Raw genomic sequence first — 144,179 nt, forward strand, 5'->3', positions numbered from 1 at the left:
TATCATACAAAATGCTAGGTATTGCCTCTTTATTATATATGTGTAACACAACATGCCACTCTAAACGCTTCACATATATCCTAGTCTCTAGAAGGTACCCTACAAGCTACAAACTTTCACCTTTCATATTGGAACCCACATTCTCACTCTATTTACTCTATTGAATCCTTTGTTTTTGAATTAAATAAGTCAATCATATTGTAATGTGCAATGACACCACAAAGGATTAGGCTAGTAGGTGGAGAAATGAACACATTTTACGAACTATGAAAGTAATTTATGGATTTTGCTAAGCATGTCATCATGTTTGCATCAAATGACACCCCATATTTTTGTGTATTAATCCTAAAACTTAAATGCACTTTTAGTCATGCTACAAGATGCACATATAAACTCGTTAATGTTATATGTTTTTAAAATAAAGGCTTTTTTTATTGCAACATTGTGCCTTCAAATGGAGCTACAATTCTAAAACAAGCAAGTTCATAAGAGTTTCTTTACTTATTCATAATAACTCTATATCTGATAAAATATAATAATAGTACTCAAAATAATTGATAGGATATAAGAGACGATGTTGAATTGTATGTGTAAAATTAAATATATTACAAATCTAGCTTTGTCTTAGCTTACACATGAGTTTGTGTAGAATAGGTTGAAAAATAGCTAGAATTAGCTTGGTTGACAAAAAATAGAGACTAAAATAGCCTAAAAATGTGGGAGAGGTATCCTTAATACACATCCCTTCTTAGTGTGCATGGTGCTTTCTCCCCAAGAAGTACATTTTAGAGAGGGGAATATGTCTCCATGTGCTTGTATCATATGTGAGGTGCAACAATCTATTCCATCTTCCTATCTGATGGACCTAAAAACGGGCCAGCACTGGCTCATGCACTAGCCAGGCCTCGTCACTACGCAGAAGACAACCCCTCGGCCTCGCGGCCAGGAGCGTCTATCAAAATCTCTGCCTTCCTAAACATTGCGTTTGTAATACGTTGTAGTCCAACTAATCCTAACACAATATTACTCCTCAGAGGGAGTCCCTTGCACATAGCCAAAAGGCTCGAATCACATACACATGGGGTTCCTCCTATGGCTGAATGCCGTCAACCCTCTGCAACTCTCCTACACCTCGGGGATTGGCCCCTCGATGCGTCGCTCGACATATAAACATTTCGCACAAAAGTCCACTCAAGGCACCATTTAATCGTATACAGGAATGTACCATTGTCCTTACTTCTCTTTTCCCTAGACCCCACGACTAGCCTATGGCTTAGGGTATCCTGTCTCTCACTCAACGTAGGTCAATGTCTTAATGAAAACAATTGCTGTGCATCCAGGATGTCTGATACCTTTAAATATTTCCACGATTCATGCATATTGTGGACGCCACGTGCTCAAACATTTATGAAATCAATATCGTGCACATGTGGAAAACATCTTTTCAATGACTTTCAACTACCGTTCTTATGCGGCGTTGCACAAACCTAGCACCAAGGGAACCCTCATGCTACTAGGCTCTTATTTTATAATTATTATCCATCCTAAATGCTATGCATAGAAATCAGCAACTTTTCCATCATCTCATGTGGTATTTAGACATATTTCAACTACCCTACCCTCCCATCGATCAAATAATGCATTGTTGTATGGGTTTATAGGACATTTTGCCATCATTTTATGTATAAAAAGCGGGAAAAACCACACTAGAACAAGAAGGTGGGGTTGAACTAAGGCAAATCCTCATGCTTCAGTCCCCACAAACATTCACAAACATTGCTCTTAATTTTCACTAATTTTCCGCACTCAAAATGCATTTTTTCCCTATTTTTCATGGTTTTTCTCTATTTTCCCTTATTTTTTGCATTATTTTATTACTGAAAATTCAATATAGGTTATGGGCTGTGCCCCTTAGTTCCTTCTTGCAGCAAAAATGAAAATTTAGTTGATGTTCCTATTCATTTTGTCCATTTTTATTTAAAAAACATCATTTTCCCTTGATTTTCCATATTTTACGTGTTTTAGCATATTATTTTGAACCACAAAATGCATATTTTTCTAATTTTCTGATTATGATCAGCAAGAACTCATGGAAAAAAGCAACATAAGTAATTTTTAGCCCACATGAACAACATTTCATCAATCAAAAGCTATAGAATCTCAAATTTCCCTTGAAAATTTTAAATTACCGCTTATTTGCGTGTTTCGGGTTTCATGTCCATGGCTGCAAATTTGGAAATCAGCAGCACTTCATGTCCAGCACAATCACAAATCACCATTTCCAGCCCGTGGAGCAATCCGATCCATTCCGGATAAGCCTCCATCATTCTTTCCTCTTCCTTCTTCTTCCCACATGAACTTGCCTTTAGAAGAGAGAGAGGGAGGAGAGAGAAAGAATGAAATCAGAGATCTTCAAAGAGGGCATCATTGCGCGAGCGAAGGGCGGCGATAGAGTCAGGGTTCAGATTGGAATCAATGCCCAATGTCGATTGGGGGGGTTGCTCACAGGCAGGAGATGGCTCCTCCATCATCATGGCGAAAAAATCGGGCACAGTATGGCGCCTTCTTCTCCACGATTTTCTCTTCATCAAGTGCATGAAACTTTCATGCTACATTAAAAATTGGGCTCCCAAGGGTCATGCCCACTTTGGCCAAACTTTGTCCACCCCTTTGCATCTTGACCGGTTTCTTGGCCATTTCCCCGTCCGGACTCCGAATTGAGCTCTGAAAAATCTTGGGCGTCCCGCTTAGCATCCCGCATTGGCCAGTAGCTCGTGTCAACCCGCACGACTATCTGAAAAATTATGAAAAATCAACAAGTGTCGCTCGGGCACCTTTAAAGCACTTTGGCGCTTAAAATCGTCCTAGATCGAGCCACCGCCTTTGACAGTGAATATTTTTCCCTTAATATTCATAATTTTTAGCTATTTTAAAGCACTTCCCGTCACCTAAATTCCGCTCTCATTGGCGACCACAGGATAGGGCGACTGAGCCCATTGAATCCACGAACATATCTACACATAAACAACCAAAGAAGCATCAAACTGATACAAAACAAACATATAATAAAACGCAGCACAATGCTTCCCCTACCCCTGGACAGAACCAAGGCATGACATCCACAAGGAGTAGGCCTAGCATCATCTAATAGAAGATCCGAAGTGAGTCACTAACCAGCTGCTCCAACACAGCCAAACTAGAAAACCTATCCAAGAGGTTTCCCTAAGTGGTAGTCTGCACTACTTACCAACTAAAGACAACCCAACTAGGAGCTCCTACAAGGCGAGGACTCCTATAGCCTGATCAAAGAGTATTTTCTTTCAGTACATGTCTTCTTTTAGGGTTTGTATTGGATGAACATACTTGGGCATGTAAAAAGGAGGGAGCTGAGCATAGTGACCCAAGGAGAACAGGGCATCGGCCTCAGGACCTGTCTCGGCACCCAAGAACCTACCAAGCCCTCACAAGGTGACACTTAATCCTTTTCTAATGCTCACTTTTTTTTTCGCTCCAACCTTCCTTGTTTTGTCATCTTTTTTTTTCAGCAAGAAGCCACCCCTAGGAAGACAAGGTATTGGCCCCAGGTCTGACTCGTCCCTAGGAACCTACCACGCCCTCGCAAGGCAATGATCAACTGCTTATATATTTTCATTTCTTTTCTTTTCTTTGATAGGGGTTAGAACCCCTTTTTACACACCTTCGCATTTATATTCATCTTTTAAGATATTCAGGGTTTCGTGGCATCATCATTATTATCTTCTGGCAGGCTTCTCTAACTGCCTCACTGCTAACAAGAACTCCTAGAACGGCTGCCTAGCAGGTTAGCAGGACAGGGCCACTAGGACTTTCTTCTAAAACATGTCTTTTAATGTCTAACAATGTCTTTGCAGGAGGCAATGACTACTCCGACCTCCCTCAAACATACTTAGCCTAATCCTGGGACTTCATGCCTTGGTTGCCGGTCCCCAACAAAAAATGTGTCCCCTCGACAAGTACAAATACACATATAACAGAAAAGAAAGGTACTCGTAAAGGAGAGGTATCACCTGGATTGCCACAAGAAGCTTCCATCGCAGCAAAGGCTCCTCCAGGCTCCACAAAATTCCACAAACCGCGAAACCTGTCCAGCACAACACTTAAAACAAAAACCCAATTAAACGCACCCGCACGAGACAGGGAAATGGCCCTCTTGGCCTAATGAAATGAAACTTGACTTTGCTACAAAACTAAATCGGCCCTCTTGGCCTAATGAAATCAAACAATACTATGCATAACATCCTCCTGGAAACAACTATGATAGACATCAAAGCATACCATTCCCAGGGGAACAAAGGATCGTAGCCCTAAACTAGGTGCATTAAATTATGACCTATCCCTCCTGCGTATATCGCAAGAGGTGTTCGCATCACATGTCGCCTAATCAGTCTATGGGTCCCAGATAATTAAGGCAGATGAGTCTCGCCTACCCTCTGCATCACCCAGATAAACCATCGTCTGCCAAAGAGGGCATGTTCAGAAAGCATACCCCACAAACGACCAGGTCCTGTCTCACCATCAATAGATATATCGGGACAAGGGCCACAATTAAAGAAGAGGTCTTCTTCATACGCAAAATTAGCCAAAGAATCGGCAAACTGATTCCAATTCCGTGGAATCAGCTGAAAAGACACTCTATCGAATTCGTCTAGCAGGGCTATGGCAGTATGATGGTACATACAAAGGATGGAGTTTCGTACCATGTACGTCCCATTGAGTTGATTTAAAACCAACTGAGAGTCCCCTTTCACCAACAACTGGCGGATACCACCCTTCTTTGCAATATTCAAACCCATTATCAGGGCTTTGTATTCTGCCATATTATTGGTAAAATTTGCCTCGAGATAAATAGCTAACTTCATGACAATGCGTCGTCGGGGATCTCGAATGACAACTCCTACACTTCCTTTTTTGCAGGGATCCCTGGACGCCCCATCAAAGTACAAGGTGTACGTCCATAAAGGGTTTACATATCCCGCCATCCTGAACTCTACTCGTAATTATGGTAATCAAAATTCAGCATATTCAACGGGTGGGCTGTAGGCTCCATCCCTCCATCATCATTGAATTCAACAGGGATGCTTGTCAAAATTTGTAGGCAGTGATGGCAGAAGACCTTGATCTCCCAAATAAATGTCCCGCCTTCTTGCTCAATCACCTTGTATCCTTTGCTCCACCAAATGAGCTTTCCCTGATGATACCTCTGTTCTAAATATGGGTGTTCTAAATAAGGGATCAGACGACCCATCAACCTCTATCGCGATTTCCTTGCAGATGTTTGATCAATCTCGCCTAGACCTGCAAGGCAGTCATAGCATTAGTACAATCAAAAATAATAAGGTTTAATCTTATTAAGATTAACCTTATTTTTAAATTCTGTCCCCTCAAGGTCGGCTAACAAGACTGTGGATTTATTCTTTCCTATCCTAACAATCCTATAGGGCCCATCCCATTTGGGCTCTAGCTTGCCTGGAAATAATTCACGTCGTGCATCATAATACAGAACAAGCTGTCCTTTCTTGAAGGTGTATTTCTTGGCTTTGAGGTCGTGTAGCTGCTTCATTCGGCGCTTCGCCACTTCTTGGTGCAATAAGCTCTGCAGTTTAAGCTCATCTAAATGTGCCAGTGTCGTCAAGCGCTCAAAAAGTGCGTCTTCATCGCTCAAAGAATGATTGATGGCAAATCGAATAGTCGGCAGCTCAATTTCTAAAGGCAAGACACACTCCTCCTCATATACTAACTTGAATGGGGTATGGCCAGTGGCTTGTTTGAAGGTCGTATTATAAGCCCACACTGCCACGCATAACTTTTTATCCTAATCCCTTTTCCGACATAATTTTGGACAGGATGCCCATGAGCTGCTTGTTGGTGCTTTCAACTTGCCCGTTGGCTTGCGGATTATATGGGGTTTTCTTGTTATGCTTGATTTGCCACATCTCTGTCAAACCTTTAATCACCTTATTCAGGAAATGGGTTCCGCGGTCCGACACTAATTCTTTCGGCGGACCAAACCGGCATATTATCTGCTCTAAAAGGAAACTAGCAGTTTCTTTAGCATCATCTTTCCTTGTTGCACGTGCTTATGACCACTTTGTGAAGTAGTCACTTGCTACAATGATATACCTCTTTTGTGTAGTCGATGACGGAGTAATAGGACCCATAAAGTCTATTCCCCACTTCTCGAATGGAAGTATCACCATAATAGGGGTGAGTGGTCGTTTCCTATTCTCTCGACTATCATGTCGTTGGCAAATATTGTATCTCTTGACATACACAAACGCATCCTGGAAGATGGCAGGCCACCAATAATCTGCTCTTAAAGCCTTTTGTGCTGTAAGTCGTCCAGCAAAATGGCCACTGCAAGTAGAATCATGGCACTCTTCCAAAATAAATGGCACCTCATCAGGCATCACATACCGGCGATAGATATCATCAACCCCTTGCCAATATAATGTACCTGCGATCAAAGTAAACTTTAACGCTTGCTGCTTAATTTTCCTTCTCTCAGCTTTAGATAATTCGGATCCCGCCTCTCCTGTTGATAAATAATACGTTATTGCAGCATACTAGGAGGGAATAGATGCCATATCTATTTTAAATAACAACTCCATGTCACTACCTTCAGCCACAGATTCTTTCGGCTCCCCAAAGTCCACAAGACATTCCACGATGCCTTGCAACCTTGGTGGCTTACTCCTGATTTCATAATCAAATTCCTGCAAAGTGATCAACCACTTCGCTAGACGATCAGGCGGCTGTAGCTTATTCAACAATAATCGAAGCCCCTCCGCATTCGTATAAAGCACGACTTTCTCATAGAGAATATAATGCCTGAATTTCTTGGTCCCAAAGACCATCGCTAGACACAACTTCTCCATGTAGGTATAATTGATTTCGGATACCCCCAGCTTCCAACTAGCAAAAGCAATCGGGTGGTACCACTTCTCTTCCCAAATTTGGGCTAAACAGCAGCTGATACTATACATAGTGGCTGCTGAAAATATATAAAACACACCTCTTTTAGGTGCTTTTAAAACGGGCGCTCTTGCTAGCTCTTGTTTCACATCCTCGAATGCTACCTTACAAGAGTTACCCCATACAAACGAACAGCTAAATGACAATAAATTTATAAGCGGCAACGTTCTTTTTGCCAAGGCGTTAATAAATCTATGGTAGTAACCAACCGAAGACAGAAAGCTATGAACCTCTTTTGGAGTGCGTGGTGGACCCATGGCAACTATAACTTTAACCTTCTCGGGGTCTGTCGCAATTCCTACTGAACTGACCACATGACCCAGCAACACCCCATAAGGTACTCCAAAAACACACTTCCTTGGGTTCAGGGCGATGCAAAATTGTCTACAACGCTCAAAGCATTTTCTTAAAATGATCAACTGCCTTCCTCTCACGGTGGTGGCCCCTAAGTCATCAATAAACACCTTCAACTCTTCAGGGGATATGTCACCGAATGTCTTATCTGATGTTCGTTGCCATGAACCAGGCGCATTGCATAAACCAAAGGCCATCACATGGTACGCAAAAGTACCAAATACAGTGATAAAAGTTGTTTTCAACTTATCCTCTTCTGCAATTGCCATTTGGTTGTATCCTACAAAGCAATCCATAAACGAATATATCTCCCTACCTGCTAATTGATCTAAAATCTGGTCAATAAATGGCAATGGATAGTAGTCCTTAACTGTCTGCTTATTCAGCTCCCTAAAGTCTACACATAATCGGATTTGATTATTCTTTTTCTTTCTAATCACAACCGATGAACACCATTCCGTGTGTTGCACAGGAAAAATCAAACCCGCTTTTCGAAGCTTCTGAAACTCTTCAAACAGGCCATCCCTCAGTTCGAAAGGCATACGCCTTACTTTCTGCCGTACAGGACGACTGCCCTCCTTCAATGGAATTGTATGAACAGTAAGACTAGGAGGAATGCCTCTCAATTCATCATAACTCCAGGCAAAGATATCACGGAATTCCTGGATCAAGGCCACATAGTCCTCCCTTTCTGCTGAGCTGAGCATAGAACCTAATTTGATTGGCCGCGAATCATCAGGCGTACCAAGGTCTAGTTCGATAATATCTACATCTCTTATACGATCTTGGCCCTCTATCGGCTCATTCAAAGTGATCTGATAGATGTCTTCCGTGGTGGATCCCTCTTTGGACTCATCACTCGATGATGTCTCACTGGCAGATAAATCTTCTAATGTCTCCAATTCTGTAGAAGATAGAGGAGCTCTCTCACTCTGCGGGGACTCAGGATAAGCATCAACCACCACACGTTGGGCACCTCTACCGAATATTAGCCGACCGGCGGGTATATCTACTTGGTAGTCCGCTTGCAAGATCCAAGGTCCTCCGAGTAATACTTGGTAACTTGGATGGCCTGCAAAACGAATCACCCTAAAGTCCAACAGGCATTCTACATTGGCAACAGTAACATGGACCTTAGTAATGCAGCCTTCCGGCTGTCTCAAACTATCATCTGCCATTCTGAGAATTGTGGAGGTGTCTTTCTGAATCGCAAGACCCAACCTTTCCATCAGTTCAGAACTCATAATGTTAACAGATGATCCCGTGTCGACAATGGCATAATCTACTAATATCCCATCGACATAGGCTGCAACCCTTGGGCAATGCTTCTCAGCATGCTCGAACCAGTCATCACCGACTCGCGCAATACTCAAAGGTTCTACGATATAACCAGTACGTAGGATCTTTCTAAATTCCTTGTGTACTCCTGGGGAAAGCTTAATAAGCTGTAAAAGATTCACATCCGGCTTGACTTAGCAAAGAGAGCTCGCCAAATCGAATTCATGATAGTTTGATAGAGCTCGCTTTTCACGTCAAACCATCCGCTCTTTAGGTCACTGAACTGGATTTAATGCCTCCTTTTTAACTTTCACCTTTTTCTTTGGTGGTTTATCCTTCTTAACATCGGCTTTACTCTCCACGGGCTTCAAAGGTCCCCCTTCCATGGCAGGATCCAAAACTTGCATTCCTTTGTTGCCTTGTTTAGGGTTTCCGTCGACAGGTTTATCCTTGTCGGCTTCTTTACCCTTTTGACCTCTTGTAAGAACAGCTCGCAAATTAGAGGTTTCAGCATCGTTAACGCGTACAGCCTCAATCAAACTAACCCCACTACCACTTGGTAGCTCCTCCACTGTAGTCTTTAGTCGTTGAAGTATTTGTTTAGGCCCGTCCTCTCGCTAGGAATCATTTCCTTGGGCACGATGATTAACAGGCCCTGGCTGCCAACTACCACGCTGGAGGGAACTGATCTTACTCCAGCAAGTAGCTGCTAAATGGCCGGATTTTCCACAAATGTCACACTTAACATTTGGGCAATTTCTTGGATAGTGCTGCCCGCCACACCATTTGCAACTAAACCTTGACGGTGCACCCTCCTCTGGGTATCTACTTCCTATCAAATTTTGTTGTTTTTTAAGGAAGTTGACATCAACAGCTATTTGTCGATACTGCTCCGTAATCATGTCGGTATAATGCTTCATCATGTCCTTAACATTGCCAAGAACATTGGAAGAACTCGACTCATAGCCTTGGTCATTACCATGTCGTTCCATCGGCCTAACAATTCGATTAGGCACTGGTTGTTGAGCCACAGGCATGGTGTTAGAATTGACCGCTTGGCCTCCAACACTTGGAGCCATTTGACTGCCCGTAGGCATCGACACGCTAGGGGAAGCTGGTAATAAAGGCACATTCTGTATCATGTTCCCTCTCCCATTAGGGTTAGCCATCGCTATCCCTTGACCACTACTACCATTGGCCATTGCCATATTGTTTCCCAATACTAAACCCATATTTGAATTGCCTCGAGAAGCATAGGCTACTTGTAGTCGGGATTCCACCTCTTGTGCTCGTGTAATGGCAGTATCTATATCCCCCAAGGGGACACTACTCAACTGCAATTGGATATTAAAGTCCAAACCATGTAGGAAATATTGCAATTGGGCAGCTGCGGGGATAGGAATAGAGGTGTCCAACTTACGGAAAACCTCTTTTATTTTCTTCGCATAAGCACGAATGTCCTCGTGTGGTTCTTGGCGGGTCACGTTGAGTACACGCAACCAATATTGCCCACCCCTTTCAAGGGCAAACTCCCTTCGAAAAGCTCCATAAAATGCATCAATGTTCAATATGGTTCCGGCTTCTAAACCATGATACCATATAGCGGCTCTTCCTTTGAGAGTCATATTGAAGAACATCATTAAATGTCCTTCCTCTTGAATTCGACAGTTAAACATCAGCTTTTGAAACTCCCTAATGTGGAGTTCCGCATCTTCCTCAACTAGTCCATTAAAAATGGATAGCGGGTAACCTAGAGCCGGTAAATCCGTTGTTCCTGCTGGAATTGCAATAGGCTGCGCCATGACGAGGATTGGATTTGCACTAGGAATAGGGGACGGTGGGGTTACACCTCCCGCAATTGATATAGACTGGATTATGGAAGGAAGGGGAGCACCAGAGCTTCCACCTTCTCCTAACTTGCTGCTTGTGGCCCTAAGACCACTAGATCCACCCCCTCGTAAGGGTTCAGTACCGCTACGCTTAGGGGAATATCTCCTAAAAATTTCAGCACGTCGCCTAGCTCTTTCGTCTCTTTCTTGCTTTTGGATTTCTGCTAGACGATGCTTATCAATAAATAATAGATCAATCTCAGTATCCTTTGGCATAAACTGCTAGTTGGTTCCTAGACAACCAGGATTCGAGGACCGCCACCTTTAAGCGGCTCCCGGCCGATGCACCACTGATGGATCTAAAAACGGGCCGGCACTGGCTCATGCACTAGCCGGGCCTCGTCACTATGCACAAGACAACCCCTCGGCCTCACGGCCAGGAGCATCTATCAAAATCTCTGCCTTCCTAAACATTGTGTTTGTAATACGTTGTAGTCCAACTAATCCTAACCTAATATTACTCCTCAGAGGGAGTCCCTTGCACATAGCCAAAAGGCTCGAATCACATACACATGGGGTTCCTCCTACGGCTGAATGCCGTCAACCCTTTGCGACTCTCCTACACCTCGGGGATTGGCCCCTCGATGCGTTGCTCAACATATAAACATTTCGCACAAAAGTCCACTCAATGCACCATTTAATCGTATACAGGAATGTACCATTGTCCTTACTTCTCTTTTCCCTAGACCCCACGACTAGCCTATGGCTTAGGGTATCCTGTCTCTCACTCAACGTAGGTCAATGTCTTAATGAAAACAATTGCTGTGCATCCAGGATATCTAATACCTTTAAATATTTCTATGATTCATGCATATTGTGGATGCCACGTGCTTAAACATTTATGAAATCAATATCGTGCACATGTGGAAAACATCCTTTCAATGACTTTCAACTACCGTTCTTATGCGGCGTTGCACAAACCTAGCACCAAGGGAACCCTCGTGTTACTAGGCTCTTATTTTATAATTATTATCCGTCCTAAATGCTATGCATAGAAATCAGCAACTTTTCCATCATCTCATGCAGCATTTAGACATATTTCAACTACCCTACCCTCCCATCGATCAAATAATGCATTGTTGTATGGGTTTATAGGGCATTTTGCCATCATTTTATGTATAAAAAGCGGGAAAAACCACACTAGAACAAGAAGGTGGGGTTGAACTGAGGCAAATCCTCATGCTTCAGTCCCCACAAACATTGCTCTTAATTTTCACTAATTTTCCGCACTCAAAATGCATTTTTCCCCTGTTTTTCATGGTTTTTCTCTATTTTCCCTTATTTTTTGCATTATTTTATTACTGAAAATTCAAGATAGGTTATGGGCTGCGGCCCTTAGTTCCTTCTTGCAACAAAAATGAAAATTTAGTTGATGTTCATATTCATTTTTTCCATTTTTATTAAAAAAACATCATTTTCCCTTGATTTTCCATATTTTACATGTTTTAGCATATTATTTTGAACCACAAAATGCATATTTTTCTAATTTTCTGATTATGATAAGCAAGAACTCATGGAAAACAGCAACATAAACAATTTTTAGCCCACATGAACAGCATTTCATCAATCAAAAGCTATAGAATCTCAAATTTCCCTTGAAAATTTTAAATTACTGCTTATTTGCGTGTTTCGGGTTTCATGTCCATGGCTGCAAATTTGGAAATCAGCAGCACTTCATGTCCAGCACAATCACAAATCACCATTTCCAGCTCGTGGAGCAATCCGATCCATGCCGGACAAGCCTCCATCATTCTTTCCTCTTCCTTCTTCTTCCCACATGAACTTGCCTTTAGAAGAGAGAGAGGGAGGAGAGAGAAAGACTGAAATCAGAGATCTTCAAAGAGGGCATCATTGCGCGAGCGAAGGGCGGCGATAGAGTCAGGGTTCAGAGGGGAATCAATGCCCAATGTCGATTGGGGGGGTTGCTCACAGGCAGGAGATGGCTCCTCCATCATCATGGCGAAAAAATCGGGCGCAGTATGGCGCCTTCTTCTCCATGATTTTCTCTTCATCAAGTGCATGAAACTTTCATGCTACATTAAAAATTGGGCTCCCAAGGGTCATGCCCACTTTGGCCAAACTTTGTCCACCCCTTTGCATCTTGACCGGTTTCTTGGCCGTTTCCCCGTCCGGACTCCGAATTGAGCTCTGAAAAATCCTGGGCGTCCTGCTTAGCATCCCGCATTGGCCAGTAGCTCGTGTCAACCCACACGACTGTCTGAAAAATTATGAAAAATCAACAAGTGTCGCTCGGGCACCTTTAAAGCACTTTGGCGCTTAAAATCGTCCTAGATCGAGCCGCCGCCTTTGACAGTGAATATTTTTCCCTTGATATTCATAATTTTTAGCTATTTTTAAGCACTTCCCGTCACTTAAATTTCTCTCTCACTATTATCTCCATCTTCACTAGTAGTACATGGCCAAAGATGCATTCAAGTCCACGAATAATGAGAACTTGACTTAACACAAGATAAATAACCATATCTATCACCATATGTACACAAAACCAAGGACATAAAATTTTACATTTTCAACATTTAAAATAAAAACATAAGGAAAGCTATTAGGGTGGCTTCAACAAGAGCGCCTTGCTTTTGTTATAGTGGGTGAAGAGGTATCCAATGTAAAATGAGAGAGGGTTAAGACAAGCACTTATGTTTGTTGGGTTCAGTTGGTTAAGGCGATGGTCTAGAAGGTGTTGATGGATTGATAGAGATTTGATGGGTTTTTCATGTCTTTCTTGAAAGACTCGATGCATTAGAGTACAGGGATGACTAAGATATCTAACTATCCTCCTTTATATAGCTTTTGAAAAGAGGAAGGTGTATATGTGATGCTTTTCGTTTCAAAAAAAAAAGAAATTAGTTAAGAATAAATTATTATGAAAAATGATAGAAACAAATAATTTTAAGAGACATTTAATTAAGTAACAAACAACATGATGGCATTTTAACCTCTCAATACATTTTAAGTGTTTTTTTAATAGGAAGTTGATCTTGGTGCTTACAACACTTGGCTAATGTTAACCATAGTCATTGATGTGATAGATCTCATGCTTGCTTTTTTAGCCTTGTCAAGATGTGGATATATACGAGGCCCGGCGCATACTGACCCTTGCTGCAGTAGCAAAGGCAGAACCAAATGCGGAGAGAGAGCGGGTAGTGGAGGCTAACTTGTCATTAAGTGAGCTTGTAGCCAAGCGGCTCATGGACAACACGTCCGCGGAGCAGGGCGCAGTAGCCTTAGCCACAGCCTTACTCTCAAGATTATGGGTCACAAAAGGGGCAAAGGGGCAATCTAGGATCCCTATAGTGGCAAAACAAGTGGACAAGTACGAACCTAGCAACGACCCATATAGCTTTGTGGAGTAGTTTGAACAGGTTTGTGAAGCAAACGGCCTCACAGACCCTGCACAATGCTCCCAAGCTTTTGGGCTGTGCTTAAGTGACAAGGGGAGGGTGCAGGAACTTTGCCCATCTTAAGGACCACTTTATCAAGAGGTTCTCCGAGGCAGGATACTCCGACAACCTCATCGTCCGCTTCATGAATGTCATCCAAAGAGAAAAGGAGGACGTAAGAGACTATGTCACACATGTATGTAGCCTCTTCAAGAGGATCCCGACCAATGAGCGACCTAACGAAAAGGCTGTGTCTACAGTGTTCATAAATAAAATCCGTAGCGAGGAACTCTAGAAGGCCTTGGCTAGTAGCTCCAAAATACAGAGAGATGTGCTGGCAAGGGTTTTTGATGAAGCAATAAGGGTAGATGACCAGCTTAGGGAGCGAAGCATGAGGAACACTAGTCGGGACGGTGCATGCAACAGGGCTTCAGAGTGGTTAATGACATTGGGTGAGACAGAGAGCTCTAGCGCAGGGGATAATGGAAAGGGAGTCGACCAAGGCCACGACCTAGTTCAGGTGAGAATGGAGCTTGCGCGTTTGCAAGAACAAATAAGGAAGCCTACGTGAGTCCACATGCAGTGTATACATTGTGGTGGAAACCACCTCCCAGCCGAGTGTCAAGATCCTAGATCTAGACCATGTTCAAACTGTGGTACGTTCGGACATGACACATTGCACTGCAGATTGCCCACGAGTTTTTCGTATGTGCAGCAATACAACCCTCCTTACCTAGGCAACATGCCACCTAACTTCCTTGGCAGGGGAGCCCAGTTGGCACTCCCAGCACCAAACGACATGAGACTAGTCATTCCTAGGCTAGAGATGAACCCAACAGGCATACCCAAACCACCAAGACCCTATGTAACCCAACCACCGAGTGACGCTCCTGTTCATTATGTGGAGGAACCTAGTGAGAAAGAGAGCTAAGTAAACCCATACATCTCCTATGATGAGGAAGGCAATCTAGTCCTAATGGACTATCGACTGTGGTGCCCGGTGATGGCGTTGGGCAGAGGAAAAGGCAAAGGCTTTGGAGGACCAAGCCACGACTCAATCTCATGTTGGACCTGAGGTCATCCAGGCCATATATCATCACGCTGCTCAAAAAGGGAACATGAAAATCAGGACAAGGCTGACCTTAGGTGCGCCGAATGTGGGATCACGCACTTGTTTCTTGACTACCCTAGAAGGAAAAAACCATCAGCCAGTCCGACCAACATGCCTTCTGTGCCCTTGGGGCTATTTGGCATAGAGACCTTTGGCGAAGAGGACATACCTATCCTGCTGCATGTCATGACGCGAGCGCAAACAAGACGGACAGGCATCTCACTGCCTGCTGTGCCAAGTAACCTGGATGCAGCCTCATTGGGAAAGAAAAGTCAGAGGAGAAGGAGAAAGAGAGCAGATGCAAGGATCACTCTTAAGACTGAGGAAGATACAACCTTAGTGGTAGGAAGAGGGGTCACAGACGCCGAGGTAGAGACCTCTGCCCCCCAAGACGGCCGAACTAGGTAGTGCCAAGGTCAAGGAATACCCTCATCCCAGGTGGCAACTCGAGGCTATCGCCAAGGTAAAGGAGTGGGTCAAGGATGCCCAAGAACACCTTAAAGATGTAGAACCCATATTGGAGGATCCGATGGAGGACCTTTCTAGTGCAAGCACACCCGATTCGCCATCACGACCTCAAGCGGGGAATGCGCTAACACCACGAGAGATGCCACAGAGGTAATACTAGGAAGAAGCTTATCAACAAGCTATCCATGACATGTGGACGAAGAGTGGTGATCGGGGAGAAAGCCAACTGCCTAGCAACCTCCTCACCACTGTAGTAACTACCCCAATGACCATTAATCTGGGAGACTTGCTGTGGGAGCTTTCACTCAACCGCCTTCCAAGCTGAGCACTAATGGCTACCTCTCATATAACCGACGCGCCATCCATATCTATGGGTGTAGTGAGCTTACCTCCGTGCCGTTCGAGTTACCTCCTCTCCCGCGCACTCTGGTAGCTCCACGATCCAAGTGCAAGCTTCAAGCAAGCTCAATCCTCCTGCTCCAAGCTCCAAGCTCCATTGCCGCAAGCAAGACAAGAGAAGGGAAGAGAAGAGAAGAAGAGAAGAGAACATGGAGAGCTTCTCCACCCCACGGTCCCTCATCCTCACACACTCACTCCCTCACACTCTCACACTCCCTCTCTTAAGCACAAGCTCAAGCAAGCAAGAACAAAAAGAAGAATAAGAAGAAGAAGAGGAGAGCCACTTTTTGCCATACACAAGAACTTCTCATTCAATTTTCAACTTTATATACAAAACCCTAAATCCCTTTTGGGCGGTCATCCCCTTTTCCTCTTTTTTACATGGCCTAGGCCCTTTTTCCCATTGTCCTTCTATCTTCCTAGATTCCTTTCCACTGCCCGTCTACATTTACAAATTGCACGGGTGAGAGCCTGGTGCTCTTTTACAAGATTTTAAGGTGTGCCTTTTTATAAAAAAATGCACCTTTCCCCTTTTGCATTTGCCTTGGACTTTTAAGGTTGCCCTTGCACTTTTGGCATTTTCTCCTATTCTTTCTTCAGTCGGGCTACCTTTTTTCCGCCTTTGCCCTGCGTCTTTTTTATTTCCTTTTGCTTTCTTTGTGTTGGGGTTAACATTACCCCCTCCTAGACGAGTGCTAGTCCCATGGCACTCATCGTCGTGGGTAGCATGCGGAGCTTGCACCGAAGACGTGAGTAGAAGGGACTATTGTGGGTTGCCTTTGAGAAGTTCTAATGTTGGTGCCGATGAAGGTCGTTAGTGGAACTTTGCTATTCTGATTGGCTGGTGATATGATTGTTGTAGGTGGAGATAGGGTTACTCTTTGTTGGGGATGGTCACTCATAGTTGGCACAGGTATTGGTGTTCTTGGGATGCTCATGGTGGATTCTGCTCATGATGATTTTCTGGTGCCCTTGCATGATGAAGTAAAGGACAAGAGTTCAAAGTTGAGTGTTGATGTAGAGGTGACAACGCTTTCGTTGGAGTCTTTAATACCTGAAATTGGAAAACCTCTGATGTGATCTCTCCCTAAGGGGTAGTGCTAGTTTTCTTATCGTGCACAAGACATATTTTGATTAGTTTGGGAGACATGTGGAACTCTTAAGCAAGCTGAGAGTATTGTCCTGCACTTGAAGACCCAAACGGTGTATATACTTTGGTGCAGATATTATGTGAGTGCTCATGCATACTTAGATATCACTTAGTTAGAAGACTGTCGGCTTGGTTCCTTGTATAGAAATGGGTCAGTGAAGCAAGCGGCTAAGTTGATGAAAAAATTTGTCGATGAAGATGGAGATTACACTGGAAGATTGCTTGAGACATCATTATGGTCGTGTCAAGGAAATGTAGCGTAATTGAGCTCCTTGATGTCCTAGCTTTTGGTAGCTAGTGGCTACTTGTAGTGCTTGAAAAGTATGGTGTACTTTTCCATTGTTTTTCATGCCTTGCTTCCCACTATTGATTGTAATGGCATTGAGATGGAGTGAATTGTGCAAGTGGTTCAGGGTGACAAGTCTACTAACCATAGGCGAGGTGAGCTCCCTAGGTATGTCCTACCCTTTGAACAATTGTGGGGGATGTACAAAGGGCTAGGGGATTAGGGACGAAGCCAACCGACCAAGGTCCCTAGACGTACCTAATTTGAGGACCCCTACGTGCGGTGCTGTGATCGTGTGTGCTTTTATTTCTTTTCTTTTATTTCTTTCTTTCTTTCTCCTTTTTTTTTGGTGGAAAAAAATGAATACAATCAATGCCATACATTGAGGTTGTTAGCCTTTCATTTGGATTGAGAAATGTTGGGATCCAAAGGCTATGAAAAATGGATATTAAAGAGATGATTGTGTCACCAGCCTTGATGCTAGAGAAACGGTTGTTGAGATGAAGAGATACACTTGAGATTTTGCAAACCTCTTTGTAACATGCGAGACATCGAACAATTGAGGTAGCACTTGGAGTGAGCTGTGTATGGACAAGGGCAGAGCATCTTGCGAATTGAATCCTGGATGATGAAGAGACGTTCGCCCTTGAGAGTGTGGCTCTTGCTCGAACATAGAGTTTGGCCAAGAAGGAGGAGATAATCGATGATTATGCTTTGGCCATGCTCAGTTGCAATATGTGCTTTTTCTACAGAGGTGTCCTTGGGTTCTCATCCAGTGGCGTTTCCGTCATGGCTTTTGTTTCTTGGTATTCCTGTCACTTCCTCCATAATGGCTCTTTGTGGGGTTGGTGGTCTTGTGGTGACTTGGATATTAAACGCTTCTAGACATTGACCTGTGTCATTCTGCATCCACTTGTCACTTTGTGAGAGTATATACTCACTTGCGCTAAGTACATCGAACCAATGCAATCATGTTAAGACATAATTTTTCAGAATGCTATGATGCCTATCCCATTACTTGTTAAGGTTGCATACATTAACGGTAGGTGAAGGAAGTGTGTACAAGTGGGGAGTCTGCCCCTTTAATCATCAAAAGGCAAAAAGTTATGGCCTAATAACTTGTGAAGTTGCTTGTTCATCATAAAGGCTACTCGATCTGCACAAGGTAGGGTGATTCCGGATGTTTTGGCGACTGAGGCTCTGCTGGTGCGGGGCTCCTGTGAGGTTGGGGGTAGGGAACATGTCGGCCGGGACATGAATGGTGTAATCCCTGGCCGCCACCGTTTCCAAAATGCTTTTGAATAAATCATTGAATTCTTCCTTGTCTCGAGTTTCCATTTCTGCCTTTGAGAACCTGGTGCTCGAGCGTCCGTTGGGTGTTTGCGCAACTGGTTTTGCCACTTCTTGCATGCTTCTTTGAGCTTCTGCTCCCTTGGCCCGGGGATTCTTCGGCCTACGTCCGGGACAATGTCACTTAGGTCCTTGCTTCTTTACATATTTCTTGAGAGTGGGTACATAGCGTACCGGTGGAGGGGCACGTGCTGCATGCTCCCGTCGTCTGTGAAGAGCGTCTTTGCATGCCAGATGTTCGTGGTTCACCATGTGTTCCATCTGGAAGCCTGCAAGATGCAATCCAAGGGTTAGGCCTTAATATGGAATAAGATTGTTCGCATAGAAGGGATTTCCATGTGGGTTGTTAAATGCATATGACTAGAAGAGAAGGCACGGAACATGTTGTACTCGTTATAATGGTGTCCCTCTGGCCTCTAACTATAAGCAAATCTTGACTCACGCCAAGTTACATCGGTTGGTGGTCCTACGTTTGGAGGGCTCATCCTCGAAAGGATAGGCTAGGAAGGGAAAGTGTGTAGAGAGGGACTACGCCCTACTTACATCATGAGGGATGTTGGCAATGTGGGTGCATGTCCTTTTCTCGGAGGCGGACATGATCTGGTGAAAGGGGGACCGGCTTAGCGTAGCCTGTTGGCCCCGATTCTTCTATCTGCGCTTGGGTTTTTATTGCTTGTGTGTGTTGATGATGTTTATACAGGGTCATAAAAGTCATTGTTTATTTATATACATATCCATGAGTCCATGTCGCTTTACGAGGATAAAAATCAATTGTAGAAATCGGGGTTGTATTGGAGCGTGGCACACGCATCCAACACTCGTGGCAGCTTACTTAGTACCGATAGTTATTTTGCCACATCGAGCAGCATGGAATCTCGCAATGATGCTCATGAGGTTGTATTTGATGTATATGCAAGTGGACTTGCATCTAAGGTGGAATTGGTAAATCATATGAAGACTATTGCAGTGGTTTGCAAGACTCAAGAGCAAAGGAAGGTTGAAGCACAATTCTGGAGGGTCCATGAGAGTGCCAAACAAAATTCAAACTCCCAAGAGGTTCCTCCTACTGAAGTTCAAGTTCTTGAAGTACCACCCGAGGGTATAGAAAAATCAAGCCAAGATATAGCAAGTCTAGTTATGAAAGAGAAATTAAAGGCTACTTCAGGTGTTTAAACTCCGTTCCTTCTCCTTTCATCAAGGAAGACACATTGATGTAATTTTGATTTTTTTCTTGAGAAGTTACTTCCATTAGCATTTGCAATATTTTCTTTCTTTGATGATATTAATTAAAGAAACTATGTCTTTAGATTTTTACTTTTTTACAAAAGGTACCAAGCATGTTTGGTTTAAAAAATCTATTTAAGTAAATATTTTGCTAAAGTAGTATTAAAGAGCTCATTAAAATTTATCATCCTTTGTAAGGATAACTCTTTCATTGTAATTTAGTGTGTAAGAATACTTATCATAATGAAAAGTTTGAGCTAGCTATGAAAAATTTACTTAAGTCTATTTTAGATCTTTTTTCAATTAAACTCTTACATGTGTTGTGTAATGATCTTGTCATGTTAGTTTTGGTTAGATTTGTCCACATGGTCAAATCTCTTATCTCTTATAGCCTCTTTTACTACATCACTAGTGTATGTCTATGCATGTACCTTAGGATAAGAGAGCCAATAATACATTGCACACCCCAAAAAAGATTCATTGCATCCCCCCAAAGGAGTTTTACCTTAGTAGTAAATATTGCAACAAAGATTTCACTCCAATGTATCTTTTGAGATGTGTATATGGAATATTACTGTAAAATCCTTGTTACAATTCATGAGTTTAAATATCTATGGGATATAACTAGTTCAAAAATAGAATGGTTAGTCCTTAAGAAGAAAATATAAAAACTTATCCAAATAGAGTATAACTTATCTCAATTAAATTGTCATGTGTCACTTATATGTGACATAGTTTTGGTCACATGGTCAAAAGTATCATGTTTAAATTTTCTTTTAATAATTAGGACTAATAAACACATTCTTTGTACATACCATTTTGAAGGCCTTTTTAGAAAGTGAGCATGTTAAATATTAAAATGATGATATAATTTTTACAACTAATTACAAGAATCTATTGTTAGTATCTCAAGTATACTTGTAATTAGAGATAAAAAGTAGGTATGGGAAAATGACTTTATTAGAATATATTTTACTTCAAATAAATCATCATACATATTTTTTTCACCTCATGATATTACTCTTGGTTAGATTTGACCACATGGTCAAATGTCTCTTTTCTTAAGACATCATTTATTAAGTAGTATCTATGTATGTATTTATCAATGTGAAGTTAAATTTCTTTAGTATTCTATGCCAGTTTATAGCTCAAACATTAGGTAGAATGATGAGGAAGTAAATGAATCTAATGTGCTTCTTTTTCTTCTTTTTAACTTCAACTAAGACATCTATGGTTGGATATCTAACAGATTCAACAACAGTAGAGCACGATGATGTGATTGATGTTTCCTTGATAAGAAATGCAACACAATTATGTGTAATACTTGATCTCAATGGTCTTGTTTTACAACGATGCTTTGCTAAGTCTAAAAGGTTTCAAAGGTTTCAAAGGTTTCAAATTGGAAAGCAATGGCTTGTTCTTTGGCTAGGATGTATGGAGTTTCTTGAAGCCTTATTTGCAAGATTCCAAGTGGAGTTTGCAATGCCATGGCAGTTATTAAGTGCTTGGAGATCCATGTAAAAAAGAAGTATCATTTCTTCATGATTTGGGTCCAAGAAAAATGTCATAGACATCGACTCAAAATCATATATAGGCTAGATAATATGGGAGTAGAAGCAATGTTCAAGCCATTGAAGTATGTGTGGGATCAATATGGAGATGTTTGTTAGCATACCAAGACTATTCTAATAGATGAAAGTCCTTACAAAGGATGACCAAATCCTGTTGAGAATTGCATTTATTCAAAAATATTTGATATTGATCGTGAAGACTCTATCTTGATCAAAGAACTTCTACCATACTTGACTCGCTTAAGCAAATACCATGCTACACGTGAAGTCATCAAGTTTGATCGATATGGATAGGATCCAGTTCAATATGGACATGAATTATATGCTCAATTCAAGGTTTTCATTGATGAATGGACTAGAGCAGAGAATGATGGTATTTCATCTTTATCATCAGCACCGCACAAGACCATGCTTGATAAAGATGGTATATATATATATTCAACCTTCAATTATGTCTTGCTTCAAGAGACCATCTATTATACAAACATCCTCAACAAATGCCTCATGTCATCTGTCTCTTACATTGAACAACTCACAATTATCCATGTTGAAGCAGACTTGTTTAGTCTCTACTTTGAAAGATATGGAAGCAATGCAACTTACCCATGAGTTAGGATATCACAAACATTTCATAAATGGTAGTGCAACTAAACATTTTATACAAAGTCTACAAAATTTGTATTTTCCCAATATACATGATGTAACAAGAAGGTGCTGACTCTATATGGATTAGTTTTGACTTTCATAATAAATATATCCCTTACATTAAAGGCTTTTGCATGGTTGTGTAATATATGCTTGTTAGAAATTTAAAGTGTTTTATGTAGTTACCTTGGTGTTTCTAAAAACCACCAATATCAATGAGACAATCTACTTGATGTTTTTTATTCTTTCAATAACATTAGTTAATTGTGTTAAAATTTCTTATAAAGTGGTTTAAATCCTATTTTGTACTATATGACTATCTACTATACAAATATACTCAACAAATGCCTCACATCGTCTATCACTTACGTTGAACAACTCACAATTATCCATATTGAAGTAGACTCCTTTAGTCTCTACTTTGAAAGATTTGGAATAAATGCAACTTGCTCATGAGTTAGGATATCACAAACATTTCATAAATGGTAGTGCAACTAAATGTTATATAGAAAATCTACAGAATTTGTATTTTTCCAATATACATTATGTAACAAGAAGGCGTTGACTCTATATAGACTAATTTTGACTTTCATAATAAATATATCATTTATATTAAAGGCTTTTGTATGGCTATGAAATATATGCTTGTTAGAAATTTAAAATGTTTTATGTAGTTACCTTTCTGTTTCTAAACACCATCAATATCAATGAGAGAATCTGCTTGATATTTTTTATTGTTTCAATAACATTAGTTAATTGTGTTGAAATTTCTTATAAAGTGGTTTAAATCCTATTTTGAACTTTATGACTGTCTACTATATAAACATACTCAATAAATGCCTCACATCATCTATCACTTACATTGAATAACTCACAATTATCCATGTTGAAGCAGACTTCTTTAGTCTCTACTTTGAAAGATATGGAAGCAATGCAACTTGCTCATGAGTTATGATATCACAAACATTTCATAAATGGAATTGCAACTAAACGTTTTATACAAAATCTACAAAATTTGTATTTTCCCAATTTACATGATGTAATAAGAAGACGCTAACTCTATATGGACTAATTTTGAATTTCATAATAAATATATCCCTTACATTAAAGGCTTTTGCATGGCTATGAAATATATGATTGTTAGAAATTTAAAGTGTTTTATGTAGTTACCTTGGTGTTTCTAAAAACCATCAATATCAATGAGAAAGTCTACTTTATGTTTTTTATTCTTTCAATAACATTAGTTAATTGTGCTAAAATTTCATATAAAGTGGTTTAAATCCTATTTTGTACTATATGACCGTCTACTATACAAACATACTCAACAAATGCCTCACATCGTTTATCACTTATATTGAACAACTCACAATTATCCATGTTGAAGTAGACTCCTTTAGTCTCTACTTTGAAAGATATGAAAGCAATGCAACTTGCTCATGAGTTAGGATATCACAAACATTTCGTAAATGGTAGTGCAGCTAAATGTTTTATAGAAAATCTATAGAATTTGTATTTTTTTCAATATACATGATGTAATAAGAAGGCGCTGGCTGTATATGGACTAATTTTGACTTTCATAATAAATATATCCCTTACATTAAAGGATTTTGTATGGCTATGAAATATATGCTTGTTAGAAATTTAAAGTGTTTTATGTAGTTCTCCGGTAAGTTAGTCATGAATATATGTGTGCATCACGTGGGCTCAAAATAAGGTATTTTTAAAATACTATTTTTATACATTTTTTACATACAGAAGGGTGTAATATAAAGGGATTATTTACAGATTGAATAGAAAAGGTTTATGTTTTATTTAGGAAAATTTCATAGATAAAGATATTTATAAATAGGCCTTGAATGCACGTGATGTAGAGGATATACATATAGTAACTTCCCCGAGATGTAGTTACCTTTGTGTTTCTAAATACCACCAATATTAATGAGAGAATGTGCTTGATGTTTTTTATTCTTTCAATAACATTAGTTAATTGTGTTGAAATCTCTTATAAAGTGGTTTAAATCCTATTTTGTACTTTATGACCGTCTACTATACAAACATACTCAACAAATGCCTCACATCATCTATCACTTACATTGAACAACTCACAATTATCCATGTTGAAGCAAACTCCTTTTGTGTCTATGTTGAAAGATATGGAAGCAATGCAACTTGCTCATGAGTTAGGATATCATAAACATTTCATAAATGGTAGTGCAACTATCTACAAAAGTTGTATTTTTCCAATATATATAATGCAACAAGACAATGACTCTATATGGACTAATTTTGACTTCCATAGTAAATATATCCCTTACATTAAAGGCTTTTGCATGGCTATGAATTATATGCTTCTTAAAAATTTAAAGTGTTTTATGTAGTTACCTTGGTGTTTTTAAACGCCACCAATATCAATGAGAGAATCTACTTAATGTTTTTCATTCTTTCAATAACATTAGTTAATTGTGTTGAAAATTCTTATAATGTGGTTTAAGTCCAATTTTGTACTTTATGTCTTAGTTAACAAATAAGTCTTGATTAATAATAAAATTTATATATATTTCTTTGAAAACACAAACCATTGGTCAAAGGTTAAATCTTTAGTCTTAGAAAAATCATAAACTTCTAGCTTGGTATATAAAACTTCATCTTATGATATGAAAGCTCATTTAGCTAGTCAAAGTGTGAAGCTAGTTGATTTTGGCCAAAGCCAATATCCATCTTATCCATATATTGTCAAGATAGATAGAAATTTTGAATAAAAAATATTTATATATCATGCATATACATACAAAAAATATAAATGGGATGAGCAAATATTTGACACACTTGTGTCTATTGGTTTACACAAAAAAAGAACCATCACATCATAGGTTATCTAAAATTATTACTATATGGTATTAGATTAACTTATTAAACCACACCTATTAGTGAGTGATAACTCTTTTAAGGTCCTAGTTCATGAAACTCATACATGTCACTTTAAATGATGCTATATCTAAAATGAAAAACTTATATTATAATATCTTCAAATCCATACCATTATAAATTTTGGGCATGATAACATATTTTCATACAATGTGCAAGGCTCTTGTATTTTAAATTCTCTCTCCACTCCAACAAATATTTGTATTCTTACATTAAACTTGGAAATTTCCTAGGTATATACTAGTTAAGTCTCCTTTATGTTTCCACCACCATACAACATCATATTTTTCTAGTATGCTAGAAAAGATAGAGGTGAAATCCAAATCTCATAACAGCCACGTAGCTTACATTCATCATTTAACCTCTCAAGATGTGTGATCTCATATTTGTAACATACACAGTTCCCTTTAAAGATAAACATAAACAAAGTGCTCTCTTTCATCACAAAATTAAGACATTCATTCAAAGTGGGACTTGGAAAATTTGCAAAATCTCTAATATGGTGTTTTTGCAAAAAAATCTCCTTAAACTTGTGGAAGACCATCCCATGGATTGGGACAAGTATCTCTATCAAGCTTCATGGGCTTGTAGGAGGTTTGAGGAGATGAGTATATGTTTCACTCTTTTTCATTTAATATATCTCTAGGAGGCTATAATATCTACGAATGTCATATTTTCTATGATGGAGTCTATAAGAAGATGACAATTGGATTAATTAGGGTTGGAAGTTGATAGAGGACCGAAATTGCATACATTATAGTTGTATAGGCAGCAAGTAATGGATTCTTATGAGAATTTTTTTTTGAAAAGAATAAAATGGTTCAATACACAATTGAGGAGGAAGGAACTTGCTAAGGGAATGTTCATGATGAGATATGAAAGTAGTCTCGATTCTACTTTTCAAACTAAATTTCAAGTCACTACAAGGGTACACACATATAGCGACGCTAAGTAGCGACGTTTTTTTTTCGGCATCGGTATTAGCGTCGCTATCTGTGTCGCTAAGAACGTCGCTATTTAGCGACGCAAATAATGACGTAAATAGCGACGCTAATAGCGACGACTTTTTGCGGTAACATTTTGCGGAAACCCGAATGTTTCTTTCAAATGCGCGCACGAAGACAGAGAGAAAGAGAAAGGGAGGTGAGCAAGGAAGCAAGCCGCAAGCCACACGTGAGGAGAGGAGCGTCGCCCGCACGAAGAGGTTGTGGAAGAAGAAGAGAGCACGACGGTATGCCCTATTTTGGTTTCTTTACAATCTTTGTTTTGCTTTGCAATGTAGGTTAGAAAGTGTTGGTTTCTCTTCGATCTCTGTGTTGCTTTGTGTTACTTTGCAATGTAGGTTAGGACGTGTTGAAAGAGAGAGAAATGGAAGCGAGTGTTTTCAAATTTTTTCTTGTGTTGGTTTTTATTCTTTGCAATGTAGGTACGGAAATGTATGTGAGTGAGCATAGTTTAGAGCCGATCTCAAAGATAGATAAGTTTAGAGCCGAACTCAAAGAGACAGGTACGATTTTTTTTAAAAAAAAGACCTGAAATATATATAGTGGAGTGGTCCCAATATACAATATAGAATCGTTATTAAATTATCATTCCATTACATCGCAGTCAAGATGTCTAGCACTCACGACCGACATGGTGGTGATCGTGAGGCTTGGCTCAATCAACGTGTCCCCTATCCATGCACACAATGCAAATTGGCCATTCGTCGAAAACCTCCTTTGTCCATAGAGCATGTGCAACGGTATGGAGAGTTTCAAGTTGAGATAATTGACCAAGCAGTCTTGAATTACGAGATTGCGGTAAGTTCTCTCTCATTACTATATGACATGTAATTGATTTAAGTATAACACTTTGGGGTTATCTTAGAAGTTAGCTCCTTAACGTCCTTTACAGGGTCAGGGCCATGTCGATACATTGCAGTCTGTAGATCTCTTGTGTCCAGTAAGACGGGTTCTTCCACGCTCTATACAAATGCTGTCCGAGATAACTAACTGTCTCATAGAAGGTGATAACTCTCAACCCCCTTCTATGGGTGAGAATGCTAGAGACATGGACGATCCTCCTGCTTTTTTGGAGCCCAAGTTAGAGGACATGATTGAATCATTGGTTCCGACGGACTCGGAATCCCAAGATCCTTTAATTGCAGAGGCTGCCATTCCATTATATGATGGGAGTTGCGTATCCCGTTTGAAGACACTTCTTGCATTGTTGAGCATACAAACAAAGTATGGATGGAGCGATGTGAGTGTGACAGAGCTATTCAGGTATATTATGATGTGTATGATTCTTTATTGAAAGCCATTAAAATGTGCTATGTAGTACTCTAATAATGTGCTTCATTGCAATTTGTAGAACATTGAAATCTTACATTTTGCCTACCCAAAACACGATGCCTGAGTCTCATGATGATGCAAGACAAGTGTTGGGAAAGATAGGCATGGATTATAATTGCATTCATGCTTTCCCCAATGATTGTGTTCTCTTCCGGGGAGAGTTTGAATTGTTGGCCACATGTCCCAAGTGTGGTGCGGACAGGTATCGAAATGACTTGCAAGGACAAATTGTTCTGCATAAGGTTTTGAGGCACTTTTCGCTAATACCGTGTGTTCGTCACATTTTTCGAACCAAGAGTTTTGCAAAGTTGACTACACGGCATGTGAAAAATTGATCCACTGATGGTGTACAACGTACACCAGTTGACTCAGAAGCATGGCATCACATTGACGAGACTTTCCCTGACTTTGCAAAGGACGTGAGGAATCTACGATTCGGTCTTGCCATGGATGGGGTAAGTCCTTTTGGTTTACGTTCCACCTCCTATAGTGTATGGCCTGTGGTCCTTGTTAACTACAATAAAGCGCCATGGCCTTCCACCAAGAAAGGACACCTTTTGCTCAGCTTGCTTGTGCCTGGATGATACAAAGTCAAGAATATAGATGTCTACCTCTCTCCATTGATTGATGAGCTAAAGGAGTTGTGGGAGGGAATTGTAGTGGAGGACATGAGCAAACATATTGGTAGGCGATCCGCAACTATAAGGGCAATTATTATGTGGACCATGCATGACTTTCCAGGTTATGGAGAATGCTGTGGTAAAGTGTGTTTTCTTATTTTTCTAGTTTTCTTTGAGCGATGTTGGTGTTATGACATGCCTCATTGTACATGTGTGTTCTACAGGGGTAGTCACGTCAGGTTACCATGCATGTTCTCTATGTGGACCAAGGTTGGATTCTCGTATGTCAAAATCTATGAAGAGGATGGTATTTGAGGGACATCGGGCTTTTTTGCCAAAGGGTCATGTCATGAGAGAAGGATTTCTTGGTCACCCTCTTGCGAGAATGAACGCACTGAGCTGATTTGATCGCATGATGGTGGACCAAGACTTGCTTCCCAGTGGAATGCGACGCTTCTCAATTTTCTATGAGCTGACTTATTGGAAAATTTTGAAAATTAACCACCTTTTAGATCCCATGCACATTTTTAAGAATGTGGGTAGCTTGCTATGGGACCACCTCTCTGGGCAGCGAGACACACTAGGAGCGAGGATGGATTTGAAAGCAGTGGGAAAGATGGAACCATATTGGCCTGTAAGTGGCGTCGACGGTCGAGTGCAATTGCCGCGCGCTCCTTGGGTTTTTTCTGGCAATGAAGTGTGACGAGTAAAGGAAAACATCAAGTCCTTTCACACGCCGACTGTCCCAATGCGTTCTCTCAAGACAACATTCACAAAGGATGACCAACTGACATGACTCAAATCCCATGATTGGCATAAGATGTGTCAGGTATGTACGGTATGAGGCTACGTATGGCATGATTCTGCATTTTAGATTTCAGAATCTCTGTTTGTTTATACACAATATTAATTACATGGTTTTCATAGTTTGTATTTCAGATCACAATCGCGGGGTCTCTGACATCGGAGGTACGGACAAACATTTACAAATTGTCCGAGTTGGTTTAGTTTGTCTCCCAAAAAAAGATTCACACATCATAGATTGGATCCGCGAAATGCATGGCAGTAGAGACTGCTTGTCTTTTGGAGAAGTATCTTCCCATTGCATGCTCACGATACAAACCTATCTTCTAGTGCATACTGTAGATGAATTCCACGTTGCAGGTCCAGTCCATAGTCGATGGATGTTTTTCCTTGAATGGTTCATGAAGACCTTAAAGGGATTTGTGCGACAACGGGCTCGTCCTGAGGGTAGCATGGCTGAAGGTTGGTCTGAGTGGTTGTCCACTGTGGACCGGGACAAAGGCTTGATATGGTCACTTAAGGAGGATGATCGTCTGAATGGAGATGTCCTAGTGGGAAACGGAATAGAGAAAAAGATGGATGCATCCATGGAGCCCAAGGTGAACCGATTTTGTATGCTGCATAGCACTACGATGGAGAAGTGGCTGCAACAGTATGAGGATGCCTGAGCTGAGCGAGAGTCTGCAAGATTTGACTTTTGACAAGAGTACGTGGCGACAGCTCATTCGATATCGGAAGGGCTTAGAGGAGATGCCTCTACTCATGTCCACTAGATGGCTACATGAGGTCCTAACCAAAGCATCTCAAGATGAAGAAACAGTTACTAAAGAAGAGTGGGACTTCTCACGTGGATGCAATCCCAAGGTATGGATGTAATCCCAAGAAATTACAATCTATACTGCAAATCGCAACTAATATACTTCTTCTTCTCCCAGAATAAGGTCCATAGTGCAGCATGGTCACGTGGACGACATTTTAGAGTAGAGCACATCGACAAGTTATGCTCGACAATGGACTATGGAGTGATGGCAATGTTTGAGCAAGAAAGCCGATGATGTGCCACAGATCCAACCATGTGGTTGTAGAGATGGAGTATTTCGGATGTTTAAGAGTATCCTTGCAGTGGACTATCGAAGTTTCTCCGTGACCATATTTGATGTGCAATGGTTCAAGGTTACTCTCGAAGGAGCAGGTGCAACTGTTCGGTGAGGGCCAAGTGTCTTTGTTGAGATTGACTCAACGAAGAAGTGGACCAATTTGAGTGATACATTTGTTTTGCCAAATCACTGTGAGTAGGTAAGAGTCCCTAATACTTGACGCGCTTTAGCAATCTCAAAGTGGACTTTTATACTAATCGTAATATGGATCAGGTCTTCTTTTTCCCTAATCCACAACAACCTCAATGGTGGTATGTCATTCCCATGACATCTAGGAGTATCCCCGTGTTTGCCAGAACCCCCGTACCGATCCTAGAAGAGACACCTTTAATAGCGGCAATGACAGAAGGCATACAAGAAACTAGGATGAACCGTCTGGAGAACCAAGACATCTCACCTATGGAGATAGAGGAGATAGAGGATGGGTTTTTTGAAAATGAAGTAGAATCCTCATTTTGTGGAGAATTTTGTATAGATCTCCCGGTGTATACTGAGCTATGTCAAGATGAGATTGTGGAACCCTAAACAAAGGTGACTCGATCAAAACGTTCCTCCCACTACATCAATGCTAATTTTTGCAAATCGGATAGGACAGTTTGTATGTTTTTGGAGTATGGTGTTTTATATTATCTAATTTTTATTATTATTTTAAAATGAATTCTTGCTAATTAAGTCTTAGTTTTATTATGTCTTGCAATTCATTATCTAATATTATTATTTTTCCTTGTATGTGCAGGTTTAGGATTTGGGCACGGACAGCAGGATGAGTCACGATTTTATAGATGACGACATTGACACGATGCTAGCACGTTTCTCATCGGAGCAGCTAGCAGGGGTCAGAGATAGAGCCAATGCACAGCTTTCCCATTCCATCTCAGCACGATCGGCAAACTGTAGACGGTCCGATGCTTCAGTCTCTAGTAGACGCAGTCGCAGGTCTCGCTTTGCTTCAGAGTCATGTAGTTGAGGAGGAGGCAGCTCCTATTGTGGGGATACACATGTAGTCTCTCCCACTCGCAATGCCACCAGGGAGTCGACGCCGTCTTTCATTGGCATGGCGGGCAGAGGTCTACTGCTCCCACTCCTTCACGCACCCCACCGATCACCCCTAGGGCCGACAAGAAGTACACGAAACCCACTCCTCCAGGTATGTATTTTCGCATCCTTTTTCACAGTAGCACTTATCAATTCAAGTTGTGTTTGACACATTTGTATTAATGTCATGAAAGTACCTGTTTGCAAAATCTTGTAGGTTACTCGTATCTCATTGATAAGGCCACTGGCCATTTATACATGAATGATGAGGGAAAAGCTGTCATCTCTAGGATGCATGAGTTGTGCCAACAAGTATTTCGGCACAACATTACAAACAAGTGGAAGGAGAACCCAGATGCCAACAAGGAGTACATAATCGATACATTGTATCGAGAGTTGCCTCAGCCCTCTAGCAATGATAGATTTTCGAGAGGGTGGATGATAATGCGTATGCATGATTATTAGTCGCATAGGTGGTCTGATGCACGCGAAGCAGTCAAGCAGGGCAAATCGAAGCTGGAGTGGCTAGATACAGAGGATTGGAGTAATCTCTAGGATGAGGTGACATCCACTCCAGACAAGTGGAAGCAGTAGAAGGACACAACAAAGGCGCGCTTGGACGCAAGATTGGTGCATCACCTTGGTAGCGGCGGCCACGCAACATTCCTGGCAGATTTTGTAAGTATTAATAGGGTAGAGTACTCTAATTTAATGACATCCATGTTGATGTATGTATTTCGAATATGAATCTCAAGTACGTTGTTTTTCAATGTTTGTGTTTCACAGCAAGGTTTTACGAATCGCGACCTGACTGCACTAGAGGTGACATACGGGGAGAAGCATGTCTTGAGTGCCCTGATCGAGAAGCTCTATACTTGCGGGGGACCGGTAAGTAGTAATAAATATCATTCCTAATTTGAGAAATCTGTCATTATATGTGAGTTTGTATTTGGTACTCACAATTATATATGTATTTGCTATTGCAGACTCCCTTCGGTATGCCATTATAGCGAGAGGAGTTTTTTTATGTGGATGAGTCGTAGAGAGGAGATTAGGCTACATAGGATTACTCCGCATCTTGTATTATATAAGGTCTTATGGTCTCTATCCTCCATATGTAATAGCTAAGTGTATATGATTCAGACTTCTATGTTGTAGCATGACTCCATATACACATCTCCATGTTATTTACCACATATTGATGTACAGGTGTATACATATTTGCTTTGTCGCAGTAGCACTTCTCAATTTAAGTTCTATTATTTTCTTTATCAATGCAGTGCATATTTGTGTTAATTAATGTCATGAAAGTACTTGTTTGCAAAGTCTTGTCATTATTTGGGATGGATTGTCTAACTTCTTTGACAGCACGAATTGTCTCTTAGCCCTGTGTGGCTCTAGCTGTGGCAGGGCTGCATCTTTAGTGCTACCACAAATTATTATTTTTTGCAACCGTCGGTATCAGCGTCGGAAAATAATTCTGCAATCATCGGTATTAGCGTCGGAAATTCCTTTGTAACCATCACTACTTTCGTCGCTAATTTCAGCGACGAAAATAGCGAGGCAAATAGCGACGGTTTTGTAACGACGCTAATAGCAACACTAAAAGTGACGACGGTGATATTTTTCATATATAAAGAAAACGTCGTTATAAATGTCGTTATAGCATGTATATGTTGGAGTGAGTGAAATGGGAAGGACCCTTTACGATGAAAGAGAAGTTTTAAAATGGTACTTATGTATTACGAGATCTAAATAGGAAAGCTCATAAATGTATGATCAATGGGTTTTATCTCAATAAATATATTTGCAAAATCCTGTAAATATGGATGTTATAAGTATTGTATATATAAGTAATAGAGTATATTGTTATGGTTAGAAGTTTTGGTATTCTAAAATTTAATGTTAATTGAGGAGTTTTGCATGATGGAAAGCCAACTGAGCAAGTGTGAGGGAGATATGTGCTTTGGAAGTTTAACATCTATAGTATGCTGCATGCAAAAATGTGGGATTGTAGAATGTGTAGAGGTTTTTTGGGGCTGAAATCTTTGAAACTTTACTATGATTTCTTTTAACAAGTTATAATTTGGAATTAAATCTATAATTTTTCTTCTAAATTTTTAGTAATCTGAGTTATGGATTAAAATTAGCAATTTTATACAAGTGTGACTTGATTGACAATATTTTAGAAGTCAAAGCATGTCTTTGTTAGATGTGGTTTGGATTGTCAAATAAAGATTTATTTACACTTAATGTTTGAAACCAACAAATAGACTAATCATGGTGTGTGAGAATCATCAATTGTGGACAAGTCATCATGTGTAGATAAACTAGACAAGTAATGTAAATGCTAATCATTTGACATTTCAATGATCACCCACAATGGGAATTGTGTCAATGGATGGCAGTCTTAACTAGTAGCTTGCTGTAACATGCCCGCTTATCAGCTGTCCAAGTATGTTTGAGCGGTCCATCGAGAAACGAATCTAAGCGTGGCCGCTCATGGCACTCCCATGGAATGTTTCAGGTTTTTTCGCTTAGGGTTTTCTAAGTCAGCCTCGCAATGAAACATTTGTGGCCAAAACCACTAGGATCGACCATAAATCTGGGTTCCTAGTTGTTAAGGTTTTTGGAAAGCATTCTAACGTCAGGTTTTGGATATCCTACTTTACACAGAGATACCCAATTCGAAGCAGACCCATGCTACACTTGGTTCAAAGAGAATGGGAAACAAGAGGGATGTGTTGCTCAACCTCTCTGCCCGTAGGGCATAGTCCCTTCACGGAAGTTACTATATGTATATCCTCTACATCATGTGCATTCAAGGCCTATTTATAAATATTATTATCTGTGAATTTATCATGAATAAAAAATAACCCTTTCCTATTCAATATGTGAATAACCCCCTTATATTACACCCTTCTGTGCATAAAAAATGTATAAAAATGGTATGTTAAAAATACATTATTTTGAACCAGTGTGATGCACACACATATTCATGAGTAACGTATCCGAGATAGTCACGTTCTGGTCCCCTAAAATGACATGAATCGGGTTCTAACTTAACAATACCTAAAGTCAAACGGCATTAATTCCTTGTGAGAAGCCTCCGAGTTCTCTAGGACTACCCTGCCGTAGGACGGACCCATCGGGGATTCCGTCCACTCCCTTCCCTTGATAGCTTTAGTTTTCTAATTAATTCCTACCACATTTATGTGCGACATTTAGAATTAGCTTTATTAATTAATCATTTTAGGAAACAGGGTTCATTCGCGTAATTTATAGCACAGACATGGAAACCAAACAAGCAATCCTTTTGACAAATAAGTTCCTTAACTTATCTTCAAGTTAATCTTTGTCTCCTACCCATATATGAGAATTATGTATTCCTTCTGTCCAACAGAAGTACATGGTCCAAATCACATGGCACTATAATTTCCATCCTTTATCTAGCATAGGATCTTCCAACGCCCTAGATGTTGGGCTCAAGGCAGCCTATAGCTCCATTTCGGACTCGCAAGGAGTGTCCAAAGCTCCACTAACCCCAAACGACCTAAGAGAGACACAACTTTCGTGGTTGGCCTTTTCACCACTCGACAACATAGCTCAAGTCTAGTCTTGTGACAAACATGTAAATCAAGCTTTCTACTATTCTCTTGAGCATAGTAGGCTCTTCTATCTCATCCCCAACATCAACACTCAACTTCACATTTTACTTCAATTGCATTGAAAGAGACTTAAATGCTATCACACCATACTTGGATAACATATCCAAGCCATATTTCCTTTGGGATAGCCATATACTATCTTCATATCTAATCACCTTAATACCAAGAAAGTACCTTAGTTTACCCATTAACCCTCGAAATGACACAAGGTGCAAAAAAGGCTTAAAGGAGTATAAGAAGACAACCCATTGGAAAAACTATTGGAAAAGGAAGACCAAGAAGTGTGGGATTTTTTAGAAAAATCAAGAATAAGGTGCCCAAGAAATAAAGTGATTTTTTTGTAAGAGAGCACTAGGCTCCCTCTTGTGCAAGTTGTAAATGAAAAGACACGTGTTAAAGATCCATGAGAATAAAAAAGAATAGAAAAAAAAGTGAAAAAGGAGACCAAGGTTGGATGGTTGGTCATGCAAATGGGATAAATGCCCAAGGGGAGAAGGGCATGCATAAAAGTGAAAAAGTGAATGGATAAGCTCATTCTTGGTGTGTTTGCAAACTAGCTCTCTTCTTGTTCTTGTTATTGCTTCTTTCTTGTGCATGAGAGAGAGACTGTGTGTGTGTGTGAGAGGGAGAGTGTGAGTGTGAGTGTGTAAGAGTGAGGGACCATGGAGAAGCTCTTTTTATCCTCTCTTATTCTTCTCCTTCTTCTCTTTTCTTTTCTCACGTTGTCAAGCATTTTTGCAAATATTGAAAACCCCTAGTTAGGTTTGGTTTTTGTTAGTTTAGTTGTTTGCATAGCAGTTTGTGTTGTCATTTCATAAGTGGATTTCTTGTGTTTGTTTAGCTTAGGATTTGTTTATTTCATTTTGTTTGATTTTTTGAGTGTGAAGCTTGATAGCCTTGGTCAAGTTTGGTATTTTTTGGACAGGTTGAAGCTGGAGTTTGCTAGTAGTTGTCGAACATTGTGGAACAAGGTTTGTTTTCTTACAAGACTCTTGCACATCATATAGATTATGGATTCACGAGCACTTCACGTTGCACTTGTTGATGCACTGCACTCGGGGATCATCTCTTGAATTGTTCAAATACTTCTTTGCCATGGGTTGGGATTATGTACATTTTGCGCCATCGTTGAGCACTAGCATAATATGAGGCCCGTTGTAGCTATATGCAATAAATCTTGGTTGCACGTGCACATGAGAGAGCACCTATCATTAGCACGCACATTTCTTACACACACGATATTTGGGATATTCATCACCAAGTTAGGAACCCTTGGTTGAGTGTGTAAGGTGGTTGGGGGAATTAGAGGGTCGTGAAGGACACCGCCAATTGTGAGATGGGTTGTTCTTATTTAGCCAACATCTTGAGGACCATTATTTTCTTGAGTGTTTATGAGAATCTGGGTGGGTGGAGCGTAGTTTGATATCTTTTCTTCCTGCTAAGTGTTGAGAGGTGAGGTTAAGGATTTAAGTATTGAATGAACTTTGTTTGCACTTTTCACGATGCATGAGCACATGTAAATAGGCTAGGTATAATTTCTTTAGTGCATACATAATTTTCCTGTGAGCATTGATTGATTGGTCGCATATGAGGGATCCTACATTGCACATTTCTCAAATCATGAATGACTGGGTACAAAGTTCATTTCAAAGAGCATATTTTGTTGCTAAGATACATTGCATTGAGAGGAAATAGGTACATGAGAAGGTTACAAATCTTGTCTGCTATGCTTAAGGGATCCTAGAAGAATATATAAGAAATATAAAGTTGGAAGGTATTGAAGATCTTATAGTTGAGCTTGACGTTGTTACACGTGAGTGGCAGTGTTCATTTTTGAAGGTTGCACAGCCCTTCTGGGCCATTATTGACCTGCTGGAGAATCCCAAAATATTGCAAGCAATGCATTTGAAGGTGAGAAGAAAAATTTTGCCCTTCTTGGAGAAAGGCGGAATTCTTCTAGCGCTGCATTCGAAGGGCAAATTTTTTCCAAAAAAAATAATATATTATATTATAAATAAATTTATTAATCTTGTAAGTTGTAACTAGTAACTACTACTATCGGGATTCGGGATTTGGGTTACTACTAACTACTAACTTCTAAGTTCTAACTAGTTAGTATTATGTATATCTATTATCCATAGACTATAGTCTATAGATAAGAGAAAATCAAAACCCTCCAGGCTCCGCCTCCAGGCTCCCGAGTCCCGAGTCCCAAGTCGTTACAGCACCTCGAAACCCTCTCGAGTCTCGACTCGCCTCACCTTCTTGAAAGCGACAGCCTACAGGTACAGCATCTCTCATGAGTCGTGACTCGTAGGCTGTAGCCTGTAGCCCATGTGGCGTGGACGGTGGGATTCGAGCCCCCCTCGCCAACCTGTTACCGACGCCGGCGGCCATACCTCCATCCTCCAGGCTCCGTTGAGTTCGGACTCCGGAGTCTGGACTCTGCACTCTAGGAGTCTAGAGTCCACAGGCTGCGCCGTTGCAGCCTACCTAATACCCACCGGGCCACCAGTGCCACCTAGAGGCTAGAGCCTGGCACTTTAGTCTTCAACTCGTAGCCTGGACCGTGGACGCCACTGGACTCTGGAGCCTGGAAAGAAAGGATTCAAGGAAGGTCCCGACTCCCGCCGCCACCCGGACTCCGTGTTCTGGGCCCTGCCACCTGGGGATGCCCATTGCCAATGCCACAGTGCCCCACCAGTGACCAGTGTCACTGCCCAAGAGCCAGCGGCCCAGCCACAGCCCGCCACACAACGTGACAGGCTATCGCCTGCAGGCTGCAGGACTCAGGAGGCTACAACAGCCGCCGCCCAGGGGCCCGTCTTGCAAGGATGTAAGCTTGCATACATGATACAGGTCAGGACTTAGGACAACTCAGGAGTTTTGACTTCCTATTCCTAAGTTCCAACTTCCTACTTCCTAAGTTCCTAGTACTATTCATGTTATTGCTTAAGTCTTATAAGTTATATCATTTGTCCAATATAAGAAATGTTTTTTTGAAGCTAAGGTTAAAGAGACTAGTCACTAGAGTAGTTCTTGACACTTGTAAAAGCTTGTTAGCTTTTCTATAGCCGAAGATGCTAGCTTTAAAGCTAGCAAAAGCTATCCATTTTGATTTGGATGTGCTGAGTCTATCCTTGGAAAGAGAGCAATGAGCATTGATGCTTAGAGTGCCACACTACCATGGATTTTTTTCTTTTTTTCTATCACGAGTTAGGAGTCAAAATTAGTCAAAAGTAATGTAATTATTATATTGGAAGTTGGAAGTTGGAAGAGGTATTGTGGTCTTCAAGCATAAATGGAGATTCAGTTTTTGATATGTCTTTGCCTTGCAGCCTGCAGGGTAGATTGATATTGGAGACTAGAGTATACCATCTAACTTTAAATCAAGTCCTATTCATCAAAACTTTGAGTAGGTATGAGTTTAACATTCTATCAATTTTTAAATCTCAAGTTTTAAAGATTGCTAGTATTTGCCACTACCATCTAGAGTGTCTAACTTTAGCATGCCTTTACTTTTTGCATCCATATTATAGACATGGGTCATCCTAAGAGGGATTTGAGTCAGTTGACTCTATCTCTAGCACTTGCTCGAAAGAAACGGGTTGCTCAAGGAGATTCCATGCTTGTAAGTGCCTCATCCATTGCACCTCCATCCACATCTGACACACCTACTACATCTACTCACATAAATGTGAGTTTGGATCTTAACATGCCTATAGGGGAGGCAAGTGAAAGTGTGGATTCTTTTGATGATGCTATGAGAAGTCTTAATGGGGTAAGAGAGCAATATGTTGCTCATGTAGACGCTACCCTAGATTATGAGGGTAGTGCACCTCAAAAAGTGAAATATCAACGCTCTTACAAAGAGCACTGGAAAACATATCATCCATGGAGTTATTCATTGCACGATGCTTATGGTAAAGAAAGGATTTTTTGTAGCTATTGCATACAATTTCGAATGAGTAGTGCTTTTGCTACTGTTGGGAGTACAGTACTTCAAAGGCCATCATTACAGACTCATGAGAAATCGAAAGAGCATGAGAAGGCTGCATTTCTATGGGTTGAAAAAGAAAGGAAATCTATGGTGCCTATGAGCTTGCATCTTGAAAAGATGGATTCTAATGCAACAGATAAAAAGGTATCTCGTATAAAAGTGCTTTTGAAAGTTTTGTATTTCATTTCCATTAGGGATAAGGCTTTGTGTGATTTTCAAAAGAATGTTGAGGAATTGGCATTCCTTGGAACACCAAATGTTCCTATTGAGAATTGTTATGCATCCTACCTTTCATACACATCTTCTTTGCTTTTCTTGGAGGCATGTTATACGCACTTTTATGAGATGGTTAAAAGTGAAATTACTGAGAGTCCTTTCTTCTCATTGATGGTAGATGAAAGTACATATGTCTCTAATGACCATCATATGATTGTGTGTATAACATATTTGACAAAAACTGGTCATGTATGCAATCGTTTCATTAGGTTGCTTCATACAAGAAATGGAACTGCAGCTGCTTTATATGATGCACTTTCAGAGTTCTTATGCATGTATGGTTTATCAAAATCAAAATTAGTGGGGTTTGCCACTGATGGCTGCAGTGTTATGATGGGCATTGAGAATGGATTGGTTGCACGTTTTGCCAGAGATGTACCTCATTTGGTTGGAATTCATTGCATTGCACATAGAGATGCTTTGGCAGTAAAAGATGCATTGGGTGGATTTCCTATTTTTGATGTTGTGGAAAAGGCAGTAAAGAAGGCTTACAAATGGGTGAATAGCTCTTATAAGAGACATGAAGAGGTAAAGGACCTTGCTTCAGAGTTTCATCTTTCAGCCCATGAGATTTTGAGAATGCATGACATTCGTTGGTTATCACGTGGGCAAGTAACAAAGAGGATGGTAACTTTGATGCCAATGCTCTTGCGAATTTGGAAGCGAGAGAAATGTGATTTGTACACCTCCTTTACCTCTTTTAAAGTTTAGTTTTTTCTTCATTTATTGACAGATGTACTTCATCATTTGAATGTTTTGAACAAAAAGTTCCAAGTTGATCATGTGGATATTACCACAATTGGCACGGAGCTTGTGACTACAATGGATATTCTTCAAGCTTGCTTTCTTGCAGGTGAGTTTGGTAGAGGTGCTGAGCATATTACTCAGTTTTTCGGGCAAGTGAAAGATGGTTACATGGTGTTTCAAAAAGGCACACAACTGATAGATAAGCATACATTGCATATCAATGTCTTGGGAAATAAAGATACAGCCAAGGATCTTATCACATGGGATGCTTGTATTGATGTTGGAAGACAGTTTCTTCACAGTGTGATAACTTCATTGCATGCTCGATTTCATGACTTGGAGCTTTTTGAGGCTACCAAAATCTTTAGCCCTAGAGACTATCCAGAGGATGTACGTGGTATTTTCAACATGGGTGCTATATGGATTAGACCATTGTTGGAAAAGTTTGGAGATATAGTGAATGTGAATATGTGTAAATTGCAATATGAAGAGTTCATGGCAAAACTGAAGGGAGCATGTCCTGGAAAGAGTATGCATATGGCATGGCAGTTTTGTGCACATGATATTGAATGGGATCAGTCTTTTGGTGAGATGAAGAAGCTTTGGCGTGCTTGCTTGGTTATTGTTGCAAGCACAGTCAATTGTGAAAGGGGATTCTCCAAGATGAACCGGGTCAAGTCAAATGACCGGAATCGATTGAGCTTGGAGAATGTTAACAAGCTTATATTTCTTTCTTACAATGGCACACGAGACCCAAGAGAGGTAGATTGGGACGCGATCTCATGTACTTGGGATAGCTTGAAAGCTCATCGGGATGTCGATATCCATACCACAAGTTAGATAGTTGTGCTCTCAGTATTCGATCACTTGTATGGACTATTCCAATTTCTTTTCTTTATTGACTTGAGATTTGAAAGTTGTTATTTTGCATACAATTCAAATAAAAAGATATTAACATTGTTGTTAAAGCTTGTAAGAATGCAAAGATTTATGTCTCATATATTACTTTGAAGTTTCTTGCCAAAGATACATGAAAATAGACTTGATTACATAGTTCATCTAGGTTGGATAGTAAAGGCTATATCAATGATTCATAAAAGAGTTGATTAAATCGAATATGTATAATAAAAATTGAAAGGAAAAATTGTATTGTACATGAATTAGAATTTTACCGTTGTTAAGTGATTTTGATTAAAAAGCTTCCTTACACAAACTTTAGATTTTGAAAGGTAATATTTATTGCACACATCATTAGAAGGCCATGTTTTCAAAAGAGACCTTCAAGTCGAAGGGCAAGATCATAGAGCGACCTTCAGGAGAAAATATGGACTAGCCTCAAAACAATTAAAACCTAAATTCGGGTAGAGCATCACACAACCACAACACAACAAAAATACCAACAATTCGAAAACAAACCAAATGAAATATATTCTCGTACCTTAACAACCTTGAGGCAACGCTCGACACCACAAATCTAAATTCTTCAACTTCTAATTTGGCATGACAAGAGCTCACTCTAGCATGCGACCCTCCACTCTCCTCTCTCACAAAATAAAATTGTAATCAAGGGGGAAGGCCCTTAAGTCTCCTCTTTACCTCCTTATAGTTTTTTCATCTACACTCACACGTTAAGTTTTAGGCTTTTGGCCTTTGCTTCCCAAATAAGCTTTAAAATCTAAAATGTTTTAAACGAAGATAACTCATAAGATTTAAGGCTTTGAGAAGCTTTTCACAAAGTTTTTTTTGCCTTTTCATTCTCCTCAATCGTCATCCTCACGCTGTGGAATTTGCGTTTTAGGATGATGACAAATCTGTGTGCTATCCATAATTCCCTGGGGTCTACTCTTTATTATTGTTGACCTTTAATCAGGATGTCATTATTGCACGTGCTCTTTGTTGCCGACGAATTTTGTTTAATCACGCCCCATTCCCTACGTTAAGTACGCCGTCTAATGCAATGCCATCACATGCAAACCACCTGCGGAATTCGTCTATCAATTGCCATTATGGCTTGTTAATTAGCAAAACCGCCATGTCAAATGTACTTTCATAAAGGCTCCCTATCCTCATGAAAATGATTGCCATCCAAATCCGTCATCTTTTCTATTATTGCATGTGTCTTCAATCAAGTCTCTGCATCCCATCTTTAGCAGCACCGCCATATTAGCTCATCATTTTTTCTGTTGTTCCCCTGCTGCTCCCCTGCATCATAAAAATACAGAATCTTTGCTTTCTTCGCCATTTTCTCTGCAGTAATGCCAGTCGCCAAATCTTGTGATGGTGACACCTTGATTAATGTCAAGCCACTTTTTAATAGGCCATCATCTTGCTTGTCGTAATCACCAAATATTGCTTGCAATGTTTCCGTATTTACTACGATGCCTGCTTTTTAGTCTTTCAGAATGCTGCCACTTGGCTTGGCCATAATGGTCATCTTCTTTGCGAAAAACATGCCATTACATTGTATTTTAAAATGCTACCATCCTTCCCTGCGCTCCAGATTATGCCATCTTGTCTACGTGTTTTGTGTCTCAGCGAACCTGTACATCCAGTCATTAATCAATGTTATATGTATTGTTAGCATATTGTGAAATGCCATTTTGTTAATGACATGCCACCTTGCCAAGACCAATCAAATCGCCATCCTCAATCCGTCATCTTTGAGTCAACGATCCTGTAGGATTTGCTATTATTTATGTTAATATTGCCTTTGTCAAATCCCCTCCATGGATAGATATTCCTTCAAATGATTTTTCAGCTTTACTTCGTGAAAACACTGATTGTCTTCTTCTACTCTATCCAAACCATTGACCATAGAAATAACCACTACGACCTCTCTCCTCACTCACATGAACTACAACTTCATCAAAATTTTTGTGTTGAATTTGCAGAGGTGCTTTTGTTCTCACAAATCTTAAGCTTATCTTGCTATTTTCAAGAAGCATATCTTCATCATATTTTGCTCATGCATTGTGTCCTAGCAAGAATATGCTTTGAAATAATACACCGTGCTCAATCAAACATGATTAGAGAAGAGATGGAACATCAAATCCATGCTATGCAACCATTTAAGCGATGCTACACACAAAAATAATGTATGCATTGAAGAGATTGTGCCTAGACTATCTACATGTGCTAGTGCGTCATGCATTATGCAAACAGAAATCCTTGATTATTTAAATCCTTAGCCTCACCTTTGAACTCTTTGCAAGAAAATATGTTATACTCCGCTCCACCCAAATTCTCACAAACACTCAAGAAAATGATGGTCCTCAAGATGTTAACCAAGTATGAACAACCCATCTCACAATTGGTGGCGTCCTTCATGACCCTGTAACTCACCCAACCACCTTACACACTCATCGAGAGGTTCCTAACTTGTGATGATCATCCCAAATATCGTGCATGCAAGAAATGTGCGTGCTTAATGATAAGTGCTCTCTCATGTGCACATGTATCAAGGATTTACTGCATATAGCTCCAGCGGGCCTCATGCCGTGCAAGTACTCAACCATGGTGCAAAACGTGCGTAATTCCAACCCATGGGATGGAAGTATTTGAATAATTCAAGAGACAACCCCGAGTGTAGTGTATTAAAAAGTGCAACATGAAGTGCTCATGAACCTATAATCCCCGTGATGTGCAAGAGAATCATCACGGAAACATACCATGTTTCACAATGTGCAGCAGCTTCTAACAAACTCCACTTTCAACCTGTCCAAAAAAATACCTAGCTCCACCAAGGCTATCAAGTTTCACACTCAACAAATCAAACAAAATGACACAGAAAATCCTAAGCTAGACAAACACAAGAAATCCAATTACAAAACAACAAAACAAACAGTCACGCAAACAACTAAGCTAGCAAAAATCAAACGTAACTACAATTTGACTAGAGGGTTTTTTGTTTTTAAAAAATTGCTTGACATAATTAGCCTTTTCTCTAGTTTGGAAACATTCATGTGCAGCAAATGTTCTCATAAAATGATGCAACATTTATGAGCCAATGAAAAATTGAATCCAACTCTCCATCTCTGAGTTCTTCAAACTCATAAATCAAATAAAACCATAACATACCATTCTCAGACAACTTCTCGATAAGCACCCAAAAGTATTCTAAAAATTTCTCTTTAAAATCCTCAAATTTTTCAAATCCAAAGTTCTTAAAATAGCTCATATTGTCAAAGCAAAATATCTCAATACCTACAATGACAATCCACATACCCTTCCTGCTAGGTCGAATCAAACCTCTATTTAGTAATTCCTCAACTTGACTCTGGATTTCTTTTTGCTCTATCTGGTTATGCCTATATGGTGCTTTGCAAGGTGGTTGTGTGCTAGGGATCAAATCTATCTTATGGTCTTCTGGACGTGAAGGAGGTAAACCAGGTGGTAAGTCTTCTACAAAACAGTCCTTAAAATATGCAAGAAATTCTTTATGCCTAGGGTGCATATGATTTTCTTTTACTTGCAATTCATTCACCCAAATGCGATAAGATTTACTACTCTTGCATAATGCACGTTTAGCTTGAGTATGCGAAAGCAGTGGAAAAACATTAGATGCATGCATATCATATAATATAACAGATTTTCCTTGAAAATTAATATTCATTGAGTGTGTGGAATAATCTATATCTGGATTATGCTGGTGTCGCCAAGGCATACCTAAAATAATGTCACTCGACTGTAATGGAACAACTAAGAAATTTCTTCTTTCAGTGTATGGACCAATTTGAATCTCTAAATCTTGCACTTTCTGTGTACCATTATACCTAGTGCCTAAAAATGCAGCTTTTATGCGATAATGCGTAGGTACAGTCTGTAATTTCAATTCCTTTACCAATTTTGCTGAAATAAAATCATGAGTACTACCATCATCATGCAAAATAGTATTTTCCTTTCCATACACCAAACATTTCATAGTCAATAAAGAATGTGGAGTAGGCATACCTGGTAAAGTATCGGAAGTAGTAGTAGTGTCGTCCTCATCTTCAGTGAAATTAGGCATATTTTCATGTTCGTCTTCATCCATGGCTCCAAGATAGTTGATATGAGCTGGTGGTTTCTTGGAATGATAATTTGCTGCTAAATGTCCAGGCTGGTGGCATTTATAACATACTATTGGCTTGGCTTTGGTTACATTGTTTGCAATGGCGGGAAGTCTAGGTACATTTGGATTTGGCTGTGGAATAGGCTTAGGATTTTGATTGACATTGGATGGTAATGCAGGTGGTTTTGCCCAATTCTTGCGGAAAGATGATGAAGAGAAACGACCTAGATTAAATATTCTAAAATTGGAATTGAATTGTTTAGATCCATAATTACCATTGGCTTGGAATTGCTGTGGTCGTCTGTCTCTACCGCGTAGCTTATCTTCAGTATCGTGAGCTAGTGAAATGGCGTCTTCAAGAGTAGCAGGCTTGAATATGTTAACTTCAGCGTAGTAATGCCCAAGGAGTCCAGACATATACTTTCGCTTATGTGTCGCCTCCGGTACATCTTCAAGCATGCGTAGTTGGAGGAGTGCATTCCAAAAACGCTCTGTATATTGAGGTATAGGCTCACGATCCCGTTGCTGGAGAAGATCCCATTACTTGATAGCTTTCTCATGAAATTGTGGTGGAAGGAAGTTCTGCATGAACTTCTTCTTGACATCTTCCCAAGTAGCAGGACATTCTATGCTCTTGCATACTACAATCCACCAAAGTGATGCTCTGTCTACCAAATGATTAGTAACACACTTGATTTTATCTTTTTCTGCATAGGTTTCCTCATGGAAATAGTCATCAAACTGACTAATGAATGCCAGAACAGTTTTTCCTTCTCGTATGCCATTGAAAGTACGAAATTTGAAACTTCGTTTACTTATCTTTGATTCCTTGCGAATGGTTTGAGCTTCAAGAGTGGCATCGATGGTACGTCGAATCAAATCTTCAGCTTGAGGTTCTTCTTTGTCAGTAGACGCTCTTTGTAATTTTGCCAGTTGTGCTTGCAATGTTACCTAGCCCTTCGTTCTTCTTCCAATTGCATCATGATTAAGTCCAGCTTTTGCTCCATCATAGGTTCAGGTAGGTCGTCTTCAGCCATAAGATCATCCATATGTGGTTCCGTCATCCTGAAAAACTCAAAAGACCTTTCTCACTCAAAATCAGGTTAGCGGGATGAGCGTAGCTCAAATTCGGGGTTACAAGGCTTATGTGTTTTGGGTATATCTTTCTCAATTTTCAGAAATTTTGCAATTTTTCCTTCTTCGTATGCTGAAAATGCTTCAGCAAACCTGCATATGGGTAGAATACCTTCCAACGAACAACTTTGCAGTTCGGAGTTTCTACGCAGGAACAATCCTTCTAGGAGTTTTGAGCACAAGTCAATTCTGACTCGAGTTGACTAGTATGACTTGCAGAGTTGCAGACTTGCAGACTTGCAGACTTATGTGACTTGCAAAGTTGCAGACTTGCAGAACTTAGCCGACTTAATGAACTTGCAAAACTTGATCACAGATTACTTGCACAACTTGACTTCTGTGGTGTGTGGCCTGGAGTTATTGACTTGCAGAGTTGATTTATCTTAAGTAGACTAAGCTTAATTGCTTAAGCTTAGTGGGGGGGGCCTTATCAGAAAACGGCAAATTTCGTGGGGGGGGAGGGACCGGTTTTTTTGCCATGTGAAAAAATCGGAGGTCCTCTGAGACCTCGATGACAAATTTTGAAGCTATTAAGCTTCTTTAAAGCTTATAAGCTTTAGTATTAAACTTTTGAAGAGATTAGATATGGAGTTTCCTCACTGTTTGCCCACGACTTGATGATGGAGATGAAGGAGTGGTCCTCCGCCTGTACAGCCCAGTCCTTCGCGATCTGATGACAGAAACATGGGTTCTTGATGCCTGTATCGACGGTTCACGACGAGATTGACCGTAGAGCCCGATTGTTCCAGTAGATCCACCTTCGCACGAAATGGATAGCGATTGGAAGCTCTTGATCTCAGCTCCGCTCCGATACCACTGGTGCGCAGATTGGTCGCTGTATGCTCACGTAGTGAATCCCGGAAGGTCCCCAAGAACAATGAACTCTACTTTTTGCACAAGTTACAAGGTAAAAAGCATGAACGACAAGAGCAAGAGACCAATTGGGTTCAATCTCCCCCCATGCCTTGTGTGAGCGCTTCACAAAGCATGTATTTTATGTATATTCCATCTTCATGCTCAATAATAGCCCAATTTAGAAAAATATATCAAGCTTTTAGCTTTTGAGTTTGCTTTTATAAAAATAGGAATAAAGCTAATGGACGGTGCCCAAAGAGTCTGGCACGCCCCATACAATGTCCAAATAGAAATAACATATCTATGCGCATAGGCACATACAAAATAATAATAAATAATCGATGCCTCAATAGACATGACAAATATAGGCTTGGCGCCTATCAAAATATAATCCATAGATCGAATACTCGCTAAACTCCAATGCTTTCCTCCGCCACTGCTGCTATCTCTACACATCAACTGAAGCATTCACAATCGTTAGTAAAATAATACAATTAAACCGACAAAAGTGAATACCCAGTAGTCTTCAGCTACATAAATAAATCAACTGGTTAGAAATAAATCCTAACCTTAATTTATTACGAGTGCACACTCTAAACTCAAAAACGTTTATTAATTTAATATGTATTTTGCGGAATCACCCGCTATGGAATCACCCATGTACACACTAAATTAATGAAACGCCCGAAAAGGATAGGGGTCCCCATCAACTTCTCGCACAAAGAATCCACTTTGTGTATGAGCCCCGGTCATCAAAGTTTACGGAATCCACCATAAAACCTCATGGAATCCATTGTGGCACAGAATCCACCGTGAAATATGCCTCCTGGCATCAGATTGGAAGTCCAAACTGCTCAACACAAGCCTGAGTAATCACACTAATTTGCGCTCCTCCATCAATATATGCTTCTCCTATGTTTTGATTCTTATGCCAAGCATCAACAATGGGACAAATATCAGGTAATTCTTTAACACTAAAAACTCTCATTGTTCCTTTCTTTTTTTCCTTATACTTCAGATTCACTAATTTCTTTCACTGTCCTCTCATCTTAGGGCACAACTCCATCAACTGGGCAAAAGATATATCAACTTTCTTATCCATCCTATCCTTTTTTATGTCATAATCACTCTCTCCTTCCCCCAAAGGAATGTCAGTAGCATGATAATGTTTCCTGGGCATTCTCGATTTATTTTCCTCTCTCTTTTCTTTCTTCTCTTCTCTCTTTGTTTTTCTTCCTCTTTCCTCACTAGCCTTACTAGTTTCAGGTTCATCTTTCTCAACATCTCTTCTTCTTTAAATTACAGGCATTACATCAAAAATTGTACTTTTCACATTTTGATTTTCTAAAAGAATATAATTAATAGCATTTTTTCATTTCTCTTCTTTAGTCAACCTAGGTTCTTGCAAGGTATAATCTTTTTTAATTTCTATCCCTAAATCATTCTGTCTGTTAGGAAAAATCTGAGGTAAAGTGTACATATCCCCTCCTACTCTAGGCAGGTAAGGATAATTTGTACTCACATGACCTAACTCTCCACAGGAAAAACAAGTCACCATCGGTCTACAAAAATATCCTCTACCGTTTGCTCTTCTCCCAGTTCCTAAATTTTCCTGATTGGTTTGTCCTATAGGTCCTCCACTGGTGCGCAGATCGGATGTTGTACGCTTGCGTAGTGAATGCCGGAAGGTCCACAAGAACAAAAGAACTCTACTTTTTGCACAAAACTCAAGGTAAAAAGCATGCACGACATGAACAATAGACCAATTGGGTGCAATCTCCCCCTATTCCTTGTGTGAGCGCTCCACAAAGCATGTATTTTATGTATTAATCATCTTCAAGCTCAAATAATAGCCCAAATTACAAAATAGCAAGCTTTTATCTTTTGAGTTTGCTTTAGCACAAAATAGGAATAAAGCTAACGGGCGGTGCCCAAAGATTATGGCATGCCCAATATAATGTCCAAATACAAATAACATAATCGTACGCCCATGCTCATAAATAAATAATAAATAAATATCAAACGCCTCAATAAATAGGCGTGACAAAATATAGGCGCCATGCCTAAGGTATGCGCCCATCAAAATATAAATGATAAATCGAATACTCGCTATCCTCCAATGCTTTTCTCTGCCATTGCTGCTATCTCTACACATCAACTGAAGCATTCACAATCGTTAGTAAAATAATACAATTAAACTGACAAAAGTGAATACCTAGCAGTCTTCAGCTATATATATAAATCAACTGGTTAGAAATCAATCCTAACCTTAATTTATTACGAGTGCGTACTCTAAACTCATAAACGTTTATTAATTTAATATACATTTTGCGGAGTCACCCGCTATGGAATCACCCATGTACACACTAAATTAATGAAATGTCCGAAAAGGATAGGCATCCCCATCAACTTCTCGCACAAAGAATCCACTTTGTGTATGAGCCCCGGTCATCAAAGTTTACAAAATCCATTGTGAAACCTCACGGAATCCACCGTGGCATGGAATCCACGGTGAAATATGCCTCATGGCATTATACCCCTGGGGTGGGATAGCAATTGACCTCAATTGCTATTAGCTTAATGTGGAGATAACAGAGAGGGGAAAGCATTTAAGTCTCTAGTGTGCATCCATTGGGCTTCTTCTACAGGGTGGTTCTTAAATTTGACTAGATATCTAGAATATCTTCGACCAGTTCTAGTGGTCATAAAGTCAGTATCTATGACAGCTTCAAGTTCAAGTATTTTAGTCTCTTCCTCTAACAAAGGTGGGTTTTCATAAATAGTGTGTACAGGCAATTGGCCTCTAAAGAGTCTTAATAAACTAATATGAAATGTGTTATGAATTTTCCAATGAGGTGGTAATTCTAACTTGAATGCATTGTCATTAATGTTGTGAATGATCCTAAATGGTCCATAGAATCTAGGGGCTAATTTCACAACTGGGTGTCTATCTACACTTTGTAATCTACCTTTTTTTATTCTCAACCAAACATAGTCATCAATTTTGAAATTCATTGCTTGTCTTTTCTTATTGGCTTACTTGGTATATGATTGCTGGGCTTTGGCAATCATGGCTTTTACCTCATAAAAAATAGTATTGTGCATACTAGCAATATCATCAGCACTCTGAATTCTATTTGATAAAGATGCAACAGGTGTAGACAATCTATAACCATAAATCACTTCAAACGGTGCTTTCTTTGTAGATGTATGTGGTGTATTGTTATATACAAAGTGCAATAAATGCAAATGTGTATCCCATGTCTGTGGTTTAGAGATAGTGTAAGCACGTAAAAGATCTAGAATAGTACTATTAATGGCTTTTGTTTGTCCATTAGTTTCAGGATGAAATGTAGATGAGAAATTAATTTTTGTGCCTAGGTTAGAAAACAAAGTAATCCAAAAGTTTTTACAAAATCTAGAATCACGATCAGAAATATTAACTTTTGGTAATCCATGGTTAGTGAAAACAGTTCTAAAAAACAATTGTGTTGTATTTGATGCTGTTAAAGTTTTCTTACATGAAATGAAATATGCTTGTTTACTAAACCTATCTACTACTGTCCAAATCATATCATGGTTAGATTTAGTATTAGGTAAACCAGTATTTAAATCCATAGAAATTTGTTCCCATGGTCTGGATAGAATAGATAAAGGCATAAGTAATCTATATTGTTTACCATGATGTCTCTTAACTCTTTAACAAATCAAACATTCAAAAACAAAGTTAGATACATTAGTGTCCATATGTGGCCAATAAAAATCTTCAGTTAATGTACGTAAAGTAGATATGATACCTCTATGACCTTGATATGGAGGACAATGAATCTCATTCAAAACAAAAGATCTGAATGGAACTGTAACACATAATCTCTTCTCATAAAACATAAATCCATCATTATAAGAGAGTGAATCAATAGAAATCCAGTTATTTCTAACTAATTTATTCCAATCAGCATGAAAAGTAATGTCTTGATGATAAGTATCTTTCATAGGAGTTAAAGAATCAAATGATATAATAGAAATATTATGAATGGTAGGTCTTCTACTTAATGCATCGGCCACTACATTTTCTTTATCGGTTGATATTGAATGATAGGATGAAAACTCTGAATAAAGGCTGCCCATTTGATATGTCGGTCCGATATTTGGGGTTGGCTAAGTAAATGTCTAATACTTTGTTGATCAGTCTTAATCATAAATTCAGAACCCATTAAATAATGTTTCCACTGTCTTAAGGCTTGTACTACAGCTAATAATTCTTTGTCATATGTGAAATATTTAAGTTCGGAGGGTTTCAGTTTACAACTAGAATAGGCTATGGGATGATTGTTCTGCATAAGTACGGCTCCTATTCTAGATCCGCTAGTATCGGTCACTACTAAAAAGAATGGTCTATTAAAATCAAGCAATTGTAATACAAGAGCATGGGTTAATGCATGTTTCAATAAGTCAAAGGATTTCTGTTGATTATCAGACGAATGATAAACAATACCTTTCTTCAAAAGTTTGGTCAATGGTAAAGCAAGTAATGAAAAATTACGCACAAACTTCCTATAAAAACTAGCAAGACCTAGGAATGATTGTAACTCATGTACATTTTTAGGTATAGGCCAATTCAATATTGCGTCTATTTTCTTAGGATCAACCTTAATACCATCAAATGATACTATATGACCTAAATACTCAATTTCTATTTAAAAGAACTCACTCTTTTCCGGATTGGCATACAGTTGATTATCTTTTAATAATTGGAAAACCAATGACAAATGTTCATAATGTTCTTTCTCATTTTGACTAAATACCAAAATATCATCAAAGAAGACAATAAAACAATGTCAATATTTCAAAAATATATGGTTCATCATTCTACTAAATGTAGCAGGTGTATTAGTCAATCCGAAAGGCATCACTAAAAATTCATAATGACCAAATTGTGTCCTAAATGCAGTCTTGAATATGTCAGACTTATCTAGTCTCACCTGATGATAACCAAATTTAAGGTCTATTTTACTAAATATGGCAGAACCTTGCAGTTTATCCATAAGGTCATCGACTCTAGGAATTGGATACCTATTATTTATAGTGATCTTATTTAAAGCACGATAGTCAATGCACATACGATAGGTATTATTTTTCTTCTTTACTAACAGAACATGTACACCAAATGGAGAACTACTAGGTCTAATCAATCCTCTATTTAATAATTCCTCAACTTGACTTTGAATTTCTTTTTGCTCTATCTGGTTATGCCTATATGGTGCTTTACAAGGTGGTTGTGTGCTAGGAATTAAATCTATTTTATGGTCTTCTGGATGTGAAGAAGGTAAACGAGGTGGTAGATCTTCTGCAAAATAGTCTTTAAAGTATGCAAGAAATTCTTTATGCCTAGGATGCATATGATTTTCTTTAACTTGCAGTTCATTCACCCAAATGAGATAGGATTTACTACTTTTGCATAATGCACATTTAGCTTGAGTATGCAAAAGTAGTGGAAAAGCATTAGATCCATGCATACCATACAATGTAATACGTTTTCCTTGAAATTGAATATTAATTGAATGTGTGGAATAATCTATATCTGGATTATGCTGATGATGCCAAGGCATACCTAAAATAATATCACTAGACTGTAATGGTACAACTAGAAATTTTTTTCTTTTAGTGTATTCACCAATTTGAATTTCTAAGTCATGCACTTCCTGTGTACCATTATACCTAGTGCCTAAGAATGCTGCTTTGATGCGATAATGCGTAGGTACAGTCTGTAACTTCAATTCTTTTACTAGCTTTGCAGAAATAAAATCATGAGTACTAGCATCATCATGCAAAATAATCTTTTCCTTTCCATGCACTAAACATTTCATTGTCAATAAAGAATGTGGAGTTGGCATAGCTAGTAAATTATCCGAAGGAGTAGTAATGTCGTCTTTATCTTCCGTGAAATCAGGCATTTCTTCATGTTCGTCATCTTCCATTGCTCCAAGGTAATTGATATGGACATGTGGCTTCTTCGAATGGCAATTTCCTGCTAGATGTCCAAGTTGGTGGCATTTATAACACACTATAGGCTTGGCTTTGGTTACATTGTTTGCAATGGTAGGAAGTCTAGGGACATTAGGATTTGGTTGTGGAATTGGCTTAGGGTTTTGGTTGATATTGGATAGTAAAGCAGGTGGTTTTGCCCAATTCTTACGGAAAGATGATAAAGGAAAACTACCTTGATTAAATCTTTTAAAATGTGAGTTGAATTGCTTAGATCCATAGTTACCATTGGCTTGGAATTGCTGTGGATGCTTGTCTCTTCCTCGTAGCTTGTCTTCAATGTCATGAGCTAATGAAATTGCGTCTTCAAGAGTTGCAGGCTTGAACATATTAACTTCAGCGTAGTAATGCCCAAGTAGTGCAGACATATACTTGCGCTTGTGTGTCCCTTCAGGTACGTCTTCTATTAGCTATATATAGTATGTCTATATATAGTGTTAGCTATATATAGTCCCTCTATATATATTAGCTATATATATTCTGTCTATATATAGTGTTAGCTATATATAGTCTGTCTATATATAGTGTCCTCTATATATAGCACCCTAGGTCCCCTCTATATATTCCTATCATGTGTGCTCAGTTGACACACTTCTGGGGTTTCTTCCGATGTCTCGTGTCTCTCTTCTTCTCTCTCTTCCTTTTGTCTCTCGTCTTCCTCGCAGTTTCCAACATCTTCAAGCATACGTAACTGGAGTAATGCATTCCAAAAGCGTTCGGTGTACTGAGGAATAGGCTCACGATCTCGTTGCTAAAGAAGGTCCCATTGCTTTATGGCTTTTTCATGAAATTGTAGAGGAAGGAAATTCTGCATAAACTTCTTTTTGAAATTCTCCCAGGTAGTGGGACAATCTATACTTTTACGAACCACGGTCCAGCAAAGAGATGCTCTATCCACTAAATGATTAGTGACACACTTGATTTTATCTTTTTCTGCATATGTTTCCTCATAAAGTAGTCATCAAACTGACTAATGAATGCAAGAACAATTTTTCTCTCTTGAGTGCCATTGAAAGTACGGAATTTGAAATGTCTTTTACTTATCTTTGTTTCCTTGCAGATGGATTAAGCTTCGAGAGTTGCAACGATAGTACGTCAAATAAGGTCTTCAGATTGAGGTTCCTCTTTGTCGGTAGTCGATCTTTGTAAATTAGCTAATTGAACTTGTAATGCTTGCCTAGCTCGTCGTTCTTCATCCAACTGCATCATAATTAAGTCCAGCTTTTGCTCCATCGTAGATTCAGGTAGGTCGCCTTCAGCCATTAAATCACCCATATGTGGTTCCGTCATCCTGCAAAACTCAAAATACCTCACACTCTCAAAATCAAATTAGCGGGATGAGCGTAGCTCAAGATCGGGTATACAAGGCTTATATATTTTTGTGTGTGGCTTTCACAATCTTCGTCTTCGATTATTGCGGGATTTGTAATCTTTGAAAAATCTGTGTTTTAATCTTCTGCATGTGTTGAAAATGGTTCAGCAAACCTATGTATGCGAAGAGTACCTTTCAATGAACAACTTTGCAGTTCGGAGTTTCTGCGCAGGAACAGCCCTTCTATGAGTCTTGAACAGAAGTCAGTTTTGACTTCAGGTGACTTGTACGACTTGCAGAGTTGCAGACTTATGTGACTTGCAGAGTACCAAGACTTGCAGAACTTGGTTGATTTATCTAACTTGCAAGATTTAGACTTTGTAGACTTGCAGTACTTTGGAGTTTTTGTGTGACTTGTGACTTAATGTAATAATTTTGAGTAAAGAACAGCAGACGTCGATGATTTTAGGGGAGGGGCGTTTTTCAACCCGTCGAAAATTTTGTGGCCACATTTTGACACGCCGAGTTGAAATTTAGAAGCCTAAAGCTTCTTTAAGCTTATAAAGCTTTAGTTTTAAGCTTTTAAGTCTTATGGAAATTGAGACTTATCTCTGGTTCTTGACGACTTGATGTAGGAGATATCCATGTGGTCCTCCGCCTCTGCAAGCTAGTCCTTCGCGATCTGATGATGGAAACAGAGGTTCTTGATCGCTAATAATCCACCTGTATCGACCGTTCATGACAAGATTGACCGTAGAGCTCGATCGTTCCAGGAGCTCCATCTTCGCACAAGATGGGTAGCGATTGGAAGCTCTTGATCTCAGCTTCGCTCTGATACCACTGGTGCGCAGATCAGATGCTGTACGCTCACGTAGTGAATGCCAGAAGGTCCCCAAGAACAAAAAAACTCTACTTTTTGCACAAAACTCAAGGTAAAAAGCATGCACGACATGAACAAGAGACCAATTGGGTGCAATCTCCCCCCATGCCTTGTGCGAGCGCTCCACAAAGCATGTATTTTATGTATTAATCATCTTCAAGCTCAAATAATAGCCCAAATTACAAAATAGCAAGCTTTTAGCTTTTGAGTTTGCTTTAGCACAAAATAGGAATAAAGCTAACGGGCGGTGCCCAAAGAGTATGGCATGCCCAATACAATGTCCAAATACAAATAACATAATCGTGTGCCCATGTGCATAAATAAATAATAAATAAATATCCAACGCCTTAAAAAAAAGACGTGACAAAATATAGGTGACATACCTAAGGTATGCGCCCATCAAAATATAAATGATAAATCGAATACTCGCTATCCTCCAATGCTTTCCTCCGCCACTGCTGCTATCTCTACACATCAACTGAAGCATTCACAATCGTTAGTAAAATAATACAATTAAACCGACAAAAGTGAATACCTAGCAGTCTTCAGCTACATAAATAAATCAACTGGTTAGAAATCAATCCTAACCTTAATTTATTACGAGTGCGCACTCTAAACTCATAAACATTGATTAATTTAATATGCATTTTGCGGAATCACCTACTCTGGAATCACCCATGTACACACTAAATTAATGAAATGCCGGAAAAGGATAGACATTCCCATCAACTTCTCGCACAAAGAATCCACTTTGTGTATGAGCCCCAGTCATCAAAGTTTACGGAATCCACCGTAAAACCTCACGGAATCCATCGTGGCACAGAATCCACCGTGAAATATGCCTCTTGGCATCATCCACTTCCTCTTCGCCAAGGTTTTCCTCTCATGGCTCCTGATCTCATATTTTGTAATTGGCTAGACAATTGATCCTCAATATCTGGTGCTAATTGGGTAATTTCTCTTGTTAACATTTGAAATTTTTGTCCTTGCCAATTTTTGTCTTTATTTTCTATAGGTGTTCTAAATGATTATCTTTTTTTACTTTTCTCAAATTTTCTCTCCTTTTCTAAAGAAATCATCACAACTTCTTCAAAAGTACCAAATTCCTTAATTTCCAACTTTGTACTTACCTCTCCCTACAAATTTTCAACAAAATGTTTGATTTTCAACATTTTCAGGGCTCTCTCTCTTGGACCTAATGACACATTCCATCAATCCCAAAGTCTAGCATACACTGCATGGCAAAAAATTCTATGGTCTGGTCTTCTTTCTTTTGGCAAGTTTCTATTTTTCTTCAAAGATCGTCAGAAGTCTTTGTTTTCTTAAAACGGCCAAGGAACGCCTGCTTAGTTACTTCATATTCCATAGGAACAAGAGGATTTCTCAATCTAAGGGTCTTTTCATAATCTTCAAACCAATTGGGGCCTTCTTCCAACAATTGAAATTTCAGAATTTGAAGTTTCAGGGTTGAGTCATTTATTCGTGGATAATACATTCGAGCTCCGATTTTTCAAGGAATTACTGAGGATCCTCCCCCTTTTTACCATAAAATTCAAGAAAAGAACTAGCTATTGGAAAACACTCACAAACAAGAATTCAATCCACAAATCATGCACAAAGTCAAAATTTTTCGGCACTCCTCGGTGGGGGCACCAAAAAAGAGATGTTACACGAGCGGTGATCGAGAGCAAGCCTCACTCACAACCCGATAACGAGATGTTAAGAAGTGGCGGTTGCGGAAATTTGACTTTGCTAGATACACAACACAACACAAAATTTGAAATATTTTGATAGACACCACACGAACCACACACGAAAAACAAAACAATAAACAATGCCTCTTGTAGCTCAAAACAATTAAAACCTAAATTTGGGTAGAGCATCACACAACCACAACACAATAATAATACCAACAATTCAAAAACAAACCAAATGAAATATATGCTCGTACCTTAATAACCTTGAGCCAACACTCGGTACCACAAATCCAGATTTTTCAACTTCCAAATTGGCATGACAAGAGCTCACTCTAGCATACGACCCTCCACTCTCCTCTCTCACAAAATACAATTGTAATCAAGAGGGAAGTCTATAAGACTCCTCTTTACCTCCTTATATAGTTTTTTTCATCTACACTCACACGTTAAGTTTTAGGCTTTTGGCTTTTGCTTTCCAAACAAGCTTAAAAATCTAAAATGTTTTACATGAAGATAACTCATAAGCTTTAAGGCTTTGAGAAGGTTTCCATAAAGCTTTTTCGGCTTTTTATTCTCCTTAGTTCTCATCCTCACGCCATCGAATTTGCGTTTCATGACACTCACAAATCTGTCTGCTATCCGTAATTCCCTGGGGCCTACTCTTTATTATTGTTGACATTCAATCAGGACGTCATTACTGCACGTGTCCTTTTGTTGCCAACGAATTATGTTTAACCACACCGCCATTCCTAGCGTTAAGTACGTTGTCTAATGCAATGCCACCACATGCAAATCATGTGCGGAATTTGTCTATAAATCGCCATTATGGTTCGTTAATTAGCAAAACCACCGTATCAAATGTACTTTCCTAAAGGCTCCCAATCCTCATGAACACCATCACCATCCAAATTTGTCATCTTTTTTGTTATTGCATGTGTCTTCAATCAAGTCTCTACATGGGCCCCATCTTCAGCAGCACCGCCATATTAGCCCGTCATTTTTTCTGTTGTTCCCTTGCTGTTCCCCTGCATTATAAAAATACTGAATCTGTGCTTCCTTCACCATTTTCTCTGCGATAATGCAAGTCACCAAATCTTTTGATGGTGACACCTTGATTAATGTCTTCAAGCCACTTATTAATAGGTCGTTATCTTGCTTGTCGTAATCACCAAATATTGCTTGCAATGTTTCTGTATTTACTGCAATGCTTGCGTTTTAGTCTTTCAGAATGTTGCCACCTCGCTTGGCCGTAATGGTCATCTTCTCTGCAAAAAAACAAGCCATTACATTGTATTTTTAAATGCTACCATCCTTCCCTGCACCGCTCCAGATTATGCCATCTTGTCTGCATGTTTCGTGTCTCAGTGAACCTCTACGTTATTTGAACGCCAAATCAGTTTGCGATCAATACTATAAGCCATCTAGTCATTAATCAATGTTATCTGTATTGTTAGCATATTGTGAAATGCCATTTTCTGTATGACATGCCACCCTGCCAAGACCAATCAGATCACCATCCTCAATCCATCATTTTTGAGTCAATGATCCTGTAGGATTTGCAATGATTTCTGTTAATAATGCCTTCGTCAAATCCCCTCCATGGATAGATATTCCTTCAAATGCTTTTTTTGGTTTTACTTCGTGAAAACACTGATTGTCTTCTTCTACTCTATCCAAGCCATTGACCATAGAAATAACCACTATGACCTCTCTCCTCACTCACACGAACTACAACTTCATCAAACTTTTCGTGTCGAATTTGTAGAGGTGCTTTTGTTCTAATGAATCTTAAGCCTGTGACTTGCTATTCTCAAGAAGCATATCTTCATCATATTTTGCTCATGCATTGTGTTCTCGCAAGAATATGCTTTGAAATAATACACCGTGCACAATCAAACATGATTAGAGAAGAGATGTAACATCAAATCCATGCTATGCAACCATTTAAGTGATGCTACACACAAAAATAATGTATGCATTGAAGAAATTGTGCCTAGCCTACTTACATGTGCTAGTGCATCATGCATTATGCAAACAAAATTCCTTGATTATTTAAGTCCTTAGCTTCACCTCTCAACTCTTAGCAAGAAAATATGTTATACTCTGCTCCACCCAAATTCTCACAAACACTCAAGAAAATGATGGTCCTCAAGATGTTGACCAGATATGAACAACCCATCTCACAATTGGTGGCGTCCTTCATGACCCTCTAACTCACCCAACCACCTTACACACTCATTGGGAGGTTTCTAACTTGTGATGATCATCCCAATATCGTGCATACAAGAAATGTGCGTGCTCAATGACAAGTGCTCTCTCATGTGCTCGTGCATCTAGGATTTACTACATATAGTTGAGCCTCATGCCGTGCAAGTAATCAACGATGGTGCAAAATGTGCATAATTCCAACCCATGGCATGGAAGTATTATAATAATTCAGGAGAAAACCCCCGAATGCAGTGCATCAACAAGTGCAATGTGAAGTGCTTGTGAACCCATAACCCCATGATGTGCAAGAGACTCAGCAGGAAAACATACCATGTTCCACAATGTTCGACAACTTCTGGCAAACTCCACTTTCAACCTGTCCAAAAAAATACCAAGCTCGACTAAGGCTATCAAGTTTCACACTCAACAAATCAAACAAAATGACATAAACAAATCCTAAGCTAGACAAACACAAGAAATCCAACTACAAAACAACAAAATAAATAGTCACACAAACAACTAACTAGCAAAAATCAAACCTAACTACAATTTGACTAGAGGTTTTCAGTTTTCAAAAAATCGCTTGACAACATGTGCTCAATTTGCTTATTGTTCTATCCAAGATTGAAAAGATCCAAATATTGCACTTAAGGCATATATATAGAAGTTTTATTTGTTGATCAAGTTGTCAAACATTACAAATTATATAGTGGAGTATTGAGGAGAGAAGACAATCAAAGAGAAAGGTTTTGAAGCAAGTAGAAGAGAAATCAGAGTGGTCAATTTGATTTCGTCGATGACATTGCCGTTATTACTGAGTGCTTGATGGCATTAGTCACGTCCTTGTGAGCAGAAAGACAATTTCTTTGGAGCTGTGATAGAACGTATGGAGGAGCCAACATGATTTTGAGGGCATTAAGGCTGAAGCTAGCGGACTTTATTCTGGGCTACCCTCTTTCTCGTATCGCCTTCTTCTCACATGCCTTCCCTGGTGCTAATTTTGAGGAGTTTGCTGCTCGAATTACTTGTTAGCATGTATGGATAACAATGTTTTTGATGGACCACTGTGAGACGTGGCACCGCAGAAAGACCAAACCGGTCAACTCTGATGACATACGTGGAAGATATGGCAGCTAGCAATGAAGATGGAGAAAAGCAGAAGACTCGACAGCATTGTGAGCTAGGAGGACGAATCTGGTTATGAATGCATCTGTGTGGCTAGGAACAACGGCTTCCAGCCCTGGGATGTGCATTTTGTAGTTTTGCGGGCCATACATCAAGGGGATAAAATCAAGCTGTCTGTCGCTGGTACTACTATCATGAATAGTGCGGATTTTATCTCGACTGCCGAGGACACTAGGCAGATAACAAAAATCAGCGTTGCAAGGTCTTCCACTAGAGAAAGAGAGGCTACTCTTCTCGTAACCATCAGTTTTGTGGAGTTGCGAGCTAACTCAGAAGGTGGCGGTGTGTTGTCGAATATGCATGGATGGTGGCGACGTTCCGAAGGACTTGATGACGAAGGCAAATGGAGGTGTAGCTGATGTTCCCAAAGCAGTAATAAATGGCACGGGTGACAAAATGTTAAAAAACTTACTTCCGCTTTTTGAATCAGCAGAGATGCGAGCTCTGGCGGAAAGTATTAGCTGAGACATTCTTGAAGGAAGTCCCAATATTGTACGATGGGATGAGATTAAGGGTTTAGAACATGCAAAGCGACTGCCGAAAGAGGCTGAGGTGATGCCTATAAAATATCCTCAGTATTTCACGGGTTTGTTATTCCTTGGAAGGGTATTTTGCTGTTTGGACCTCCTGGAACAGGCAAGGATTTCGAGTCGATTTATGATACAAAATTTGGACAGAAAGTAAAAAATGGGTATACATGCACTCCTAATGGCCTGGATATGAAATCGTATGGTCTTACAAGTGCTCGGAAGACAGAAAGTAGGAACGACGAAACAATAACAAAAGCAGAGATGGCAGTATATGAGCAATACATTGTCGAAGGGTTTTTGAAAGCAAAGTCGCAACCACAGAGGTTCTTGAGAAATTCCAAGATGGAAGATCAAGCGAAGCAAATAATCAAGACAAATATGATGTCAAGTAACAATTGTATTACTGCCAAGTTATCACTGTGAGCATAGAGAAACATCATAACAAAACCACATGTGATCTATGCAATCGACCCATGCCATGTATACAAGCTCAAGTATTTGTGATTGCAACAATTGACAAAACTATTCCACCCTCTCAAGAGCAGTATGAAAACTGAGAATAACTCTTCAAATAATGACAATTTGATTGAACTGCTCAAACCTTGTGGTTCAAAATTATTCATTGCTGTTGCTCTTCCAAAGTCTATAAGAAAGCATACTGCTTGATTTACCAAATGTATGTGCACCAGACAAGGCCACCACATCCTTTATGTCATCAAGCTCTATTGCAGCAAATTTGGTCACAATAACATCTTAAGACTCTCTTGCAGGTGGAAGTTTGGATGTAACAAGGAACTTATATGCTGCTTTACTGTCTTTCCTTCCTAAGTTGACATTCCATGTTAAGTTCTGCTGTTAAACATATAAAGACAGCTCATACATATCATAACTGCATCTGAATGGCCAACAATTATCCTTAAGTGTGCCTCTTCTTGCAAGACAACACCAAGTTTTAAACTCCAATCCCAATCTTAGCAGTACCCTTCAGATGTAAGGCCTAAGCCTTTTAAGTGGAGAGGAAACAACAATAGGTAGCCCTATTACTCTGAAGAGTGCAGATGGAGAAGTCATAATACTTGGGAAAGAGAGGAGGTCTTCAGTTGGGCCACTTACACCTCGAGGTAATCAACAGACAGAAACTATTATGGCTAACAGTAGGTTGAGCATTGTCCAAGCACAAAGGGAGCTTCCATCAGCTTTTACAGATCCAGCTCCAACTCCAGCTTCGATATAAGATTCTAGTAGTAACAAGAGCGCTATGAAGCAGACCGAAGAAAGCTTTCAGCTCAGTAGAGCGCCCAATGTTTGTGTGCTCCATCAAAGCAAAGCGCAGCCAAAATGTGCTGTCGGAGAAACTCACAATGCTGCCATGGTCGATGGAAGATGTAATGACTCTGCGAAGAAGAGGAAGTTACGACAGAGCGAGAAGCATGGTCTGTCCTCCAAAGAAAGCTGATAGCAGACTGCCCAGGATTTCCGTGTTGCCAGTTGAGCATAACAATTTTCGTATTCAAAAGGATTCCAGCAACATTGCTATCATCAGCTTCAACTTCAGAATCACTACTCTCTCCTTCAGTCGATGACGGAGAGAGAGCTTACTTTAGCCATGATTGCCGAAATTCCCTGTGCCTCCTTTTGCTTGTGAGTAAAGAAGCATTTTGTTCTGAAACGGTATCACAGTGGTTATTGTTCTCCTCTCTGATTGTTTCAAAGGTCTTCCAATTTTCCTCAGTGCCTTCCCCTCTCGGATATTTAACGCTTTCTCATTCTGACGAAATGCCACTCAGTGATGTTTCCTCTTTTCCCCTTTTGAGCATCATGGATTGCTTTTTCCTCTTCAGGTTTAGCGCCCTCTTCTCCTCTACATCTTCATCCCGATGGTGAGAAAACATGTTGCCCATGGCAGGTTGGATATTCTCGCAGGCTTGGAAACACAGAAACAATATCTGAAATGTCCCGTCTTCTGATGTTGCTGCTTTTTCTTCTACTAGTCAGGCTATGCAGGAGAAGCAATCTGGATCTCTCCTTTTCTTCCTCTGCAGTGACTTCCAAATCAATTTCCTCCTCTACATACACGTAACAGTTGCACCATAATCCGCTTTTTCTAAGATCTGTCAGCCTGACTAGAAATCCGATATGTAAAAATCCACTGCATGACGCTCTGAATAGCGCAATTCTCCCGTGAAAAAGTGATACTTTTGCCCTGCTATATGTGGATGAAGGCAAGGATCCATTAAACTGTCTCCCCAAAGATTCGGGACAACCACCCCCTTCCTCGACTGAGAGAAACATTCCCCCTTCTTTCCGTTGAATTCGCGCTGTTTTTCTCCTCCACAGTTGATTTCTCCTCTTTCAAAAATAGTGTTCTTTTTTCTTTTCCCCCCCAAAAGGCTCTTTCAAATATAGTTCTCTTTCACTTTTGCTTTTTCACGCCCCTTTTGTCCTCTTCCCCAGCACAAATATAGGCATAATGGTAGGCAACTTCAACTCCAATGGTTGATCCCACACCCATCTGCTAGCTTGTAGCCAACCCGCGAAATGCATTTCCATCATTCAACTTGGGATGGAGTCCATAAAGGTAAGCCAAAGAGATAGCCATTGCACTCCATGATACGACATTTCGAAACGGTAAGCCAATAAACATACTCTCTGCTTCTTGTATGGTCCCATGTGCTCCATATATACTCACAAGGCCATTACCAACAAAGACATCTGAAGTATAACCCCTCATACAAGCATCATGATGCAATGTCTGACCAGTTTCCAGAAACTCAAGTAGAGACAATTGTTCCTTCCAAACAATAGCTTCTGCATCTGTAAGTGCACCACAAGCTTGAAGGGCAGTTATGTATGTCAACTCATCACGAATTATTTCTTCCTCTTGCTTCAAACCCCTCTTCACTATATTACCCACATAAAATAAAAGAGCAAACATAACAACTAAGTATGTACAAAGTATCAAATCACACACACAACTTTCGGGTGGTTTTCACACCTCGAATGCGCAGCAATACGACATCCACCCCCTCTAATCCTGTGCATCCTCCTGATGGGCCAACTACCCATGATCGTTATCATCAAGATCCAGAAACAGATCAATCTCTTCATTATGCATTTATGATATATCAACAAGATTATCTGTCATATCATCTGTCTCTTCCATTGGAGTTTCTTCTCGTTGCTCTTCTCTTGCAAATTCTTTCAATGCATAATCTTCATCATCTATTTTCTTGAAAATCTTGATTCTTTTTCCAGCAATAGGCACTCTAAGCACAGTCCCATCCAATTCTGTCAGCTCATATGTTGCATTATCAAAAACATGTCTGACTATGTACGGCTCAAACTATCTTTTCACCATCTTCCGAAGTGCAGTATGCTGATTTTCAAGGCTGCTATCAAAGACCAATACCCAATCTCCCTCTTCTATTGCTCTAGGCTGCAAGCGATGCCTGCTGTCAAACTTGTCCTTATTTCTTAGTCTAGCAACCTTCAACCTGTCAATAGCTAGCTGAATATCCTGTGGTCTTCTCTCCAACTATCGAATCCGAAGAGCTAAGAGTTCCTCTCTTGTCAAATCCTCCTGCCAAGGTAAAATTGACCAAGTCAAAGCACAAGTCTCAGTTGGCATAACAGGTTTCTGACCATACATCAACTCTGTAGGCATATATCCTGTGGTAACATTGTGAGTCGTACGATCAGCCCAAAGCAAATGGTAGAAGTCTCGGCCATTCTCCAATCCATCCTCTGCATGCTTTGGCTAATGCTTCCACTATCGGCAGATGCCCTCTTTCACTCTTCCCATTTCCCTCTAGATTATATGCTGTAGTTAGAGCCAAGTTGATTCCTAGCTGAGAGAAAAACTCCCTAGCTTCATCTGCATCCAATTCACCACGATTCGCAGTGATCTTACCCACGCAACCATATCTGCAGAAAATTTCCTCCAATAAGAACTTACACACTGCACTAGTGGTCTTCGTTCTCAAAGATCTGCCCTTAACATGATTGGTAAGATCCTCTCTATCCAAAATATTGTATCTCATCTGCCATCGACCCATAGGCATAGTAACCAAATCAACTACCCACTTATAATGAATGCATAGCGGATAGGTCGGATGAAGCTCATCTCGATGACGCACTACCAAATACATCTGGCAGTCTCTACAAGTCTTAACAAAGTGAGAAACATATCTATACATGCCTTTCCACCAATACTTCTCCTTGATTTCCTCATAAGTAGCCCACACTCCTCTATGACTGGCCCAAGGACTCTCATGAAACTCTCTCATCACCTGTAACTGTGTCCCTCTATCGCAGACAACCCGCAAAGGTAATCTGCCTCTTTTCTTCGAATGCTTCCAAAGAAATCTGTCCTTGAGAAAATAACCATAGGCTTTCCTTTTGATCTTCTTGAACTCTTCATCTGTCCATTCATCTCTTTTTCTTAGTGTACTAAGGTACCTGCCAATCTGCAACCAATCTCCAACATAGAGTTCTTCTATGAAAACCACAATATCATAGACATGACAAACATGATCAACCATAGTGGCTGAAATTTCTGCATCATCCTCTTCTGCAAGTAGAGTCTCCTCATCATCATATCTGGCTCTAGACAACATATCTGCCCCCCCCGGATTATCCTTCCCTGCTATGTGTTTAAATTCCGGATTTAATGACTTGATGTATGCAATCCATCTCAGCATAGCTATATCCGGAGTAGAGCAACTCGTAATCATACCAATCAATGGCAAGCAATCTGTCTCTACCACAACTGAAGCTCCAATAAAGTACTCCTTGTCACATTTGAGAGCCGTGACAATCCCTAGTAGCTCCCTTTTGATTTGTGGATATCTCCTCTGTATCTCGTTTAGGACTTTTGCCCCAAACCGAATAGCATACCTATTTCCAACTACATCATCTTGACCCACAACCCAACCTATGCCAATTGGACTAGTGTCAACTGTCAATACAATAGGCCTTCCACAATTATAATCCGCTTTCCTGAGAGTAGGAGCATTCTGCAATAACTTCTTCAACTTCCGCATGGCCCTAGTGTGGCTCTCATTCCAATAGAATTTCTGCCCCTTTCGAAGCAGCTGATACAAACAATCTGCTATGTGTGCAAAATGAGGTATCCAAATCATATAAAACACACAAGCTCCAATGAATCTCCGTACCTTTGAAGTGGTAGAACAATACTCCGCAATCTTGCCTATAGCATTCACCTTATCAGGTGAGGGTTTCCTGCCATAATATCCACACATATGTCCCACAATGACAACCTCATTCACTCCAAAAACAGATTTTTGCCCTGAAAGTGTCAAGTTCACTTCTTCTAACCTGGCCAAAATCTTCTCACATGCTAAAATATGATCAGCCACAAAGGATCTGCATCCCTTCTCATTTAGACTCTCATTTTTCTCTTCTTCTACACACCCCTTAATGGGCACATCATCCAAGAAATGCATGGTAAGCTGAGGTATATAATCACGAAGGACCTTATGCATGGCATTCATGATATTCGCAACAGAATTAGTGGCACCTTGAGGCAAGGTACACATCCTGACAAGCCCAATAGGATTTCTCATGGTGCTTATGTCTCTGCTTTCCAAAGCCAGCTGAAACTGATCATATCCTGAATACAAATCACCTAACGAATAGATGGCACGTCCAGCAAATGCCTCTGCAAACTCATCCACAACTGGACCTATACCAACATTCCTGATAGTAACTCTGTTCACTGGCTGCATGTCCTGAATAAATCGGAGAGTACCATTCTTCTTTGGAATTGTAAACCACCTGTTTGAGTATGGTGTAGATGAAGGCTCAAGAATTCCCATCCTGATTTTCTCATTCAATAAATCAATCAGCTTTGGCAAGTGTGCCTTAAGCACTGGAATAGGTGGAAGATTCCATGGAATATGAGGAATAATAAAAATGACCATAGGAGCAACAATATCAGGATTCACACATCCAATCTCATGCGGGAAAAAAGCAAATCCCCTTTCATGTCGCTCAAGCATCTCCTGAAAGCAATGCTTCTCTATGGGTAACAAGAAATCACCATTTTCAATTTTCAATTCAGCAAGAGTCTCTACTGAAAATTTATGACCAATATACTCCAGATTCCTCAAAATTTGCTGTTTGGCTGCCCTCTCTATTTGCTGATCACTGTTAGGTGGAAGCGGTACAGCTACCGACTTCACCTTCTTATCCACAGTTTTGTATTTCGTGTCAACCCTGGCTTCATTATGCTCTTCTGAATTAGTCAAATCTTGTTGTAGATCAGCAATTCTGCACTCCAATGGCTGAATATCCTCAGCCCTCTGCTCTATGGATTGCATAGAAACATCCCTAAACTCTGGATGCTGAAATATTTCAGCAGTAAACTCTGTTGGCTGAAAGTTTTCAGCCCTCTGTGTCTCTGAAAGCTGATCATAACCAGCTGGAAACTCTGTTTGTTGAATTTCTTCAGCACTCAACACTTTTTGCTGAGTCACCTTAGCCTCTGACTCAATCTGTGACACAAAATCTGTAATTTCATGAAACATATCCAGGGACTGCACTAATACATTACTGTGACAACTCTGCATATCAGTTTTCAGCATATCTTTCATCTCTTCCATTGTATCTGCACAAATCATACTGTCATACATCCCATCTATGTGCTCATCATCTTCCAAAACTCTTGCATTTTTCAAAATTTTCTCCTTCTTGTATATATACTTCCTGGTAGCTCTAGGCAACCTAGAAGTCTTCTGATAGCTCATCAAACTGTTTGCTGAAATCTCAACAAAACTGGAGGAGAAAACACCGCAGCCAGGAGGCGAGAACTCCAATCTCCTCTGCTGTGTACCACCATCGTCTCACGAAACGGCGGTACTTAATGAAAACCCGAATCCCTCACAGTGGGCAAAGGTGCATCTCTGAGAGTATCCCTGTTTCTAACATGGTTCACACACACAGTCATAAACTGAACTGCTCTCATACCATCTTTACTGCGAATTCGTGCATAAGCAAATCCATCATCCATGACCTTTGTTTCCATGCGCATCTCTGTGATGAATGGCTGACCAAGAATTATGGGATAAGAGCATGAATCCTGCACAAAGAAATGGAAATCCTCCTCTACATCACCAATAGAAACCCTAACACTAGGACAGGCAGCATACAAATCACCTGCAGTGTTATTGGCGGCTCTCATATGCCACCCATGCTCTACATCCATAGGCCATCTGTTACTCTCATAAACTCCACGAACTATGAGATTAATCTCTGAACCATGATCCACCAATGCAACCTAAGGCACCTGTTTCTCTCCAATCTTTACCATCGTCTCTGTAGTTGCCCTAGGCCAATGGCTCCACAAAAAGTGACTACGTAGTATCAAGACAGGCTCATCAATTTCAGCATAATGCATAGGCTGAACCCTCTTCTCTACCTGCGGAAAAGCAGAAGCATTCTCAACCATAACCTCATCCTCATCCTCATCCAACTCCCCAATCAAAACTCCCTGTGTATTAGTAGTAGACAATGCATGTCTTTTCCTCTTCAAAACCTCCTGAAACTCTCTTTTTGAGATGCCCAAAATCTCAGAGATAGTGAAAGTCACCTCACTGCCAAGTATCTTGTCATTAAAGATTTTCTTCATGTCTGTAGATGTCTCAATATCGGACATCAATCTAAACCCTGGCTGCTTTCTCTCTCTAGGCTCTTGCCTCTTTTCTCTCTTTTGAGCATCTTCCATCTGTCGATCTGGCCCTGGTCTTAAAGACGGTCCTGCAGTAGGTGGAGTAACAAACTCACCCCCTCTAGTCTTCTTAGATGCACTTGGATTTTCATCATCCCTCTTACGCTTCTCCTCAACAAGTACATATGCTCCTTGAGACTTAGCCAAAAAAGCATAAATATAGTACCTGTCAACAGGCGAGTCGTAACCTGTCTCTGATTTGATGCTAGAGCCTGCACTAGTCAAAACAGTTTGCTGAACTTTTCCCTTGTTTGCAGTCTCCATAGCATAAGTCCATAGTGCTGACTGAGTCTCTCATCCCTTCTCAATCTGGACTCCATATGCAGAAGCATCACCTCTAGCTGTCACATAAGAAGTACGCGCAACCATGTCATCCACTAACTTCTTCATTCCACCTTTACCAAAGTTGGTAGCAAGTGGAGCTCCTGTCTCAGTCAATTAAATCTTACCATCTTGCCCCCAATATACCAAATTCTTCATTCTTGCATCCTGAAGAGATTCGCAATCCTTGCAATGCTGATGGTCCGTACTATCACACCAAATACATCTCCGATCTCTCCTAGGTGCACTAGGAGCACTCCTAGGTGCAATAGGAGCATTAGAAGAAGTAGTAGGCGCAATCGAAGCAAACTACTCTTTCAAGTTTCCCACCAACTCTGCTTTGACTGACTCCAGTGTCAAATCTATTACGCCTTTGATTATGTCATCAAGAGAGGTAGGCACCGATGAAGCGGATTGTTTTAGAGCAGAAGGTGTAGGCATCGGTCGTGGAACAGGAGGAATAGGTGGAGTTGAAACAGTCGGCACTGGCATAGGCCAAGAAACTAGCTGAGGAGGAGAAGAAATAACAAGGATAGAAGCAGGCATAGGAGCAGATGATGGTGTAGGTGTCATGGAACCATTCTGTAGGCGAGTCTTTCATATCCTCCTCTTGGTCAAAGTCGAGACTGCATCCTGAGCATCCTGCCAATCCGTTTTAAGACCCATAGGCTTCGTGCGATCCTCAAGAAGCTCACCCATCTTCTTGAAGAGCAGGATCTGCAGCTTGCAAGAAAAGCTCAACTTTTTCAACATCCAATGCTCTTTGTTCAATGCCATCAAGCTGACTATACTTCTCCTCAAATTCTCGAATCAACTCTGAAGCAGCTAGACCTTTGTTTGGCATGTAGACCCACTCTTAGAATGACCGTCGAGTAGCCATACCAAAGTCCTCAAGGAAACATTATTCTTTCAAGGCCTTCTTAAAATCTTGCAAATGTGTATTTTGAATAAAAAGATCAGTCACTTTTGCCCTCAAAGCGGGTGTGACAAGACGAAGGAAATACTTACTCATAAGTCCAGTTGGAACTCCAAAAAACCCCATCTTGATCTCATATGTCTTCCAATATGCTGAAACATTTCGACCGTCAAATAGCTTCTTCTCATTCTCAACTGCTTCAATAGCCTTAGTCGCGCTGTTTGCATTCTCCTGCTCCGAATAGACTTGCCTTTGCTGAGACAACTGATGTTGATGCAATTGTTGCTGCTGCTGCATATACAATTGTGTCTGCTAATTTTGGAGCTACATATACATGGACATATTCTATAAAATCTGCTTTAGATCCTCTGTTGAATTTCTTGACGCAGCAGTCATTGATGGAGCTGAAGTAGACGCAGCTCGAGTTGTAAAAGAGGCTGAAATAGAGACTGAAGTATCTCCCATCCTGAAATTTCTGCGATGCTTTCACGTCGGGTTCACCAAAGATGTCAAAGGGTTTTCGAAAGCAAAGTCGCAACCACAAAGGTTCTTGAGAAATTCCAAGACGGAAGATCAAGCAAAGCAAATAATCAAGACAAATATGATGTCAAGTAACAATTGTATTACTGCCAAGTTATCACTGTGAGCATAGAGAAGCATCATAACAAAACCACATGTGATGTATGCAATCGACCCATGCCATGTATACAAGCTCAAGTATTTGTGATTGCAACAGTTGACAAAACTATTCCATCCTCTCAAGAGCAGTATGAAAACTGAGAATAGCTCTTCAAATCATGACAATTTGATTGAACTGCTCAAACCTTGTGGTTCAGAATTATTCATTGCTGTTGCTCTTCCAAAGTCTATAAGAAAGCATACTGCTTGATTTACCAAATGTATGTGCACCAGACAGGGCCACCACATCCTTTATGTCATCAAGCTCTATTGCAGCAAATTTGGTCACAATAACATCTTAAGACTCTCTTGCAGGTGGAAGTCTGGATGTAACAAGGAACTTATATGCTACTTTACTGTCTTTCCTTCCTAAGTTGACATTCCATGTTAAGTTCAACTGTTAAACATATAAAGATAACTCATTCATATCATAACTGCATCTGAATGGCCAACAATTATCCTTAAGTGTGCCTCTTCTTGCAAGACAGCACCAAGTCTTAAACTCCAATCCCAATCTTAGTAGTACCCTTCAGATGTAAGGCCTAAGCCTTTTAAGTGGAGAGGAAACAACAATAGGTAGCCCTATTACTCTGAAGAGTGCAGATGGAGAAGTCATAATACTTGGGAAAGAGAGGAGGTCTTCAGTTGGGCCACTTACACCTCGAGGCAATCAACAGACAGAACCTATTATGGCTAACAGTAGGTTGAGCATTGTCCAAGCACAAAGGGAGCTTCCATCAGCTTTTACAGATCCTCCAGCTCTAGCTTCGATATAAGATTCTAGTAGTAACAAGAGTGCTATGAAGCAGACCTAAGAAAGCTTTCAGCTCAGCAGAGCGCCCAACGTTTGTGTGCTCCATCAAAGCAAAGCGCAGCCAAAATGTGCTATCGGAGAAACTCACAATGCTGCCATGGTCAATGGAAGATGTAATGACTCTGGGAAGAAGAGAAGTTACGATAGAGCGAGAAGCATGGTCTGTCCTCCAAAGAAAGCTGATAGCAAACTGCCCAGGATTTCCGTGTTGCCAGTTGAGCATAACAGTTTTCGTATTCAAAAGGATTGCAGCAACATTGCTATCATCAGCTTCAACTTCAGAATCACTGCTCTCCCCTTCAGTCGATGACGGAGAGAGAGCTTACTTTAGCCATGATTGCCGAAATTCCCTGTGCCTCCTTTTGCTTGTGAGTAAAGAAGCATTTTGTTCTGAAACGGTATCACAATGGTTATTGTTCTCCTCTCTGATTGTTTCAAAGGTCTTCCAATTTTCCTCAGCGCCTTCCCCTCTCGAATGTTTAACGCTTTCTCATTCTAACGAAATGCCACTCAGTGCTGTTCCCTCTTTCTCCCTTTTGAGCATCATGGATTACTTTTTCCTCTTCACGTTCAGCGCCCTCTTCTCCTCTACGTCTTCATCCCGATGGTGAGAAAACATGTTGCCCATGGCAGGTTGGATATTCTCGCAGGCTTGGAAACACAGAAACAGTATCTGAAATGTCCCGTGATGCTGCTGCTTTTTCTTCTACTAGTCTGGCTATGCAGGAGAAGCAATCTGGATCTCTCCTTTTCTTCCTCTGCAGTGACTTCCAAATCAATTTCCTCCTCTACATATATGTAACAGTTGCACCATAATCCGCTTTTTCTAAGACCTGTCAGCCTGACTGGAAATCCGATATGTAAAAATCCACTGCATGACGCTCTGAATAGCGCAATTCTCACGTGAAAAAGTGATACTTTTGCCCTGCTATATGTGGATGAAGGCAAGGATCCATTAAACTGTCTCCCCAAAGATTCGGGACAAACACCCCCTTCCTCGACTGAGAGAAACATTCCCCCCTCTTTCCGTTGAATTCGCACTGTTTTTCTCCTCCACAGTTGATTTCCCCTCTTTCAAAAATAGTGTTTTTTTTTCTTTTCCCCCCCAAAAGGCTCTTTCAAATATAGTTCTCTTTCACTTTTGCTTTTTCACGCCCCCTTTGTCCTCTTCCCCAGCACAAATATAGGCATAATGGTAGGAAACTTCAACTCCAATGGTTGATCCCACACCCATCTGCTAGCTTTTAGCCAACCCGCGAAATGCATTTCCATCATTCAACTTGGGATGGAGTCCATAAAGGTAAGCCAAAGAGATAGCTATTGCACTCCATGATACGATATTTCGAAACGGTAAGCCAATAAACATACTCTCTGCTTCTTGTATGGTCCCATGTGCTCCATACATACTCACAAGGCCATTACCAACAAAGACATCTGAAGTATAACCCCTCATACAAGCATCATGATGCAATGTCTGACCAATTTCTAGAAACTCAAGTAGAGACAATTGTTCCTTCCAAACAATAGCTTCTGCATCTGTAAGTGCACCACAAGCTTGAAGGGCAGTTATGTATGTCAACTCATCACGAATTATTTCTTCCTCTTGCTTCAAACCCCTCTTCACTATATTACCCACATAAAATAAAAGAGCAAACATAACAACTAAGTATGTACAAAGTATCAAATCATACACAAAACTTTCGGGTGGTTTTCACACCTCGAATGCGCAGCAATACGACATCCACCCCCTCTAATCCTGCGCATCCTCCAGATGGGCGAACTACCCATGATCGTTATCATCAAGATCCAGAAACAGATCAATCTCTTCATTATGCATTTCTGATATATCAACAAGATTATCTGTCGTATCATCTGTCTCTTCCATTGGAGTTTCTTCTCGTTGCTCTTCTCTTGCAAATTCTTCCAATGCATAATCTTCATCATCTCTTTTCTTGAAAATCTTGATTCTTTTTCCAGCAATAGCCACTCTAAGCACAGTCCCATCCAATTCTGTCAGCTCATATGTTGCATTATCAAAAACATGTCTGACTATGTACGGCCCAAACCATCTTTTCACCATCTTCCGAAGTGCAGTATGCTGATTTTCAAGGCTGCTATCAAAGACCAATACCCAATCTCCCTCTTCTATTGCTCTAGGCCGCAAGCGATGCCTGCTGTCAAACCAGTACTTATTTCTTAGTCTAGCAACCTTCAACCTGTCAATAGCTAGCTGAATATCCTCTGGTCTTCTCTCCAACTGTCGAATCCGAAGAGCTAAGAGCTCCTCTCTCGTCAAATCCTCCTGCCAAGGTAAAATTGACCAAGTCAAAGCACAAGTCTCAATCGGCATAACAGGTTTCTGACCATACATCAACTCTGCAAGCATATATCCTACGGTAACACTGTGAGTCGTATGATCAGCCCACAAAGCAAATGGTAGAAGTCTCGGCCATTCTCCAATCCATCCTCTGCATGCTTTGGCTAATGCTTTCACTATCGGTAGATGCCCTCTCACTCTTCCCATTTCCCTCTAGATTATATGCTGTAGTTAGAGCCAACTTGATTCCTAGCTGAGAGAAAAACTCCCTAGCTTCATCTGCATCCAATTCACCAGATTCGCAGTGATCTTACCCACACAACCATATCTGCAGAAAATTTCCTCCAATAAGAACTTACACACTCCACTAGTGGTCTTCGTTCTCAAAGATCTGCCCTCAACATGATTGGTAAGATCCTCTCTAGCCAAAATAATGTATCTCATCTCCCATAGACCCATAGGCATAGTAACCAAATCAACTACCCACTTATAATGAATGCATAGCGGATAGGTCGGATGAAGCTCATCTCGATGATGCACTACCCAATACATCTGGCAGTCTCTACAAGTCTCAACAAAGTGAGAAACATCTCTATACATGCCTTTCCACCAATATTTCTCCTTGATTTTCTCATAAGTAGACCACACTCCTCTATGACTAGCCCAAGGACTCTCATGAGACTCTCTCATCACCTGTAACTGTGTCCCTCTATCGCAGACAACCCGCAAAGGTAATCCGCCTCTTTTCTTCGGATGCTTCCAAAGAAATCCGTCCTTGAGAAAATAACCATAGGTTTTCCTTTTGATCTTCTTGAACTCTTCATCTGTCCATTCATCTCTTTTTCTTAGTGTACTAAGGTACCTGCCAATCTGCAACCAATCTCCAACATAGAGTTCTTCTATGAAAACCACAATATCATAGACATGACAAACATGATCAACCATAGTGGCTGAAATTTCTGCATCATCCTCTTCTGCAAGTAGAGTCTCCTCATCATCATATCTGGCTCTAGACAACATATCTGCCCCCCCCGGATTATCCTTCCCTGCTATGTGTTTAAATTCCGGATTTAATGACTTGATCTATGCAATCCATCTCAGCATAGCTATATCCGGAGTAGAGCAACTCGTAATCATACCAATCAATGGCAAGCAATCTGTCTCTACCACAACTGAAGCTCCAATAAAGTACTCCTTGTCACATTTGACAGCCATGACAATCCCCAGTCGCTCCCTTTTGATTTGCGGATATCTCCTCTGTATCTTGTTTAGGACTTTCGCCCCAAACCGAATAGCATACCTATTTCCATCTGCATCATCTTGACCCACAGCCCAACCTATGCCAATTGGACTAGTGTCAACTGTCAATACAATAGGCCTTCCACAATTATAATCCGCTTTCCTAAGAGTAGGAGCATCCTACAATAACTTCTTCAATTTTCGCATGGCCCTAGTGTGGCTCTCATCCCAATAGAATTTCTGTCCCTTTCGAAGCAGTTGATACAAACAATCTGCTATGTGTGCAAAATGAGGTATCCAAATCATATAAGCTCCAATGAATCTCCGTACCTCTGAAGTGGTAGAACAATAATCCGCAATCTTGCCTATAGCATTCACCTTATCAGGTGAGGCTTTCCTGCCATAATATCCACACATATGTCCAACAATGACAACCTCATTCACTCCAAAAATAGATTTTTGCCCTGAAAGTGTCAAGTTCACTTCTTCTTACCTGGCCAAAATCTTCTCACATGCTGAAATATGATCAGCCACAAAGGATTTGTATCCCTGCTCATTTAGACTCTCATTTTTCTCTTCTTCTACACACCCCTTAATGGGCACATCATCCAAGAAAGGCATGGTAAGCTGAGGTATATAATCACGAAGGACCTTATGCATGGCATTCATCATATGCACAACAGAATTAGTGGCACCTTGAGGCAAGGTACACATCCTAACAAGCCCAATAGGAGTTCTCATGGTGGTTATGTCCCTGCTTTCCAAAGACAGCTAAAACTGATCATATCCTGAATACAAATCACCTAAAGAATAGATGGCACGTCCAGCAAATGCCTCTGCAAACTCATCCACAAGTAGACCTATACCAACATTCCTGATAGTAACTCTGTTCAGTGGCTGCATGTCCTGAATAAATCGGAGAGTACCATTCTTCTTTGGAACTGTAAACCACCTGTTTGAGTATGGTGCAGATGAAGGCTCAAGAATTTCCATCCTGATTTTCTCATTCAATAAATCAATCAGCTTTGGCAAGTGTGCCTTAGGCACTGGAATAGGTCGGAGAGATTCCATGGAATATGAGGAATAATAAAAATGACCATAGGAGCAACAATATCAGGATTCACACATCCAATAACAAGAAATCACCATTTCCAATTTTCAATTCAGCAAGAGTCTCTGCTGAAAATTTATGACCAATATGCTCCGGATTCCTCAAAATTTGCTGATCACTGTCAGGTGGAAGCGGTACAGCTACCGGCTTCACCTTCTTATCCACAGTTTTGTATTTCGTATCAACCGTGGCTTCATTATGCTCTTCTGCATTAGTCAAATCTTGTTGTAAATCAGCAATTCTACACTCCAATGGCTGAATATCCTCAGCCCTCTGCTCTATGGACTGCATAGAAACAGCCCTAAGCTCTGGATGCTGAAATATTTCAGCAGTAAACTCTGTTGGCTGAAAGTTTTCAGCCCTCTGTGTCTCTGAAAGCTGATCATAACCATTTGGAAACTCTGTTTGCTGAATTTCTTCAGCACTCAACACTTTTTGCTGAGTCACCTCAGCCTCTGACTCAATCTATGACACAAAATCTGCAATTTCATAAAACATATCCAAGGACTGCACTAATACATTACTGTGACAACTCTGCATATCAGTTTTCAGCATATCTTTCATCTCTTCCATTGTATTTGCACAAATCATACTGTCATACATCCCATCTATGTACTCATCATCTTCCAAAATTCCTGCATTTTTTAAAATTTTCTACTTCCTGCACATATACTGCCTGGCAGCTCTAGGCAACCTAGAAGTCTTCTGATAGCTCATCGAACTGTTTGCTGACATCTCAACAAAACCGGAGGAGAAAACACCGCTGCCAGGTGGCAAGAACTCCAATCTCCTCTGCTGTGTACCACCGTCGTCTTGCGAAACGGCGGTACCTAATGAAAAGCCGAATCCCTCACAGTGGGCAAAGGTGCATCTCTGAGAGTATCCCTGTTTCTAACATGGTTCACACACACAGTCATAAACTGAACTACTCTCATACCATCTTTACTGCGAATCTGTGCATAAGCAGATCCATCATCCATGACCTTTGTTTCCATGCGCATCTCTGTGATGAATGGCTGACCAAGAATTATGGGATAAGACCATGAATCCTGCACAAAGAAATGGAAATCCTCCTCTACATCACCAATAGAAACCCTGACACTAGGACATGCAGCATACAAATCACCTGCAGTGTTATTGGCGGCTCTCATACGCCACCCATGCTCTACATCCATAGGCCATTTGTTACTCTCATAAACTCCACGAACTATGAGATTAATCTCTGAACCATGATCCACCAATGCAACATAAGGCACCTGTTTCTCTCCAATCTTTACCATCGTCTCTGTAGTTGCCCTAGCCCAATGGCTCCATGAAAAGTGACTACGCGGTATCAAGATAGGCTCATCAATTTCAGTATAATGCATAGGCTGAACCCTCTTCTCTACCTGTGGAAAAACAGAAGCATTCTCAACCATAACCTCATCCTCATCCTCCTCCAACTCCCCAATAAAAAATCCATGTGTATTAGTAGTAGACAATGAATGTCTTTTCCTCTTCAAAACCTCCTGAAACTCTCTTTTCGAGATGCCCAAAATCTCAGAGATAGTGAACGTCACCTCACTGCCAAGTATCTTGTCATTAAAGATTTTATTCATGTCTATAGATGTCTCAATATCGGACATCAATCTAAACCCTGGCTGCTTTCTCTCTCTAGGCTCTTGCCTCTTTTCTCTCTTTTGAGCATCTTCCATCTGTCGATCTGGCCCTGGTCTTGAAGACGGTCCTGCAGTAGGTGGAGTAACAAACTCACCCCCTCTAGTCTTCTTAGCTGCACTTGGATTTTCATCATCCCTCTTACGGTTCTCCTCAACAAGTACATCTGCTCCCTGAGACTTAGCCAAATAAGCATAAATAGAGTACCTGTCAACAAGCGAGTCCCAACCTGTCTTTGATCTGATGCTAGAGCCTGCACTAGTCAAAACAATTTTCTGAATTTTTCTCTTGTTTGCACTCTCCATAGCATAAGTCCATAGTGCTGATTGAGTCTCTGATCCCTTCTCAATCTGGACTCCATATGCAGAAGCATCACCTCTAGCTATCACATAAGAAGTACGCACAGCCACGTCATCCACTAACTTCTTCATTCCACCTTTACCAAAGTTGGTAGCAAGTGGAGCTCCTGTCTCAGTCAACCAAATCTTACCATCTTGCCCCCAATATACCAAATTCTTCCTCCTTGCATCTTGAAAAGTTTCACAATCCCTGCAATGTTGATGGTCCGTACTATCGCACCAAATACATCTCCGATCTCTCCTAGGTGCACTAGGAGCACTCCTACGTGCAGTAGGAGCACTAGAAGAAGTAGTAGGCGCAGTCGAAGCAAACTGTTCTTTCAACTTTCCCACCAACTCCGCTTTGACTAACTCCAGTGTCAAATCTGTTACGCCTTTGATTATGTCATCAAGAGAGGTAGGCACCGATGGAGCGGATGGTTTTGGAGTAGAAGGTGTAGGCATCGGTCGTGGAACAGGAGGAATAGGTGGAGTGGAAACAGTAGGCACTGGCATAGGCCAAGAAACTGACTGAGGAGGAGAAGAAATAACAAGGATATAAGCAGGCATAGGAGCAGATGATGGTGTAGGTGTCATGGAACCATTCTGTAGGCGAGTCTTCCATATCCTCCTCTTGGTCAAAGTCGAGACTGCATCCTGAGCATCTTGCCAATCCGTTTTAAGACCCATAGGCTTCGTGCGATCCTCAAGAAGCTCACCCAATTCTTCTTGAAGAGCAGGATTTGCAGCTTGCAAGAAAAGCTCAACTTTTTCAACATCCAATGCTCTTTGTTCAATGGCATCAAGCTGACTATACTTCTCCTCAAATTCTCGAATCAACTCTGAAGCAGCTAGACCTTTGTTTGGCATGTAGACCCACTCTCGGAATGACCGCCGAGTAGCCATACCAAAGTCCTCAAGGAAATATTCTTCTTTCAATGCCTTCTTAAAATCTTGCCAATGTGTATTTTGAATAAAAAGATCAGTCACTTTTGCCCTCAAAGCGGGTGTGACAAGACGAAGGAAATACTTACTCATAAGTCCAGCTGGAACTCCAAAAAGCCCCATCTTGATCTCATATGTCTTCGAATATGCTGAAACATTTTGACCGTCAAATAGCTTCTTCTCATTCTCAACTGCTTCAATAGCCTTAGTCGCGCTGTTTACATTCTCCTGCTCCGAATAGAGTTGCCTTTGCTCAAACAATTGCTGTTGATGCAATTGTTGTTGGTGCTACATATACAATTGTGTCTGCTAATTTCTTGTGTCTGCTAATCTGCTACATATACAATTGTTGTTGCTGCTACATATACAATTGTGTCTGCTAATCTGCTTTAGATCCTCTGTTGAATTTCTTGATGCAGCAGTCATTGATGGAGCTGAAGTAGACGTAGCTCGAGTTGTAGAAGAGGCTGAAATAGAGTCTGAAGTATCTCCCATCCTGAAATTTCTGCGACGCTTTCATGTCGAGTTCACCAAAGATGTCGAAGGGTTTTCGAAAACAAAGTCGCAACCACAGAGGTTCTTGAGAAATTCCAAGACGGAAGATCAAGCGAAGCAAATAATCAAGACAAATATGATGTCAAGTAACAATTGTATTACTGCCAAGTTATCACTGTGAGCATAGAGAAGCATCATAACAAAACCACATGTGATGTATGCAATCGACCCATGCCATGTATACAAGCTCAAGTATTTTTTATTGCAACAATTGACAAAACTATTCCACCCTCTCAAGACCAATATGAAAACTGAGAATAGCTCTTCAAATCATGACAATTTGATTGAACTACTCAAACCTTGTGGTTCAAAATTATTCATTGTTGTTGCTCTTCCAAAGTCTGTAAGAAAGCATACTGCTTGATTTACCAAATGTATGTGCACCAGACAGGGCCACCACATCCTTTATGTCATCAAGCTCTATTGCAGCAAATTTGGTCACAATAACATCTTAAGAGTCTCTTGAAGGTGGAAGTCTGGTATGCTGCTTTATTGTCTTTCCTTCCTAAGTTGACATTCCATGTTAAGTTCAGCTATTAAACATATAAAGACAGCTCATACATATCATAACTGCATCTGAATGGCCAACAATTATCCTTAAGTATGCCTCTTCTTGGAGGACAACACCAAGTCTTAAACTCCAATCCCAATCTTAGCAGTACCCTTCAGATGTAAGGCCTAAGCCTTTTAAGTGGAGAAGAAACAACAATAGGTAGCCCTATTACTCTAAAGAGTGCAGATGGAGAAGTCATAATACTTGGGAAAGAGAGGAGGTCTTCAGTTGGGCCACTTACACCTCGAGGCAATCAACAGACAGAACCCATTATGGCTAATAGTAGGTTGAGCATTGTCCAAGCACAAAGGGAGCTTCCATTAGCTTTTACAGATCCTCCAGCTCCAGCTTCGATATAAGATTCTGGTAGTAACAAGAGCGCTATGAAGCAAACCGAAGAAAGCTTTCAGCTCAGCAGAGCGTCCAACGTTTGTGTGCTCCATCAAAGTAAAGCGCAGTCAAAATGTGAAAATGTACTGTCGGAGAAACTCACAATGCTGCCATGGTCGATGGAAGATGTAATGACTCTGGGAAGAAGAGGAAGTTACGATAGAGCGAGAAGCATGGTCTGTCCTCCAAAGAAAGCTGATAGCAAACTGCCCAGGATTTCCATGTTGCCAGTTGAGCATAACAGTTTTCGTATTCAAAAGGATTGCAACAACATTGCTATCATCAGCTTCAACTTCAGAATCACTACTCTCCCCTTCAGTCGATGACGGAGAGAGAGCTTACTTTAGCCATGATTGCCGAAATTCCCTGTGCCTCCTTTTGCTTGTGAGTAAAGAAGCATTTTGTTCTGAAACGGTATCACAGTGGTTATTGTTCTCCTCTCTGATTGTTTCAAAGGTCTTCCAATTTTCCTCAGCGCCTTCCCCTCTCGGATGTTTAACGCTTTCTCATTCTGACGAAATGCCACTTAGTGCTATTCCCTCTTTCTCCCTTTTGAGCATCATGGATTGCTTTTTCCTCTTCAGGTTTAGCTCCCTCTTCTCCTCTACGTCTTCATCCCGATGGTGAGAAAACATGTTGCCCATGGCAGGTTGGATATTCTCGCAGGCTTGGAAACATAGAAACAATATCTGAAATGTCCCGTCTTCTGATGCTGCTGCTTTTTCTTCTACTAGTCCGGCTATGCAGGAGAAGCAATCTGGATCTCTCCTTTTCTTCCTCTGCAGTGACTTCCAAATCAATTTCCTCCTCTACATATACGTAACAGTTGCACCATAATCCGCTTTTTCTAAGACCTGTCAGCCTGACTGGAAATCCAATATGTAAAAATCCACTGCATGACGCTCTGAATAGCGCAATTCTCCCGTGAAAAAGCGATACTTTTGCCCTGCTATATGTCGATGAAGGCAAGGATCCATTAAACTGTCTCCCTAAAGATTCGGGACAAACACTCCCTTCCTCGACAGAGAAAAACATTCCCCCCTCTTTCTGTTGAATTCGCGCTGTTTTTCTCCTCCACAGTCGATTTCCCCTCTTTCAAAAATAGTGTTCTTTTTTCTTTTCCCCCCCAAAAGGCTCTTTCAAATATAGTTCTCTTTCACTTTTGCTTTTTCACGCCCCCTTTGTCCTCTTCCCCAGCACAAATATAGGCATAATGGTAGGAAACTTCAACTCCAATGGTTGATCCCACACCCATCTGCTAGCTTGTAGCCAACCCGCGAAATGCATTTCCATCATTCAACTTGGGATGGAGTCCATAAAGGTAAGCCAAAGAGATAGCCATTGCACTCCATGATACGACATTTCGAAACGGTAAGCCAATAAACATACTCTCTGCTTCTTGTATGGTCCCATGTGCTCCATACATACTCACAAGGCCATTACCAACAAAGACATCTAAAGTATAACCCCTCATACAAGCATCATGATGCAATGTCTGACCAATTTCCAGAAACTCAAGTAGAGACAATTGTTCCTTCCAAACAATAGCTTCTGCATCTGTAAGTGCACCACAAGCTTGAAGGGCAGTTATGTATGTCAACTCATCACGAATTATTTTTTCCTCTTACTTCAAACCCCTCTTCACTATATTACCCACATAAAATAAAAGAGCAAACATAACAACTAAGTATGTACAAAGTATCAAATCACACACACAACTTTCGGGTAGTTTTCACACCTCGAATGCGCAGCAATACGACAACATGATGCAGGCATTGCAGGAAATACAGCGGCAACAAATCCTGGAGGCTGGATGGCAAGGAGATTCGATGGCAATTGCACGGTGCCAATATGTTGTTGCAAATTGCAGAATCGGGTGCTGATGAAAATGCATAAATAATGGCATTCGACGGCCAATGAGACGGTAGGCATCGCAGTCAGTTTGTTATGCAGACGGCAGAAGGAAATAACGGCAATATGGCGGCCTATTTGAATTGGACTAAAGCTTGAAGATTACGGCCAAATGAATTATGAAGTGTTCAGAACGCAGATGGCGCACAAAACATGATGGCGGTTGTTATTGGACAAGAGGATAGGAGGGTGTTTCAACGCGGTTCGTTTACGCAGAGAGGATGCATGGCGGCATATATTCTGGCAAGCGGATGACAAGGTAATAAACGTAAGGGCGACTATTTGAAATGCAGAAGAAGACTTAATAATTAGCCTCAAAGGGATACCCTTTTATCAAAAGCCTTAAGGCTTTTACCTTTGGAGAAGCAACAAGGGCCTTTTAGCCTTTAAGAAAAGCCTTAAGCTTTCTGTAAAAAGCGAAAAGCCAAAAGCAAAAGCATTAGAAAACATGAGTATGGAAGAAAACTATAAAAGGAGGTGTACTGAGAGGAGACTTAGGGGCCCAACCCCATGTATTCTTTTGTATTTTTCTTGTATCTTGTCAGACAGGAGAGAGAAGGATTGCATGCAAGAGTGAGCTCTTGTTGTGCCAATTGGAAAGACAGAGAATTTGGATGTCAAAGCGTCGAGTCTTGGCTCAAGGTTATTAAGGTTTGAAAATTTCCATAATACTGGATTTGTCTTCAAAGTTTGTTTTGACTTTCGTGTAAAGTGTTGGTGTTTTCGAAATCTGAGTTGGGTTTGTGTGATGCTCTACCCGAAATTAAGTTTCTTTGTCGTTTCTGAGCTACAAGAGGCATTGTTTAGCGTTTGATTTTGTGTGTGGTTCGTGTAGTATTTGTCGAAACATTAATATTTTTGTGTTGTGTTGTGTATCCGACAAAGTCAATTTTCCGCAACCGGCACTCCTTAACGTCTCATTATTAGGTTGTGAGTGAGACTTGTTCTTGATCACTGCTCGCGTAACAACATGCACTGGTATGGAGCTTGGAGCTTGGAGCATGAAGATGGAGCTTTCTTGAGCTATTGCCTTGAATCGTGGAGCCATCGAAGGATTTGAGGAAGAGGACTACAACAATCAAATTTGATGGTAAGCTCACTACATCATTTGCAAGAGTATGCATGACTATGTGAGAGATAGCTATTGCCACTCACTTGAAATGCTTGACTTGATAAGTAGTTCATAGGGTCTCAACGGTTGCTAGTGATAGTGACAACATCCTGGTTCAATTTCTAGGACAAATGATTTCAAGCTTGAGTGCTTGTGTACTCCAAATTGACTTACAAAGTAGGAGTTTGTCTTCAAAATGATATTCGGTTTAGGTAGTAAGCAAGGAAGTCAAAAGGTGTTTGATCTCCTTTGCTAGATAGTTTAGGTGTTGGAAGATTTAGAAACGTTATTTAGATTAGGGGTAGGATGTTTTTCATTAGTAGGATATATTAAGGTTTGGGAAATAAGGAAAAAGAAAGAGAATATAAGTTTCTATAACAACTAGGAAACACGGAAGCAAGAAAACAAAAGAAAAGAGATTTTGAATATCTTAGAAGAAAAACAGAGAGTAAGGGACAAAAGAGTGAGCATTAAAAGGAGAGAAAAGGGGGTGGAAGAGCTCATTTGAGCTTGTGAGAGATTGAGAGACAGAGAGAGAGAGAGAGAGAGAGGTAGGTCAAGAGAGAGCAATAGGCTAAGAGAGCAATAGAAATCCATTGTGTTATCACTCTCAATGGTTCGAACCCTCCTTATTGATTGAATAATAAGAACTTGGTCATATCTGGATGGGCATGTGATTTATGATTTATTCTTCAATGATTTGTGTCATTTGGCATGCTTTTCTCAGTCACTCAAATGGCACTCCAAGCCTCGAACGACCGAATTGTAACTAGCCCCTCAGATGGCCAAGCCACCTAGGTCCACTCGAATAGTCCTTGTCAAACTCGGATGGTCCACAATTGGGCGATCCAATCATTCTACTCAAACACAAAGAAAGTCCACTTGGATATGCCCCCACTTAGATGCTCAAACTTCTGAATTGTCCTTTGGACACATCTCCTCAGACTTCGATAGGCACCCATGTACAAGTCAAACCTAACCATTCAGACATGCCAAATCCACAACTCAAAGGACTAAGTCTAGGACTCAGATGGTCATGAAATTACAACTCAAACATCCAAATTAGAAGATTACTCTGACCTATGACAAATTCTTGGGGACCATCTAGATCCCCAAACATGCCAAAGGTTGTGAGCTAAATAACGAGTGACCCTAGCTAGATCCCAACCCTACGAGTGTGACCATAGAGCTGACCAACACTAGAATTTACCTTGACAAGCCTAAGAATTGACCAAATCAGCCAATCACTTGTAGCTTACTTTCTTGTAGAGACACTATTTTACTGCCTAGTGTGTGTGTGAATGATTACATTGAACGTTGCACCTTTCATTGTAGGCACTTAATTGCATGAGAAAAATTCAAAGCTTGCATTGCACCATCTAAGTATGTGAGAAAGCATAAACCTATGAAGTGAATTCATAAACAAGGAACACACTAAAGAGGAATCAAGCTAAGAAACAAACCTAGCAATAGGACTTGCAACACCCTTCGGGCTGCGAAAATAAACCTAGACACCCAACATTGAGAAGTGAACATTCTCAAACTACCTAACAACCGAGTGAAGAAAGGAATAAACCACAATTAGAACATGTCCTTAGTTGTCCTTAGCCAACCTAATGACCCTCATTGAAACCTTAGTGGTTCAAGAGACCACAAATATGGCAAGTGCTAGCATGGACATAGGCAACCAAGATCTTGACCTAGCCGATTCTCCAAACAACATTTAGCAACTCATATCATGATAGGACTGTCCAATGAGAATAGAATACTATGGGAGATTTGCAAATGAAATCATAGCTAATCTCGAGGAGGAGAGGAGGCTAGGAAGAGTTGTGGTGCAATGCTTCGCTAGCTACAACCAAGAACAACCTACTAAAAGGCTATGCCAATAAATGGAGCTTAATGAGGTCTAATGAGTTCTAGCCATCGCAGGTAGGAATAGAGCCATAGGAAATGCCAATAGGGAGAGAGTGTTAGAGGTTAATCTTACATTAACTGAGCTTCTCATGAAGTGATTATTAGATAACACTTCCATAAAGCAAAGCGAAGCAGCCCTAACAACTTCGTTGCTAGGTGGATTGGGAATCACCCCAAACGCTAGAAGTCAGAATAAGATACCTATACTTGCAAAGAAAATTGAGAAGTATCTGAAAGATAACAATCGTTATAGCTTTGTTGAGTAGTTTGAGCAAGTATGCAAGGTAAATATCCTCATGGACCCCGCTTAGTATGTTGAAGCTTTTGGAGTTTTCCTAGGAAACAAGGGATGAACTTGGTTTACTAACCTAAACAACGTTGAACGCAACAAATTTAATAATCTAAAGGATCTTCTCATCAAAATATTTTTTAGGGCCAAATACTTAGATATCCTCATTATTAGATTAATGAATGTCAGCCAAAAAGACAAGGAGGAAATCTGAGACCATGTCATTTACATGAGGAGTCTCTATAAGAGGATTCCAGTGACGAAGCAACCCAAAGAGAGAGCAATCTCCACCATGCTTATCAACAAAATCTGGTGTGCAAATCGCATGCTGGGTGCATACGTAGCGAGCGTTGGAAGGTCCCCATGAAAAAAGAACTCTACTTAAGCTCAAAAAGCAAGAAGATAGACTTGCATGACATGAAGGAAAAAAACGAATTGGGTACAATCTCCCTCCATGCCTTGTGTGAGCACTTCACGAGGCATGTATTTATAAATTTATTCATCTCAAAGCTCAAAATAGCCCAATTTTACAATAAGCATGATTTAGCTTTTATGCTTGCTTTTGTCCAAATAAAGAATAAAGCGGTTGGGTAGCCCAAAAGTCCAGCTATGTCCAAATATAATGTTCCATAATGAAATATTTAAACCATGTGCCCATGCGCATACAAAAAAGTAAATATTTATCAAGTGCTTTAATAAATAAGTGTGCCTAAATAAATATTAGTGCCACCCATTTAATAATAAGATGCACGTCCATTAAAAATGATAATTACTTCTAGATAATTTGAATACATGCTATCGCCCAATGCTTCCCAACGCCACCGTTGCCTGCTCTACACATCATTGAAGCATTCATGGTTGTAAGAAAATAATAAAATTAAACCAACAAAAGTGAATACCTAGTAGTATTCAACTACAAAATAAATAATTAGGTTGGAACTCTGTCCTAACCTTAATTTAATACGAGTGCACTCTAAACTCATAAACATCCATTAATTTAAATATGTATTTTGTGGAATCACCCGCTGTAAAGTCACCCATGTGCACATTAAATTAACATGATACCCAAAAAGGACAGGTGTTCCTATCAACTTCTCACACAAGGAATCCACCTGGTGCACGAGCCCCACTAAATAAATATAGTTTTACGGAATATATTGCAAAACCTCACGGAATCCACCGTGGAATAAAAACTCACGGAATCCAACGTGGTCTCACAGAATCCACCGTGGAATATGCCTCTTGGTATCAGAATCTGAAATGAAGAACTCTATAAGACTTTATCTACTAACTCAAACCTACAAAGGGACATGTTAGCCAAGGTTTTTGAAGCGGTAATATGCATGGATGACTTGCTGAGAGACAAAAGTTCAAAAGTCACACTGCAAGAGAACATCACCTTTAAGAACACTAAGAGAACCATGATACTTAGTGATTGGACATGCCATGGCATGCAAGACAAGGGAAAAAACATCAAAGAAAACCAAGAAATAGCTAACTTGAAGTGAGAGTTGGCCAAGCTACAATATATATTGAGAAGGACAATTCAACCCCATGTGCAATATGTGCATTGTGGTGGAACCATCTCCCAATTTAATGTCCTGAACCTGGATCATGGCCTTGTGTTAACTACGGTATATTTGGACATGATGCATTATAGTGTCGATTGCCAAGAAGACTCCCATACCCACAACCCTATACTCAACCATACTATGTAGGGCCTTATGCTAGCTACGATAGATTTGGACATGATGCATTGCACTGTCAATTGCCAAGAAGACTCCCATACCCACAACCCTATACTCTCACGTAAGTTACTATGTATAAAAATGTGCATCATGTGAGTTCAAAAGAAGGGAATTTTCAAAATTATAGTCTTATAGATATACATTCATAGAAGAAAAGAATTTAAAACACATAAATTTATTCATAAAAGGAGTATCTATATTCCGTGGGTGCAATTTTTACATAAGGGTATTATTAATTCATAAAACTAGCCAAGATTTTATTACCAAAAAGGGGTCTCGAATAATGCCTTCCACTTATGTAGTGATGAAGTTGTTAGTTGTAGACAATAGAATTGCTTAGATATGATAGGAGGCAAGAGTTATAGGCAAGGGCCTGCATAAGCACCCAAAAGCCTTGGGTATAAACATGTTTAGTGGCATGAGTATTGTAGTTGTATAACCAAACGGTGACCACATGAGACCACATGCTCTTCAACACTCCTTCAACATCTCCATAACTTGATTTGACATGTTTATGAGATGGATCATAAGGGTTGCACCACCCGTAAGTTAATGACTCGAGTTGAGAATGTGATTGAACGTGGAGCGCAACAATAAGGCAGTAGCCACATGTAGGTAGAGTTGATAGTGAACCCTGAGCTTGATGTGCTACACAGATAAGAGAAAAACCACAATCAAAGGAGAGAGAGACAATCCAATGCTCGATACACCTCTATGTTTGGAGATTCAATAGAGTAAACCAACTGGATGAGGTTTCTTATATTGTGGGGTTAAAGTTTAGAGAGTTATTGGACACATGTAGGTTAATGGCCACTTTTGCAACTTGCGTAGGTCAATTGACCTACGTGTGTCCTGACCCTAATACCCTTTCCATTATTTTATAATTATAACATTCTTTCTCCCTAATTAAAATGATATTGAAACACATGTAATTTCATGCTCCTCTCTCTCTCACAAACACGAGTGTGTGCGTGTGAACACATATACACACTCTCTCTCCATCATAGAACCATCATACTTGTACCTTGAAGTCACCATGGCATCTCTATCACTCTCCCACTAAACATGCACCAAGATGCCTAAAGTTTCAAAACTCTATAAAGAATGAAGCTTCAAGTTGCACGCTATGATCATCCCCTTGAGCCATTCTCTCTCTCTCTCTCTCTCTCTCTCTCTCTCAAATGCACATATCCTCCCTCCTCTCCATGGAGCAACCCTAAATAGATTGTGCTTCATAAAATGTGTGAAACAATTTCTTGTGTTGACAAGTGCCTCAAAGTTAGATAAAATTTAACGAGTTTTAAAGTTCTTTTTGTTCATTTTACGTCTAGTTACTCATAGTGAATGATTTTCCAACCTTATCTAGTAGAGTGGCACAATATTCCAACAAAATCTTTTACAGGAAATCTTTATCTACAAAAGACCATGTTAATGAAGACGACTTACTTCTAGGATTTGAAGGGATTATTGTCAAACTTCCCAAAGTTAATGCACTTGCCTATGTAGCAACAACAACAACATACATACCTTGGCAATGTATTGACAAGGTCATCTAATGAAGTAAGCTTAGATTCAGTTTAATGCATTCATGTGTTTTATTCTGCAACTTCTAAATCTACATTTATGGGTATTTCATATCATTTATGACTCTCCCCACAAGTTGTTGTCGGAGGTGAAAGTACTAAATGTTTACAAAGCGGCAAACAGAAGTGAGAGTATTGGAAGCTCTATACATCTACAAATGCAAGCCCTTTGATTACATTACCTTGTTTAAAATTAAAATTTAAAATTAAAATAATTAAAGAACAAAGATTCAAACATGCTTTTTTAAATCACTCATTATTAGGTGTAGTAAATAGAGTGAATGATCATAAGGCCACTACTTTTGGTTCAAGAAGTCCATCCAATTTACTCTAATTAATAGTCTAGCAATTTACTCCAATTAATTGTCTTGTGGTGGTTCTCAGGCCATTCTCCCCCCCTCTCTCTCTCTCTCTCTCTCTCACCCACACACACATAAATATAGTGAAAGTCATAGGTTATGAGGAGGTTCTTTAGGTGTGCAGAGGTGGGAGAGACAACTCAAGAAAATGGAAATGGAGCACATGTGAACTCTCTCTCTCTCTCTCTCTCTCTCTCTCTCTCTCTCTCTCTCTCTCTCTCTCTCTCTCTCTCTCTCTCTCTCTCTCTCTCTCTCTCTCTCTCTCTCTCTCTCTCTCTCTCTCTCTCTCTCTCTCTCTCTCACCCACACACACATAAATATAGTGCAAGACATAGGTTATGAGGAGGTTCCTTAGGTGTGCAGAGGTGGGAGAGACAACTCAAGAAAATGGAAATGGAGCACATGTGAACTCTCTCTCTCTCTCTCTCTCGCACCCACACACACATAAATATAGTGCAAGTCATAGGTTATGAGGAGGTTCTTTAGGTGTGCAGAGGTGGGAGAGACAACTCAAGAAAATGGAAATGGAGCACATGTGAACTCTCTCTCTCTCTCTCTCTCTCTCTCTCTCTCTCTCTCTCTCTTTTTCTAATGGCCAGCGGGGGACTATCTAGCAAGAGATGGTAGGAGGAAGCCGGATCTTTGGAGAGCTTAGTCTTGAGAGAGAGAGAAAGTATGTGTGTGTGTGTGTGTGTGTGTGTGTGTGTGTGTGTGTGTGTGTGTGTGTGTGTGTGTGTGTGTGTGTGTGTGTGTGTGTGTGTGTGTGTGTGTGTGTGTGTGTGTGTGTGTGTGTGTGTGTGTGTGTGTGTGTGTGTGTGTGTGTGTGTGTGTGTGTGTGTGTGTGTGTGTGTGTGTGTGTGTGTGTGTGTGTGTGTGTGTGTGTGTGTGTGTGTGTGTTTGGCATGGTTGCTATGTCATTGTTGGTAGTGAGCTACTCCTACACCTGAATTTTTAGAGAGCTAGGTATGAATGTGGAGCAAAGGTCAGTAGAGGCAAAGGATCGGCAGAGTGTGCCAAGGATTGGGAGGAGTGAGAGGAGGATGACAACTCTGTGGTTTCTTGCAGGGAGGTGCTTCTACACAAATACTACACTCGAAGAGCTAGCCAATGTGGAGCTAGGGCTAGCAGAGGCAAAGGCCTGGCATATTGTGCCACAACACTCCATGAGAGGAGGAGGAGGATACACATTGACACAGCTGTGCCTTTGTGCATAGGCAGGTGAGCAAGAGGATGAGGAGGTATGCCATTGCGCTCATCAACGATCAGAGGGGGATCACTTTTTTTAGATGGCTCTACCTCTATGCAAAGGTAGGTGAACAGACCCATCTAGAAAAATTTCAATGTGGAAAGCCAATGCGATTGGATAGAAATCAAACTCTATCCATGAATTCATAGAAAAGAACTATACGAAAACATCTTGGATGGAAATGGTGAAGCTTACAATACAAGCTTTACTAGAAGTGGTTGAAAGAAGTTAGTATTACAACAAGAGATAAGGGTTTGTGGTTGCTAAAGGAGATTGAGGTCGAAGAGATTGTAGCAAGCATTGAAGCAGAGAAGGCAGCAACTGAGGTTGTCAAAAAAGGACCACCAAGAGAAATCTAGACTAAAAATGAGATGATATTTGATAGTCACAAATCATAAATTCAAGCCTGATTACACTTTATTTTTTGCTTTTGGACAAATTGTAATAGTCTTTTTATGAGAGAGAGAGAGAGAGAGAGAGAGAGAGGGGTTACCTTTTTTATTTAAAATTGTGAAAACTATTTTATGTTTAATGTCTAATATTCAATTCTTTGTTTTGGCGCAAATCACAAAGCTTGATGATGTGTCGTCGGTCTTTTTGCATTTGTTTCGCTTCTCTAGGCCGTCTCTCTCTCTCTCATTCTCTTGGTTTACTGAATGTCCCTCTCTCTTCTCATTTTTAATTATTATTTATCATTGGTTAAGTGTTTATTTATTTACTTGATTTTTTGGTATTTAATATCTAAAATTGTTTAATTATTATTAGTTAAAATTGTATTTAATTATTTGGTGTTTAATATTTAAAATTAAATATTTATTTAGCATAATAGAGGAGAGAGAGGGGGAAGAGAGATATGCATGGAGAGAGAGAGAGGGGAGAGATAAGACAAAAGAGAGATATTTAATATTTAGTTTTTAATGTGATATCTAATGTTTAACATTTAACTGTCAATCGTTATTTCTAGAAGTTTCTAAAAGCTCCTCTGACGATACATTCATGTTTAGTGGAACTGTGGTATGGAATACTGTTACTAAACCTTTTCTCATAAGTTTATGGCTATGCACATAAAAAATGTCATGCCAAAGTTGTTTTTTAAGAACTTGATCATACAATATTATTGTATACAAATGTGGATTTTATCTCAATTATGTTAACCCTATTCCTAAACTTTTACCATAGAGACCAAACGATATGATAATGCTACGCTATACTAGTATGAGCTCCAAGTGATGCTTTCATATATGGAAGGTGGCTATTAACTCCAATTCATGGAATTCAAATATGAACTATTAAAGAAGTTTATGAAAAACATGCATATGACTGCACTTTCAAAATGAGCATAAGAGTGAGAGAGAGAGAGAGGGGGAGAGAGAGAGAGATAGAGAGAGAGAGAGGTAGTCCATACCATAGTAGCTTTTAAAAAAATGTTATTTGCAAAATCAATCTCTTTCCATGAATTTGGAATAACCTTCCATGGAATAAACCTAGCTCATAGGATATGTTTGGACTTTACTAGGCATTATAGGCTATTCTTTTCGCATTCATTGGTAGCTTTTGTATGAACTCCATATCTGGGAATTCGGGGTATTTTCCATCAATATGGGAATTCCAAATCAAAATGGATTTTGTGAATTTTGGGAATTTCATTAATTTGGAACTTGGTGCAATGGAACATATTACTGCTTATGGTTGTTTCTAAGAGATTGAAAAAAAATAAAAAAGGTGGTGTTAATAAACACCTTAGTTTTAATATCCTTGAAAATATTCAAGGAAAATCTTCAATTGATGGATTCTTGTAGACTTGCTTTGGCCTTCAATACAACCTTTAGGGGAATTTTAAAAATTTTGGAAAATTTTGTATCTTTCTTCATCCAAGGGTCAATGCTATCTATTGTTTCCCATTGTTTAGGATCTTTTTTGTTGCACATCCAATATGTATCTTGATAATTAAAATACACCTCTGCATCTGTAGCACTTTGATGACTACAAACTAGTGCCCAATATTGTATACATATCTCATCTTTCTTAACAACAAGCATTGGTTCAAATGCATGTTTTAGTCGTTTGCTGAGAGGACCACAATAGTGATCATTCAACTCTTCCAATCCAATAAAGTCATCTACATTATCTACATCTATATTGGTTACAGCACTTTGTGTTCTTGGCCAAAAATCTATGAAAAATAAAATTTCTTAGACATTTGGCATTTGAAAAGCATAGATCATATGTTTCCAATAATCAATCACAAGAGTTATAAACTTTGTGAACTTTGGTTGAGGTCCTTGTACCTTTGACCATCTTTCCCAATACTTCAAATAGTCTTTAACTCCACTTACTATTTCTTGATGATCCTTAACATACTCAAACATGGGCAGCAACATTAGAACACCCTTTGGAAGATAGGCTTTTTTGCAAGGTCTCTCTTCCATAATCCAATGCCACCTTCTCTTAGTAACCAGTCTAGGGACTTTGGATGCATCTTGTATTACATGACAGGTGTATCTCCTTGCATATAAAACCAAAATTGAAGAGGTTTTGAGTGACCAACAAGTGTATCTTTGGAATCACACAAGTATTCCTCAATGTATCTCCTAAAGTGAGGCACATGTGTAAATAAGAAAGGTGTAGGACTTGTCATCTGGCATGATTGAAAATGTTGCATAAGACGAGGAAAAGTGAAGGTCATGCTTGTCCTTAGCTTCTCTAAAAATTTTATGAACATTACATCAATGTCTTTATGTGTACGACCCACCATGAGAAACCCAAAGTGGATCATCTTGAATGTTCCTTGTGCAACAAGCAATGATAGATATGCAAAGAGATAGCGGTTTTTATTTTCTGATCCACAATTATCAAGTTGAAGTAGTAAGTTCTTTGGCAATTGTTTCAAATGATGATGGCCATCCTACTGTGTATTATCTTCCATGCATGTTTTATTTTGTGCAACACCTTGATGGTGGTCTAGTGCTCTTTTCAAGTTGAGGGCATTTAGTAGCACAAAGGTTGATCTCAGCATTCCATCTACTTATAGATCACCATTTTTATCCCTGTGTAGTCACTCCAAGTTCCTAAAGCACAATGATAATGAGGAAATTTTGAAGTTAGGATTGTGAGGCCATAGATTGAGTGAGAAATGTCCATATCTACATTCTCCATGTCCATGAGTAATCATGCATGTTAAAGAAAATGGTAGTTGAGTAGATCTTTTAGTCTCTTTTGATTGAAGCCTTAACCTAGAGATAGTTGTCTTTTGCTAGTCCATTTTATCATGTATGATGCACAAGTTTTTATCTAGATCTAATGCTAAGGCCAAGCGCCAACTATAGTATATGTTCTGAAAACTTTGTTGTTGTAGCATGTAGCAGTGACGCTTCTTTAGAGGCACATTTTACTCTTGAAGACACTTTGTTGTTGCCAAGTTTCTCCTTGATCTCTGAGCAAAAACTACATTTGGAGAACTCACTTGTCTTTGCAAAGGTTCCATGCTTGAACTCTGTGTTCCAAATATGATTGAAGGTGGATAAGGACATTTGCTTACATCCAATACCACTCAATGTTGTATTTACTTCTGACCATATATCTACCTGCTTATAAACATCTAGGATAAACAATTGTGTCTCCCTTGATCCATCTTACATTATTTTACTCTTGTGTGGCATTTTCTTTTCATTCTTCTTAACAAAGTCTCTAAGGATGGCTCTTCCCATCTCTGTGTGATCCCAAGCTACTCTTATTATCCCCTTGTATCCATGCATTGCCGTCCTCATGCCATGCTCAAATTGTGTTTTGTACCTATAAAAATATGTCTTTGGGATTCTATGAGTCTCGTACTATTCCCTTCCACATACCACGTGTCCATTGCAGATGAAGTTGTACTTCCTTGTTCCCAAGTAAGCAATCATGCATGATGATTTAAACTTATCATAAATATAGTTTGTGTGGTCTTCAAATTTCAATCCCCAAAAGTATTTATGTAATTTTTTCATTGCTTCTCTATCAGCAAATTGACAACACTTTTCTTAGCAACAATCAATCATGGAAATGTGTGAAATGGAGTCCATAGAATTCCTCAAGTTTGCATCTTTAGGATCAATAATTTGAGGCTTTCTATTGACCGTACAATATGATCTCTTTTGAACAAAAATTGATTTTTTTGCAAAAATAAAATCTTCATTGGTATCTTTCATGTTTTTCTTACAAGCATTTGTAAAGATAAATTGCATGTATGATTGTTATTGTAGCCGCGATGTTCCATCATCAAAGGTGACTTGTTTAATAGGCCATCTTTCCAAAGTGACACAATGGAGGTTTTCAAGGGCTTTATCTACCACCACACCAACATCCTCTTCTCCTAGCAATTCAAAGTTTATTACATCATATGTAAAAGCCAATAATATAACCCCTATCCCAACACACATTGTGTTGCCTTCTGTCCAAACACTTTTAAATCAATGACCTTGTTGATTGGCATCAGAGCTTCAATAGCTAGTCCAAGACCATGGAGAATGTGGACCAAATCTCTCACACAACTGGCGTTCCCCAAAGCCATATGACATCTATATTGGAATTCTGAATTCGCCACGTGAGGAACAGCTCAAAGTTATCAATTACACAACCGCAATCAACATGACAAAAACCCAAAATTCAAAGAGGTCTCTGTAATCTCAGAGCTTGCAAGAGAGCTCATCATAAACAGATCAAGCAACACTGATTGGGCGCTGGGGAAGCGTCTTCTGTTGCTATTGAGGGTCTTCGTGTTGCTGGAAGTCCTCCATGTCATAGATGATGGTGATGTAGAGGGAGCAGCTGGGGCATCTGGCAATCTCCTCGCATCACATGCACACCATGTTAGTGAAGAATTCGACTAGCTTTTTAGCGGAGGTGTCCACGATCTCTAGAGACGGGTCAATCTTGTGGGCCTTGAAGGGGATTGCAATCTCGGCATCGAAGGGGTGCAGTCGAAGGAGACGTACCTGCACAAAAGACTTTAGGCTAATGGTCCAGGAAGAATCGTTCCAATGGAGAATTGAATCATGCCATAAAACCTCGCAATGGAACAAATGAGATACACAGTATATGCCCTTGCTCCCTTTGTCTTCTAGTGCTGGCAGCAGATTCCGGAAAAGAGATAGCGACCCCAAAACGAAGGTGTCACACCTGTCCCTTGGCATCCAAAAGCCTCCATCTCCCCCCTCGATCAGTTCTGATTTTTTTTTTCATAACAATAGTCCCCCCATTTTTCCGCTGATTCCTTCGATTCCCTCCTTAATTGCCTGGTAAAGAGCGAAAAACTCCTTTTTGCCAAGAATAGGCTAAGCCAACACCAATAGTGATACTCCAGCCAAGCAAAAAGCTTGCAAAAAGTTATCCTGAAGACTGCCAATAAGCACAACTGGCTTCAGAGAGTCATACATTCCGAAGTATAGACCACGGTATACAATGATTCCAATGCAAGAAATGTTGAATCCACGGTAAAGTTCCGGAAGACCGTCGGACTTCAGAGTCTTCTTGTAGACATCCAAGAGTCCATTGAACTGAAGTTCCCCTCCTTTCTTTGCAGCCTTGGCATCATTGGCAAGGCGAGTCCTAGCATAATCAAGGGAATACACAAAAAGGAGGGAAGAAGCACTGGCTGCTCCACCGGAAGCGAAGTTACCAGCAAACCAGGCCCAATAGCCATCCTTGTCCTTCTTAAAGTTAAAGAGCTTCTTAAAGTAGTCCTTAAACACAAAGTTGAGAGCCTGGGTAGGGAAGTATTTGATAACATTAGTAGTGTTTCCACGCCACAAGGATATAAAACCTTCCTTCTTGATCATCTCATCTTGATTTTGGATAAGAAGCTTGACACGTTCTATGGGGCAGCTGCAGTCTTTGAGATAGGTGCAGAGACTCCATCTATCAAAAAGTCTATGGCAAAGGCATATGGACCCTTCTTCTCCATGGCATGTAATGCTAATGTATCTTCTTCAAAAATGTTTTGTCCCGCATATTACGTTGGCCTTGTTCACGTGCAACCTTTATCTTCATAGCTCAAATGTCGGCTTCTACAAAGCTTCCTTTAATTCCACGGTTTCCTGCACTTTTCTTGGAATTCATCATTGAAATTGACAGCATAATAATATTCTTTGGCAACAGTTTTTCATATTTTTCTGACACACACACACAGCATGCACACAAACAGAAACACACACAAACACAAACACACAAGTGGAGTATGTACATTGGATGCGGGTACTGAAAAGGATGGAAAGATAATGCAGCAATCAAACACAATGAAACACACGCAAAAAGATAACACAGATGCACAACAAAAATGGAGCTGTTTACAGCTCGGATGCGCAGCAGCACGACAGCATCGCACGAATTCGGTAATCTCTTTTTTTTACATAAAATCCTCTCAAATTGGCTGAAAGCTACATGCTTTCTTTTACATGTCCTCCTAATCTAGAAGTTTTCTAAAGTTCTATGGATTTTTACAAGAGATAATATCTAGAAGATAAAAACTTTACTAAAAATTTGTCCAAAAAAATCTAATATTTTGAACCATGGATACTAATACCAATGCCTAAAGTGGCATTGCCTCTCTAAATCTAAAAGGAAGCTAGACTCTAGATTTTTTTTACACAGTGTGTGCATAGTGGTACGACATCCACCCCCTCCTAACCTGCACATCCTCTAGCATGTGCCAAAGTCTTATGGATTTGCAGTGTCAGAAGAAGTATCTTTTGCCATGTCAATGTCTTCATCTTTTGCCTCTTCTTCTTCCTCTATGTCTTCATGCTCTTGAATTATATTTAAGTCTTCTAGCTCATATGTTGAACTTTCTCTTCGTTTGAAGAGCTTGATTATTTTTCGAGCTATGGGTATCTTCATGCTTGTTCCATCCAACTCAGCCAATGAATATGTGGCATTGTCATGAACGATCTTTACCACATATGGGCCAAACCAACGCTTTACCATCTTCCTAGAAGCACTGTATTGATTGTCTAGGTTGCTGTCATAGACAAGCACCCTATCATTTTCTTGAATTGCTCTTGGCCGAAGTTTATGTCACTTATGAAATCTTCTTTTGTTCTTTAGTCTTGCTATCTTTAGCTTCTCAATAGCTACTTGAACATCTTTAGGCCTTCTTTCTAGCTGTCATATGCGCAAAGTCACCAACTCTTCTCTATTGATGCCTTCCTCCCATGGTAGAAGACTCCATGTGAGAATAGATTCTTCAATTGGCATATCTAGTTGTTGTTCATGCATAACTTCAGCTAACATATAGCCAGTCGCTGAACTGTGGGTAGGCCAGTCAGCCCATAATGCAAAAGGTAGCATTTTAGGCCATTCTTTGATCTTTCCTCTACAAGACTTTGCTAGAGCTTTGAGAGTAGATGATGACATCTCTCACTCTTTCCATTGCCTTTAGGGTTGTAGGATTATGTTAAATCCAACTAAATACCCAATTGAGCAAAGAAGTTGCATGCCTCATCAGCATCCAACTCTCCTCTATCTACAGTTAATTTACCAACACAACCGTATCTTCAAAACACTTCTTCAAGAAAAAAATGACAAAAAGCTTGAGTGGATTTGGTTGTTAAGGCTTTGCCTTCAACTTGATTGGTTAGATCCTCTCTTGCAAGCACTAAATACCGGATATTTCATATTCTTCTAGGCATGGTTACAAGATCAATAACCCATCTATAATGTATAGACAAAGGATAAGTTGATTGTAACCCATCTCGATGCTTGACCATAGACTACACTTGACACACATAACAGGTTTCAACAAAATGTTTTATGTCCCGATACATGTTTTGCCACCAATATTTTTCTTTGACTTTACTAAAGGTTCCCCATATGCCTCTATGGCCAGCCCATAGGCTTTCATGAAATTTCTTCATTACTTGTTGTTGCAATCTTTTGTTACCTAAAACTCGGATAGGCGCTCCTTTCTTCTTGTTTGCGTGCTTCCATAGACGTCCTTCTTTAAGAAAAAAGCCATAAGCTTTCCTCTTGATATGCTTGAACTCCGCAGCAGTCCAAGTCTCCTTCTTCTTCATTGTGCTCAAATTTTGGCCGATCTTTAGCCAATTTTCTTCATAATCTTCTTCAAGGAAATGAACTAGAACTTGAGCAATGCAATGAGCATGCTAGCTTCTAGTTGACCATCTTGTTGTTTTCAGATTTGGACCAATATATGCAGTAACTGAAAATGTATTTTCAGTAGCCATGGAATGAAATTAAGCAATAATAGATTCTTCAGCTTCATCTTCTTCCATTAGCTCTTCTTCATTGTCATATCTTACATGTGATAGCATGCCAGCAATTGGATTCACCTTTCCTGCAATATAATTTAATTCGGGGTTGAGAGACTTAATATATGCAATCCATCTTAGCATAGCAATGTCGGGTGTAGAGCAATTGGCAATCAAGCCCAAGAGTAGAAGACAATCAGTTTTTACCACTAGGGAAGCACCTATAAAGTATTCACGATCACACTTTAATGCTGTTACAACTCCCCACAATTCCCTTTTTACTTCTGCATACCTTCTTTGATGTTCATTGAGAACTTTTGCTTCAAAACGAATTGCATACTTGTTACCATCAAGATCCTCTTGGCCAACAACCTATCCTATCCCAATGGGACTTGTATCCACAGTAAAGATGATGGGTTGACCATTGAATAGTCAGCCCTTTTGAGAGTGGGGGCTGAAATTAATAGCTTCTTTAATTTACACATAGTGAGAGCATGATCTTTATTCCAAGAGAATCTTTGGCCTTTTCTTAATAATTGATAAATATTTTCAGCTACATGAGCAAAATGTGGTATCCATATGAGATAGAATACACATGCGCCAGTAAATCTTCTCACCTCTAAAACATTTGTGCATTTTTCTTGCATTCTGCTGATGGCATCTATCTTGATTAGAGAAGGTTTGCATCCATATAGGCCACATAGATGACCGACCACTAGGACTTCTTCTACTCCAAAAATTGACTTAGTTCAAAAAAGGGTAAGATGTACCTCTTCTAGCCTTGTCAAAATCCTATCACAATCATGAATATGGTTAACTACAAATGTCCTGCACCCATCTTCGTCAAGCTCCTCATTCTTTCCATTGACTTCACATCCCTTGATAGGTATATCCCATCAATAAATAGAATAGTAAGTTCTGGAATAAAGTCTCTTAAGACTTTGTGCATGGCATTCATCATATGGGCTACGGAGTTTGTTGCACCTTGTGGTAGAGTGCACATGAGGACCAATCCAAGAGGTGTCTTCATTGTGGTAATGTCTCAGCTTTCTAATGAAAGCTAAAATTGGTCATATCCTAAATATAGGTCGCCCATAGAATAAATTGCTCTACTTATAAAATTTTCAATAAACTCATCAACAATTGGACCAGAACCAACATTTCGGATTGTGACACAATTGACAAGCTATAGATCTTGAATGAATTGTAAAGATCCATTTTTCTTAGGCACAGTAAACCATCGGTTTGAGTAAGGTGCTAAAGAAGGTTCTAAAATCTTCATTCTAATAATCTCATTTAGAAGTTTCAATAATTTGGGCAGATGCGCCCTTGGAACAGGAATGGGCTTGAGGTTCCAAGGCACATGTGGACCGTAAAAATGACCATAAGAGCCACAATATTTGGATCCTCACAGCCTATTTCACTTGGTTGAAATGCAAAAGCTTTTCCATTTTTCATTAGCATTTTCATAAAATAGTGTTTTTCAGCCGGCAAAAGGAAAGAATTTTCACCTATTTTGAGCTCTTTTACACTTTCAGATGTGAACTTATGACCAATGTTGGTAGGATCACAAAGACTTGGTTGATTTGCTGCCTTATCAGCAAGCCCTTCACTTTCAGAGGCATTGGGCCACGAGTTTGACTTTCTTATCCACTGTCTTGTATTTTGTCTCCACTTGTGCTTCAGTCTTGTTGAGTAAACCATTGTCTTCCTGCTCAACAAATTCTTGAATTGTTTCATAAAAATCCAATGTACATACTTTTATGGACTGATTTTCAGCCTGGTTTTTTGCATGAGCAGCTACATATATTGTAGCCAATGTGTCAGTAGTAATCAGTTCAAAAAAAATGCTCGAAATACCTTCATTTTCAGCCATCATGTCATAAGTTTTCATCTCCCTTTTTACATGACATAAATATTTTCTGTCAGTCTTAGTCATGGCCGGAAGAGACTTATAACAGCCCATATTATTGGCTGTACATACATACAAATTTGCTAGAGACACAGTTTCTGTAGCATAAAGAGGTTCAATATTTTTACATGATGCACTACCATAGCCTCCCTTATAGTAGTGCAGCCTGAAAACCCTAGAATTCTCAAGCATTAGGATGCACAGGATAATCACGCAGTTGATCTCTGCTTTGATGATGGTTACCACACACATTAAGAAATTGGACAGCTCGTTCATTATCCTTGCTTCGGATTCGAGCATAGGAAGAACCATCATCAAGAGATTTTGTTTCCAAGCGGCCTTCGGAAATGTAAGGTTGCCCAAGAATGATAGGGTAACTACAAGAGTCTTGAACAAAAAAGTGAAAATTGTCTTTTATATCTCGAATAGTTACCTACACATTAGGACATGTAGTATATAACTCTCTAGAAGAGTTGTTTGTATCTCTCATTCACCAACCTGGATCAACATCTATGGGCCATCTTCCACTTTCATAAAGACTCCTTGCCATGATATTTATCTCCGAGCCATGGTCTAAGAGTGCAATATATGGTGTTTCATTTTCTCCAATTTTCATGACTATCTCTGTTGTTACTCTTGCCCAATGCGTACGGGAGTAGTGGCTGCTTGGAATGAACCAAGCCTCTTCTTCCTCATGCGTGTGCTGTAGACGGCCTTCTTATTGAAAGGTGGGCTGCCCAACTTGACCAGTCGACCATTACATTTTTAGCTTTCACTTCTTTAATTTTTACATTTATGTTTTCTTTATCTTCAGCTTCAATTGCTGCAATTAATTCTTTAACTGCTTCAAGTTGAATTCCTTGTGAAGTCAGTTTCTCTTCATCCTGCAAAAAAACTCGAAGAACTTGCAAAAAAGCATGCATTGTTTCTTCAGCTTCATCATCAATATATTGTCTTTTCCTTTTGATTACATTAACAATTACATCATGGAATTCACGTTTGGAAATTCCAAGAATTTCACCTAAGGTGAATTCAATTTTACTTCCTAGAATTCGTTCTTCTAGGACTGATTTGAGATCAGTTGGATATTCTATGTCAGACTGCAATTTGTAGCGTGGCTGCTTGCCTTTCTTCTTTCCTTCAGTCTTCTTTGTTTGTGGCACATCTTCCATCTCTTGATCTGGGGTTATATTTTCAGCAAGCTTTGGTTGTTCAGGCATTCTTCTAGTTACCCGTTTCGGAGGGCCAGAAGAGGAATGCCCTAGTTCATCTTCTCTTCTTTTCTTTTCTTCAATCAAGACTTCTTTATGATTGACGTCAGCCAAATGTACAAAGGTAGAAAAAGAATCTACCACTTCTTTCCAACCAGTTATTCCTCGAATATACTGACTGGCACTAGCCAAATCTTCTTTGGCTACTTGACCACGTTCCATTTAATCTAGTGCCTGCATCCGTACTTTAGATTGCACATTAGCTTTACATGATTTCAAACTTGATTTAATTGGCTCAATTTGCAGTCCATAGGTAGCTATATCAATTGCTGCATAGGCATTCTTTACAACTAAATCTTCTAATATTTTCTTCATTCCACCATTGCCAAAATTTGGCTCCAGTGGAAGACTAGTTTTAGCCGTATGATTTTTTTCATCTTTTCAAAACATGAGCTTCTATGCTTCAGACTCACAGAAGGCAGAACACTCCCTCTTGTCATGTTGTTGGCTGTTACACTAAATACAATACCTCTTAAAGCCTTCTCTTATGGATCTTTAAGTTGATGCTCATCCTCATTCTTCGACTTTGACATCCAACTTCTCTACTTTGGAACTAATTTCTGTAAGATTTAGATGAAGGTCACACATGCTTTTAATGAGTTCATCCATTACATCATTTTTAGAAGGAACAGATGAAGAAAGAGTTGATTGATTAGTCAAAGGAATAGGGGATTTTGAAGGTGGAACAAGCTTCATCAATGGAGTTGTTGAAGTTGAAGTAGAGCCCAATCTTAGTCGCATCTGCTCTCTTCCAGCAATCATGTTAACTGCATCAGTAACATCTGTCCATGTAGTCTTGACTCCTGATTCGGAGGTAGCATCTTCTAGGCGATCAGCAAGCTTCTCTTGTAGAATGGGATCTCCAGCCTTAAGGAATACTTCAATCTTTTGACCTTCCATACTTTGTTGGTCTTCACCATCAAGTTATCTAAATTTACTTTCAAACTCATGGTATAGAGTTGTTGCATCTAAACCTTTGTTGGGTTTTTCAACCCATTCAGTGAAACTTTTCTTCATCATTAGGCCAGAGCCTTCTAAGAAGAATTCTTCGCGTAGGGTTTTTTTCAATGCAGCCCAATCTGCATCTTGTTGAAAATGACCATGGATTCTTTCTTGAAGACCATGCTTGGCTAGTCTGGCGAAATAATGGCTCCATGCACGTTGTAGTACACCAAAGAAGAGCATTTTTTCAACATGTAAGCGAATAAAAACAAAGACATTTTGACCATTAAATTATTTTAATTCATGCCCAACTTCCTCTAGGCCCTTGATAGCTATGGAGTCAATCTTCTCTTCGTCTTGCCTTTGTTGTTGTTGTTGTAACATTTGGATTTATTGTTGCTGAGTTTGCTGCAGTATATGCACCAATTATTGTAGAGTATCTCTTGTAGAATCCCCCATCTTGGAGTTCTCTTACACCGACCTTCACGTTGGATTCACCAATGTCGCAGTGCGTAGGGTTGAAGGTCACCACAAGGATTTAGTAAGAGAAGAATGTATGGAGGTTAAAGAGCTTAGACTTCAGACATGGTAGAGATAAGAGAAGGGTTGAAGGTTTCAAGCCAAGTTCTTGAAGATAAGAGAGAGTAGGGTGTATGTAGATTCAAGGAGAGGAGTAGATGGAAGAGAAGGGGTTCAAAAGAGATTGAAGATGTAGAAGAGTACTCCCAAAAAGAATTAGAAAACATAGAAGAATACTAACAAAGATGAAGCCTGTCAGTTTCTTTCAGCATTATGAGAAAATATAACTCTAATAGAAAAAAATGTGTACAAAATAATACATTCCTCTATGTTGCTCAAATTGCTAATCTGATGCTTCCAATGGCTCCCAAAGAGGGGTTAAATACCAGGACACTTGGCCAGAATCCTGCTAGATCACTCCTTCATCTCCCACTTTCGAAGTGTTGTTCACTGCTTAAAAACATCAATCGCACATTGCACGATTTCGCTAATCTCTTTTTTTTACATTAAATCCTCTCAAATTGGCTGAAAGCTACATGCATTCTTTTACATATCCTCCTAATCTAGAAGTTATCTATAGTTTTATGGATTTTTACAAGGAATAATATCTAGAATATAAAAAATTGACTAAAAACTTGTCCAAATAAATCTAATATTTTGAACCATGGACACTAATACCAAAGCCTAAAGTGGAATTGGCTCTCTAAATCTAAAAGGAAGCCACACTGTAGATTTTTTTAACATGCTGTGTGCGTAGCGGCACAACAAGGTGAGGCCAATATAGGTTCCCTACCAAATGGAGCAAAAGATAATGTGAACTTCCTGATTGGAAAAAAGCAAAATCCTCTTCAATCCTCCAAAACTTCCCCTTGGCATGTATATGTTGTCGGATTCAATCTAGAAACCTTTGATCTTATACATAATATTTATAGAGATCCAATTACCACTGGGATTGTTGTTCTAGATGCAGCACATGGGGTTGATGAAACAAAATGGGACTCAAAATTTTGGAAAGATTGTATCCACTCTACTATAAATGAAATCTGAACTTGAATAATTCATGTTGTTATCATTTTTTGATTGAAAGCAAATGGTAGCTTTGGAAATGCTCTTGAAAGAATTTCTTGCAAGTATCACATGCTAGTTGGTAGTGTTGACTTTCTACCAATGAATAGAACCTTTGCTTTTGGATCTAAAGATTCTTTTGTCTTTTTGACATTACGGACTATGGAGAAAAGCTTCATCAATTTTGAGTGATATGTAAACAATGTCAACAAGCCTTCCATTTTGAACTTTGAAGGCTTGGACAAGGAGTGAAATGATGAAGATCTTGAAGAAGAACAAAGGATTGCAAAGGCTTTTTTGAGAAAGAAAATGAAAGTTATGGAAACTAGAATCAAAGCATTCAATGATGCTCATGAGGTTGTATTTGATGTATATGCAAGTGGACTTGCATCTAAGGTGGCATTGGTAAATCATATGAAGACTATTGTAGTGGTTTGCAATACTCAAGAGCAAGGAGAGATTGAAGCACAACTATGGAGGGTCCATGAGAGTGCAAATTCAAACTCCCAAGAGGTTCCTTCTATTGAAGTTTAAGTTCTTGAAGTACCACTTGAGGGCATAGAAGAATCAAGCCAAGATATAGCAAGTCTAATTATGAAAGAGAAATTAAAGGCTACTTCAGTTGTTTAAACTCTGTTCCTTCTCTTTTCATCAAGGAATTGATGTAATTTTTATTTTTTCCTTGAGAAGTTACTTCCATTAGCATTTGCAATATTTTTTTTCTTTGGTGATATTACTTAAAGAAACTATGTCTTTAGTTTTTATTTTTTTACAAAAGGTACCAAGCATGTTTGGTTTTAAAAATCTATTTAAGTAAATCTTTTGCTAAAATCGTATTAAAGAGCTCATTAAAATTTATCATCCTTTGTAAGGATAACTGTTTAATTGTAATCTAGTGTGTAAGAATACTTATCATAATGAAAAGTTTGAGCTAACTATGCAAAATTTACTTAAGTCTATTTTAGATCTTATTTCAATTAACCTCTTATATGTGTTGTGTAATGATCTTGTCATGTTAAATTTGGTTAGATTTATCCACATGGTAAAATCTCTTATCTCTTATAACCTCTTTTACTACATCATTAGTGTACGTCTATGCATGTACCTTAGGATAAGAGAACCAACAATATATTGCACACCCCAAAAAAGATTCATTACACCTCCCAAAGGAGTTTTACCTCAGCAGTAAATATTGCAACAAATATTTCACCTCCAATGTATCTTTTGAGATGTGTATATGGAATATTAAGGTAAAATCCTTGTTACAATTCATGAGTTTAAATATCTATGGGATATAACTAATTCAAAAATAGAATGGTTAGTTCTTAAGAAAAAACTATGAAAACTTATTCAAATAGAGTATAACTTATTTCAATTAAATTGTCATGTGTCACTTATATGTTACATAGTTTTGATCACATGGTCAAAGTATCATGTTTAAATTTTATTTTAATAATTAGTACTAATAAACACCGGCTTCTTTGTATATGCCATTTTGAAGGCCTTATTAGAAACTGGGTATGTTTATTATTATAATGATACGATAATTTTTGGAACTAATTACAAGAATCTCTTGTTAGTGTCTCAAGTATACTTATAATTAGCAATAAAAAGTAGGTATGGAAAAATGATTTTATTAGAATAGATTTTACTTCAAAGACATTATCATATATATATTTTTCACCTCATGATATTACTCTTGGTTAGATTTGTCCATATGGTCAAATGTTCCTTTTCTTAAGATATAATTTATTAAGTAGTACATATGTATGTATTTGTCAATGCGAAGTTAAATTGTTTTAGTGTTCTATGCCATTTTATAGCTCGAACATTAAGTAGAATGATGAGGAAGTAAATGAATCTAATGTGCTTCTTTTTCTTCTTTGTAACTTCAACTAAGACATCTATGGTTGGATATCTAATAGATTCAGTAACAATAGAGCATGATGATGTGATTGATGTGTCCTTGAAAAGAATTGCAACACAAATATGTGTATTACTTGATTTCAATGGTCTTCTTTTACAATGATGCTTTGCTAAGTGTAAAAAGTTTCAAAGCTTTCAAATGGGAAAGCAATGACTTGTTCTTCAACCAGGATGTATGGAGTTTCTTGAAGCCTTATTTGCAAGATTCCAAGTGGGAGTTTAGTCAAGAGCCTTACATAAGAATGTCATGGTAGTTATTAAGTGCTTGGAGATCCATGCAAAAAGAAAATATACTTTCTCCATGATTTGGGGCCAAGAACAATGTCATAGACATCGACTCAAAATCATATATAGGCCAGATAAGATGGGAGTAGAAGCAATGTTCAAGCCCTAAGTATGTATGGGATCAATATGGAGATGTTTTTCAGCATACCAAGACTATTCTTATGGATGAGAGTCCTTACAAAGGATGTCCAAATCCTCTTGAGAATTGCATTTATCCAAAAACATTTGATATTGACCGTGGAGAATCTATCTTGATCATAGAACTTCTACCATACTTTACTTGCTTAAGAAAATACCATGATACACGTGAATTCATCAAGTTTGATCGATATGGACATGAGCCAGTTCAATATGGACATGAATTGTATGCTCAATTCAAGGTTTGTCATTGATGAATATACTAGAGTAGAGAATGATAGTATTTCATTTTCAATATCATTACCGCATGAGACCATGATTGATAAAGATGGTATATATGTTCAACCTTCAATTACTTCTTGCTTTAAGAGAGCATCTATTATTCAAACATCCTCAACAAATGCCTCATGCCATCTGTCTCTTACATTGAACAACTCACAATTATCCATGTTGAATTAGACTCATTTTTTCTCTACTTTGAAATATATGGAAGCAATACAACTTGCTCATGAGTTAAGATATCACAAACATTTCATAAATGATAGTACAACTAAACGTTTTATACAAAATCTACAAAAGTTGTATTTTTCCAATATACATGATGTAACAAAGTGGTGACTCTATATGGACTAATTTTAACTTTCATAATAAATATATCCCTTATGTTAAGGGATTTTGCATGGCTATGAAATATATGCTTGTTAGAAATTTAAAGGATTTTATGTAGTTACCTTGGTGTTTCTAAACACCACCAATATCAGTGATAGAATCTACTTAAAGTTTTTTATTCTTTCAATAACATTAGTTAATTGTGTTGAAATTTCTTATAGAATGGTTTGAGTCCAATTTTGTACTTTATGATAATCTATTATACAAACATACTCAATAAATGTCTCACGTCGTCTGCCACTTACATTGAATAACTCACAATTATCCAAGTCGAAGTGGACTCCTTTAGTCTCTACTTTGAAAGATATGGAAGCAATGTAACTTGCTCATGAGTTAGGATATCACAAACATTTCATAAATAGTAGTGCAGCTAAATGTTTTATACAAAATCTACAAAAGTTATATTTCTCCAATATGAATGATGCAACAAGGCAATGACTCTATATGGACTAATTTTGACTTCCATAATAAATATATCACTTACATTAAGGGCTTTTGCATGGCTATGAAATATATGCTTGTTAGAAATTTAAAGTGTTATGTAGTTTATACCTTGGTGTTTTTAAATTCCACCAATATCAATGAGAGAATCTACTTAAAGTTTTTTATTCTTTCAATAACATTAGTTAATTGTGTTGAAATTTATGATAAAGTGGTTTAAGTCCAATTTTGTACTTTATGACTTAGCTAACAAATAAGTCTTATTTAATAATAAAAATTATTTTTATTTCTTTGAAAACACAAACCATTGGTCAAAGGTTAAATCTTTGGTCTTAGAAAAATCATAAACTTATAGCTTGGTATATAAATCTTAATTTTATGATATGAAAGTTCATTTAGCTAGTTAAAGTGTGAATCTAGTTGATTTTGCCCAAAGCCAATATCCATCTTGTTCGTATATTGTCAAAATAGATAGAAATTTTGAACAAAAGACATTTATACATCATGCATATACATACAAAAAATGCAAATGGAATGAGCAATTATTTAACATACATGTGTCTATTGGTTTACACAGAAAAAGAACCATCACATCATAGGTTATCAAAACTTATTACTATATGGTATTAGATCAAGTTATTAAACCACACATAGTTAGTGGTGACTCTTTTAAGGCAGTAGTTCATGAAACTTATACATGTCACTTTAAATGATGCTATATCTAAAAGAAAATACTTAATATATTCAAATACATAACATTATAAGTTTTGGCCATGATAACATATTTTCATATAATGTTTAAGGCTCTTGTATTCTAAATTCTCTCTGCACTTCTTCAAACCTATAAATTCTTACATTGAACTTGAATATTTTCTAGATACATCTAGCTAAGCCTCCTTGATGTTTTCACCACCATACAACATCATATTTTGTTAGTATGTTAGAAAAGATAGAGGTGAAATCCAAATCTCCTAATAGCCACATAGCTTACATTCATCACTTAAGCTCTCAAGATGTGTGATCTCATATTTGTAACATAAAAAGTGCCCTTTAAAGATAAACATAAACATAGTGCTCTCTTTCATTCACAAAAGTAATACATTCATTAAAAGTGGGACTTGGGAAACTCCCAAAATCTCTAATATGGTGTTTGTGGATGTGTTTGGACTTTGCTAGGGTGTTGTTAGTTGTTCTTTCTACATTTCATAGTAGGTTTTCTATCCAAAATAACATGTTTTGGTCTTGTTAAGATCTCTCCATAGTCAATCGCATGTTCTTCAAAAGGTTCTATCCACACAAGAAACTACTATTTTAAAGTACATGTGTGACATGCATGCCAACCTATGCATACAAATCCTTATTGCGTATTGTCTTCTATTTCATTGTCTCCTATTTAGAACAATGTTATTTTAGAACTTATGTTTGTGTGACTCATAATAATTGGAAAGGTAATCCCAATTTATAATAGAGGGCATATTCAAAATGTGGCTAACTAAAGGATTCTAGATTGAAAGGGTTTCTTGTTACCACACATTTTCTTCACATAGCAGGTGCTATTTTACTCTCCATAAATATGTGTCCCCTCAAGCAATGAAGAGTTTTGCGACATTTATAATCATTTTCCTTTCTTGAAGAATTGGTACTCATTCTTGAAGTAAAAGAACTAGCTATGAATTGTGTTTTAGGTCATCACAAAGCTTTAAAGACCCATCCACAAATTATATGAGTAGCTAGTAACTTAATAGGCTTGGAGATAAAAGAAAATATCTATAATATGATTGGTCTCATCTTTGTTATCTATGTATTTTGATATGCATGTAACTCATGTGTTTTGTATGATTATTTCTATCGTTGTTATTGCAAGTTATCTACAAAAGTATAAACTAATGCAATTCAAAGTTGTTTGAGAATTTTCATGACTATGTATATGTGTACCCTTCATATGCATATGCATTGTAAGCAAGAGGTTGTTGATTGGCATACGCTATGTATGTCATGAGGTGGTTCTTCCTTGTCGTGCATTATTTGTATATTTGAGTTTTGGTGTATATGCAAGTTGTCTTGTTACTTGTAGGACATGTGGATTGGCATGTGCTATGCATTCAACATAGTGCTATGTATTCAACATATACATGTCATGATACCTCTATCATGTGACAAGTGTATGTAGGGTTGAAAGGTGCTTGCCAAATAGGCACTTAGCTGTGAATTTGGAGAGTGAGTATCTTTTGGTGGGCATGTCAAAATCGACTTGGCATTGTGTTGTGAACTCGACATACAAGTGTCATTTTAATTGTGATGCCCTCCCTTCTCCCTTGGATATGGATGGGCACTTGGTCATGAATTTGGCTAAATAGTGCCTTGGGTTACATATGGATGAATAAGTGATGGGCATTTGGTCATATATTCAGCTACACAATGTCTTGACGTGCTAGTTATTTGGTATTGTTTGATGGAATGGACATTGAGGTGGTATACTTGGCCAAAAAATATCATCGCATGTGTAGTTGTTTAAAAAAGTGGCAATGTTTGTGTTTTTTGTATTGTTGAACTATGACTTTATGTCATTTATGTAACATTCTCAATGTTTAAATGGTATAATGCAATTGCATATTTTAATCAAGGTTTACATGCAATACCAATATAACTTAAGTTTGATGTAACACAATTTTGTTTTCAATCAAAGATCACATGTCATGCTAATTTATTTGAATCAATCATAGGTGGCATCTACGTTTTTAGTTGAAGATCTAATACAATCTATGTTATATTTTCAATGTTTTTCATATATTACAATCACGTATTTTCTTTTTAAGATTATATTGCAATTGTGTATTTCTTTTAATTGTGATTATAAGTTTTGTCAAGTTTTTGTCATTTCCAAATGCAAGTATGCATGGTTTAAGCCTTTGTTATCATGCTTATATGCTTGCCTTTCTTTATTGTGGACAGTTTGTGATTTACGATGGCCCTCAATGTTGCCAAAGCTCTCCGTATTTGATTGATAAAGGACATATCGTTTTGCATAGAAAATCAAATGTCCCTTGTTAATAGTAATGATGTTTCTTTTTTCATCTTTTGCAACCTGGCATGTGCAACCATGCGTACAATGTCGCAGCAACAAAGGCTTTCACATTTACTCATTGATGTGCTCTAGGATTCAAATAAAAATTTGCATCTTTGTCGCACACTGATTGGAAATGCACCCAAGATGCTAGAAGATCTTCAAGAGTCACCAATGTCTACATTAAAGGAGAAGCTTGGAACACGAAGTGGAGAGAGGAGGTGGCATGCTCAAAGAGGGTGAGGGACTTGTTTGGTGTTCTTTGCCAAAGCGTCTTATGACCACCATAGGTGCAAGTCCTAGTTTTGGTCCCACCAGGCAACAAGGTGATTTGTTAGGGGTAGGAACTATACTGCGCACATTGAGGAATCACCAATGTGCATGAATAATTGGCATTTCCTTTGATGCTATCAAGCCAGGGAGAGTTATTGGCCAAGGTTCCTTGAAGCTACCATAGACAATATTAGCTATTTTTCTTCAAATTTAGCATGTTGTGCTAAAATGTACAAGGGATAAAATAATACCAAACTACAATAATTTCAAGTGGAGTGTGGGATGTAGAAGGTTATTGCATCAATTCTGCGATACACTACCTTTACTTTTGAGACTCCTTGGGTTACAATCTTCCCCTTCTTCAATGGTGGTACATTGAATGATTTATTGATGTGAGGTGGACCAAGGTTACATGTTCTTCTTACTACTAACGTCAATGGCCCTTCACTCTAAATGACAAAAAGAGCCCATAGACAATCCATCCACTTCATCCCTGGTATACATATATATATTTTTGGCACTATTGCTAAAATATATCAGAAGGAGAAAGAAAAACATGGCATTGCGAAAAATGTTTCTTTTTTTTTTCTAGAAGATGAGTCTACCATAAAAAGCTGAATAAGGTGAACATATTGCAAAATTTATATTTTGGGCTTGTAAAAAATATGTAAAACTTACATGACGCAACGAATAGAATCTGAGAAAGAGATAGAGATAGAGAGTACACAACAAATAATAGGAGAATTAGAAAATTTCTTTAGCTCCAAATAACTGATACAGAGATGGCTTTGTCCACCCGTGCACTTCCACAGTGAAGCTTAGATGGCGATCTAGATAGAAGATAGGTAAAGAGCTTAAGGCTAGTTGGAACAACTATAAGTGGGTGAAAGATAGATGATCGATGGCTGTGAAGGGGTTTAGCTTTTATATCCCGTGAAGGCGGTTAGGTCGGCATGACCGACCTACCATATGAGCCTCCACTAGTCGGCCTCAGACCCCAAAATAGGGGCCCCTTTTAGCTCCCTTACCCCGCAACTCAATGCAATGTGCCTCGAGTTGCTACCAGCTTAACTACCTAATCCAACCCAAAGATTAGACCCACAATGGTCACCTTTTTGCCATCGAGTCACATACACCTCATTTGATATACAAGTCATGACTCAACCAATGTTCGGGCTCACATTTGGCTTCTCCTCATAATGAGGGCCTTACATTTTTTAGCACCATGGATCATTGGTGGCACCTTATGAGGGTGGGGCATGGAGCATATCTAACAAAATATTCTCAATCAACTTTTAAATTTTATGACATTTGTTGTTTTGATTGTAGGTGGAACTCTAAATATGATATGCTTATTGGGTTTGATGGATTCAAGTCTTTAGACCATGAATGCGAGACCATGCATGATTAAAGTTGAAGGAAAATCAACCTAATGGCATAACTCTTGATGCTTTTGAGACTAATATCATTAGTGGTTATGCAAGAGTCTTTGTTGCAAATCCACTTTATGAAGCACTTCCACACTTAGTTGTGGTGGTTGCTCATTGCACATACAATCGTTTTGATGCAAGTTCTATCCAAAGACAATGGAGTGAAATCTCAACATTGTGGGATGAGAAGCTTGCCTCAATGATAGGTCCTATTATTGGACATGCATGAGATAGAGATAGTCGATGAAGAAAACTAATGTTAGCTAAATATGTTCACAAACATGGTGCTAGATACAAGATTGAATGGGATGGATGGCCTCTCTCAGCCAAATTATTAAATGGAGAAGTTTTGGGTCTACATGATTAAGGACTTATACATATTGGAAAAAAGCTTGTCAATATTCTTGACAAAACAAAGCATCAATTAGCTCTTGGTGATGTTTGGGTTACTTTGAATCATGTTGCCATTGCTTCTGATTCTTTTCTAGTTGACGAGCATATGCTCAAGGAAGCTAATATTAGGCGAGATGATAATCAAAATTGGGATGCAACGTAAAGAATGTATAGTAGGTAAGTCCAATGGCATTTGGGGGAGCTAGCAAATAATAGAAAGCATAGAAAAGAGAGGAGCATGATGGGAACACAAGCTTACCTTGAAATTGTAGGGGACTACATTGATATTTTCTTTTCTCCACACTACAGCTTGGTGGGGAGAGTCCATTTACTAGCAAAAGTGGAAATCTTTTTTCAAGTTTGGAGATATTGGATTATGAAACATGCCACATATACATTGTAAAAAGTTTTATTAGCAAGGATACATTTCTAGATGTACAACTCTTGAGCCACTTTGTTGTACTGCTCATAAAATATTTTAAAGACTTTCATTTAAATAAGATGCTTCTAATACATTTGAGTGAATTTGATATAGTTGAAATCTTCTTCAACAAAGTTGGGAGCATGGTTGGCTGGCAAGAGCACACTTATCATTTGATGGACATGATGCATAGTATAGGGATCTTGAATAGGCTCTCATATTTTGCGTGCAAGTAGAATAGTGTGAAATTTAAACGTGCCCATAAGAAACATGAGCGTGTCTGGAGAGAGTTGAATCTCAAGGAGATTGTGGAAGAATCAAATTTAAGTGATTACATATGAGTTTCAACTGATGAGAAGATAATTTATGCGTTGAAAAGGGGATTTACAAAGTGCTTATCACATTTGTGAGCATTTACAAATGAAACCAAAAGGTAAAGGGGATAAGCAATGGTGGCTCAAGCCTTGGTCCAAATGATGCTTATGCTAGTTCAAATTTCCAAGATTTCGATACAGATGAGGAATTTTCAGCTCTTACAAATGATGGAGTGGATTCAAAGGAGGATGTATCCACAAGTGAGATAAGACATGTAGTAGATTCTTTGTTACATGGAAGGACAAAGTAAATCTAGTAGTAGAGTTGACAATAATAGGTTTCTTTGTCAATCAACATTGGTATTTCAACTCAATGGTAATCCCACATTGTCCAAAGATAGGCTTACAAGGGTGTAACAAGGAGTATACTATAGTAAGGACGAGAAACATCATACTCAAACAAATGACAATCTATTTGGCATTGGTTCAAATTGTGTTGTGTTCATCCAGGAAGAGCATACCAATGGGAATATCACAAGGCCATTGATAAGCTCTTCAAAAAGTATTTTTTTAAAAAAAGACAAAGTGTGTGGTACTTAGGATGAGTTCAAAAGATGAGAAGAAAAGTTGGTGGCGCCTATGCGGAATACAAGAAAGGGTTCAACCTCCTAGATGGGTCCTCAGGAGTGGAGGTTCAACTTGCATGGTATTAAAAATAAGGGAACACTGAGTTTTACATATGATTTGAGAGACCTTGATATGATGGATATTGAAAGTGTCATTGCTCTTGCAAACCTCACATATGATTATAATAATAAAAAATATGAGCTTAATGAAAATGATTCGAAGACCTTTAACGAATTCGTAAAGGACCATTGAGGATAGATAAATGAATATTATTTTTTCTCTTTTTTAGCATTATTTGCTATGTAAATTTGGAACACACTTATGGATTGGAGAAAAACTTTGTATATCACATTTTTTGTATAGCTATATCTACTGTGTAAAGGAATATAAAACAATTTTTGTATAAATGAAAAAATTGAAAAACCATATTTTTTCATTAAATAATTGTGTGTATTTTGTATATTCACATTTTTTGTATATCTATATCTACTTTATAAAGGTACAAAATAAGTTTTTGACAAATGTAAGAATCAATCATGTGGATTATTCTAGAATTTACTTGTGGACTATAGAAATACAACACATTTTCCTTTTAATGTACCTACCTCCTTGAATTACAAATGAAGTGTGGCTTCATTGTGTTGCTTGAATTATGGTTTGAGTAGCGGTTATCTCTTGTCATCTCCAAGAGGGAGAGAGAGAGTGTGTGTGTGTGTGTTTATGTGCATGTATGTGTGACATGTATACCTTTGATCTAGAAAAGAGGAATGGTGGAGAGGATAATTTGAGATGAACTAGATACAACAAATATAATGATATACCTTGCTAGAGCCATGCTACCACCATAATAGTGCAACGTTAAGATCAATATTGCAATGTAAGTGACCCCAAAGATAGTAATAGGATGGTCAAAGTATTTACTTTTGTATATTTTTATTTAAGACCTCTAAGTCTAGTCTAGCTTCCTAGTAATTGTGCATCATAGCTTTAGGCAATGCTAGCCATAAGATACTAACGTGAATGCCTTTTCTAACTAGTTCTGGGCTAAGAAATGCATGCTCCAGTTATATACATGCTGTCTCTATCTAGAAATTATTTTAAAATCTTACTTTTATTGATAAAATTTTGAAATCTACATTTGGATATCATATATTATAATGATGTTTTCATAGTCACTAGAACTACTAAGAGACTTTAATGAACCATTAGGAGTCGCTTTGTGGTCAATTCTATATCCTAGTATCTTGTATCTATTACATAGGAATCTATCAAATTCTTTACTGAAAAAAATAAATTCACTGTAAGGGACCTATAAATATTGCTAAAAATTCACATAAGGGTCAATAAAAATTTACAAAATAGGTTACATAGGGATATATAAAACATGCATTGAATGCACATCGTCACAGAATTTGGGGTCAAAAGTCTACCACGGGAGTAAGAGACAGCAAGGTGAAGGGAGATTCACGGAGAGGAGTAGAAGAAAGAGAAGGGGTTGAAAGAAATAGGAGACATAGAAGAATACTCATAGAAAGAAATAGATGATGTAGAAAAATACTCACAAAGCTGAAGCCTGTCAATTTATTTTTGCATTATGAGGAGATGAAACTCTTGTAGAACAAAACATACATAAAACAATACCTTCCTCTATGCTGCTTAGATCGCCAACCTGATGCTTCCATTAGCTCCAAAAGGGGGATAAAATACTACGACATTTGGACAGTGCCAAATCACTCCTTCTTCATCTCCCACTTTAGAGTGTTGTTCACTCCCTAAAAATAGCGATTGCACATTGCACGATCTCATGAATCTCTCTTTTTACATAAAATCCTCACAAATGGCCAAAAGCTACATGCTATCTTTTACATGTCTTCCTAATTTAGAAGTTTTCTACATTTTATGAATTTTTACAAGAGATAATATCTAAAATATCATAAATTGGCTAAACTTGTCCAAAAATCTAGTATTTTGGACCATACACACTACGAAAACTTACACTAATGGCATTGGCTCTCTAGATTAATAAGAAAGCTGCACTCTAGAGTTTTCTATACTACGTGTACGTAGCAGCACAACATCCACCCCCTCCTAACCTACACATCCTCTGGCATGTGCCAGGTCTTATGGATCTGCACTGTTAGAAGAAGTATCCTCTTCCATGTCATTATCTTCTACCTCTTCTTCTTCCATATGCTCATGTTCATGCTAAGTACCCAACTCCTTCAACTCATATGTTGAAGACCCCATACGTTTAACCAGCTTGATATGTTTTCCAGCCACTGGAATCTTTAGAGCTGTCCCATCCATCTCATTTAATCCATAGGTCACATTGTCAAAAACAACCTTACCACATATGGACCAAACCACCGCTTTGCCATCTTTCGACTAGCACTATTTTGGTTTACAAAGTTGTTGTCATAAACTAGTATCCAATCCCCTTCTTGTATAGCTCTTGGTCGAAGTCTGTGTCGCTTGTCAAATCTCTTATTGTTCTTGATCCTTGCAATCTTCAGCTTTTTCATGGCTGTCTCAATGTCTTTAGGTCTTTTTTCTAACTATCTAATGTGTAGAACAATCAATTATTATCTATTCAAACCATCTTCCCATGGTAGAACACTCCAAGTAGCAATAGTTTCCTCAATAGGCATGATTGGTTGTTTTCCATACATTAATTCAGTAGGCATATACCCTATAACTACACTACGAGTGGTCGTAGTAGCCCACAAAGCAAACGGAAACATCCTTGACCATTCTTTCATCTTGCCCTTGCATGACTTTGTTAATGCCTTAATGATAGGTTGATATGACCTCTTTCACTTTTTCCATTTTCTTCAGGATTGTAGACTGAAGTTAAAGCCAACTTGATACCCAATTGTGAAAAGAAGTCACGAGCCTAATCCACATCCAATTCTCTTCTATCTGCAATAGCTTTACCAACAAAACCATACCTGCAAAAGACTTCTTTGAATAAGAACTTGCAAATTGCTTGAGCAGTCTTTGTACTAAGAGCTCAACCTTCCACTTGATTTGTCAAGTCTTCTTGTGCAAGCATAAGATATCTCATATTCCATAAACCTTTAGGCATGGTAACCAAATCAACTACCCATTTGTAATGTGTGGACAATGCATAGGTTTATCACCTTCAGGAGTTGGACCAACAGGTATAGATGGTTGTTCTGCCATAGCTATAGGCACCTTGGCTGCTATTTCAGCCCCATTCTAAGCATTGACAATTGTGGTGTTTATACCCCATCTTGATTTCATTTGCTCTCTCTTCATATGCACTGCTTTAGTCACATTAGCCCAATTTTATCTCAGCCATGTTACAAGACATGATCTAGATTCTTTAGAAACAAATCAATTTTTTGACTCTCCAATGATTGCTTCTCATCAGCATCCAATTGCATATACCGACTTTCAAATTCATGGAGCAAAGCTGTAGCAGCCAACCCTTTATTGGGATTTTCAATCCAATCTATAAATGTCTTTTTAGTTACCAATCCTGCATCTTCCAAGAAAAAATCTTCTCTCAAAGATTTTTCAAAAGCTGCCCAATCAACATCTCTTCTATGTAACTCATCAATCCAATCATGCAATGCATGCATAACCAAACGAGAGAAATACCGACTCCATGCATATTGCGGTACTCATTTCTTCATACAACCGAATGAAGGCCAAAACATTTTGATCTTTAAACTGCTTCAATTCTTGTCTCACTACTCGCAATGCATTCACGGCTAAGGATTCAATTTTTTGATTCTTGTCAAGTTTGCATCTGGTATTGTAACAAAAACTGTTGTTGTTGGTGCTGCAATAAAGTAATCAGCTGTTGTAAAGCATAACCACCACTTGATCCAGTAGAATCCCCTACCTTTACATACCTTTGCTATCGACTTTCACGTCGATTTCATCACTATCGGAGTGTTTGTGGTCGAAAGTCTACCACGAGGATAAGAGACAACAAGGTGAAGGGAGATTCACGGAGAGGAGTAGACAGAAGAGAAGGGGAAGAAGAATCCTCACAATAAGAAATAGAATATGTAGAAGAATACTCACAAAGATGAAGCCTGACAGTTTATTTTTGCATTGAGGAGATGAAACTCTTGTAGACAAAAACGCGAATAAAATAATATCTTCCTCTATGCTGCTTAGATCACCAATTTGATACTTCCATTGGCTCCAAAATGGGGGTAAAATTCTAGGACACCTGACCAGAATTCTGCAAGATCACTCCTTCGTCTCCCTCTTTGCAGTATTGATCACTGCTTGAAAATAGCGATTGCGCGTCACACAGTCTCGCGAATCTCTCTTTTTACATAAAATCCTCACAAATGGCTAAAAGCTACATGCTTTCTTTTACAAATCATCCTAATCTAGAAGTTATCTGTAGTTTATGGATTTTTACAAGAGATAATATCTAAAATATCATAAATTGGCTAAACTTGTCCAAAAATCTAGTATTTTGGACCATCCACACTATGGACACTTACATTAATGGCATTGGTTCTCTAAATTAATAAGAAAGTCGCACTCTAGAGTTTTTTACACTATGTGTGCGTAGTGGCATGACAACATGATAGCTAGGATTTATATATAGTAACTTACTCAAGAGAATTTCTCGTGGTGTATAGATGGTCGGTTGTTAGACAACGTGTGGTATTACTCTGAATATATATATTTGTTACATGAATTGATTGAAGCCTTGATATAATCCAGTAACTATAATTGTCCAACTTATTATCATCCACCTCATCATGATGCATGGGTCTCTTCTCATTGTTGTCTTGTACAAAGAAGGCATAAGATATGCTGTTGTTGCTGGATTCATGGATTCTTTTGAAATACATGGTTAGCTTCTCTATATAATCCCAACACAATGACCTATAAGCATACAAATAAGGTGCCTCCTAGTACCTATCAACGAGAATAGGAAATTGTGTTGTTGGACCAAATGGAAGGAAATTTTCAAACATGTGAAATCTAGATTCTTTCTTCTTTCCCTTCTTTTGAACTATCTTAGAAAAATTGAATGTTCTTTCTACTCCCTTGACCTCAAGAGAAATTATTGGCTTTGCAGGTGTAACTTCCAGCATGGAATGTAAAGTGGAATCATTCTCAATAGTGTTAGTAGCCATATTAACAACTAGAGCTTGTGACAAGGAATTTTGTTGAGGTGAATTTGACTTTGAGCTTATGGGATTTGGTGAATTATTCTCTTCTTGAGGAGCAAATAAGATCTCAAGTCTATTTGTTTATCTTGGAGCTTCATTCTTTTGTTGGAGTGATCACCTTTCTTGATATGGAAAGTAGCTCACTATTTTGGACAACTTGAAATGCTAATATAATGTCTTATGTGCCCTTTACCTCCTCAAATAAATATTTTCAAAGAGTATTCTTCATCCTCTTTAATACATGCAATGTGAAATGACAAAGGATCAAGTTTGTATATTACATTTTTCTCCTTGATCTTAACAAGATTACATGTTATTCCCTCTTTCCTAGCACATCCATCTGTTATCTTCTCTATGACACCATCTTGTTGAAAAAATGCAATATCACTCTTTAAAGTAAATAAGAGAACATTGTCAACCTTCACTATCATAAACATCCACATACCATGGATACACAAAATCACCACTAACTCCATCAATGGTTTGGGTCTCCATTTTGTATGTGCTACCTAAATAAATGTATAAGAATTCTAGGTTGAAAATTAGAAACACAACACCACAATATTTTACAAAATACAATACAAATATACTTCAAAGGGACTCTTTCATAAAATGAAATATTGAAATTTGAGATTAAGTGTGGTATGAGATCTAACCATAAATAGATGTGCTTATGTATCAAATTTCATGGATTATTTTGGCCCTAAGTTAGCATTAATTATGTTTCTCTTGCAAGAAACATATAGCAAAAAACTTTGCCATAGACTTCGATGAGAAGATCAAATTCTATTAATAGTGAGACTTGGCCATGGGCTTAACCAAATGGTCAAGCAATAATAAAATGTTGACTATTAGTGTGGTATGAGATATAGTAAAAAATCATTGTGATTATGTACAAAAGGTCATGGATAATTTTGTCCCTAAGTTAATATTGGATTTCTTCTCCATGTAAGTTTCCTATGCAAGGATCATACTCTGGGAACTCTGTTAAGATTTTTGGCCATGTGGTTAAATCCTATTTAATCAAAGAATGAGATTTAGTCCAGTATGAGATCCACCCATATATCGATGTGGTAATGTAGCAATGTCACAACTCCATTTGTGTAATGTCTCCTCCCCCCCCGATGACCCCCCTGCTCCCTCGGGTCTCCTCCATAGGAACAGTCCCCCCTCCTATTTTTTTTTTTTTAATTTCTCTCCCTCTCTCTCCCCCTCACGTGGTATGGCGGGGGGAGAGAGAGAGAGTGTGTGTGGGGGGGTGACGTGTAGGAGCTGGGGGGCATGCAGGCCAAAGGTGGCAGCGCACAGTTGTGCCCCCCTATAAATCTCCCCCTCCTCCTTGGCACAGGCCACCGACACCCCCCCTGCTGCATCAATGCCCCTTGGGCTTAAGAGTCAAGCCACCCCCTGCTGTCATGACATCAACACATCCCCCCCCCCCCCCCTCGGTGGGTTCCAGTAGGCAGCCCTCCTCCTTGGCGTACAAACGTAGCCCCTCCTGCAGGTGAATTACACCCCCCCCTTTTAATTCGGTCAGTAGCCCCCCTTTTTCAGTGAGAAGAAAAGAGAGGGAAAAAATGGATGATCAGGCCATTGTGGAGAGAAGAAGAGAAGGAGAGAGAGAGGAGAGGAAGTAAAGAGGAAGAGGAGAGAGATAAAGGAGAAGGAGAAGAAGAAAAGAAGAAGGAGAAGAAGAGGGAGAGAGAGGAAAGAAAGAAGGAAAAGAAGAGAGGGAGTGGGAAGGAGAAGGGAAAGAAGAAGTAGAAGAGGAGAAAGAGAGAAGAAGAGAAGGAGAGAGAGAAGGGAGAGGAAGAAGAAAAAGAGGGACACAAAGGAAAGGAAGAAGGAAAAGAAGAGAGGGAGTGGGAAGGAGAAGAGAAAGAAGAAGTGAAAGAGAGAAGAAAAGAAGGAGAGAGAGAAGGGAGAGGAAGAAGAAGAATAAGAGGAGGAGTGGTAGAGAAAAGAGAAGTAGTGGGAGAGAAGAAGCGATGAGATAGAAGAAGAAGGACTGAGGAGAGAAAAGAGAAAGGAGCAGAAGGAGAAAGAAGTGGGAGAAGGAGAAGAAGAGAGGGACAAGGAGAGAGAGAGAGAGAGAGAGAGAAAGAGTAGAGAAATAAGAGAGAAGTAGGAGAAGAGGAGGAGAGGGAGAGAGAGTAGGAGAGTAAGAAAAACAAAGAAGAAGAAAAAGAGAGAGAGAGAAAGAAGGAGGAGAGGACGAAAAGAAGAAGAAGATAGAGAAAGGGGGTAACCACTACGAGTCACCCAAACCACTCTCCTGGCAATGAACCATATTCGGTGGTCTTCCCAACCGATCGTGTCTAACCGAAACCGTTAAGGTCCGGACTACCCAATCTCCGCCAGACAAATGGCTCCCAAGAAGAAAGTCGTGGGAAGCTTAGGCACCCAAACCATCAATCATGCTGGAGGGACGAGTGGAACAACCAACGCAGTGCAGGACACACAAATCAAGCCCACGTTCCAAGCGTTTAAAAAATTAATTTAGGATTTATTTCTCGTGGAAGGGATAATGTCATGTATAAGTTTTTGTTTATTCTAAGAACTAAGTTGCATGGTAGAGGTTGATTTCCCATAAGATTTTATGCACGTAAAATGATAAGGTTAATGCCTTACCCAACAAGAAATGATAGCTTTTACTCACATAAAATGATAAGATTATCGCCTTATTTCACATAAAATGATAGCTTTTAAACCAGTTCAGTGCATGAATAGCCATCTAGAATTCATGTTTCGCAATCATGGTTAAAAGAAACACATGAAAGGTTAATTTCTATTCATGAGATACACTTGCATCGTAAGACGAAACCCCAGACTTTCTTAGATGCAAGTCGCATGTGATCCGGTGCATTAGGAATAAGTATAATTGCCTACGAATTGTTTTATCGATCTTGCTGTGGACTATCACAAATGGATATGCTCCTAGCTTAGTTGAAGCTGGTGACCTAACCCTAAATGGATTGTTGACCCAAGTTATGCTTTGCGGTTTGTAAAGATTGTAAATCCCTTAAGCAATTGTTTTGATACATCCAGTTAAAATTCTGATTGTGCATGCGATGGGATTGGGATACCTTAAAGAGAGAGGTTGTGCATTTAGCTGTTTGTTAATGTGGTTTTGGATGCTAACCCAAGTGAAGAGTGTTTGATGGTTTCATAGCGGGATCCGGGATGACTGATTACCATGGAACGAAAGGGATGTTTTCCCTAGAAATTATTATTATGCTGGTTGCTTTAGTTATGGTTGATTTTCTAAAGGGATAATAAAGGAAGGATGGCGCTAGCTACCCCCTGCTAGCCGCTAAACCCTAACGAAGGGGGTTATTAATCCGCACTGAGAATGTGGACCGAACCCGCCGCGAGAGGTCTCTCCGTGGAAATCACTTAGAGTAGGAGGATGCTTGGGTGCTAGTGGGGGCTCTGGCTGTAAATCCCAATGCCTCCGAGCCCTACACAAGTATTCTACATGACTCAAGACGGGATCTGGAGGCCTTAATACTAGTAACAAGGAAGAATCTCAAAAGGATAAACCTTTGGGTTTTATTGCCGGAAGACGGAAGGATTTTTCTACGGAGGCAGAAAGGAGCACTTAATTCTCATGTATGGGAAGGAGACACACATTAATCCGAAGATAAGTTAAGGAAGTGTTTGATCTTGTTTTAACTTATCTTCGTGTCTGTGGCCTAAATTACGTAAAGGAACCTATGATTAATAAGTTAATTAAGGAAGCTGCCTTTATATGTCAAATATAATGTGGTAGGTAATTGGATAAATAAGACAACCCTTGAGGGAAGCATGGTGGATGTGACCAATGGGTCTATCCTACGAAAGGGTGGTCTCAGTTAGCCGAGAGCTTTCCTCAAAGGAAATGTGAACAAGAAATGTTAGGAAAAAGTTGGTCTATGACCTTAGGCTAGAAACCTGGACTTTAGGTCGATCCTAGTGGGAACGGCCTGTGTCGTAGAGTTCGTGTAAGAGCTGCAGAACACGGGGTTCAAGATATAGCAAGGAAAGAAGCTAACAAGAAGATCTCAATTTTTGATGTCAAAGATCACTATATTGCTTGTCAAGTAAAGTACAAGAGATCCATGATTCATTCTGAATATCCAGCTTGTGTAGGAATTTGCTTAGGCTAAGCATCTGTCAGCTATAAAGTTTTGAAAAAGCTCTTTTCAAAGACCAGTGTTGAAGATTTATGGATATGAAGTCAAAATAAATGACAATAAAGCATAAGAGCTTGCTGTTCAGGATACCAAGGAATTCAACCAAATTCAAGACTTAGTTGTATTATCCTCGTTATGCATCAGCAAAGAAGGCTCCCTGGTTAGGAAAAATGGTGATGACAAATTACTAGATACTCCTGTTTTGATTCCTCTTTCTTCATCTGCAAGGGCATCCACAGAAGTCTGAGGTTCTGTTACTCTAGTTGTCTCTTATATGGCAGAAACCGCCACAGGTTGACCAACAGATTCCATGATCGATTCCATAACTAATTGAGTAGCCACGTTGATATCTGGTTTCTGTTCTTGGGTCAAAGAAGCACCAGGCTTCACTACTGCTGCATCATCCTTAAACAAAGAAAAAGCATCTTCCATGTATCATTTCTCTTCATCCTCTTCAGTAATGTTTCCAGACTGTTTAATCTTTCCTTGAAGATCTGATGGTGCACCCTCTTCTTGCTTGTTTGAAGATGAACTCACTTTTTCCTTGCTCTTGTAACGTCCTCCTCTGCAGCTACAGCTGCTTTCATGGCCATCATTATAGCTGGTTTAACTCTTCTACCTTTTCGAATGGCAAGAGGATCTTGTACATGAACAGGCTGAGCCTCCTGCTTGCGAATAAGCTGATGTACACTAGCACTCTCTGAGTACTCAATGTTAGTAGATACAATTGACCATAGGCGGTTCACAGGTTTTGATTTCTTAGAGACACCTGACTGCAACAATTGCCTCGGTGCATTCACTCTTGGAGGTGGTAAATGCTTCTTCTCATGGTAAGTAGCATTTCTTTTCGAGTGCTGAATCAAATCAGGTAAATGTGCCCGCTTTGGTCTACGAGTTGAGTTCAGATCCCTATTCATTGGAGTTATGTCTCCATAGAATCTGAGGCAGCAGTATCATACTCCTCTGCCGAATCTTCACTGACTTTTCCTCCAGTTTCTGTCCCAGACACTCAAGATTCCCTGCTTTGCTGCATCAATCAAGTTGCGTTGAGACAGGATAACACCTTTGCTGGCCCCGGTTGTGCCACAGGAGTAGAATAATGTAGCACAGTCGGTTTGCTTGATGTTAAATGCAGGGACATGGTATGAGACAGCTGCCTGAAAACATCTGTGAGAAATTTGACTTGCAGTTGAGCATCAACATGGTGCTTCTCCTCATTGATGAAGATGATGGGCCAGCCAAACTCTGTAACCTTATGAAGGAGCTCTGGGACGGTGACGATGAGCTTGGCCTTCGAGTCGAGGATCTGCTTGAGGATCTCGGTGGGGGTGTTGATGGGGTTAATGGCGGTGGCAATGGCACCGAGGGCGATGATGGTGAAGAAGACAAAGGCTTCAACTAGCTCCTCACAATGAGCTTTATTCAGATCGAAGGCAGGATCAGGCACAACTGGTTACTGTTCACATCATTCTCATGGAATCCGATTAGCTCTTCAACGGAGATGTCCACGAACTCCTCTGGTTGAAGATTCATGCCCAATTCCACCAGCGATTAGATAATTCTGTTGATTGCTTTTTTCCATGCCATGTTCAGGGAAGATCTCCCCCCTCGAGTTCCAACCGCGTTGTTCTCCCTTACTAGCTTTTCCATTGATTCCATGGGAAAGAGACCGATCGTTCCAAAAAAAAACCAATAATCTAAATATTTTTTATGTCTGACCTACTCTGGTCGATGACATCAACAATGACAACCAGTGCTTTCTTTTTGCTTTTCCCTCTGGAATTCCAGCAGTCAGCCAGCTCCCGTATTTTCCTCTTCCAGTTATTTGAAAGAGCAACTAAGTTTATTAGATTTGTCACTTGGGTCTTCGTGTACTCCGGATGAGCACGAATCCAGTGAATGTATTCTGTCTCAGGAAGATAAAATGCCTTAATATAAGCCTCAACGACATGCAGATTTGCGGCAGTCCTGTATGGAGCTAGATGCCTCAATCCATTTATCAAAACCTGAAGGTCTAGTGACATTAGAGCATGACCCTCATTAGTACATTTCTTGACGCACGAGAAACCTTCAAGTAGAACCTCAGCCAATGTATCCACTTCATACTCCAAAACCATTTCTCGAGCACTCCTAAGGTGAGAGAGTTTTAAAATTCTCTTGCCTCAACCTTCTCCACATTCAGCATGAGCTTCAAATGATGAACAGCTAACCACTTCATCGCAGCATCCACAGCAAATTCCCGAGCCTTCCTTTAATTCCACGATATCCTACACTTTTCTTGGAATTCATCATTGTAATTGACAACATAATATTACTCTTTGGCATCAGTTTTTCATATTTTTCTAACACATACACAACATGCATACAAATTGAAACACACACAAAAACAAACACACAAGTGGAGTATGTACATTGGATGCGGGTACTGAAAGGACGAAAAGATAATGCAGCAATCACACACAATGAAACACACACGAAAAGATAACACATATGCACAACAAAAATTGGAGGTGTTTACGGCTCGGATGCGCAGCAGCACGACATCCACCCCCTTTAAACTTGCGCATCCTCCAGATGAGCCAACTATCTAGGATCATCCAAGTCCACAAACAAGTCTAGTCCATCAGTTTCCGGTAGACCTGTTTCTCCATCAGCTTCATCATCCATATTCTTTGCTTCTTCTGCTGGACTTTCTTCTACCTGCTCTTCTTCTGCCAATTCTTCAAGTGCATACTCTTCATCTTCTCTTCTCTTGAAAACCTTGACTCGTTTTCCAGCAATGGGCACCCTCAATACCGTCCCATCCAATTCAACCAACTCATAGGTAGTGAGGGCTGAAATGATGAACGGGTTGCCTCTTACCCATCCAACCTCCAATCCTCACTAAGAGAACTAAAGAGGGGCACCACCTAGCCAAAGGGAGGATGGGCTAGGACATCCCTTTTCTCAAAGAGAATCAAGAGAACCAAGACACAAATTTACAAGAGAGAATATATGTGCTAGACACCATATTGGAATATAAGAGAGAGAGATGAGAAGAGAGGGAGACAAGAGGAGAAGAGGTAGAAGAAGCTTGCCATTATGCTACATAATAAAAGAACTTACTCATAGCTTACCTCAAAGAGATGAGGATATTGTAGAGTGCTCTCATGGACTTGTCATTCTCCTTCCCTTTCCTTTTCTCAAAGAGAATCAAGAGAACCAAGACACAAATTTACAAGAGAGAATATATGTACTAGACACCATATTGAAATATAAGAGAGAGAGAGATGAGAGGAGAGGGAGACAAGAGGAGAAGAGGTAGAAGAAGCTTGCCATTATGCTACATGGGATGAGAAGATGAGAAGAGAGGGAGATATTAGGAGAAGAGGTAGAAGAAGCTTGCCTTATGCTACATAATAAAAGAACTCACTCATAGCTTCCCTCAAAGAGATGAGGGTATTCTAGAATGCTCTCATGGACTTGTCATTGGCCCTCCTCCCTCTTTCCTTTCTTCATTCTCCATGGGCTCTTTATATAGCCTTCATGAGGGATTAGATTAAGCTAATCTTCTTGATCAACATAATCCTAGATGATGTATGGCATCTTTGAAAATATGGAGCATAGTGAATGGGACAAGTCCCCACCTTGGTCATCATGCAAGAAGCCAAGGGTGGTGGTAGACAACATAGAAAAATGGAGCTAGATTACAAGAGGTGGGTGCCCAAAGCACATTATTATAATATATTTACAAGAAGGATAGAGTGGAAAGTTGGTGTGGTAAAAGAGAGAAGAAAATTGCATGTAGCCAGCAGTCTGCGCCTTCGTAACTTCAAATCCGTGAGGAATGTGAAAAAAGTTTCTTCTGCAACTTTGTAGACCAGGTCGAAACCGATCGGCCTACGCGGGAATTTTCTTGAAATTCGCTTTTTCTTGGGAGTTATTGAGATTATAAAAAATGGCTTCTAAAAGCTGCTTTGACTTTAGTCCCCCATATGCATATAAATACATATAAGCATGTGACAAAAGGGGTCCATGCTTGTAAGCTTTTGTGCAAGATCCAAATGACACCATGATGTGGATATTGACTTGTGTGCAAGGGTGAGGTGTCCTCTAATGATGGTGATAGATTCCAAATCTTAGTGATGCAGACGGGGCCCATGTGTAGTTGGAGGCTAGTCCTTTGAAAAATCTATGCATTCACTCAACTCCTAGGTGTAATCCATTTTCATCTTCACTAAGATAACCATCCCTTTGACCCTTTACATTGACATGCCTTCTAAGAACTTGTTCCTCCCATTTGCTAGAGTTATCATAATCGAGAAGCAATGTAGCATACCTAGTGCTTGAAGAGTAAACCCAAAGTGATATGGTAAGCTCTTGATAGGGGCTTTGGCCAAAATTTTGTGGTAATAATCCGGGTTGTAAAAAACCCGGATCATTAGCCCTCCCCTTAGGCTAGAGGTATTCATGCCTCTAGCTTGAGAATGATGGTCCAATAGAGCAAGGAGGTGTGCACCCCCTCATTGGTGGCTCTTCATTGAATGAGTGCTCAAAAGTGTTCATATTTCTTTGAAAATAAGGCTTCAGTCGCCATCCATTTACCCTTGTCTTGTGAACCTTCCCATGCATGTCACCTAGCTTATAACTGCCATTTGGATATCTCCTTATGACCATGAACGGCCCTTCCCACTTAAACACAAGTTTAGCATCCTTTCTGTTATCGAAGCGGTTATCATAGCGTAGCACAAGTGATCCTTCCCTTATGTTTTTGCTAGCCAGCTTCTTATTAAAGGTCTTCCTCCTCTCTTCAGCCTGCATGGAATAGTGTTGGACTGCTGCTTCTCTATCTAACTCCAGCCTCTCCAGATCCAAGATCCTTTCCTCTAACTTCTTATCTTGATTCTTCTCTTGACTCGCTACTAAAACACGCAAACTGGCCAGTTCCACCTCTATAGGAAGCAAAGCTTCTTGGCCATAGACGAGGTGAAATGGAGTATAGCCAAGCGAGGTTCTAAATGAAGTCCTGTAGGCCCAAAGAGTTGCATTCAATTTTTTATCCCAGTGCTTGGGGTGCATGTGTACCTGCTTGGTAATTATCTTACAAATCAGCCCATTCACTTTTTCGACCAAACCATTACACTGTGGATAGTAGGGAGTAGAATGCCTGTGCTTGATTTTTAGCCTTTCCATTAGCTCCCCTACTAGGTTTTCCCTAAAACCAGGACCCCGATCAGAGATAATTTCCAAAGGTGTGCCAAACCTGCAACAAATATTTTCAAACACAAATTTTCCCACTTCTTGGGCTGTGATCCTACTAGTTGCTGAAGCCTCTGCCCACCTCGTCATGTAGTCCACTCCCATTATGATGTATTCCTTGCCAGATTGAGTTCGTGGGAGTGGCCCTATTGCATCAATCCCCCATTTCTCAAATGGGCCATATGTAGTTATGGGATTTTGTTCCTCATGCACTAGCTTCCTTGGTCCGGCCTTTTGGCAATTGTCACAAGTGCGGCACCAATGTTGCACATCTCGATGTAGACTAGGCCACACAAAACCGGCTTGGAGAATCTTTCTACTGGTTATTTCTTGAGCAAAATGTCCACCACAAACCCCTTCATGGCAGCTCTTAATCACATCTATAATCTCCTTTGCTGTTGGCACCCTTCTAAGCACTGCATCCTTTCCTTTGCAATACAACACATCATTTATCAAGCGATATTTAGTGGCCTTAGTAGCCAGCCACCTTTTCTCACTCTTACTCATATGTGTAGGTGCCTCACCTTGCTCGAGAAAATAAAGCACATCTTGTAGTTGAAACTTTCCTTGAAACAAGGGAAGCTTTACGGCAATGATGCCCACCATTGCCTCTTTCAATTTTTCAGCTGCTAGAGCATCTGCGTCGCCATTTGTGCGCCTTGGCACAAAATAGATTTGGGCTTTCTGTAGCTTTCTCATGAGAGTTTTAGCTTCCCTCATTTTCACTGCTAAGTTATCATTTTTACAAGCCCAGATTCCTTTCATTTGCTTAACAATGAGCATAGAATCCCCAAAAACATTAAGCCGAGTGATACCATGTGAGAGACACCACTTCAAACCTAAAAGCAAGGCTTGATATTCTGCCTCATTGTTAGAATGGACATCCTCCAAGCTGATACCTTCTCCATAAAGTTTGTCACCTATGGGACTGAACACCACTATTCCTGCTGTCGCTCTGTCTTTAATACGCTTGTAGGCTCCATCAAAGTAGAGGGCATGGGCATTCTCCACCCGTGGCGGCTCCTCAAGAGGAGGTGTCTCCTCTTTTACCTTTCCCTTCTCATTTTCCTTCTTTTGATGGCATCTATGGGTCAACAAATCAGCTAGGCAAGCTCGAGTAGAATCCTCCACTTTGAAGGTGTAGTCAAACTCTTGGAGTTGTATCACCCACTTAGCGATTCTAGCTGAAACATCCATGTGTTGTAAGGCATAGGGAAAATGCTCTTCTGTCGTGATCACTGTGAATGGCCTAGGGAGAAGATAAGGACGAAACTTCCTTACAGCAAACATTAGTGACAAAACCATCACCTCGACCATCTTGTACCCTCGTTCTGATGCTGTCATTACTCTACTAGAAAAGTAAACTGGTCTCATTAGGCCAGTTTTAGCATCCTTTTGTATTAGTGCTGCCCCTAGAGCATCTTCCCCAAAACTCGGGTTGACAAAAAACTCTTGATCCCAACAAGGCTGTAAAATTATAGGAAGGGTGCTAAGAGCCTTCTTCACCTCGTGAAAGCACCTTTCGCTTTCGTCACTCCACAGGAGCTCCTCAGAGTGGGTTAACTGTTGCAGTGGAAATATTAATTGGGAGAGGAGATGAATGAACCGCCCCATATATCGCACCTTCTGAATGAAAGAGGTTAGTTGCTTCACAGAAGATGGTGATGGCACCGCCAATAGGGCCTTAACTTTGTTTGGATCAGCTTCAATGCCCCTCTCACTTACGACATGCCCTAACAAAGTTACACTGCTTTCGCCAATGCGACACTTCTCATGGTTTAACTGCCCCCCCATTTGTGCGAGTCGGTTGAAAGCTTCATCCACCTTCCCTAGATGTAGAGCCTTAGAACTATAAATACAAAAATCATCAATAAAGACCCTGATGGATTTCCCAAAATATGGCTGGAAGACATAATTCATGAATCGCTGGAAGGTAGCTGGGGCATTTGTTAATCCAAATGGCATTACTTTGTAAGCAAAACAACCCCAAGGTGTAATGAAGGTGGTCTTCTGTTGATCCTCCTCAGCTATTCGGATCTGGAAATAACCTGAATACCCATCACAAACAGTGTATCTCTCATGCCCGGCCACCTCATTGAGTATTTCATCCTGAAAGGGAAGAGGAAAGTGATCTCTCTTAGTTGCGGCATTTAGCGGCTTGTAATCCACACAAATCCTCCATTTTCCATTCTTCTTGGGTATCACCACCACAGGTGAAACCCACTCTGAATCCCCTATTGGATAGATAAAGCCTGCCTTTAAAAGTCGTTGCACCTCAGTGAGTAGAGCGTTTTGTTGAACTACTCCCAATCGTCGTAGTCGCTGCACCACTGGCCGTGCTCCCTCTTTTAGATTAATGTGATGTTGTACTGCTGTCACACCTGTGATGTGCTTATAATCAGAAATAAAAAGTGCAGAGTGTTTTATCACCACTTCCATGTATGCTGCCTTCTCCTCAAGTGATAGATCCTTGGCCAACATTTTTTCTAACCCCTCCTTCTCGACCTTTGGAAGCTGCTGCGGAATTTCACTACCAGAAGGCCCTTTTAATGTAATCCCCATCACTTCTAGAGAGCTTTCTTCCTCCTCATTAGAAGACTCTCCCTCTGTCATAGATGACCAACCCTCGCTGGAACTCCATTCATCAGCGGTGGTTTCTAACACAAGATCCTCCTGTCGGCCCTCCTTCATGTTGTAGATAGTGCTCTTCCATTTTTTATGCAGCCCCTTTTGTGGCCTGAGCTCTAGAGCCCCTGTCTCCCAATCTTGTCTGGCTTTCATTCCCATTAGCCATGGTCGCCCAAGAATGAGCGGATAGCCATCCCCCTTCACTGGCATCACATAGATGTCAAGCTCCAATTGCACTCCACACACCTTTACCTTGACTTTCTTTATAACTCCCAAACAATTTACTACCACATTGTTAGCCATTTTGGTCCCAAATTTAGTTGTTTCATTTACCTCTAATCCCAAACGATGCATCAACTTTTCCGTCATGACACAAATCTCTGCACCTCCATCCACATATGTCTTTGACACTCTCTGCCCATTGATTTCGGCTTCCACTAGAGGTACAATATCTTTCATCTTTCTAGCCTGGATTGCATTCACATGTCTATTCTTCATGGGCCTAATGCTTACCATCTTTGACCATTGTCGCCGCACTGTTGGAGATAGATGTAGTAATTGTGGCCATGAAATTTTTGGCCCTTGATTCCTCACATCAGCAAGCAAATCATAAGCTCTAGTACCTTTACCCAAGGGAAAATCATCTGGCTCAATGTGTCGGCGTGAGCGAGCCCTCCACTTTTTACTGGTGCGTGTCTTTGCAGCCACTGATGACTCTGCCTCCTCTTCCATATTTTCAACCTCCTTTGGTAGTGTAGGCTCCATCTTCTCAATTCTCCGGGCTTTCTTCACCAGCATTGCTTCAACCTCTACTACTTTGGCCTTCCCTTTGACATCACTCTCATCTAAACTAATTATCCTAACATCATGATTCTCTGGCGGTTGAACAGGCAAGGGCGGCACCTCTGCAAGTGGTCGAGGATGCTGGAGAACTTGAACCGGTGGTGGAGGCCTTGGATTCAGTGGAACAAACCTTTCCCTAGGTGGTGTCACTTGTTGTCCCCTCCTTCTTGATTGGAACCCATTTCCTGGAAAATGCCTGGGATGAGGGCAAAAGTACATACCATGGCCAGTCTCCCCACAATTATAGCAAACATACTCTCTTTCTTGTCTTCTTGGACCTCGATTGCCTTCATTTATGAGGGGAGGGGGCCGCACTCCTTGCACCAAATTTAATGAAAGGCTTTCGAGTTGATTAGTAATGCGTTGTAGGAGCTCTTGCTGTGGTATCTCTGGTTCAGGTGGGGCCTCTGCTATTTCTCTAGGCCTTTGCATGGTTGGTAAAACCTGTATGGGCTCAACTCCCCCCTTCACTTGGGCTTGATACTTCAATTTTCTATCTTTCTCTCTCGCATAAGTGACTGATTCTTCATATGATGTGGGAAACTTTCCTTTGACTTTCTCCCTTAGTAGAGGATGGAGTCCGGCTAGAAAACAATCTTTCTTAAGGCAATCAGGTACTCTTTCTCCCTCGGCTAAAGATGTTGTCCATTTATCCCACAATTTTATAAACATGCCTTCATAGGTTTGGTACTCCCCTGCTATGGTTTGGCGAAGATCTAAGAGTTGTCTCCAAATATCTTCAGGTGGCTCTGTATCTTGGTACTTGTGCATGAATGCGGTCTTGAGATTCTCCCAATTACCCCTTGTAGCCTCTGGGAGAGCTTGATACCACACTCGAGCATCACCCTTTAGAACTAAAGGGAAGGCCCGTACTTTGGTTGCTTCGTCATCCCGGCCTGTGACTAGGAAGGCCATTTCTAAGTCATCCAAAAAGTCCAGAGATTTCTCCCCTTTGTGCCCAAAAAAACTTGGAAAAGCCATGATAGGAAGATGTTGGCCTAGCTCAATACAAAATAAAGATGAACACGTCTAGGCCCAAGTCATATCTTATTAAGGGTAGAATAAATGGATTTACAGATGCATTAATCTCAGCAAGACGACGAGGGCCCAATAAGCACCTTATAATATTTTGAAACCTGATCTTTGTGCTAACGATTATATGCACGGTTTGTCTAGCAAGTGGACGGATAGGTCCGTACAAGTCCCTATGGTTCATGGGATACACTTAGAGTAGAATGAATATGTGCACATTAAATGAGATGTTATAATCCAAAATAGGGAGTATTATGGGATCAGGAGACAACAAGATCTCTCTCAACCTCTCAGCTCCAAAATAGAAGACCAACCTTTGCTGAAAATGTATCTTTCTACTAATGCACACATCCACCCGAATGTTTTGAACCGATTGAAAGTTGTAGAAAGTAGGAGTAGTCATTTATGCATTAACTACAAATGTACACTACAAACTTTTATGAAGCGTGTCGTTGAAGCTATGGCCTCTTAGATCCCACCATTCGAGAGATGCGAAGGACTTGCTCACCACTAATTAGCGTAGCTTTTGTGTGACCATCATCAGCCTTGTAAAGTTCATAGGCTTCGATAGCTATCTTTTCAATTACTTTGAGTCTTCTTACTAGTAGCAGTTGAAGCGCATCACCATATGTAGCCTCTCGCCAATACCGCACACCATTGATGTGTAACTCACCCTCCAAAAACTTGTTAATCCCCGAATTTGAAAGCGCCTTCACCACTTGAAGACGAAGCTCCGTAGGGAGTGTCTTTACACTAGACACCAAGCACTCAACACAATGCCTTGACGTAGAGACTTGATGAGAGCAAGATTTCTCATGAAGCAAAGAAGGATGTGTGTAATTAACTTGCTTTACCCGCATACGTGCCGTTTGTCGATAAAGATCCTTCTTCTCTTGAGCTTCTTTTGGAGACCATAGCGGTACTCTTGAGCGGTGAATCCCTTGAATAGGGTTTGATGAAGATTCCTCCGTAGTGATTTCTTGATAAACACTCGTTGAAGAAGAGGACAACTCCTTAGATGTTTCTTTCTTCATGGAAGTTGTAGAGCATAGCTTGAGAACTCCTCAGCGGGGGCACCAAAAATGAGGGCTGAAATGATGAACGGGTTGCCTCTTACCCATCCAACCTCCAATCCTCACTAAGAGAACTAAAGAGGGGCACCACCTAGCCAAAGGGAGGATGGGCTAGGACATCCCTTTTCTCAAAGAGAATCAAGAGAACCAAGACACAAATTTACAAGAGAGAATATATGTGCTAGACACCATATTGGAATATAAGAGAGAGAGATGAGAAGAGAGGGAGACAAGAGGAGAAGAGGTAGAAGAAGCTTGCCATTATGCTACATAATAAAAGAACTTACTCATAGCTTACCTCAAAGAGATGAGGATATTGTAGAGTGCTCTCATGGACTTGTCATTCTCCTTCCCTTTCCTTTTCTCAAAGAGAATCAAGAGAACCAAGACACAAATTTACAAGAGAGAATATATGTACTAGACACCATATTGAAATATAAGAGAGAGAGAGATGAGAGGAGAGGGAGACAAGAGGAGAAGAGGTAGAAGAAGCTTGCCATTATGCTACATGGGATGAGAAGATGAGAAGAGAGGGAGATATTAGGAGAAGAGGTAGAAGAAGCTTGCCTTATGCTACATAATAAAAGAACTCACTCATAGCTTCCCTCAAAGAGATGAGGGTATTCTAGAATGCTCTCATGGACTTGTCATTGGCCCTCCTCCCTCTTTCCTTTCTTCATTCTCCATGGGCTCTTTATATAGCCTTCATGAGGGATTAGATTAAGCTAATCTTCTTGATCAACATAATCCTAGATGATGTATGGCATCTTTGAAAATATGGAGCATAGTGAATGGGACAAGTCCCCACCTTGGTCATCATGCAAGAAGCCAAGGGTGGTGGTAGACAACATAGAAAAATGGAGCTAGATTACAAGAGGTGGGTGCCCAAAGCACATTATTATAATATATTTACAAGAAGGATAGAGTGGAAAGTTGGTGTGGTAAAAGAGAGAAGAAAATTGCATGTAGCCAGCAGTCTGCGCCTTCGTAACTTCAAATCCGTGAGGAATGTGAAAAAAGTTTCTTCTGCAACTTTGTAGACCAGGTCGAAACCGATCGGCCTACGCGGGAATTTTCTTGAAATTCGCTTTTTCTTGGGAGTTATTGAGATTATAAAAAATGGCTTCTAAAAGCTGCTTTGACTTTAGTCCCCCATATGCATATAAATACATATAAGCATGTGACAAAAGGGGTCCATGCTTGTAAGCTTTTGTGCAAGATCCAAATGACACCATGATGTGGATATTGACTTGTGTGCAAGGGTGAGGTGTCCTCTAATGATGGTGATAGATTCCAAATCTTAGTGATGCAGACGGGGCCCATGTGTAGTTGGAGGCTAGTCCTTTGAAAAATCTATGCATTCACTCAACTCCTAGGTGTAATCCATTTTCATCTTCACTAAGATAACCATCCCTTTGACCCTTTACATTGACATGCCTTCTAAGAACTTGTTCCTCCCATTTGCTAGAGTTATCATAATCGAGAAGCAATGTAGCATACCTAGTGCTTGAAGAGTAAACCCAAAGTGATATGGTAAGCTCTTGATAGGGGCTTTGGCCAAAATTTTGTGGTAATAATCCGGGTTGTAAAAAACCCGGATCATTAGCCCTCCCCTTAGGCTAGAGGTATTCATGCCTCTAGCTTGAGAATGATGGTCCAATAGAGCAAGGAGGTGTGCACCCCCTCATTGGTGGCTCTTCATTGAATGAGTGCTCAAAAGTGTTCATATTTCTTTGAAAATAAGGCTTCAGTCGCCATCCATTTACCCTTGTCTTGTGAACCTTCCCATGCATGTCACCTAGCTTATAACTGCCATTTGGATATCTCCTTATGACCATGAACGGCCCTTCCCACTTAAACACAAGTTTAGCATCCTTTCTGTTATCGAAGCGGTTATCATAGCGTAGCACAAGTGATCCTTCCCTTATGTTTTTGCTAGCCAGCTTCTTATTAAAGGTCTTCCTCCTCTCTTCAGCCTGCATGGAATAGTGTTGGACTGCTGCTTCTCTATCTAACTCCAGCCTCTCCAGATCCAAGATCCTTTCCTCTAACTTCTTATCTTGATTCTTCTCTTGACTCGCTACTAAAACACGCAAACTGGCCAGTTCCACCTCTATAGGAAGCAAAGCTTCTTGGCCATAGACGAGGTGAAATGGAGTATAGCCAAGCGAGGTTCTAAATGAAGTCCTGTAGGCCCAAAGAGTTGCATTCAATTTTTTATCCCAGTGCTTGGGGTGCATGTGTACCTGCTTGGTAATTATCTTACAAATCAGCCCATTCACTTTTTCGACCAAACCATTACACTGTGGATAGTAGGGAGTAGAATGCCTGTGCTTGATTTTTAGCCTTTCCATTAGCTCCCCTACTAGGTTTTCCCTAAAACCAGGACCCCGATCAGAGATAATTTCCAAAGGTGTGCCAAACCTGCAACAAATATTTTCAAACACAAATTTTCCCACTTCTTGGGCTGTGATCCTACTAGTTGCTGAAGCCTCTGCCCACCTCGTCATGTAGTCCACTCCCATTATGATGTATTCCTTGCCAGATTGAGTTCGTGGGAGTGGCCCTATTGCATCAATCCCCCATTTCTCAAATGGGCCATATGTAGTTATGGGATTTTGTTCCTCATGCACTAGCTTCCTTGGTCCGGCCTTTTGGCAATTGTCACAAGTGCGGCACCAATGTTGCACATCTCGATGTAGACTAGGCCACACAAAACCGGCTTGGAGAATCTTTCTACTGGTTATTTCTTGAGCAAAATGTCCACCACAAACCCCTTCATGGCAGCTCTTAATCACATCTATAATCTCCTTTGCTGTTGGCACCCTTCTAAGCACTGCATCCTTTCCTTTGCAATACAACACATCATTTATCAAGCGATATTTAGTGGCCTTAGTAGCCAGCCACCTTTTCTCACTCTTACTCATATGTGTAGGTGCCTCACCTTGCTCGAGAAAATAAAGCACATCTTGTAGTTGAAACTTTCCTTGAAACAAGGGAAGCTTTACGGCAATGATGCCCACCATTGCCTCTTTCAATTTTTCAGCTGCTAGAGCATCTGCGTCGCCATTTGTGCGCCTTGGCACAAAATAGATTTGGGCTTTCTGTAGCTTTCTCATGAGAGTTTTAGCTTCCCTCATTTTCACTGCTAAGTTATCATTTTTACAAGCCCAGATTCCTTTCATTTGCTTAACAATGAGCATAGAATCCCCAAAAACATTAAGCCGAGTGATACCATGTGAGAGACACCACTTCAAACCTAAAAGCAAGGCTTGATATTCTGCCTCATTGTTAGAATGGACATCCTCCAAGCTGATACCTTCTCCATAAAGTTTGTCACCTATGGGACTGAACACCACTATTCCTGCTGTCGCTCTGTCTTTAATACGCTTGTAGGCTCCATCAAAGTAGAGGGCATGGGCATTCTCCACCCGTGGCGGCTCCTCAAGAGGAGGTGTCTCCTCTTTTACCTTTCCCTTCTCATTTTCCTTCTTTTGATGGCATCTATGGGTCAACAAATCAGCTAGGCAAGCTCGAGTAGAATCCTCCACTTTGAAGGTGTAGTCAAACTCTTGGAGTTGTATCACCCACTTAGCGATTCTAGCTGAAACATCCATGTGTTGTAAGGCATAGGGAAAATGCTCTTCTGTCGTGATCACTGTGAATGGCCTAGGGAGAAGATAAGGACGAAACTTCCTTACAGCAAACATTAGTGACAAAACCATCACCTCGACCATCTTGTACCCTCGTTCTGATGCTGTCATTACTCTACTAGAAAAGTAAACTGGTCTCATTAGGCCAGTTTTAGCATCCTTTTGTATTAGTGCTGCCCCTAGAGCATCTTCCCCAAAACTCGGGTTGACAAAAAACTCTTGATCCCAACAAGGCTGTAAAATTATAGGAAGGGTGCTAAGAGCCTTCTTCACCTCGTGAAAGCACCTTTCGCTTTCGTCACTCCACAGGAGCTCCTCAGAGTGGGTTAACTGTTGCAGTGGAAATATTAATTGGGAGAGGAGATGAATGAACCGCCCCATATATCGCACCTTCTGAATGAAAGAGGTTAGTTGCTTCACAGAAGATGGTGATGGCACCGCCAATAGGGCCTTAACTTTGTTTGGATCAGCTTCAATGCCCCTCTCACTTACGACATGCCCTAACAAAGTTACACTGCTTTCGCCAATGCGACACTTCTCATGGTTTAACTGCCCCCCCATTTGTGCGAGTCGGTTGAAAGCTTCATCCACCTTCCCTAGATGTAGAGCCTTAGAACTATAAATACAAAAATCATCAATAAAGACCCTGATGGATTTCCCAAAATATGGCTGGAAGACATAATTCATGAATCGCTGGAAGGTAGCTGGGGCATTTGTTAATCCAAATGGCATTACTTTGTAAGCAAAACAACCCCAAGGTGTAATGAAGGTGGTCTTCTGTTGATCCTCCTCAGCTATTCGGATCTGGAAATAACCTGAATACCCATCACAAACAGTGTATCTCTCATGCCCGGCCACCTCATTGAGTATTTCATCCTGAAAGGGAAGAGGAAAGTGATCTCTCTTAGTTGCGGCATTTAGCGGCTTGTAATCCACACAAATCCTCCATTTTCCATTCTTCTTGGGTATCACCACCACAGGTGAAACCCACTCTGAATCCCCTATTGGATAGATAAAGCCTGCCTTTAAAAGTCGTTGCACCTCAGTGAGTAGAGCGTTTTGTTGAACTACTCCCAATCGTCGTAGTCGCTGCACCACTGGCCGTGCTCCCTCTTTTAGATTAATGTGATGTTGTACTGCTGTCACACCTGTGATGTGCTTATAATCAGAAATAAAAAGTGCAGAGTGTTTTATCACCACTTCCATGTATGCTGCCTTCTCCTCAAGTGATAGATCCTTGGCCAACATTTTTTCTAACCCCTCCTTCTCGACCTTTGGAAGCTGCTGCGGAATTTCACTACCAGAAGGCCCTTTTAATGTAATCCCCATCACTTCTAGAGAGCTTTCTTCCTCCTCATTAGAAGACTCTCCCTCTGTCATAGATGACCAACCCTCGCTGGAACTCCATTCATCAGCGGTGGTTTCTAACACAAGATCCTCCTGTCGGCCCTCCTTCATGTTGTAGATAGTGCTCTTCCATTTTTTATGCAGCCCCTTTTGTGGCCTGAGCTCTAGAGCCCCTGTCTCCCAATCTTGTCTGGCTTTCATTCCCATTAGCCATGGTCGCCCAAGAATGAGCGGATAGCCATCCCCCTTCACTGGCATCACATAGATGTCAAGCTCCAATTGCACTCCACACACCTTTACCTTGACTTTCTTTATAACTCCCAAACAATTTACTACCACATTGTTAGCCATTTTGGTCCCAAATTTAGTTGTTTCATTTACCTCTAATCCCAAACGATGCATCAACTTTTCCGTCATGACACAAATCTCTGCACCTCCATCCACATATGTCTTTGACACTCTCTGCCCATTGATTTCGGCTTCCACTAGAGGTACAATATCTTTCATCTTTCTAGCCTGGATTGCATTCACATGTCTATTCTTCATGGGCCTAATGCTTACCATCTTTGACCATTGTCGCCGCACTGTTGGAGATAGATGTAGTAATTGTGGCCATGAAATTTTTGGCCCTTGATTCCTCACATCAGCAAGCAAATCATAAGCTCTAGTACCTTTACCCAAGGGAAAATCATCTGGCTCAATGTGTCGGCGTGAGCGAGCCCTCCACTTTTTACTGGTGCGTGTCTTTGCAGCCACTGATGACTCTGCCTCCTCTTCCATATTTTCAACCTCCTTTGGTAGTGTAGGCTCCATCTTCTCAATTCTCCGGGCTTTCTTCACCAGCATTGCTTCAACCTCTACTACTTTGGCCTTCCCTTTGACATCACTCTCATCTAAACTAATTATCCTAACATCATGATTCTCTGGCGGTTGAACAGGCAAGGGCGGCACCTCTGCAAGTGGTCGAGGATGCTGGAGAACTTGAACCGGTGGTGGAGGCCTTGGATTCAGTGGAACAAACCTTTCCCTAGGTGGTGTCACTTGTTGTCCCCTCCTTCTTGATTGGAACCCATTTCCTGGAAAATGCCTGGGATGAGGGCAAAAGTACATACCATGGCCAGTCTCCCCACAATTATAGCAAACATACTCTCTTTCTTGTCTTCTTGGACCTCGATTGCCTTCATTTATGAGGGGAGGGGGCCGCACTCCTTGCACCAAATTTAATGAAAGGCTTTCGAGTTGATTAGTAATGCGTTGTAGGAGCTCTTGCTGTGGTATCTCTGGTTCAGGTGGGGCCTCTGCTATTTCTCTAGGCCTTTGCATGGTTGGTAAAACCTGTATGGGCTCAACTCCCCCCTTCACTTGGGCTTGATACTTCAATTTTCTATCTTTCTCTCTCGCATAAGTGACTGATTCTTCATATGATGTGGGAAACTTTCCTTTGACTTTCTCCCTTAGTAGAGGATGGAGTCCGGCTAGAAAACAATCTTTCTTAAGGCAATCAGGTACTCTTTCTCCCTCGGCTAAAGATGTTGTCCATTTATCCCACAATTTTATAAACATGCCTTCATAGGTTTGGTACTCCCCTGCTATGGTTTGGCGAAGATCTAAGAGTTGTCTCCAAATATCTTCAGGTGGCTCTGTATCTTGGTACTTGTGCATGAATGCGGTCTTGAGATTCTCCCAATTACCCCTTGTAGCCTCTGGGAGAGCTTGATACCACACTCGAGCATCACCCTTTAGAACTAAAGGGAAGGCCCGTACTTTGGTTGCTTCGTCATCCCGGCCTGTGACTAGGAAGGCCATTTCTAAGTCATCCAAAAAGTCCAGAGATTTCTCCCCTTTGTGCCCAAAAAAACTTGGAAAAGCCATGATAGGAAGATGTTGGCCTAGCTCAATACAAAATAAAGATGAACACGTCTAGGCCCAAGTCATATCTTATTAAGGGTAGAATAAATGGATTTACAGATGCATTAATCTCAGCAAGACGACGAGGGCCCAATAAGCACCTTATAATATTTTGAAACCTGATCTTTGTGCTAACGATTATATGCACGGTTTGTCTAGCAAGTGGACGGATAGGTCCGTACAAGTCCCTATGGTTCATGGGATACACTTAGAGTAGAATGAATATGTGCACATTAAATGAGATGTTATAATCCAAAATAGGGAGTATTATGGGATCAGGAGACAACAAGATCTCTCTCAACCTCTCAGCTCCAAAATAGAAGACCAACCTTTGCTGAAAATGTATCTTTCTACTAATGCACACATCCACCCGAATGTTTTGAACCGATTGAAAGTTGTAGAAAGTAGGAGTAGTCATTTATGCATTAACTACAAATGTACACTACAAACTTTTATGAAGCGTGTCGTTGAAGCTATGGCCTCTTAGATCCCACCATTCGAGAGATGCGAAGGACTTGCTCACCACTAATTAGCGTAGCTTTTGTGTGACCATCATCAGCCTTGTAAAGTTCATAGGCTTCGATAGCTATCTTTTCAATTACTTTGAGTCTTCTTACTAGTAGCAGTTGAAGCGCATCACCATATGTAGCCTCTCGCCAATACCGCACACCATTGATGTGTAACTCACCCTCCAAAAACTTGTTAATCCCCGAATTTGAAAGCGCCTTCACCACTTGAAGACGAAGCTCCGTAGGGAGTGTCTTTACACTAGACACCAAGCACTCAACACAATGCCTTGACGTAGAGACTTGATGAGAGCAAGATTTCTCATGAAGCAAAGAAGGATGTGTGTAATTAACTTGCTTTACCCGCATACGTGCCGTTTGTCGATAAAGATCCTTCTTCTCTTGAGCTTCTTTTGGAGACCATAGCGGTACTCTTGAGCGGTGAATCCCTTGAATAGGGTTTGATGAAGATTCCTCCGTAGTGATTTCTTGATAAACACTCGTTGAAGAAGAGGACAACTCCTTAGATGTTTCTTTCTTCATGGAAGTTGTAGAGCATAGCTTGAGAACTCCTCAGCGGGGGCACCAAAAATGAGGGCTGAAATGATGAACGGGTTGCCTCTTACCCATCCAACCTCCAATCCTCACTAAGAGAACTAAAGAGGGGCACCACCTAGCCAAAGGGAGGATGGGCTAGGACATCCCTTTTCTCAAAGAGAATCAAGAGAACCAAGACACAAATTTACAAGAGAGAATATATGTGCTAGACACCATATTGGAATATAAGAGAGAGAGATGAGAAGAGAGGGAGACAAGAGGAGAAGAGGTAGAAGAAGCTTGCCATTATGCTACATAATAAAAGAACTTACTCATAGCTTACCTCAAAGAGATGAGGATATTGTAGAGTGCTCTCATGGACTTGTCATTCTCCTTCCCTTTCCTTTTCTCAAAGAGAATCAAGAGAACCAAGACACAAATTTACAAGAGAGAATATATGTACTAGACACCATATTGAAATATAAGAGAGAGAGAGATGAGAGGAGAGGGAGACAAGAGGAGAAGAGGTAGAAGAAGCTTGCCATTATGCTACATGGGATGAGAAGATGAGAAGAGAGGGAGATATTAGGAGAAGAGGTAGAAGAAGCTTGCCTTATGCTACATAATAAAAGAACTCACTCATAGCTTCCCTCAAAGAGATGAGGGTATTCTAGAATGCTCTCATGGACTTGTCATTGGCCCTCCTCCCTCTTTCCTTTCTTCATTCTCCATGGGCTCTTTATATAGCCTTCATGAGGGATTAGATTAAGCTAATCTTCTTGATCAACATAATCCTAGATGATGTATGGCATCTTTGAAAATATGGAGCATAGTGAATGGGACAAGTCCCCACCTTGGTCATCATGCAAGAAGCCAAGGGTGGTGGTAGACAACATAGAAAAATGGAGCTAGATTACAAGAGGTGGGTGCCCAAAGCACATTATTATAATATATTTACAAGAAGGATAGAGTGGAAAGTTGGTGTGGTAAAAGAGAGAAGAAAATTGCATGTAGCCAGCAGTCTGCGCCTTCGTAACTTCAAATCCGTGAGGAATGTGAAAAAAGTTTCTTCTGCAACTTTGTAGACCAGGTCGAAACCGATCGGCCTACGCGGGAATTTTCTTGAAATTCGCTTTTTCTTGGGAGTTATTGAGATTATAAAAAATGGCTTCTAAAAGCTGCTTTGACTTTAGTCCCCCATATGCATATAAATACATATAAGCATGTGACAAAAGGGGTCCATGCTTGTAAGCTTTTGTGCAAGATCCAAATGACACCATGATGTGGATATTGACTTGTGTGCAAGGGTGAGGTGTCCTCTAATGATGGTGATAGATTCCAAATCTTAGTGATGCAGACGGGGCCCATGTGTAGTTGGAGGCTAGTCCTTTGAAAAATCTATGCATTCACTCAACTCCTAGGTGTAATCCATTTTCATCTTCACTAAGATAACCATCCCTTTGACCCTTTACATTGACATGCCTTCTAAGAACTTGTTCCTCCCATTTGCTAGAGTTATCATAATCGAGAAGCAATGTAGCATACCTAGTGCTTGAAGAGTAAACCCAAAGTGATATGGTAAGCTCTTGATAGGGGCTTTGGCCAAAATTTTGTGGTAATAATCCGGGTTGTAAAAAACCCGGATCATTAGCCCTCCCCTTAGGCTAGAGGTATTCATGCCTCTAGCTTGAGAATGATGGTCCAATAGAGCAAGGAGGTGTGCACCCCCTCATTGGTGGCTCTTCATTGAATGAGTGCTCAAAAGTGTTCATATTTCTTTGAAAATAAGGCTT

General features: G+C 39.8%; 1 long non-coding RNA gene and 2 pseudogenes across 3 annotated transcripts; 2 read left to right on the forward strand and 1 right to left on the reverse strand.

The window, feature by feature from the left end:
* Positions 1 to 36,883: 36,883 nt before the first annotated feature.
* On the forward strand, positions 36,884 to 90,766 carry LOC148024754 (uncharacterized). Of its 3 annotated transcripts, none has more exons than XR_015693257.1 (4): positions 36,884 to 37,538; positions 38,018 to 38,098; positions 82,975 to 83,179; positions 90,162 to 90,766. It is a non-coding gene; the product is annotated as an uncharacterized LOC148024754 (long non-coding RNA). The 3 variants fall into 3 exon arrangements; XR_015693256.1 differs by having other exon boundaries at positions 83,017 to 83,179; XR_015693258.1 differs by lacking the exon at positions 90,162 to 90,766 and adding an exon at positions 88,557 to 88,730 and having other exon boundaries at positions 83,017 to 83,179.
* A 4,408-nt stretch (positions 90,767 to 95,174) lies between these two features.
* On the reverse strand, positions 95,175 to 96,283 carry LOC148024755 (ADP/ATP translocase 1, mitochondrial pseudogene; annotated as a pseudogene).
* A 359-nt stretch (positions 96,284 to 96,642) lies between these two features.
* Positions 96,643 to 104,924, forward strand: LOC148024756 (uncharacterized; annotated as a pseudogene).
* Positions 104,925 to 144,179: the final 39,255 nt, after the last annotated feature.

This window comes from Lygodium microphyllum, chromosome 15 (assembly GCF_053477565.2).
Source record: "Lygodium microphyllum isolate KBCC chromosome 15, Lygodium_microphyllum_v1.1.10, whole genome shotgun sequence".
NCBI classification, from domain to species: Eukaryota; Viridiplantae; Streptophyta; class Polypodiopsida; order Schizaeales; family Lygodiaceae; genus Lygodium; species Lygodium microphyllum.